Below are 144,179 nucleotides of genomic sequence, written 5' to 3'. Positions count from 1 at the left end.
AGGTCATGGCTAGGCATTTCCTATCTCATCGTCACCATAAGACGCTTCTGTGTCGGTGTGACGTAAAACAAATTGTAAGTTAAGGAAAAGAAATCTGTATAGTAATTTTAGGTACACTATCTGATGAATAGTATATAGACACTTATCCAGTAGCAGTGATTAGTGGTGGGGGGGCGAGGGGCGGCAGTCGCCCCTCCATGTTATGGAGCAAAAATTAAATTTCTATTCCATTTTAGTTGCCTGAAACTGGGAATGATTTTTTTTAAATGTGCAAACCTTGTTGTCTTTTCAGCTAATTCTTTTCTTTATTTTCTGTTATTATTAAGAAAAATATTTACTGGAAACCAGCACAAAATGTTGTTCATCGCGACTTACCGAATTGTACAGCACCACAGCAAGTAGTGGAGATCTGCGGAGCAATGTGTAGCATGTTCTGCGATGAAGGGTAGCACGGGTATATATTTTACCAAGGTTACCAGTATTCACTCAGTCAATGTGTCTGTGCATTTTTGTCTAATGTCTGTTATTTTGTAGCCAAATACTAAATGACTTTTTAACTGTACTGAATAATCATGCCATACTTCTCTTAACTGTAATACATGTGTAATTAGTCTATATTCAAAGTCACTGAGCTCTCCTGTCCAACCCATTCTGCTGTTACTGCTTCTCTACTAAGAACTCAATGCTTCCTGCCTCCTTTTATACTGGAGGGTCTGCCTCTTATGACACCTAGGGTTTAATTCTGCTTTGCATAGGTGTATTTGGATCCTTTTTTTCAGGTAGTGTATTTGATAATCTTGATCAAGATCTTTACATTCATATCATCTGAGTCACTTGACAGTTTCTGTAAAATCTCACCTATTGTCTTGGGATGAGACATATTGAAGATAACTCCCTTGTATGTATATATAACAGGCTTGAATTTTGATGCACTCCAGCGGTACTGGAAGGAAGTTGGAGATGTACCATTTGTAACACAAGAAGAACATACTTATGTGGTGCTGAAAATATAGCTAACTCCAATTTTACAAAATGTTTAGTTGAGTTGGTCCACTGTTGAAATAATGCCTTCATTGATGTGCCAGTAGTGAAGACTGTTGAAATAGTAACACTAGAACATAGAGAGTGGTGGTGGTGAATATTATTTAAGAGGAAGGATAACTGGGCAACCATACTGTATTGACACTAATCAGAGGGTAAAAAAATGGAAGGGGTCCAACACTTCAAGAAAATGAAGATATCAGCCAAAGAAAGACAAGGGCCAGAAAGGGCATGAAAGTTTAAGACTCCCTAGGCCTTGAAAGCATAATACAGTCAGTCAGAAAAGAACAATAGTTGACCCAGGGAGGTTGGATAGGATAGACAAAAGTAAGGAGCCTGGTGAAGAAAGTGGAAGCAATGCAATAGCTCAGCTAAGTGCCACATGGTCGCCAATCCACTCTCCCAAATTAAGAGACCCTGGGCACTGTGTGTTGCAGGAATTAATTATTCATTAGGAATTTTCTGTGCTCCAGTGCCTAATTAATCCAGAGACAGTCCAGTAATTCACACAGTCATATACAACAGCTCAACAGTATTCAACAGCAGGATGATACAACAGAGGTCTTTTTGCAGACAATAGTCAGGCGATTACACCAGTTATTAATGGACCAGCGTGGCAAATTTGTGATGGCTTTTCATTTAAATCGTAATGTTAAATCACAGAATAGTAGGCCTCTCAGTTTTAGTTACTGCGTTGATGGGAAGAATCACACGTTTCTCATGCATAGTTGAACTTGTGACCCAGAAACTTTAATCAAACAAATATATTACCTGGACAATTGATTAGCCTAAATTGCGTTCTTGTAACTAATGTCTTTTTGGTGTTGTGGCAAGAGGACTTGAATCAACTAACCACCATCTCAGACCATTACAGACTTGATGCTCACAATCTTAAGACTTACACTGGCAGAAAAAGACAGTGTCATGGCGGACAGTGCATAGTCGGACAAGGCAAGGCTCCTGATTAACGTTAAGTTTGAAGGTGTACTTTCGTAGTGTGAATGATTTGTGATGCTAATACTTTTTCCTAGCATTGTTGTGCATATACAGAAGTGTTAGTGACATGATACGTGTGATTAACATCTACCAGCAGACAAAAATATCATGCTGCGCAAAGTGAAGCAAGTGCCGATGAAGAAGCAAACCATCCAGGATGCACTGTGTAGCAAAGACATCTTGAGCTAGTGATGGCAAAACTTTTCAGAATATTGATATATCGGATTTTCGATACATCGGTATTAAAATATCGATGCCATTGATATATCGGTCTTCAAAATATTGATATATCGGTTTTAAAATATTGGTGCTATTATCCATTATGTTAGACTGAACATCATCCAAGGCGTCGCTACACATGGGTTTCTCCTGGGGATAAGGTTAGGAATCAAATTGATTTCATTTTGGTGTGGCAACGTTGGCAGACTTCAATCCTGGGTTGTAAGACCTACCCTGGAGCAGACTGTGGTAGTGATCATATACTGCTATCTATGAAAATGCGGATAAAATTGAAATCATTGAAGAAGGTGAGAGTAAAACAGGTACGCATTACTGACAAACATATTCTCCAGGAGTTGGGTGAAAAAATAAGAACAAAATTCCAGCAAGTAGAGGAGGAAAGAGCTTCTTCTCAAACATGAGACAAGATGAAGGAAATCATCAATTCATCCCTTCCAGAACAAGTTCCTAAGACCCCTCAAGCAAAACATCCCTGGATTTCAACATCTACACTACTGTTTTTGAAGAAAGAAGCACATTGAAGAAACGTGGTATACAAACTGCAAAAGATGAGGAAAAATACAGTGTAATTGTAGAATTGACAAAACACAGTATCTTACCAATATCTGTAATGAAACAGACCACCATCACAAGCTAAATGAAATGCGTGACCTTTACAAGAAGATAAATAGCATCACTCGAGAGTTCAAACCACGTACGTGGGTGATTGAAGACACACAGGGAAATGTAATTGGTGACAAGAAAGAAGCATCATCCAGGTGGAAAGAACACTGTGAAACCTTATACTGCAAAGCTAATAGCATAAGAGAAGAGAACAACTGCATGGAATATGACACAGAGCCTGCTATGCTATTTAGTGAAATTGAGAGCGCCATCAAACATTTGAAAAACAACAAAGCCCCAGGCATAGGCGGTATTACTGGAGAAATGCTGAGAGTAATAGGAGAAGAAGGCCTCCATGCTTTACATTCAATATCGTCCCTGCTCTGGCAAACTAACGAATCTGAAAATTGTCAAAAGGTTAGGAGAGCTGAAAGAAGTTTTGATTACTCATGTCAAATCAATTTTTATATTTAATTACTGGTTTTATGTGTTAGGCATACAGAATGAGCTGCAGGTGTGAGACTTTGTCAGAGGGTAGACAATATATAAATAACAAAATCTAGACCAGAACTTCAGAACTACAGATTCCTCAGTTTGTCAGTTTCGCTAGTTTGCCAGAGCAGGGACGATATGTAATAAAGTGTGGAAAACTGGAGAATGGCCTAAAGACTGAACTACATCTGTTCTCATCCCCTTTCACAAAAAAGGGTCAGTTAGAGCCTGTTCTAATTACCGCACCATAAGCATTAATATCACATGCTAGCAAAGTCCTGCTGTACATAATGAATCAACGACTAAAAACTTTCTTGCAGTCTCAGATTTCTGCTGAACAAGCAGGTTTTGTGGCAGGTAAAGGTACACGAGAGTCAATAACGAACATGAGGCAGATAACCGAGAAATGTCGCGAGTTCTGTGTCCCTGCCTATATTTGTTTCCTCGATTATAAAAAGGCCTTCGACTGTGTCAAGTGGGACAAGTTGTGGGAAGTGCTCAATGAATGTGGAGTCCCAAAACACTTAACGTCATTGTTGATAGGTCTTTATAATAGTCATAATGCAACCATACGGGTGGATGGTGAATGCTCAGAATTTTTCAATGTGACAAATGCAGTCGGACAAGGTTGCATACTATCACCACAACTCTACAATATCGACACAGAGTATGTAGTGAGAAGAGCACTGGATGGCTGGGATAGTGGAATTTCAATCGGTGGTAGGAAAATCAACAATTTACGCTTCACTGATGATACTACACTCATTGCAGGAAGTGGACAAGAACTTCATGAATTGCTCTGTTGAGTGACAATCATTAGTTCAGATTTTGGTCTAAAAATTAACATGAAAAAGAGCAAACTAGTGGTTATCAACCGACAAAGTCAAATCCCAATCCAAATAACAGGATGCCTGAAAGATCTGGAGTTGGTGAATGATTGTGTATATCTGGGCTCCATAATCAGTAACACAGGAAATTGTGGGATTTTCCTATGTTGTGCCACAATGGTTAAACTCACAAAGATCTGGCAGAACCGGGCATTATCCAAAACAGTGAAAATAGATTGGTGGAATCACTGGTGTTCTCTGTTTTCCTGTACGGTTGTGAGACCTGGACTGTGAAGGCTAGTGACAAGAACCGAATAGATGCCTTTGAGATGTGGTGTTGACGGAGAATGCTCCGTATACCATGGACAGAAAGAAGAACAAATGCCTCTATTATAGGAGAACTGAGCATCACAAAACGTTTATCTTCCCGCATTAGTATAAGTTACCTCCAATTCCTGGGACACATTTTGAGGAGAGAAGGAGACAATTTAGAGAAGACCATTCTGCAAGGCAAAATTGAAGGCACCAGACCAAGAGCCAGAACAACAAGTAGATGGTTAGACCAAGCAAAGAAGATCACCGGTCTACCTCTTCACAATATCTTAAGAAGAGCTGAAGACCGCTCAGAATGGAAAAATCTTGTTAAGGATGCAGTTACTAATGAAGTGAAGAAATGAGGTCATGACGCTCAGCAATGAGTAAACCGACTGATGATGATGAAGACTGAAGACTCTTCAATGAAATGAATGGGTAATAGACAACTAACGGCTCTTTAAAAAATAGGCCTACTTTCTGTTTAATAGGTCTAAATATACATTAATTATTTATAAAACATGGTAATCTCGTAAATGGTTACCTAGCTACAATAGAGGGCCAAAATGTTCAGTAAAATAACCTGATAATGTCTCCTAATGATTGCCGAATAGATGGCTGGATAGCTGTAGACGTACTTGGTGACGAGAACTTGGTGTTGGTCACCGATGTAGTGGATGCAGTGAACCTCCCAGTAGCAGTTCCTAGTGATGAAGCAGACGCTGCTAAGGATGTTGTAGGAGGGGCTTCAGCCTCACCAGATTTTAAAGAACGATTTACTGCTCCCTGCCACTGATGTAAGCATTCATTTCGTGTTTGAAGTTCCTTTAAAAGGCGACGTATAATTATAGTATTTCATGTTTTAATGTATGTATCTTCAAACGAACCTTCATATTTGTGGTATTGCCGAAATGGTTCAAAATTTTGGCACGCGTATTGGAATTAACTTTAGTTTTATTGATTTTTGTGAAATATCTCCACACATCACTTTTATTTGGAGCCATTTATGAAACTACTTGTTGAAAACTATATACCATTAAAATAATGTAAACGTATGAATCACTTAAAGCAACACTATAAAGTATGAACAGCACTAACCGTCAACAATATTCTACAACTTTCGTGTACCTCACCGACAACAATGACAATGTAGTTAACGACTGGGAATGCTGTGGCTGGCGGCGTAATTGACTTACAAGATATGCACGATGGATGAGTTGTGATATCATCTCTGTGTTTTACCGAAGTGAATTGAGAAATAAAAATTCAAATTTCGTAACTGTAGCATGCAAATATTGAAAGGGCCTGAAAAAGAATCACATCGTAGCCAAAAGTATTAAATTAGACAGAAATATCAATATATTGGGCACAAATTATCAATATCGACAATATATCGGACCTCAAAATATCGATGTCGATATATCGATATTTCCCTCTCAAAATATCAATATTTCTGATATATCGATATTTGTTTGCCATCTCTATCTTGAGCACGCTTGCCAGTCTAATACAGGAGCAAGTGACAAAGGTAGTGGTAGAATAATTGCAGGAGTCTATAGACTTCAATACTGAGGTAATTGAAGACTTGTGGAGTGCTCTCGAAGATAGGGACAAAATCATAAAGAGACTAGAGTCCCAGTTACAGGAGAAGACCGACGATCTGGAACAGTACACAAGGTGTCAGTGCTTGCGAGTGTTCGGTGTAGCGGAATCCACACATTAGAACAGGGACGACATAATTTTAAATATCGCTGAGGAAACTGGGGTCAATCTCAGTCTAGAAGACATTGATAGGTCACACAGGGTAGGGAAAAGAGAAGGCGGTCGTCCAAGACCAATAATAGTGAAGCTTGTGTCCTATTGGAAGAGGAATGCAATGTTCATTAACAAGAAAAAACTGAAGGGCACGAACAAAACTATCCGAGAAGATCTCACTCCCCTGAGACTACAGCTTCTCCAGGAGGCAATTTCGAAGTATGGGACAGTGATAGTGAAACGAGGTGACAGGAAAATTCGGGTCACAAATCCCCAAGAACTAAACAGCATTAGTTAATCATGAGCCTAAGCTAAAACTAGGCGAAACTGTAATTCAATAGGAAAATACCTAGATTTGTAAATATCTGTTAAATTTAATTGATAACTTAGATTAGGCTTAAGTAAAGTCCAGGGAACTAGTTCAGTTAGCATTTAGAAACTTTCAAGTTGGCTTTTCCTAGGTAAAAAAAAAAAATGTAAACTCGTGTCCTCATCCCGAGGTGGTGCAGCTCTTTTCAGGCACACCCCCATTGGAGGTGAGCTGCATGTACCATTTCAACCATATACCAGCCCTCCTGCCATTCTTAAATTTCTGGCAGTACCGGGAATCGAACCCGGGCCCCCGAGGACGGCAGCTAATAACACTAACCGTTACGCTACAGAGGCGGACTTTTCCTAGGTTAAAGGAAACAAATGTCTCTAATTACAGCCTGCAAACCTCCCCTCCCCAAACGCAGACCGGTCAAACTACAACCACCCCTTCCCAAACCACTGCTGACTGCCCCAGCGACATTCCTCCTGTACCTCCAGGCTCTCTGCAGGTGGGCCACGTGAACACACAGAGCCTTCTTTCCCATTTCACTGAATTCTCAGACATATTCTCTAACAACAACTTCCATGCCATATTAATATCTGAGTTCGTGGTTGAAACCAAGTATCCCGTCTTCACTAGTACATATGGCGAGTTACACACTGATAAGAAATGATAGAGTAGGAAAAAGTGGGGGAGGTGTAAGGATATGAAATTCAAAGAATTATGCAAAATACCAAGTGAATTTCACAACGGGCTGGAGTTCCTATTCATTGAATTATAAATTCGCAGTGTTAAATGTTTACTGGGTGTTGTGTATCATGCACCGAAGACGAGATATATCGAAGACATGGAGGAAGCACTACAGGACCTATTACCCAGGTATGAGCATGTTATTTTAATGGGTGACTTTAATTCTGACATGATAAAATGTGACTCTGCTGAATCTAGACAACTCAAAAGCATGCTTACCTCACTCAATATGACGATCCTTTCCCTAAATCCTACACACCACACAGCTACTTCCCATACACTACTGGATTTAATTATTACAAACAATACTGATAGAATGCAGACTTACGGACAACAGCCAGCTCCCGGACTTTCCCAACATGACTTTATTTTCGCAACTTACTCACTGAAATGCTCCAAATATGAGCCTAAATTAATTTCTTATTGAGACTTCAAAACCCTCAACGAAGAGGCGTTCATTGAGGACGCACTCAAAACACCGTGACACAACATACAGCTCGTACATGACATTAACGACAAAATAACCTTTTTTAACGAACTACTTTTAGGACTGTATGACAAACACGGCCCCATACGGACGGCACGAGTGAAACAAAAACCATCACCTTGGCTGCCGCAAGACATATGGGCAAAAATGGAGGAAAGTAACGCAGCTTACAAGTATTATAGAAAAAATCCAACCGCAGACAATTTTAAAAAGTACAAAAAATTGCGTAACACAACAATTCAGACCACCAGGAATGCTAAGTTACAACAACCAACCAACCAACCAACCAACCAACCAACCAACCAGCCAGCCAGCCAGCCAGCCAGCCAGCCAGCCAGCCAGCCAGCCAGCCAGCCAGCCAACCAACCAACCAACCAACCAACCAACCAACCAACCAGGAATGAGTTAGCTGGAAAATTTATAATGTCCAATAACGGACCATTTATATTTTTATTATAAATTTACTCATTCGGAACAATTATTTCTGATTCCCTATGGGAATCAACATCTACATCATCTGATGGCCAAGGCATCAATTTTTGATAATGAGACAATGTCTCTCATAGTGCATTGGCACTGCCGGTGGCTACAATTAGCCTACGCAGTGGCCTCCACGGTATGCACTATCCAGCGTCTTGGTGGGTGTGCTAGGTACCAACTGATGAGCCCAGCCTAGCACACGGGGGCGAAACGCTGGCAACCAGGAATGAGTTAGCTGGAAAATTTATAATGTCCAATAACGGACCATTTATATTGGTATTATAAATTTACTCATTCGGAACAATTATTTCTGATTCCCTATGGGAATCAACATTTACATCATCTGATGGCCAAGCAGGTATCAATTTTTGATAATGAGACAATGTCTCTCATAGTGCATTGGCACTGCCGGTGGCTACAATTAGCCTACGCAGTGGCCTCCACGGTATGCACTATCCAGCATCTTGGTGGGTGTGCTAGGTACCAACTGATGAGCCCAGCCTAGCACACGGGGGCGAAATGCTGGCAACCAGGAATGAGTTAGCTGGAAAATTTATAATGTCCAATAACGGACCATTTATATTGGTATTATACATACCACTTAATCGAGCAGCTCGTCTCGTTTCTCCCAAGTCTTCCCAGACCAAACTGTGCAACGTTTTTGTAATGCTACTCATTCGTCGGAAATCACCCAGAACATATCGAGCTGCTTTTCTTTGGATTTTTTCCAGTTCTTGAATGAAGTAATCCTGGTGAGGGTCCCATACACTGGAACCATACTCTAGTTGGGGTCTTACCAGAGACTTGTATGCCCTGTCCTTTACATCCTTACTTCAACCCCTAAATACCCTCATAACCATGTGCAGAGATCTGTACCCTTTATTAACAATCATATTTATGTGATTACTCCAATGATGGTCTTTTCCTATATTTACACCTAGGTACTTACAATGATCCCCAAAAGGAACTTTCACCCCATCAATGCAGTAATTAAAACTGAGAAGACTTTTCCTATTTGTGAAACTCACAACCTGACTTGTAACCCTGTTTATCATCATACCATTGCCCACCGTCCATCTCACAACAGTATCGAGGTCACCCTGCAGGCGCTCACAATCTTGTAACTTATTTATTACTCTGTACAAAATAACATCATCTGCAAACAGTCTTATCTCTGATTCCACTTTTTTTTACACCCCCTCCAACCTCCCCTGGTGAATTTCCCATTAAAAATACTTGTCTCTTTAATAGTAAAGGATCTTCTAAATTCCAATTATCATGACTCTAACATCTTCAGTTTTTGAGATATTTGTCCACATAAAAGGAATTCAACTCATTTTCACCCCCGTCCCCAAAATGATTTCGCCCAAAAACGCTTTTTTCTTGTTTTTAAACAAGATCCAAACATCAATTTTTATGTCTGTAACAACTTTAGTTTTTATTAGATGTAAGTATCCTCATACAATTAATTCAATTAATTTTTCAATTTTTCACCTCCACCTCCCCCCTCATTGGATTTTCCGAGAATACGTGTTTGTTTAATTTTAAAGCAGATTCCAAATACCAATTTTCACATCTGCAAAATCTTTCGTTTTTGAGATAATAGTATCCTCGTAAAAATAATTCAACTAATTTTTCAATTTCCCTCCTCCCTTTAGGTAGATTTCCGAAAACAAAAAATGCGTATTCCTTTATTTTTAAAGGAAGTTCCAAATACCAAATTTCACGTCTGTAACATATTCAGCTTTTGAGATCTCAGTATCCCAATTAAAAGAATTCAACCCCATTTTCAGTCACTTTTACCCCTCCACCCAAGTGGTTTTTCAGAAAACAAAAAATACATGTTTCTTTATTTTCAACAGATATTAAAAATACTACTTTTCTCTTTGGTAACATGTTAAGTTTTTGAGATATACTGTAGAAATGCTCATTTTAAAATTTCACCCCCTTTTTAGCTCCCATTAAGTGGAGTTTCCAAAAACAAATCACTTATATTTCTTTACTTTTACAGGAGATTCCAAGTACCATTTTTTACGTCTGTAACATTTTATGTTTCTGAGATATACTCTAGATACAGTCTTTCTAAAAATTCACCCCAATTTGTCACTCCTGTTTAACCTCCCTTAATTAGATTTTCCAAAAACAAAAACAAAATACCTGTTTCTTATTTTCAAAGGAGATCCCAAATACCAATTTTCAGGTCTGTAATATCTTCTGTTTCTGAGATATAAGTATCCTCATTTAAGGCATTCAACCACTTTTTCATCCTTTTTACCCCTCCTATTAGGAATTTCCGAAAACAAAAAATATGTGTTTCGTTATTTTAAAATGGAATTCTAAATACCAATTTTTACATCTGTACACTTTAAAAGTTTTGAGATGTATATACATTCATTTTAAAAATTCATCCCCCTTTTCAACCCCCCATTAATTGGATTTTCCTTAAAAAAAATTGTGTTTCTTTATTTTTAAAGGAGATCCCAAATACCAATTTTCAGGTCTGTAATATTTTAGTTTTTGAGATATAAGTATCCTCATTAAAAGCATTCAATCCCTTTTTCACCCTTTTCCACCCTTCCTATTGGGGTTTTCCAAAAACAAAAAATACGTCTTTCTTTATTTTTAAAGGAGATTATAAATACCAATTTTTACATCTACAAACTTTAAAAGTTTTGAGGTATACATACACTCATTTTAAAAATTCACCCCCTTTTCACCCTCCATTAATTGGATTTTCCAAAAACAAAAAAAAATACATGTTTCTTTATTTTTAAAGGAGATCCCGAACACTAATTTTCAGGTCTGTAATATCTTCAGTTTCTGAGGTATAAGTATCCTCATTAAAGGCATTCAACCCTTTCTTCACCCCTTTTCACCCCTCCTATTGGGATTTTCCAAAAACAAAAAATACGTGTTTCTTTATTTTTAATGCAGATTCTAAACACCAATTTTTACATCCGTAAACTTTCAAAGTCTTGAGATATAGATGCACTCATTTTAAAATTTCACCCCTTTTCACCCTCCCATTAATTGGATTTTCCAAAAACAAAAAATACGTTGTGCCGTTTTCATATGTGACATATGCTACAGCGCGAACAAAACCAACTAGCACGAGGTCCGGAAACATGGCACCGGAGCAGGTTAGGCAAGGACTGGTTTATAAATGTCGAATACGCAATGAAGTGATTGTGAAGAAAGGACTTTACTTTCATCTCTAAGCAGAGAAAACGTGTATATATGTGTAAATATTGTTAGAATTAAATCAAATGTAGAATGTAGAATGTATGGAAACAAGACGAAACCAAAGATTGAACACATAGGGTAATGTTACGGAGTATAAAATATCGATATTTGTTAATAAGAACGGTAGCGACATCTAGGTGTCAGTAGATGTAAGTAAACACCTAAGATAGATTTCCACATCTAGTATCTAATTTTGTTATTCTATGACTTGTGTAAAACGTTAAAAGTATTCTTGTTCATTGTTATTGTCAATGTGATGGTAGTATGGAAATGATACGTAAAAATTAGAAATTGTATGCAAATTGCATATTGATGTAAATATTGTATATTTGTACTATTTTGTTTCCGTCTAGGCTCTCTTTTGTTTGTTTTTTCATTTGCGCTTTCATTATGTTTTTTAGCATTTTTTCAACTCATATTATGTAAATAATTATTCCAACCCCCCTCATTTTTTCACTGAAGATGGCTCAAACGAGCCGAAACATGTCTGAACTTGTTTACTCCGTCTAATGACGGAATATATGATGTATTGAATAGGAGGATACTTTCATTTTTCGCCATTGTAAAGTGCAAAAGGAAGTTATTAGGGGATATGTATATGCAGTTAAGCGAATGCAAATAGCCTAAATAACGGTGATATGCTTATGATTGTATAAAGGCCAAGCCATTATAGAAGGAGCAGCACGATATATAATAGAGATTGTCCGTATCGTAAATAACTTCATATCAAATCAAAATATCTTTATTTGCAAATGAGGTGTCTACCTCGGTGGCAAATGGTACACTAAAATACATTATTGTCAAGCACTAAATTTTAAATTAACAGGAGACGAAGAAAATTTTCTTAGAATACAATATTATACAATTTACGCTAATAATTTTTTCTATTAAACACACACATCATCCTTAATAAATTTATATTGTTTACAAAATTGTACTTATAATATCTTACAAACATAGTCAACTCATATACAGTACGCTATGTGAAATTACTTCTAATAATACTATACAACTGGTATAAGATTAAAATTAACATTGAATTTATTTACATATTTATATTTTACCCATTTTGGAACCTAAGTAGCATAATGACCTTCTGCATCTTAACCAGAGTTCCTGAAGGGCCTTCACAGCTACCGTAGCGGTCCCAGGGTCCTCGAAGTCCCCACTGTACTTCACCCCTACAGGCAGTCCCCTACTTGGGCTGCCCAAACTCCTTAGACCAGGGGATGGAATTAATTTAATCACACACATTTATTATTTGCAATATCCTGCACTGGTCGAATGCCCTCTAACATTTAATTTATTATCTCTGTTGTTGTTTATTCTCTTCTTGAATATCTGTACAGATTTTGGAAAAGGATCAAACACTACCCCTGGTAAACTGTTCCACTCCTTCACACCCTTCCCAATGAAAGAAAATTTACCCCAATCGCTTCTGCTAAAATTCCTTCTAATTTTGTACTTGTGGTCAGTTCTACCAATATAATTATTTTCCAACCGAAGCCTCTCACGGATATCTCCCCATGCTTCTTCTCCTGTATAGGATCTATATAATCCTATAAGTCTAGTTTTCTCCCTTCTCTTACTTAAAGTTTCCCACCCAAGTTCCTTTAACATTTCTGATACACTGCTCTTTCTCCTGAAATCCCCTGTTACAAACCTTGCTGCTTTCCTCTGCACACCATCTAGTTCTTTTATTAGGTATTCTTGGTGAGGATCCCAAACACTGTTTGCATATTCCAGTAATGGACGAACCATACTTAAGTAACTTTTTTCTTTTAATTCTTTGTTGCATCCTTTAAGTAGCCTCATTATGACATGTAACGATCTGTATGCTTTCCCAACAATGTCATCAACATGACCCTTCCAGTGCAAATTACTTTCAAATCTCACACCTAAGTATTTGCACTTGCCATCTTTTGGGATAACTACCTCATCCAAAGTATATTCAAATTCAGTTTTAAAGCTCCTGTTTGTAAATGTTATAACAGTTGATTTGCTTCCATTAATCTTCATATTATTTTCTTCAACCCATTCTTGGATACTGTCAAGGTCCCTTTGTAATTCTGAACAATCCTCAATGTTATTTGTTTCCCTATAAACAATTATGTCATCTGCATACAATCTTATTTTCGATGTTATATTGTTCCCTAAATCATTTGCGTATATTAAGAAAAGTAATGGACCGATTATACTACCCTGTGCAATTCCCTTCCAGACTTTCTCTTCCTGTGATATATTATTTCCTATTTTGACTTTCTGAACCCTTGAATTTAGAAATGTTCTTATCCAACGTATAACCCTTACGTCCAATCCTATTCCCTCCAATTTCTTTAATAATATTCCATGTTCCACTATATCAAAGGCTTTGGAAAGATCTATGGCTATGCAATCTAACTGGCCTCCTGAATCTAACTGATCTGATATGGCCTGCTGAAATCCCACCAGTTGTGCCTCGCAAGAAAATTTCTTTCTAAATCCATACTGGCTCCTCATGAACCAATTTTTATCATCACATATCCCTCTGATGTACTTTGCTATTAAACTCTCCAGTATTTTACAAACTATACTGGTCAGGCTGATTGGTCTGTAGTTCTCTGGTTTCCTTTTATCACCCTTTCCTTTATAAATTGGTATTATTATAGATTCCTTCCATTCCTTTGGTATCACACTATTATTTATGACATAGTCAAAGAGAAATTTTAAATAAGGCACTATATACCACCCCATTGTCTTTAATACCTCCCCAGTAATTTGATCACTTCCTGCTGCTTTTCCTTGCTGAAGCAGTTGGATTTCTCTGAAAATATCTTCATTTGTGAATGAGAAGCTTCTTGTTTCCTTCTGTGTCTCTCCCTCTCTATCTTCTGTTACGGTTTCCAAGTCCTGACAATCTTCTACTGAATCTCGGAATTCCCTACTAAAGAGGTTTGCTTTTTCAGTATCTGTTAAATAGTGTTCACCCCCTTCTCCCACCATTGTAGGAATTTGGATTCCTTTTCCTTTTTGATTCCTAATATATGAATACAGCTTTTTCCATTTCCCTTTGTGGTCATTACCCTCTTGAAGAATGCCATTCATATAATTCTCTTTTGCTTCCTTTTTCACTCTATTCAGTTCCCTCATTAGCTGTTTTCTAGTTTCTCTATTCTCCCTACCTTCTTTGATTTTCCTGTTTACTATTCTACATTTTCTTTTTAATTTTCTTATTTCCCTTGTGTAATAAACAGGGTCTGAGGTCATTTTACCCTTCTTAACAGGTACAAATCTCTTCTCTCCTTCCCAAATGATTCCTTTAAATTTAGCCCAAAGTGTATCCACATTATTCCCTTCACTTATCCAACAACTGAATTGTGATTTAAGGTAAGTCCCAAATTCATCAACTTTAGTTTTTCTGTATAATTTCTTGTCTTTTGTGACCCTTTTATTAAGCATTTTTGGTACGAGTCCTACATCCATTATTACAGCCTTATGGTCACCTATTCCTTCAATTACCTCAGTTTTATCAACAATTTCCCATGGTTTAACCAAGAATAGATCTAGCAAGTTATTGAGACGAGTTCATTCTTGTACTACTTGTGTAAATCCTCCCTCCCAAATTAACTTATTTGCCAGTTTCTGTTCATGGGCTTCACTTGCAGCTCCATGTCTCTTTCCTCTCTTCCAGGCCTATATGTTCCTATAATTCCCACCTCCTTCATATTATCACAAACTAATTTTATCCCTAATATTTCATCCCTTTCATCAGTAAACCATTCATGCGAACAATAAGTTTCCTTCACCAGAATAAATACCCCTCCTCCCTTTTTGTCTCCTCGGTCTCTACGATATACTGTATACCCTTCTGGAAATACTTCTCTATTACCCACCCCTTCTCTCAACCATGATTCCACTCCTATCACCACATCCGTCTCATAAGATTCCATCAATGTACCGAATTTTTATTGTTTATTTACTACACTCTGACAGTTTACCAAGAGCAATCTCAGACCTCCTTCCTCCCTAAAACTTGACTGTTGCAATTGGGTAACATTTGACTCATGAGTTGAGAACTTCCCTGGAACCCAGATCCTTGTACATAGATCTTGATTTAAGGGTCTGGGTTTTCTAGCAAGTTTCCCTGTATGTGCCGTATAATCAGAGGTGTATGCGTAATTGATTTACTAGTGGCTCTGTGTGTTGTCAATGAACTAATATTAACCTTTTTCAGGTGTAATCTGCATGAGTCTAAAATGATGTTGTCAGAAATGTATTCAAGAAGTACTAATTCACAGGAGAATATGGAGTGTTAAATCATATACAAGCAGGTCCAGCTGAGATGATGGAGTGGTTACTGGAATGGATAACCTAGGCTAGTGATTCCCATAACCCTGGCCATTCAAGTCAGTAACTGCTTTCCATTATAATGATGTCTTTTATTGTGAGCACTTTATTTGATGCAACATACATCTGTATTTTATTTTAGTTACTAGTTTCTTTAATGTAGGTAGTAATGTATATGTAGTACATGTCCTGAAGTAGTTCGCCAAAACGTGATAGTAATTACACATCGAGCGGCGTGACATTATGTTATTTGGTATAGAGGAATTCATATATGCGTTTGGCGAATCGGCATTCGAAATGCAACGATAACATGCGAGTGAATGAATGGTTATGTTAGTGGATGACTTCGACATCGCTTATATTATGTTGTAGTGCCGTAATTACTGGAAGACACGAGCCTATGTATACATATGTAACAACATTAACATAGAATCAGCATATTTATCGCGAAGCTAACCTTGATAATGCAGGTAAGTGATACAAATGTAGTAATGTTGTGAGTAATGACACTAGTGTGAATCAATGTGAGATAATAATAATAATGACAATGATGATGGTGTGAGTGTCAAATATATTAAGTACCTGCGATGATGGTGGTCATTGTGTTGATGAATAATTCAAGTGTATTAAGTGCTTGTGATGGTAACAGTTATTGTGATGATGAATAATAAAACATGGGGATGATATCGTGAAATGCCACTGATGTGTGGGTTAGCTTACATAAAATTTAGTGGTTGAAATAATGAAGAGTGCTGTGCTGTGTGGATTATGAAGATTTATCTTGATGTTGCTACATAGAACATATTATTTAATTGCGTTATGCCAGTGTGAAGTTAGATAAAGCAAAAGGAGGTGTAACACTCGTATATAAGCTAATGCTGAAATTGTAATGCCCAAGTATAAGATGATGTTAAGGTTATAATACTCTTACATGATTGAATGCTGGGATCGTAATGTTGATATGTAAGTGTAGGCTAAGATGGTAAGGCAGATAATTATTAATTGCGATGAGATGTCGGCCCCAATTGTCCTATCGATTATCGTTACATTTCGGATGTCATATTCAAAATTTATGTCAATCATTAGAGTTTTTAGTCGGTATGATGGCGACGTGTTTGAGGCGTGCATAAGGCTTACCACGCGTACAGCTTCGAGGATATATGACATGATATTAATAAGTTAGATGTTTACTTCATGGACATGGTAGTTTAGTAGATGTAGTAGAGATGTCGTATGTGGTTTCATTAACATTTGAGTGTACATATTCTTGTCCTTATGTATATTATCTTTGATTATTTATTTTATGCAGTAGCATTAAAGTAACATGGTCCTCGAAGGTATGCGCGAGGATGGACGTGTAATTATTGTTGCGTATGAGTTAGTTAAGGTAGTGGTGACTATTTATTGCAATTAGGTTAGGCATCACATATAAAAAGACATTATTATCAGCTGAATTTGACATGAACGAGATTCTCCTATTGAAAATCAGACATCAAATCAAAACTGAAGGAATAAGAATACCTAAAACTTGTGGAATAAAAGAAAAAACACGGTCATAATGGTAATTTTCCAGGTTTAGGCACGTTAATGAATAAATATAGATTTAGGTTCGGAATTTCAAATAGCTTTTATAAAATGAGGAGTGATCAATTTGAAATCACTGCATTATGTTGAATCGGGTATAAATTAATTAAATTACGACAGCCGTTTTATGTCATTACCAATTTGTTTTTCAGGAATATTTAAAATCTGGGTTATACTTTGGTTTCATCTTAACTAGTAGGATCATTTAAATTAATAAATATAATCCGATCCAGAATATCTCCATCTTTTCATTATAAAATAGATATTCATGGCCTTACTTATGAAATTAATTCAAATTCCAAGATCATATTTGGTATAATCAATTTTAATTCAAGACAAGGTCTCGATTGTTACAAGCATGTCATAAATTATGAAAATAGGTGATGCAAACATAACAGCGATTGGCTTAAAAACCTTAATATAGAAATTTGATAATAAGCCACCCGATAGGATTCCGAATCCAATTTTCCACCGTTGATGCGATTTTTATTCGCCGGAACATATTAGCTAGCTGAGGTACATACAAAGTCCTGTGACCCTATGAAATAGCCCCACAACAATAAAAGAACCCGTCAAGACCCTGGGTGTAGAGTGCTCCCAATGCTAATCTACGGGGCAATGCCACGCGGAAGGAGCGGAGGGCACAACGTGTTTCTTTATTTTTTTAAGAGATCAAAAGTACCAATTTTCAGGTCTGTAATATCTTCAGTTTATGAGATATAAGTACTGGTATCCCGATTAAAGGCATTCAAGCCCTTTTTCACCATTTCCTCCTCCTATTGGTATTTTCCGAAAACAAAAAAATACATGTTTCCTTATTTTTAAAGAAGATACTAAATACCAATCTTTACATCTGTAAACTTTCAAAGTTTTGAGATATAGATACACTCATTTTAAAACTTCCCCTCCCTTTTCACCCCCTTAGCGATGGAATATCCAAAAATCCTCTCTTAGCGAGCACCTACACCTTAATATGAATGTATCCCCAAAGTTTCATTTCTTTATGTCCAGTAGTTTTGGCTCGGCAATGATGAATCAGTCAGTCAGTCAGTCAGTCAGTCAGTCAGGACAAGTTATTTTATATATAGAGATTAAAAATAAAGTTTAAGCAGGGGTGGTTTCTCCTTAAGGTTGCAGGTTTGCGCTACCCCCATTAATTTTTTATGTTTATTTTAGATAAAGTTTTATAATTTGGATTACTCAACTACTCTATTTTCATTCAACAAGACAAACCTTTCAGGAGCTTGAAAGAGCAAATATTGACTACAGGGGACTTCAAGCCGGAACTCTTAGAAGTTCACTGCAGGAGCCGAAAAGTTTGCAGCAGAGAGTCAACCTGAGGTAGGATGAAACCTGGGCTGCCAGAGGGGTGCGCAGGGCTGATTAAGGGGTGCTTTCAGGCTGCTAGGAGGGTGCGCGGGGAGAGGAAAAGATAGGTGTGGCTTCTTATACATTGCTTAAATGGAGGTTTATCAACCTGGCTCCTCCTTTCACGACCGACTTGATGCGTCACTCTAGCTAGCTCCTTGGAGCGCAGTGAGGGATCCAGTTGGCCGTGCTCCTACGTAACCAACTACTAGCAAAGTTGCTATGACCGTTGGCGCTCAATGTGAGAGTCTGTTATAGAACACGGATGTCATCTAGCGACATTGGATGGAAGTTCATCTGCTGGATATATAACTAATGGCTTTAAATTTGAAAATAAAAACCGCCATTTTTTTCAGTATAGTTGTGAGCTTTGTTATGTGCGTTCAAACTAAGTAGCTTATTGATTTCATTGTGTAAACATTCGTGTGAGCATGTGTGTTTTTATTATTGTATGTTTTTACCTGTTAGGGGTATTTTGCTTGATCATGAATTCGGTGCAGTCTTTAATGTGTGGGCCGTTTCCACAACGGATTGCCGAAGAAAAATCTGAGGTGAAAAGAATGGGTAGGCCCATGCGATGTTTAATTTCGAAACCAGATACAATACCGGAATTAGGCTACCTCAAAGTATTTCATTTCAATATGGTGAAAGAGTTTTTAAATGAAAAAATGTTACTGGGTGGTAGTAATATTCCTGAAAATAGAAATGTAAAGTGTTTGTTTTATTTTTAATAATCAAAAGTATTGTTGATGTGTCTGGATTTGAAAATTAGCCTGTAATGGTATTATATCAATGGTAAAAATCGTGGACCACTGAACTTTTAAACCACCAGCTGCCACTGAGTTTAAGTGTGGGCAGAGGTTTGTGTTAGAAATAGGTGTTGGTTTTCCGTGGTTTCCCATTTTCACACCAGGCAAATGCTGGGGCTGTACCTTAATTAAGGCCACGGCCTCTTCCTTCCAACTCCTAAGCCTTTCCTATCCCATCGTCGCCATAAGACCTATCTGTGTTGGTGCGACGTAAAGCCCCTAGCAAAAAATAAATAAAAAATAGGTGTTTGGTGGTGGGAGTTGACTGATTGTGAAGGATAGTGTGGGCAAGCAGGGATAGGCTAATTGCTTCCAGTGGTTGTGGAAGGTTACGAGAAGCACATCTTTTGAGGTGATAAAGTCAGATAGACTGGAGATGGGAAAGGATCATTGGGAAGGTATATAGGTAATTTATAATCACAATTCGTGTTCTGGTCGGAATCTGTAAGTGATTGCAAGAGACTATCCTCACTTTTTCCTTATTGAAAATCTGTTAAAAGGAGAACAATAAAGCAGTCGTCAAACAGTTGAGTGCACTAGCGTAAATGCAGGCAGGCATAGAAGGGACATGTGAACAGACATACGTAAGTGTGGATGAAATTACCACTTGCATACCCCCAAAGCTTGACTAGTCGGTAGGTTTGCCCTACACTGGTTAAGACTACAAGCAATTTGTGAATTCGATAAATTTGACGTTAAATATTTAAAGTAGGACAAAATTCATAACCTATAATCAACAGTGCGCATCAGTTTTGTCATTTTATGGATGAAAAAATAATATTAATGTGGATATTGATTCCCAAAGGGAATCTGAAATATTTGTTCCGAATGAGTAAATTTATAATACCAATATAAATGGTCCATTATTGGACATTATAAATTTTGCAGCTAACTCATTCCTGGTTGCCAGCGTTTTGCCCCCGTGTGCTAAGCTGGGCTCATCAGTTGGTACCTAGCACACCTACCAAGATGCATGGCTAGTGCATACCATGGAGGCTGCTGCTGCTGCTGATCGTTATTTCACTCTCCCTGTTTGGGAGCGGGCCACCAGTCCTACTAGGGACTCTTTGGCCGGTGTGTTGGTTAGTTTTGGGTGTTTTATTTGTTTTTGAAGGTGTGCTATGGCACGTGTGACTTTATGTTGTTGGTTGAAGTGTTTACCGGCATGTGGATTTCACAACAAGGCGTCACCCAGTGTGAGTCACGCACCACGCCTGCCCGGCTTTTGCCCTGCTATCCCCCATTTATTGAAGCTTTTTGAGATACAATTTTTACAATATTTACATAATATGTTGTATTATGTTATCTTCTTTTAGAGTTTTTGCTCTTGATGAATTGATCATTATTAGTATATTAATTTCACTTAATTAATTTCACATTTATATTATTACACTTTACACTGTGAGTTCTTTCTTGATGCTGCTTTACATTTTTCAATTTTTGTTTTGTGTATTTGTGACATTTTGAGGAGTGTAATGTGTTGTATCGTAGTGTCATATATTCCAATCAATTCATCGTAATATTGTCATTTAATTTTCAGTTTTTGAGTTTTGATATTTGATGTTTTATTATTTAACAATGTTTATAGTTGTGTTATGTGTTGTTGTTACATTTGGTAGTCGTATAGTGTGTTGTTTGTGTGTATGTGTGACATATATATTCCAATCAGATTCACTGTAATAATATCTTTTCATTTTCAGATTTTTTAGTTCTTTTGCTTGCTGTATTTGATATTTAACAATTATTATGGTTGTGTATGTGTTGATGTTACATTTTATATTAGTGTAGTGTGTTGTTTGTGTGTAGGGATATAATTTATTCATTTTTGTGTATTGAGTGCCTGGGAGTTTATTTTAATTGGTGTGTTTGCTCTTTAAGTGATGGCGATGGTGTCGCCTTCCAGTCAGTACTATGTGTTGCCAATGGAAGGGTTTTTGTGAGGCCTTTGCCCTTTTTGTGTCATCTGCAGTGGTTTGTTGTAGTTTTTAATCGGTATTTAATTTTTGGCGTTGGCTGGGGTTGGGAATAGGTAGGTACTAGCGGGTGTTGGCTGTTGGTTAAGGATAGATTGAGCTAGCGGGGATAGGTTGATGGCTTCGGTGGGTTGTGGGAGGTTGCAGGAATTAGCATTTTTAAGGTATTGTAATCTGAGAGAATGGAGGTAGGAGCGAATGGTAGGGAATGTGTATAAATCGTTTATTGCTTCTATTCGAGTTTTAGGTCCGAGGCTGTGCGCAAGTCGAATGGTGTGTCTGTCTAGTTTTAGTATGTCTAGGTAGTGTATGGGATGGGCTGCGATCCAGGTTATGATAGGTCGAACCAAAACTTTGTAAGTGTTTATAATTTGATTGGTTTGACCTTTCAACCAGCGTAAGAGGTTGAACCTGCTGTATGCCTTTTTATAAATATTATTAAAGTGTACATTCCATTTTAGATTGTTTTGAAACGTGATACCTAGGTATTTTAGGTTTCTGTAAGCGGTTGATTATTAAGTGTGAGGTGAATTTTGTTAGTGGGTCGGTATCTACGGTTGCCGTTTCTAAAAACTATAAATTGGGTTTTGTTAACATTAATTTTGATTTGCCAAAGATTTAGCCATTGTTCGAGTTGGTGGAGGTAGGGTTGTATGCGTGACTGGAGGGAGCGGTTGTTAGATCCAAGGGCGAGGATTGCCGTGTCATCTGCAAATTGATATAGTTTGAGTGGGGGTGAGGGTTGGGGGATGTCTATACAATATAGGACGTATAATGGGGGCTCAGAGGGCTGCCTTGTGGTACTGCAGCTAATAAGGGAAATTTATATGATAGGGGTGTTGTGGATGGTTATTTGAGCACTATGTCGGTTGAGGAAGTTAGCTTGGAAACGGATGATTGTGGTAGGTAGTGGTAGATGTCGCAATTTAAAAATGAGTCCTGAGATCCATACTTTGTCGAATGCTTTTTCTACGTCTAAACTGATTAATGCGGCTCGTTTCTTAGGTGGGAGATATGTTGTAAGGGATGCTGAGATATGAAAGAGGTGATCTTGTGTAGAATGTTGTGGGCGGAAACCTGCTTGTGATTGTGGAATAAGTTGGAGGGAATTTAAGAAGGAATAGATTCTATGGGCTAGGATGATTTCTAATATTTTACTTAGTACTGGTAGCTAGCTTATTGGACGGTATGAAGTTATTTGGGAAGGTAGTTTGTTAGGCTTTAAGAATAGTAGGATTTTCGCATGTCCCCAGCGGGGTGGAAAGGAATCTGTTTGTATTATAATATTGTATATTGGGACCTTTCCCACCATCCCCCATAGCTCATGGTACCATGTGCCAACAAAGAGGTGACCCTGTCGGGTCATGAACACATGGCACCATGCTCCACGGAAGGCGATGGTCAAGGGACCTTTTCGGCCTGTGACGATTCCCTCTCATTGGGATTGAATAAGTAATCCACTCACATGAGAGGTCAACGCCCTGCGGCCCAGCAAGGTCGTTGCTAACTCTCCCGTTCCTAAGATCTGAACCCCGGCTACTCAGAGTCGCAGACCGTCCGCGGCGATAAAAATAAAATATCTTACAACTAACTTATAGGCATAACATGAACTGAAGAGGTTCTGGATGCTAATTATCGGCAAAAATTAGGCACGAATAAATTTTCTGAATATTTAATTCACTCCCGTTGAACATATTTACAATCTACAACCTTGAACATCATAGTTAAATTACATCCATTGAATTTTAATACCACCAACGGACAGCCATGTCCGGGCTATCACCCAAGTGAAATTTTGATCCACATCATTATAAGATTCATTATGTGGTCTATTGACATTACGCTGTTGAATATTATAACACAAAAAAACAATCACCTATTCGGATTAAGCACCTGGGTGTTCACATATAACTTCAAACAACTCGGAGAACTTTGAGTTGCGTTTACTACACTCTTGGTTGATAAACTTGGTTTCGAATTTACGGACACGATTATTTTACCTGCTGAGTACGGTAAATACTATTATAATGAACCAAACTTTTTACAAAAATTTATAAGGAAACTATGACCTTACGGATATAAATATTCCCGGGATTAATTCCCAAATTACATATTTAAAACACAGCAAGTTACACTAATTTACTCTAAGATTAGAGTGGCCACCTACATCGAACATAACACGAGAAATATAATATTTAAAGACATTTTAAAAAAATCATAAAATGATAAACAACTTCACGGCGTTACAACCTCTCGCAAAAACATGAAATGCACACAATTCTAGTTACTGCTAATCACCTCATTTGAGGACTAACTATACACATCATAGGGCCTGAACCCTCCACTCAAACGAACTACCAAAGGATTTTTCACGAAGTCTCAATTAAAGAAATCAATTAACATCAAAACAACATCCTATTTACACTATTATCACACCTGGAAGAGAAAACACATATTATAACATTTCCCATACATGGTAACTGCATCTGGATTACCATTAGCCGTCGTTTGTGTGACTGACTCCCTTTTGTCATGTCCGAGGTACGAACGGGAGACCAACAGGTCTCTCGAGTCGGGGAACCTGAAAAATCAAGACCCTATCTATCACTTCTACCTGTGTATGAATTAAGTGTTCCTGCATTCATTCTTTCTTAGCCTTATTAGAATGTGGTAATCGATTAACATAAAACATTTCCTAGCAGAGCAGAAGAGGGTTCCAGGAAAAACACTGCCTTGAGAAAGACGGCCATACATTTGCCTTTTAGCAGGCCTAGTTTGACACACGCGAGCTCCGACCCTCCCGGGGTGGGATGCCATAAATTTCCTTGTCAACCGCCCTCACACCGGCCATATTCTCTTTAAACCCAACATTAGCGCATTTACAAAGCCTATTCAGTGGGCCAATTTATTCATGCGAACAAAAATAACAAATACAAACAGGTGCATAGAATTATGCTCTAACCCGCTCAGGTATTCTTCATCTGACCAATCTCTCAACTTTTGGGCCGTTACATTATTTTACTCTCTCTCTCTCTCTCTCTCTCTCTTTTATAGGAGTCCGGAGTTCCATCCTCGTGCCTCTCATAGTAAAACTACCACAATCCACGGGCTAGCAAACTAGAGTTTAATAATCTCACAGAATTTACTAATAACAATAGTCATAATAATCACAATAATGATAATAATAATAATAATAATAGTAATAATAATAATAATAATAATAATAATAATAATAATAATAATAATAATAATAATAATAATAATAATAATAATAATAATAATACGGACTATGTACCTGACATGAAGTTATAATTCTTTAATAGATCGGCATAAAATTATCCGACCAAACTGATTAATTTAAACGAAATAAAATGAACTAACAAAAAGGTATTTAAGCAATCACAAAAAAAAAAATTTTCTTTAACAGGGGCCCTAGCTAGAGTTGGTGGGGGTGGACATTTGTACCTCGGTGCCATGACTCTTCACACACATGTTATACAGCAACGCCTTAAGTTATCATGCATAAATACAACTACTTTACATTAATTAGAGTACTTCATCTATCCAACTTTATCTGGTTCACAGGATATATGGCAAAGATTCTTGCGTCATCTTAACCTGACTTCTTTCATATATCTCTCCAAGAACGAAGGCTCCTTTATTACCTCAACGAAATTAATTAGCCTTCCCCCCCCCCCCCCCCGTCTCCTCTGACTACTCATAAAACAAGGATATAACCATGCTCGTGCAATAAAGACAACTAGATGGGAAATTTATACTCTATTCCTAATTTGTTTCCTTCCCAAACAACTTTAAAAGGTTAAAATAAAATAAAAAAATACCGACCACTCTAATCTTACTACTTTAATTATTCAATATAAAATCATCCCATGCTATTCCTATATTCTGATATGATTTATCTACAGGGAATATCAATATCATAAGATCATAATTTTGTACTCAACAATGCTGGTCCGTTGTCCATCGTATGCTGTTCGAGCCCCGAAGGAGGGCTGCCTCGAAGGTCTTAGCCCATCATGGTGAAGTGAAAAGTCGCTGGTTCAAGACGTTCCATGATGCTCCTGGAATAATCCATAGCGTTGGGGTTTGAACACTGAAATGACACTGTTTACACTTTTTTCACAAAACTTCCTCCACTCACGTTACAGGCAAATTTTCCTTTCTTCTAACCAGAATGAAAGTTCTGAATGTATACGATACCCTGGTACAGGACGCAACTAGTCTATCCTAATCTGACAATAACCTCCCGCATTACCCTAAGGTGGGCTACTTATGTTTATTCTCGACCCTGTCTTGTCTGCTTTGTTCAGCGCGCTCCTCAGATTACGCTGTTCTGAAGCACGATAAACATTGATACAATTTTGTTTATATGATAACCACTAATTCTTCGTACTATCACTACTCACTCGCCTGCCGTTTACACAGTTTCTAACATAGATTATAATTAAGAAGCTCTCTGCCTCCACTACGGGGTACCGATTGAAAATTAACGTTCCACGTTCGACAGACGGCAATTCATTGTTTCACCGTTCTCGGTGCGAATTTATGTCACTCACGATCCTTCGTGTCGCACCGTGATCAAATTATAGATGCGCACATCATATTTACACAGTTCAGATTTTTACTGCAGATTTGCACTGAAATCCGACTTTTCACACTCCCGCTCACTGAAAATTTTCACACAAAGAGAGGGAAATCAGACCAAAAATCGGCCGTGTGGTCACCTCGTAGACTCCTCGAAGACTGCGTCCACCCTCATATGTGCAGGCAAATATAAAGGCTCCCTAGGGTGGGGAATGCTTGGGAGACATCTCCCTCCTACACATTTCAGTTTTCCAGATCCACAAGGCTTACGAATCCCAGCGATGCGGCAACTTGTGTGGCCAGCTACTCCGAAATACCAGCTGTGATGCGGAACTCAGGATGATCGGTGGATTTGTAGTAATTAATTCCAATACAATCGGGGTGGGGGTAGTATTTGCTAGTAGTATTTGGCGACACTGTAGGCGTGGGTAAGCCGTGGTGGTTACGTAATCTTATGAAGGTGCATTTTCGTAGGTGAGATTATTCTACCTTGATTTTCAATTTTGCCATTCATCCAATATTCCTCTTATTACTCTGATGTATGTTTTCTGGTTAGTTTAGCCTTTATTGAGCTGAAAATACCCCTGAAATCGCCCCATCGCTTTGGCATCGCTGTGCGTTGGCGTTTGTTTTCAAGATGGAGTTAGCAAAATTGTATTCTTCTTCCCCTTGTTTCATGATACGCGCGCAGTTTGGGAGTTTTTCTGAGCCACCCCCCGGGAGATCTAGGCGCCTCTATGTCGCGAAGTGTTATGCAATATGACGCTACTGCCAGCATCCACACAAAGGAAGCTACAAGCCTACTAATTTCTTAAATATATAATTCAAAATAATTATTCATGTGACTATACGGTCACAATATATTGCATAGTATTTGAAGAAAAAGGAGTGGTGCTTCTTTGATATGTCTATACGTAATTTGGTTGAGGCCAGGAGCAGTGTTCTTTTTGTATTTTAAAAGCTTTTGTATGTCTTGTACTGTGATAGGTGTGTTTAGAGGGTGTTGTTGTTCTATAGGTGGACGGGGGTTGAACGTGGTGTGTAGTGGTGCTTTAGTAATATCTGTGTATTCAGTTATTGTTTCATGATCTGGATGGTAGAAATTAGGGTCGGTAGAAGGTGAAAAGACTTGTCTGTAGTGATCTGTGAAGAGATCAGCTTTTGCTTTTGGATTGTTGGGTGCGGAGTTGTTGTGTATTATTGGGTAGTGAGAAAATTATTTTTTTAGTTTGTGTGAGTTGTTTTAATTTAGTCCAGTATTTACGTGCATCGGATGTATTGGATAGTTCAGTGCAAGTGTTATTCAAGGCTTTTCGCTTTATGGCTTTAATAAATGAGCGTGCATGTCGTAGTGTTGTTCTGTGTTCCCGAAGAGTGTTGGGGTCTCGTGTTCGAAGGTAGGCTTTGTATAGGTCATGTGAGTATTGTAGTAGTTGGAGGGCTCTAGGTGGGAGTGGTGGTTTAGAGGGGTGTGAAGTATGGCGGGGTATGTGTAGTTGGTCTGCAGTGATTAAGGCTGTTTTCAGTTGTTTTATTGTGTTGTGTAATTCTTCTTGGTTTGTCGGTGTCATATTATTGTGAATCATGTCTGTATTAGTTTGTCTGTAGGCTGACCAATCAGTGTGGTTATATTGTCATACTGGTGGGGGTCGTTGGTTGTGTTGAAATGTGTTGGTTCGTAGGTTTGGTAGTGTTAGTATGCGTGGTATATGATCACTTCCAATAGATGGTAGCATGAGTATATCACTATTGTTTGTTAGTGTTGGTGAGAGGATTATGATGTCAGGGGTGTTATTGGATATAGGTCGTGTGGGGGAAGGGAAAGGGATGTCCACGCCCCGGATGTCATGTAGAATTTGTTCATAAGTTCTTTTTTGAGCGCTATCATATGATGTGACGTTAAAGTCTGCCATAATTAAATAGGTTGTAAAATTTTGGTTAATATATTCTACAAATTCTTTAGGTGGGGGTGACCCTGGAGGAGTGTATATGGTAGCTATTGCGATGTTTTGATTGCCAATAGTTACCTCAATTATTAAGTTTTTGGTTTGGTATTCTTGTAATTGATGGTAGTGTATTTTTGACGGAATTGATTTGTGTACACTGATTGCTACCCCTCCACGGCCCCTGTTAGGGTGGTCGGAGCAGTAGAGTGTGTGATTTTTGATTTGTGGTTTTTGTTTTTTTAGTTTAAAACGTTTCATTAAAAATTATGACATCCAGGTTGTGTTGGTCGATCTGTAGTTCAATGAGCGGTCGGTTGGTTCTTAATGAGCATATATTACCATAGCAGATTTTCACTTTTTAAAGTAGCGGAGTTGGATTTAGTGGAAAGAATATGTAGTGCATTTTAGATCCTGAATATGTGGCATCCAGATGAGTCTGGAATACCAACCGAGCCGCTAATTAAACCTGATCGAGTACATGGGCATGTTGGAAAGGTAGAACATTCTGTCGGACTAGGGTGATGAATCTGAGGATGTTCTCCGTGGAGGAGGGAGGGAGAGTGGAGGTAAAGGTTGGGGTGGGTAAGTTAATGGGTGTTTGGGTAGGATGGTTTCAGGTTGGGATGGAATGGGTTGAGGTTTGCCCCTACATTTAGCGGAAAAAGTTGGGTGGTTTTCCTGGCATGTACTGCACTTAGGTGAAGCCTTATTAGTGCAGCTAGCTGATGAGTGATTACCACTGCAGTTGGCGCACACTTGGTCTCGGAAGCACGGCTGGTTGGGTGGATGGTCGTACCCTTGGCAGCATTCACAGCGTCTACGTTGTAGTGGGGACGACCTTGATGGCTCCACACATAGATGAGGGCGCTATCTCATAGCAGCTGGTCCAGGGTTGAGGTGTCATGTGACAGGATTCGAATTAGTGAGGTTGGTCCTCTGTCGTTCCTGATGCGTATAGTTTTAAAAATTTGCAGACCTTGTTGTTGTAGTTGGGCTGCAACCTCATCCTCTGAGTAGCTACGATCAACACCGTATGCCACAACTGATAATGTGGGCGCTGGGCACGTAGGTGGTGTATTGCGCCTAGGTTGCACGGCCATATTTTGGGCTATGGTGAGCTTGCCGAAGTGTGCTAGTCCGATAGAGTTGACCAGAATGGAATAGAATGGCCTGGAAGTTTTGATGTTGTGATAGTCCTTACTTCTTTGTATTTCTAAGTTATATTCTTTCTGCACGTTCGGTAGAAATCTTGTTATTATAGAGTGGATGGCCTTTGGCTGGTTTTTATTGGGGTCCAAGTGCTTTAATTTAATTATACAGAATTGAGTTGGTACTCCTGTACCCGTAGCAGTTCCACTCCGAAGTCTTACTTGATTTGGCAGTGCCGGGTTCCGGGCAGCTTCTGCGTAGCTCAGAGTAGATAGAGGCATAAAGCTTGGCGAGTGGTTTTCAGCTGGTAGGTGAAATGGAGCTGTGATGTCTGTTGTATTGATGTTACGTGGTGACATGCCACTTGGTGATGGGTTTTCTGCTTTGGAGAACGGGGTGTATGTACTCCCCGTTGATGCACTTGGCTCTCGTTGAATAGCTCTGCGTTTTCTATCCTCTGGGCTTGGCGAGTCCCTGTCGATCTTTCTCTTCGGCATTCGACTAGTTTCGTCTTCCATGGATGAGGCTGGAGATACAGAGCGATCTCTTATCGTAGAGTCGAAACTTTCATGGTTACGGATGGCGGCATCTGGTGTTCTTCTTCCGTATTTTTTCCTTGCTCCGGTTGGAGTGCGTTTGGCGACCTCTGCAGTAGTTGGGCCGTATTTATTCATGGCTCCTTCTGAATCCGTTGCGCTTGAAGCGACATCTTTTGCTGGCTGGTTCAACTTCGTCTTGGTATTCACGAAGTCTGATGAAGCCCCTGGTGGCGGAGTTTCATACCTCTCTGGATCATATCCCGCAGCGAGAGTGCTTGGTTCTTTCTCGGCTCCCTGCTGCTTATTTTCATTTTCTAGCTTCTTGTTAGTTCCCTTATTACTTGCCATCTTGACCACTGGACTAGACAGTGGAATACTGACTTTGATTGCCGTGGAGACCACTGCGTAGGCTAATTGTAGCCACCGGCAGTGCCAGTACACTATGAGAGACTATGTCCCATTACCAAAAATTAATGCCTGCCTGGCCATCAGATGATATACACTGACTGACAGAGCAAATGCAACACCAAGAAGGAGTGGTTCGAAAGGGATGAAAGTTGGGGAAAAAACAGAGACGGCACGAACGAATAATTGATGTTTATTTCAAACCGATATGCAGGTTACACAATGCGCACGGCATCGACTCAGTAGGATGTAGGACCACCTCGAGCGGCGATGCACGCAGAAACACGTCGAGGTACAGAGTCAATAAGAGTGCGGATGGTGTCCTGAGGGATGGTTTTCCATTCTCTGTCAACCATTTGCCACAGTTGGTCGTCCGTACGAGGCTGGGGCAGAGTTTGCAAACGGCGTCCAATGAGATCCCACACGTGTTCGATTGGTGAGAGATCCGGAGAGTACGCTGGCCACGGAAGCATCTGTACACCTCGTAGAGCCTGTTGGGAGATGCGAGCAGTGTGTGGGCGGGCATTATCCTGCTGAAACAGAGCATTGGGCAGCCCCTGAAGGTACGGGAGTGCCACCGGCCGCAGCACATGCTGCACGTAGCGGTGGGCATTTAACGTGCCTTGAATACGCACTAGAGGTGACGTGGAATCATACGCAATAGCGCCCCAAACCATGATGCCGCATTGTCTAGCGGTAGGGCGCTCCACAGTTACTGCCGGATTTGACCTTTCTCCACGCCGACGCCACACTCGTCTGTGGTGACTATCACTGACAGAACAGAAGCGTGACTCATCGGAGAACACGACGTTCCGCCATTCCCTCATCCAAGTCGCTCTAGCCCGGCACCATGCCAGGCGTGCACGTCTATGCTGTGGAGTCAATGGTAGTCTTCAGTGCGGACGCCGGGAGTGCAGGCCTCCTTCAACCAATCGACGGGAAATTGTTCTGGTCGATATTGGAACAGCCAGGGTGTCTTGCACATTCTGAAGAATGGCGGTTGACGTGGCGTGCGGGGCTGCCACCGCTTGGCGGCGGATGCGCCGATCCTCGCGTGCTGACGTCACTCGGGCTGCGCCTGGACCCCTCGCACGTGCCACATGTCCCTGCGCCAACCATCTTCGCCACAGGCGCTGCACCGTGGACACATCCCTATGGGTATCGGCTGCGATTTGACGAAGCGACCAACCTGCCCTTCTCAGCCCGATCACCATACCCCTCGTAAAGTCGTCTGTCTGCTGGAAATGCCTCCGTTGATGGCGGCCTGGCATTCTTAGCTATACACGTGTCCTGTGGCACACGACAACACGTTCTACAATGACTGTCGGCTGAGAAATCACGGTACGAAGTGGGCCATTCGCCAACGCCGTGTCCCATTTATCGTTGGCTACGTGCGCAGCACAGCGGCGCATTTCACATCATGAGCATACCTCAGTGACGTCAGTCTACCCTGCAATTGGCATAAAGTTCTGACCACTCCTTCTTGGTGTTGCATTTGCTCTGTCAGTCAGTGTAGATATTGATTCCCATAGGGAATCTAAAATATTTGTTCCGAATGAGTAAATTTGTAATACCAATATAAATGGTCCATTATTGGACATTATAAATTTTCCAGCTAACTCTTTCCTGATTGCCAGCGTTTCACCCCCGTGTGCTAGGCTGGGCTCATCAGTTGGTACCTAGCACACCTACCAAGACGCATGGCTAATGCATATCGTGGAGGCCACTGCATAGGCTAACTCATTCGGAACAAATATTTCAGATTCCCTATGGGAATCAATATCTATATCATCTGATGGCTTGGCAGGCATGAATTTTTGGTAATGGGACATAGTCTCTCATAGTGTATTGGCACTGCCGGTGGCTACAATTAGCCTACGCAGTGGCCTCCATGGTATGCACTAGCCATGAGTCTTCGTAGGTGTGCTAGGTACCAACTGATGAGCCCAGCCTAGCAGACGGGGGCGAAACGCTGGCAACCAGGAATGAGTTAGCTGGAAAATTTATAATGTCCAATAATGGACCATTTATATTGATATTAAGAATGATATTCACGTCTAAACTCAACTGTTTTGAGACTGTATTAAGATTTCATTTCCATATGGTACAACATGTGAAAAAGTTTACACCAGTTGTAACAAAATGTTTTAATATGTATACAACAAATAATTTCAAGACATTCAGCAATTTAACAGATAGTAAATATGTTTATACAGATAATAACTAATGGCATTGTATTTTAAATATTAGAATAAGGTTTTAAAGTTTCAAACTTAACAAATAGTCATATTATTTTCAATAAGACGGTGTAATATATAAACGTTTTATATTTAAGAGGTTTTTTAAAGTTTATTATGGATAAGTTCGTTAACAGCAAACCATAAGTGTAAGTTCTAGAACAATGTTATCAATTTAACCTTGTAAGAATATTTATAGCTGAAGATGTTCAAAATATGAATGATACATGTCCTATGTTTTAGCAACTGAGCAATAAAATAAGGATGTGATCCTAATTTTATAATTGCTTTTATTGCATTGAATAGGTGGAAATCAAAGTTTTATTGTTCTTTTTTTGTCTGTAAGTGAGTCGTATAGCATATCTGTATAGTTTGGCAGGTAGTGGATTGGATTGATCCACCAATCCATGGAGGAAGTGAAACCTGCAGTGAGGCTTTTGATGTATTTTGTCCAAGGTTATTCTGAAATGTGGTAGGTAAGGGAAGATGTTTCAGTGAGAGGTTGAATGTTTAGTGTGAGGTGAATTTGGTTAGTAGGACGGTATCTGTATTTACGGTTTTTGAAAATAATAAATTGTGTTTTATTTGCATTCATTTTTATTTTCAAGAGATAAAGGAATTGTTTGAACTCATTTAGACAGGATTGAAGGTATCTGGCTGGTTGTTTCATGCAAGTGATGCCAATATGTGTAGCATATACTCACTGAGAATTGGATATCTGAGAGTTTTAAGGCTAACAATCCCGTCTTGACAAAACAACAATCTATCAGACGTTGTCCTCCATGAATCTACAGAGGATGTCAGAAGACTCTTAATAGATTTTAGAAGTTAGGAGTTCTGCGATGTTTCATCAGCAATGACCTTAGCAATAACCTTAGAATTGGAAATCTGGAGACAGATTCCGAGTATACCAAATGTTTTTGTGGTCTGGGTGATAGATGCATGCGATTAAACAATCAGCATTTGGTTGTCCTCTCCTTTCTAAAAATGAACTGTGAAGTCAAAATCTGCTAATGATGAAGCATGAATTGTGCTGAAGTCATCTGAGGCAGCGTTTGGTTGTGTTTGAAAATATGGGTTAGTGGCAGCAACTCAAAGAAAATGTTCCCCATAGATGTAGTTATAGAATCTGGGAACAGCAAAAACTCTTGTCAGTGCCTCTCTATCCAGTTGGCTATAGTTCTTCCCAGACAATGGTCTTGATACATAGGATACTGGACATTCTTTTCCATCAACATCATGACCTAGTATTGCTCCAATTCCCACTGGGCTGGCATCTGATGTAAGAGTAAGGTCATAAGGAACCAAAACATAGTTGCTGTACATTTCTAATTTAAGCTTAAGGAAAGCTCATTCACAAGATGACGTTGACACAAAACCCCGTCCTTTATACAGTAGTTTGCAAAGAGGGTATATCATTGCTGAAAAGTCTGGTATGAATGTGGAATAATATGTTAACATGCCCAAGAATTATCTGACATCATCAGGATTTTCAGGTCATTGCATGTCTTCTATGACTCATACTTTTTCAGGAGACGTTAGAGATTTTTGTGTTCAATCACATGCCCAAGGTATTCAATCCATGATTGGAAAAAAGGAACATTTTCTCTTGTTCTCATAAAGGTCATACTGATATATTCTTTGCAGACAAGCACGGAGGTTTCTTTCACTTTCTTCCTGGTAATACCATGGCATAAAATGTCATCGAAGTATTGCTCATATTTTAGAAGACCTGCAAGAATCTGAGCCATTATTTTATTGAATTCTGAAGGTGCTGTCTTTATGCCAAAACTCAATACATTCATCTTGCATATCCCTCGATGAGGTTAGCCATGGCAAAAATTTCTCGACCAATGAGATTTGAACCAGTTAGCCGGTTGGTCGAGAAATTTTTGCCATCAGAATGTTGGCCGGCAGAGTAGGAGAGGTGGTGGTATACAATTTCTAATCACTAGATTGCGTGCCAGAAGCTGGATTAAATTCCAAACCTTATAATACCAATATAAATGGTCCGTTATTGGACATTATAAATTTTCCAGCTAACTTATTCCTGGTTGCCAGCATTTCACCCTCGTGTGCTAGGTTGGGCTCATCAGTTGGTACCTAGCACACCTACATTCATATTGGTATTATAAATTTACTCATTCGGGACAAATATTTCAGATTCCCTATGGGAATCAACATCTATATCATTAAGTAATAATAATAATAACTTAAATGTTTCCACCTTTTCAATACAATATATTCACAAGATTACAAAATTATACGGTACTAGTTTCGACCCATCTAGGGGTCATCATCAGCCGTATTGGAGCAAAGATCATTTGTGGCGAAATCCTAAGACAATATTATTTTAAAGAATAACAAGTGAAATGAGATGTTATGGTAATAGTTAATAATACAAGGAATATATATAATAAGAGGTTTTTAACAAAGAATAAAGTATAAATGGGAGGTTGTAAAAATTATAATCATGGAAATCAGTAAGTTCTTGTATTGAAATGAAATATGGCTTAGGAAGAGGGCTTAAGGTGGGGCTGAAGGGTGCGGGAGAAAGTGTAATTGTCTTGGAAAAGTACCTTTGATTAAATTTAGGATTGAGTTTAGGTTGGCTGCATTATTGTTTCTGAGGAAAGTGATAAATAGATCGAAGAGTATGTTGGGTTTCTCTGAGATTTCATTGAGATTGTGACTGGCATTAAAGTATTGGTCTAGGTGTATGTAGTAATTTTCCATTATGTTCAGTAAAGGGCCCTTGTTTGCTAATACGAGGATGTCCATGTCTTTTTATTGAATAAAATACAACAAGTTTTCAGCCATCGGCCAACACATGCAAGATTATAACCATAATTTCACCAATATTGAACAAGACATGGACATCCTCGTATTAGCAAACAAGGGCCCTTTACTGAACATAATGGAAAATTACTACATACACCTAGACCAATACTTTAATGCCAGTCACAATCTCAATGAAATCTCAGAGAAACCCAACATACTCTTCGATCTATTTATCACTTTCCTCAGAAACAATAATGCAGCCAACCTAAACTCAATCCTAAATTTAATCAAAGGTACTTTTCCAAGACAATTACACTTTCTCCCGCACCCTTCAGCCCCACCTTAAGCCCTCTTCCTAAGCCATATTTCATTTCAATACAAGAACTTACTGATTTCCATGATTATAATTTTTACAACACCCCATTTATACTTTATTCTTTGTTAAAAACCTCTTATTATGTATATTCCTTGTATTATTAACTATTACCATAACATCTCATTTCACTTGTTATTCTTTAAAATAATATTGTCTTAGGATTTCGCCACAAATGATCTTTGCTCCAATACGGCTGATGATGACCCCTAGATGGGTCGAAACTAGTACCGTATAATTTTGTAATCTTGTGAATATATTGTATTGAAAAGGTGGAAACATTTAAGTTATTATTATTATTACTTATATATTGTTCAATACGGACCAAAAACATGAAATTCATAACCATCAATCTATATCATTCCAAACCTTTCCGCAGTGTTCATATGGAGTGGGGGCGTATGATGCTGTTGATGGTGGTTTGTCTGTTGGATGGAGATTTTAAGCCTTGAGCAGACCCCTTGGTGCTCTTAGACAGAAGCAGCTGGCACCAAGTTTCACCCTCTCCCTTCCTATTATCATATATCCCATCATGTCATCTCGGTAACTCCTCTGATGAGGTTGATGTCAGGAAAGACATCTGGTTGAAAACCTTGCTACGGAGATTCATTCTCGACCTTGTAGAGAAATGGGATAAGGGTTGGATATACATTTTGAATTCCAAAGGTTGCTGAACACATTGAGGTGAATAGGGAAATGAGCAGATGTCAACCTTCCATTTAACCTCAAATTCATAATCCACACAGAGACGAATTCCACTTTCAGGCTTTGTGATGGTAACAAAGGGTGACCGATGCCCAATCACTGGTCACCACAGAGCCTTTTCCAGAGATTCAAGTTCTTTCTTCACAAGTTTGCAAAGATTGAAAGGCTCATTTCTTTCCCCTCAGGAAGATTGGCTTTTCACTTGGTCGAAGATTTATAGACACTTGTAGGTTAGGGATATAACCAAATTTTTCTTCAAAAATGCCCTCGAATTCAGGGAAAATATCAGCTTCAGTGAGTAAGTGAAAACCTGAGCATGATGAATCAATTAACTTGAAAGATATGTTCTTGGCATCAATTAGTTTCAGTTCCAAGTCAAGATTCTAATCCGATCACAACTAAGGAGAGTGTCTATGTACAATTCACCAGAAATGGATTTATCTGTGTAACCAATTGTGACATCAACTTTTCCTCAGCATGCAACAACATCATTAGAGAATGAGGAAAAACTAATAATGGAAGGTTCTAAATCAGTTCGAAGATTTATTATGTATATTATTATTATTCCTTTTCCGAGGCACGATGTTATTTGCAGATGATATTGTGATTTGGGGAGAAGACGACAGGAAGGTTCAAGAACAGTTGAATGTGGTGAATGAGAAGATTGAGTAATGTGGATTGAAAATAAGTGTAGAAAAGAGTAAAACTCTTGTTATGACGAGAGGGGAGAAAAAAGGGAAAGGTCAGATTAGACTTGCAGACAAGCCCCTGGAAGTAGTGGAAACTTTTAAATACCTGGGGAGTGAATTAATGGAGAATGCTCGACTGGATGCTGAGATTAGTAAAAGGATTCAAGCTGGAAGTTGTTTCTATCATAGTGTAAGAAATATGTTATGGGACAAAGATGTGCCAATGGAAGCAAAGGATACTATGTACAAGATGTATTACGTACCCATAACAACTTACGGAGCAGAAACTTGGACAATGACAAAGAAGGATGAGAGTCGAATACAGGCAGCTGAAATGAAATTCTTGAGGAGTATGATACAGAAGAGTAGACGAGACAAAATAAGGAATGAGAAAATCCGGGAAGAAATTGGAGTGGAAAAAATGAATGATAGAATAGAGAAGAGCCGACTAAGATGGTTTGGGCACATAAAGCGAATGAGCGACGAAAGAATGCCAAAAAAAGTGATGGAAATGCAAATCCAAGGAAGGAGAGGCCGTGGACGACCACGATTGAGATGGAAGGATACCATCCAACGCAGCATTATAGAAAGAAACCTGGACTGGGACACAGTGTTGGAGGAGGAGTGGTGGAAAGACCGAAGAAAGTGGAGGGGAACCATATTTGCCCCTACCCGGCTACAGCTGGATAAAGGGAAATGATGATGATGATGATGATGATTATTATTATTATTATTATTATTATTATTATTATTATTATTATTATTATTATTATTATTATTATTATTATTATTATTATTCAGTAGTGTTAGAGAGTACTCAGCTGTGGTTTCCTGCATAGTTATCCTTATCCCCATCCCCATTTTGTAATGTTTTTCACCCACAGTAAACACACAAAAACTGTAAGAGCTATGAACTTATCATCTGGAAGAATTGAAAATCTTGCACTATGACTTTAAAATCAAGCTTTGCCCTTTTGCGAGAGCATAAAAAATCTCGGAGTAACCATTGACCAGCACCTCTCATGGACGGATCAGATAATATCTGTGAGTAGACGAGTTTTTGCCATGTTGCACACATTGAAGAATTTCAAATTTACTTTTCCATTCAGTTTAAAGAAGAAACTAGTTGAAACCCTCGTTCTTCCAATATTGTATTATTGTGACGTAGTTTACAAAGATGTGAAAACCAAGCTTCGAGATAAACTACAACGTGCACAGAATGCCTGTGTAAGATTTATATGTAATCTGAAATTTTCAGATCATGTTATCCAGTCTTACGTCAAACTCGGATGGCTACGCCTTGAAGACAGATGCAAGCTGCATACCCTGACTTCATTGCACTGAATCCTTACCTTACATTCCCCATCTTACTTGTATGAACGATTTCATAGCCATTCTGAACACCATGATAAAAACACCAGAACGCTGAGCTCAACATTGCTTGCTATTCCTAAGCATAAATCCTCAACCTACAACAATTTCTTTACTGTTGTGGCCAGCCGTGAATGGAACTTCCTTCCACAGGAGGTCAGAGGGATATCAAACTACGGAAGATTTAAAAGTATGTGCTCAAAATATCTCTATGAAACGAGTTTGTACTGCGACAATCCCCCCGCTTCTTCTTCTTCTTTTTCTTCTCCTCCTCCTCCTCACCATGGTCCTTCTTCTCATTCTTATTCTCCTCCTCATCATGCTTCTTCTTCTTCTTCTTCTTCTTCTTCTTCTTCTTCTTCTTCTTCTTCTCCTTCTTCTTCTTATTATTATTCAATAGTGTTAGAGAGTACTCAGCTTTGGTTTCCTGCATAGTTATCCTTATCCCCATCCCCATTTTGTAATGTTTTTCACCCACAGTAAACACACGAAAGCTGTAACATTCGTCAATGTGATATATTTCTGGAATTGGACAAATTAATTGTAAATATTAGTAAGTTTATCTATATTATTATTATTATTATTATTATTATTATTATTATTATTATTATTATTATTATTATTATTATTATTATTATTATTATTATTATTATTATTATTATTATTGTAATTTGTTGTATGTTGTATATTCATTTCTTTGTAGGAAGCAACATGTTAATTTATATTGTTTATTATAATAAATATTTTTATGTACAGCAGGATAGCATAGTACCATAGTAATTTGTTTCAGTCTCTTTTTTCATTTATTCAGTATTTTATATATTTTTTATGTTACTTATGTATTTCACTGGTTAAGTGTAAGACAGGGACACATGTTCCTAACTTTGCCAGTTAAAATAAACCATATCTATCTATCTATCTACTTCCATTTTCTGCGGCTTACCATTGATGGAAACTTTAATCATGAATTTTCTCGAGTCAAAAATAACCTCAAACCGATCAACAATATTAACAGCAAAGTTACTTACTGACTGAACCCTGTTCATTCTGTAAGTAACATCTGAATTGTAGCTGTCCAGTGATGAGGAAATCTGATTGATATCAACTCTTCTTCTGCACAAAGTAGAAATGCACACTATTGTAACATGACTGGTCTTGTTACAAGAAGAGCAGTGAAGCGCTGCAACAGTCATTTGATCTGTGATCAGCTCTTGCACAATTAAAACACAGGATATCAATACCAAAGATTCTTTTGTAAGACTGAGATCTTCTACAGTGATCTCATGACTGTTTACAGGATGGAGGTGCAGATGACGCTCTATCAGAGGAATGATGGCATGTTCCCTGCGGTGGTGATCCCGGCAAGAAAGAACAATAATACCTAAATGAAAACAAATATTTTCAACTGTGACTTGTGGGAAAAATATCCATTTATCAAAAAGACAAATTCTGACAGTGATGTCTTATATGAAAGATGTAAGGGAACTTTTACATGCTGGTGCTAAAAATATGACAAAACATTTAGCATCTGGATGCTACAAATTTTGCTGAAACAAGTGTGAGTTTTCTTCAAAAACGATGATCCAGTTCTTAAAATGTACTGCACCAACATCCAGAGATCTTGAAATCATTGCATAGACCTATGGTATCAATTCAGAGATTGTATAATGCTTGAGATGAAGGAGATTCCTGTAAAACACCTCTTCTAAGATGTATTGGTTTGGTTTTTAATTGGTTTGAATTCAACATTGTAGTGATATAACCAGAGATGAAATTTTTGATGGAGCAGTAGAATTTTCCAGAGTTCTTCTAAGATGTGTGTGGCTGATATTGTCAGAAGCTTTGTGATTACAATATCATGAGTGAAGCCTAAGACTGTTGGCTTAAAATCAGGTGTTAGGGGAAATCCATATTTGGGTGCAACAGCTTCCTCGGTGAGTTCTTCCAGAATACAATCAGTTCAGAGATTGCATAATGCTGGAGATAAAGGAGATCTCCATAAAATGCCTCTTCTAAGTTGTATAGGTTTGATTTTTAAGTGGTTAATTGTAATTTATGTTTGAATTCCATCTTGTAGTGATAAAACCAGAGAAGAAAGATTTGACAGAGCAGCAGAATTTTTCAGAGTTCTTCAAAGATAAGACATTGTTAGAAGCTTTGTGAATATCTAGGAAAATTGTAGCAGTGTTTCTTCTATTCTTAATCAAAGATTTTAATGTCAGTTTTAATAAGGATATGTTCAGCATCGCACCAGGTGAATTTGTGAAACCATGTTGATGCTCACTAAACACTAAGAATTCCCTTGCTGGGTTGAGTGGCTCAGACGGTTGAGGCATTGGTCTTCTGACCCCAACTTGGCAGATTCGATTCTGGTGCAGTTCGGTGGTATTTGAAGGTGCTCAAATACATCAGCCTTGTGTCAGCAGATTTTATGGCATGTAAAAGAACTCCTGCGGGACAAAATTCTGGCACCTCAGCATCTCTGAAAGCCATAAAAGTAGTTAGTAGGATATAAAGCGAATAAAATTATTAAAAATTCCCTTAATCTCTAATCAAAAACTCACTCAATCACTTTTGTGAGAACTGTGAACCAATTGTGATTGGCCACCAATGTGGACTAGACATCTCATTTCCAAATTTAAATGTTAATAGGTACTCTTCCTGCTTTCTTGAATCAGCTTGGTACATGTGAAGCCTCTAATATACGTGTAGCTATAACAATAATTATATCAGTGACCATGTATTCTCTGACATCTTTCATTAACATATGATCAGGACCAAAGTATGAATCAACTGCTATTTTCTGAATGATGATAATGTCCTCTTTTGAAATAATGTATTGATACATCATCATCATCAAGTTTCCACTCCAGTTCCCTGGGTATGGTTTATGAGCACTCTCCATTTTAGTCTATTCATATACCACTGCTCTTTCAAGACTTCATCCCAGTTTATTTCTTTTGGATATGATATCTTCCTTCACTTGGTCCAGCCATCTCCTCCTAGGTCTTCCAACAGGTCTCTTTCCAGTAATCTCAGTATGCAACCATTGTTTTGCAATTCTTCTTTCTGTCATACGTTTGATGTGACCAAACTATCGCAAATGTACCCTAGTTATGGTCTCCTTCAGGGACTGATTTATTCCAGCTTGTTCTCTAATCTTCTCATTTATTCCTTTGTCTTTCCTAGTATTTTGAAGCATGCTTCTTAGAAACTTCATTACTTAAGCCTGAAGTCTGCTGTCATCTTTTTTCGTAGTTGTGCACGTTTCCAACCCATAAGTCAATATAGGGACAAAGTATGTTCGAAACAGAGTTTGTTTTAATCTTAGTGGCACTTGTTTATTCCAGAGCAGATATCAAACTTGCTGATAGAATTGACTGGATTTCTGAATATGGTTATTTAATTCAAGCTGTATTCTGTTGTCACTTGTTATTATGCATCCAAGGTACTGATACGGTTTTACTGTTTCCAACATTGTATTATCTTTACTTCTCTGTCTATTAACAGACATTGCAGCAGTTTCTGTAGCACTTACTTTCAGTCCTTACCGTTTCAGATGATCATTACAGACGTTCAGCATTTCCTGGACTTCCATCTCGCTATTTCCCCAGATATTTGATATTTGATAGAAAGATAGAATGCTATTTGTTCGGGGCGTCGACCTATAGAGATCTTTTGCCCCTACTTGCACCATATGATATGAACCTGTGTCTAACTGTAATGGAGGAAGTGTAGAGTGTTGAATGTGAGGAAAGGAACGTTAAGGACGACACAAACACCCAGTCCCCAGGCCAGGGTTATTAATCATTTACAATCCAAAACTCCTGACCCAGCCGGGAATCGAACCCGGGGCCGCCCGGTGACAGACAGCCCCTACACCGCAGGGCCGGACATTTCCTGAAATAACTATATCATCTGCAAAAGCAAATGCTTTGGTGTTCTGCTTCACTTCTTTTATGATTTCATCCATGATGGTGATGAATAATAATGGTGAAAGGGCACTGCCTTCTTGCACTCCTCTAGATGTCTGGAACCAATCTGAATATCCATTTCCTACTTGAACACAGCTGTAGCAGTCATCATAAAGTATTTTTATTCTCTGAATGAGTTCCATAGATACATTCTTCTTTGTAGAACACATCCATATAGTTTTTCTATGGTCGAATCCTATTTTGATGTCTAGAAACATAAATGTCAAGTTACGATCTTTCTCCCAGTGCTTTTCTTTTTTTTGCTAGTTGCTTTACGTCGTACCGACACAGATAGGTCTTATGGCGACGATGGACAGGAAAGGGCTAGGATTGGTAAGGAAGCGGCCGTGGCCTTAATTAAGGTACAGCCCCAGCATTTGCCTGGTGTGAAAATGGGAAACCACGGAAAACCATTTTCAGGGCTGCCGACAGTGGGATTCGAACCTACTATCTCCCGATTACTGGATACTGGCCGCACTTAAGCAGTGCTTTTCTAATATCATTTTCAGAGTAAATATGAGGTCTATAGTTGATCTATCTTTCCTTGATACATATCATCTACATTAATTCTCTGAGGACAATTGATTTGGATAAAAACTACTGTTACTGCCAACCAAAAAATATCTGGGAAAATTTTCTTCTCTGTCCTTAATTGGAATTTTGCATTGGAGTCCATGATTACCAAGAACAAGGTGAACTGCATTTCTCCTCTGATTATGACATTGATATTGTGTTAACTGGTATTCATATTTTGCCTGTCTTTCTGCTCTATTCCACTTTGATACCTTTTGGGGTTTTATGACTGTTTTTCCTCTGAATATCTACATCCTTCCTAGCTTAGTTCAGGGTGCTTAGGTCTAGGAAGAATATTGATAGACCAAGCATGGAATTGTGTAAAGTGGTGCACTGTTTCTGAAAATAATTGTTATCAATGTTCTGCTCAAATTTTATTTTCTATTAAATCATTTCTGATTTTAATAGATTAACATTTGAGTCAGAACAAGGAGGGTTATCGTTGATATCAAGGAAGAGGGAACAGACATTGATGATTCAGAAGCATTGACAGAAACATTCGTCTCACAAGATACAAGTCTTAATCGTTGAACATCAAGATAAGATTTGTTTATGTGAATGCTAATGTCTATTACACACAAATTTCTTCCTCAAAACTGATGTTGAAATGTTTGGGACATCTTGTAATTATGATTATTCTAAGAAAAAACATTATACAGGGTGGGTACTAAGTCTCTTTCCCCAATACGTGAAGAAATAAAAGAAGCTAGGTGATTGTGACTAAACTTGACAATCTTTAGTGTACTTCAATCTGTTCAAACTGTCCCCCCACCCTGTCCAATGCACCAGTAGTTCTCTTCATCACTGATTTTCAAATATCATGACACAATTGTTCTCTCAAATGATTGTTCAATTAGCTGTTTTAAGTGACCCAAATCCTGCAGATTCTCAGAAAACACTTTTTCTTTGACAATATCCACGAGAAGAAGTTGCAAGGGGCAAGGTCACTGCACGTGGTGGCCAATCTGTTGTACCACAATGACCAATCTATTCATTGAAATGTTGGTCCATGTACTCCCTCACAACACTAAAGTGAGGCGGTGCTCCAAAACAGAAAAAAACAACAACAACAATAAAAAAGACATACAAAAACAGTGCTACCAGTCCAAGCCACACCAAGAGACACAGTAGTGCCAGTCCTAGAGCACAAAAACAAAATGCTCTCTGACACCGGTCCTTAATAGTTTGGGGAAGGCCACTTTGTATGTAAATTTCTCTGCTACACTGTATAGAATCGTGGTTATGCTTTTTGGCTTAGAGGGAGCGGGTACATATTTTTTTTGTTGTTCCTCTCTTAGTAGCCTCTTACCATATGCACGGGGTAGAGATAATGCATCCTTTCACTCTATTTAGGGGCTGCCTGGCCGAGGTGGTAAAGGCATGCTCGGTTCGCCCGCAAGGACGTGGGTTCGAATCCCCGTCAGGAAGTCTTAAAATTTAAGAAACGAGATTTCCACTTCTGGAGGTGCATATGGCCCTGAGGATCACTCAGCCTACACCAAAAATGAGTACCAGGTTAATTCCTGGGGGGCAAAGGCGGCCAAGCGTAGAGCTAACCACTCTACCCCATCACGTGCCGTGGTTAACAATGGTGGAAGCCTTTACCTTCCACTCCTACAAGGGCCTTCATGGCCTGTACGGAGGTGTCTTTGTCTTTTTCTTTCACTCTACTTACAGGAAAGATAAAGTGTTCTGATAAATTTAAAGAAATATATAGCATAGACAAAATGTCAGTCAAAGACAGTGGAAACTAGTTTAAAACACAGTGCTATTTATACCTACTGTACATAGAAGGCAGAGTTCTGGCACAGGGAATAATGTGAGGAAGAAGATGACAAAGAGTATAGATAGATAATGAACCATGGTTTTCTGGTTACCAAGGTGTCAGATTTCTATCCACACAAAACTGTCCATGCTAATTTCCAATAGACCCACAGCCCAAAAACATATCCACATTAAAAATATAACCACTTCATTCATCAGCACCTCAGATGTATCATGAGGATGCTAATTAGTTCTAACATTCTAATGTCTTAGAGCTAGATGGAGAATGGAACTAGTGCATCAGGTGCAAGAAGCCGAAATTAAAACTAATGGCGAAGATATCAGAAGTTACTCTTGGAACAAGTGAAGCACCTATGACAAGATAATAACCTCACTAAAACTTATTTACATATTAATACATTAAAAGAAAATGAGCCTCTGTGGCTCAGGTGGCATTGCATTGGCCTCTCACCGCTGGGTTCCGTAGTTCCATGCGAGATTTGAGCTGGACAAAGCAGAGGTGAGGCAGATTTTTCTCCAGGTACTCCGGCTTTCCACGTCATCTTTCTTTCCAGCAACACTCTCCACAATCATTTCATCTCATCTGTCAGTCACTAATCATTGACTCAGAGGAGTGCGACAGGCTTTGGCAGCCGGCACAATTCCTATCCTTGCTGCAAGATGAGGGCTTCATTCATTCCATCCCTGATCCAGTCTGACTGGAAAACAGGTTGTAGGTTTTCATTTTCATTTCACATTAAAAGAACCATAATATTTGATGTTGAATAGTACAAAGCTGTTATTGAGCAATTAATCACTGATGTTGAGGTAAAAGCAATATTGGTTGCATCCAAGAGGATAAGAATATGTTTTGTATATCATATGGATGAGTCTAAAAAATATATATATATACACCCTAGCAACTGGGAAATAATACTAACAGAATCAACATCACTTTCTTCAGCTTATCCCAGTTATTTCTGGGGTCACTGGAGCCATCCAGACTTATTTTAGTTAAGATCGCATGCCCTTCCTGATGCCACAGGATTCTTGAGAAGAAAATCTCAACCCAGGATCAACCGGGATTCGAATCTTAGCTTTCCAGCTGGGAAGCCAACAGCTTAGCCACTGAGCTAATCATGCATCCCTATTAACAGAATTCTTTTTTGTTACGATTGGTTTTACATTGCACCGACACAGAAAGGTCTTATGGTGACGATGGCATAGGAAAGGGCTAGAAGTGGGAAGGAAGTGGCCGTGGCCAGCACTTGCCTGGTATGAAAATGGGAAACCACGGAAAATCATCTTCAAGGCTGCTGAGAGTGGGGTTCAAACCCACTATCTCCCAGATGCAAGCTCACAGCTGCATGTCCCTAACTGCACGGCCAACTCACCCAGTATTAACAGAATCAACATGTATTACTACAATACTGTATACTGGGGTGATAACAGATGTTCATATCACCACCTAGCTATATAAAAATTGAAAACTCAGTATCATTACAAATAAAGCAGATTCCCTAAAACAAATCAATCATGGCCTCCTCCTATTTTTCACTAAAATTCGTTAGACTGCTGATTATGCTTGCCATTATGTTTTTCCTAGCTGACATATTTTTGTTCCTACATTAAATTTCATAGTAAGTTCCTTCAATCTCTCCTTACTTCCACAACCATTCCTAACACTATTTCTTTCTAAACTGAACTCTTTTCTGTTATAATATTGTGGGTCTTTTCCATTCCTTATCACCTTTAAAGATGCATGCCTGTTTTCACACTCAACAATTGCTTTGAACCCATCCAATATGCTCTTTACACTTTTTGTTTAATTTCCACTGATCATAATTATTTTAAAAACTCCCTCCTGCCTCTCTCATCAACCATACAGTACTGCTTAATAGTCCTACTGTTACCGCCTTCCTGTTTGATCACATTTCAAATCCATCAGCTGGCAATGATCTGCATTTAGGGCAGTTTCCCAGGTGGCAGATTCCCTTTCAGTTATTTACCTAGTCTTTCCTTAAACAGTTTCAAAATATTTGGAAATTTATCAAACATCTCCCTTGGTAAATTATTCCAATCCCTACCTCCTCTTCCTATGAACAAATATTTGCCCCACTTTGTCCTCTTGACTTCCAACGTTCTCTTCATATTGTAATCTTTCCTACTTTCTTACACCACTCAAACGTATTTGTCTACAAATGTTATTCCATGACATTTCTCCACTGACAGCTTGGAACATACCACTTACTGCAATTTTTAAACTTCATGTTCATGGTCTGTATTGATCGTTATTTTTAACTACGGTACATCTAAAACAGTTTCATGATCTTGTACCATCTATCACTTCAGCTTCTCTACAGAGCTCATCTGATTTTATCAGCACCACATCTAGTATATTCTTCCCTCTAGTTGGTGCCATCACTTCAGATTCGGCTGGCCTTCCCAGATTAGCTTATGTACCATTTGTTGGTCATGCTTTTTTGTCATTTGCATGGCCTTCCCAGTTAACATTTTTGGTACATTGAGATCACCCACTACAATCATGTTCCACCGAGCGAGTTGTCCATGTGGTTAGAGGCGTGCAGCTTTGAGCTTGCATTCGGGAGATAGTGGGCTCAAACTCCACTATCGGCAGCCCTGAAGATGTTTTTCCATGGTTTCTCATTTTTATACCAGGCAAATGCTGAGGCTGTACCTTAATTAACCCATGAGTGGTCGCTAGCCGAAATGTAACGTGAATGGTCGCGCATGAGACTTTCTCTCACATTAAAATAGATATGACATTTTTCACAGTTTTGTGGGGCGTAAGGCTGAAATTTACTACTGAAATGAAACGCAAGTTCTACCTTATATATTTTAGATAAAAACGAAATGATAAGCTATGAGAGAGAGAGAGAGGGAGAGCGAGATGGCGTATGGTTTTTAGCGCCGGGAGTGTCCAAGGACAAGTTCGGCTCGCCAGATGCAGGTCTTTTGATTTGACTTCCGTAGGCGACCTGCACGTCATGATAAGGATGAAATGATGATGAAGACGACACATACACCCAGCCCCCATGTCAGCGAAATTAACCAATTAAGGTTAAAATTCCTGACCCCGCTGGGAATCGAACCAGGGACTTCTGTGACCAAAGGCCAGCACGCTAACCATTTAGCCATGGAGCCGGACATGATTAGCTGTTTATTAAAGACACAAATTACTACTTAAAATAACATATGCAATGTATATAAAAAAAACTTCCGTCCTGAAGTTGTAAAAAATAAAATCTCACACATGTATTATATCTAGTAATTTTTACGTACAAAGCAAGGTTTCTGAACACAATAACATTTTCAGAAAACAAGAAGTGCTCATAATACAAATACTAACGCGTAAAACAGGAGTAAGTTTCCCGCTCCACTTCAAAATAACACCGTCACTAGTCGCGCGATGAGAGAAACTCTCACGCAGCATGCACGGACACATAGGAACCTTTGTTCTGACTAGGGGAAGGGGTGGTTACCCTTCAAATGTGAATCGATCTACTCACAACAGTTATAAACTCAGCTAGAAGAGGGAACAGTCACCTCCCTTTCATCACTGTGAAGTAATATCACAATAAAAAATAATGTGAGAGAAAATCTCATATAGCGACCACTCCCGGGTTAAGGGTATGGCTGCTTCCTTCCCATTCCTAGCCCTTTCCTATCCCATCGTTGCCATAAGACCTTACTGTGTTGGTGCGACATACATCTTGAAAAAAAAAATTACGAGGACGGTTTGAAAAGTTCTCGGAATAACCACTAGATGTCAGTGCTAGAGCAACGAGGTTCCCGCGCAATAATCACACATCCTTTGTGAGTGAACACGTGGCGTATCAGTGCGCTAGCTGCAGGAGTGTGGTAGTGACGACTCTTTGTTGTTGTTCCTGCGTAGTGATTTGTGACAATGGAAAAAAACTGAGATTCGAGCAGTGATTAAATACTTTGTAAAGAAAGGTATGAAAGCAAAGGAAATTCATGCCGACTTTCAGAACAGACTGGGGGACTCTGCTCTTTCATTTTCAACTGTTGTCAAGTGGACCAGCGAGTTTAAATTTGGTCGGGAGAGCTTGGATGATGATCCGCATAGTGGACGGCCAAAAAGTGTTACGATCCCAGAATTTATCGCAAAAGTACATAAAATGGTCATGGAGGATCGTCGACTGAAAGTGCGGGAGATTGCTGAAGCTGTAGGGATGTCTTCTAAATGTGTATAGTATATTTTAACCGAAGAATTGGGTATGAAAAAATTATCCGCAAGATGGGTGCCGCAGCTCTTGACATTGGACAATAAACGCACCAGATTGGAAATGTCCGAACAAAGTCTGGCCTGTTTTCAGTGCAACCAACAAGATTTTTTTGCACCGGTTTGTGACTACAGATGAAACTTGGATCCACTACTATACCCCAGAGACAAAACAGCAGTCAAAGCAGTGGAAACATGCTGATTCACCACCACCAAAGAAAGCAAACGCAGTGCGTTCGGCCGGAAAGGTCATGGCCTCAGTTTTCTGGGATGCAAAAGGCATTCTGCTGATAGATTATCTTCCTACTGGCCAAACAATTACGGGGCAATACTATGCAAATCTCCTAGACCAACTACAGGAAAAGATACATGAAACAAGGCCTGGTTTGGCAAGGAATAAAGTCATCTTTCATCAGGACAACGCTCTGCTGCATAGAGGTGTTATTTCCAAGGCAAAACTTCATGAACTGGGGTACGAATTGTTGCCACATCCACCTTATTCACCTGATTTGGCACCATCAGACTTTCATCTATTCCCCAAGCTGAAAATTTTCCTTGGTGGACGGAGATTTTCTACAAGGGAAGAACTGACAGCCGAATTAGAGAGGTATTTTGCAGGCCTGGAGGAATCTCATTTTCGAGATGGGATCAAGGCATTGGAACATCGCTGGACCAAATGCATTAGTCTACAGGGAGACTATGTTAAAAAATAAAAGCAGTTCCACCGAGGTAAGATACTTAATTCTAGTACATTCCGAGAACTTTTCAAACCATCTACGTATATATCATGTTCATTTCTGTGTCATTCCCCACATAACTGATTATCTTTATCAAATCATTCTGTATTATGTCTGAACACTTTCGAACGTGCATGCTACTAATATGCTCCATCATTAGCACAAACAAGGAAACTGATGGATTCCTGTTCAGAATCATTCTTTCTATCATACTGTGGATAGCGCGGCCATTGTAACAGCAGCAAGCATGCAGCAATGTTTTGCTGCCAGGCTGTGCTGAATCTCAATGCCTCTGACACTCCAACTTCATTTAAAACTGTAGCAAACTATTACTATTTTGAAATAGGTAAATATTATTTACAGCAGAATGACTATTACCATTAAGCATTAATTGACTATCTACCAAATTTCATTTCAATGCAGGTGGGCCCAGGCCTTTAAGGGGCCCTGAAGACTCTTTGCAAAACAATAAAAGTAATTTATTTCTAGCCTAATGTCACTCTGCACAGAAATGATATGGGTGGTTTTGTGGAATCAACAAAGTGAAATAAACCAATATATCCACCTAATCTATATATATAAAATAAGAGTTTTGTCTGTACATTGCTCAGAATTTGAAAATAATGGTATTTCTGTATCAGTCATGTCCACAGTAACAAGAAAATGCACTTTTTACTTTTCCGTAATTTCTGTCTGTCTGTATGTATGTACACGCATCACGAGAAAACGTTGAAGAGAATTTAATGAAAATCGGTATGTGAAGTCAGGGGATGAGCCTCTACAATCTAGGCTATAAATCATTTTACTCACGCAGAGTGAAATGGTAGTTTAGGGGAAGGCCTAAAATTGAATTCTCAACTATTTATGTTATTAGTGCTCTAATGAAAATCGGTATGTGAAGTCGGGGGATGAGCCTCTACAATATAGGCTATAAATCATTTTACTCACGCTGAGTGAAATGGTAGTTTAGGGGAAGGCCTAAAATTGAATTCTCAACTATTTATGTTATTAGTGGTCGTATTTTAAAGAAAATGGGTATGCAAAGTTGGGGAATAAGTTGCTACAATATAGGCTATCAATAATTGTATTCACGCTGAGAAAAATGGTAGTTTAGGGGAAGGCCTAAAATATAATTCTCAAATATTGTTATTAGTAGTCCTATCCTGATGAAAATCGGTATGCAAAGTCAGGAAATAAGTCGCTATAGTCTTAGGCTGTAAATTATTTTATTCACACTGAGTGAAATGGTAATTTAGGGGAAGGCTTAAAATGTAATTCTCACATATTTCTTATTAGAGGTATAATTGATGAATGCTACATAGATAGGGTTATATAGTATTAAATTTTCTATTATTCATGTCTTATACATTGTTACCGTACTGGCTATGATCACAAAGATATTAATGATTTTGGATTTTTGTTACTAAGTCCATATCAGCGCCGAGTAACCACAAATGGGTAAACAGTATTTAATGAAAATCGGTATGTAAAGTCGGAGAATAAGAAACTACAGTTTATTGTATATTTTACAAATCACAGAGTCGAAAGAAAACTAAATGTGAAGGCCTACAATATAGAAAGCTCATAACATTGATCAACAATAACATTACATTGACCATTGTTTGTCGTGATGTGCTTTGTGTCTTCTGTTGCCCCTCATCTCTGGTAGATAGGATTACTGCTGCGTACAGAGTATTTTTTATTTGATTTACGTCGCACCGACATAGATAGGTTTTATGGCGACGATGGGATAGGAAAGGGTTAGGAGTGCCTTAGGCCTTAATTAAGGTACAGGCCCAGCATTTGACTGGTGTGAAAGTGGGAAACAACGGAATACCATCTTCAGCGCTGCCGACAATGGGGTTCAAATCCACTATCTCTCGGATGCAAACTCACAGCTGCGCACCGCTAACCACACGGTCAACACGCCCAGTCGTACCAAGTGTAACAGCCTGCCTGAATATTGATGGGAAGTAGCTGGGGAGTTAGATAACTTTCTTCTTTAGCATGACATTCCCCTGGTTTATAAATTTTCTGATTCTACTGGTACGTAACACACTGGATCATCATACCATTCGAGCTATTTAATCCCTACTCTGAGGCACTGATTGGAATGAACAGTGTGCATATTTAGCGGAATAATGGCAGATGAGTGTTCATGGCAATCTGCGGCCTGGTCATCCCAGCTCTGGAACTTTGGACTATTAGATTGGCACCGCAATCTAACCGCAGCACTGTTCGTTAAAAGTGATAAAAGTGCGGCTTTCCATTTGATCGAGTATTTTATATGATAGCATGGCTCTTAATCTCTACATTCTTACTTACGTTTTTGTAATGACCTATGTTGATTTCAGGTTAAGAAAACCACAAAGTCAGTCTTTCTGAGAATCCCGTAGCGAAGCACGGGTACATCAGCTAGTTGTTACAATATATTTTTTGCCTTAGGTAAATTTACATTTTGGTAGTACATGACTCATTTAATAACTAAATATCATCAGCTACAACGTGTTTAGGTGACATAATTCTACTGAGGAAAAGAAAAAAATGATTCCCCCCTTCTTGTAGAGTTGTGTCTTTGTTAATGTGACTTATTCTTGAAGGGTCAATATGACTCGGCTCGGGTAACATAAAGAGAGGAGTAGATCTAACACATTGAAGACTGAGCATGTGAAGTTAGATCCTACACTGTAGACTAAGCATTTTAGTGGGTTTTTACATTTTTATACAAAAATAATTGATAATCTTACAGTCACAAGCCTATTTTGGATTAAGCAACGTTTGGGCTACACATGCATACATTGGTTTTTTTTTTTTTCAAAATTGGAGCAAAACTACTAACTTCTATGAATAAATTAAAAAAACCCTTTTGTCTGCTTTCATTTTTTTGATTTTCACAATGCATGTTAAAAAACTATGAAAAGTTATGTAGTCACACACACCACGATAGATTTATGAAATACAATATACATACTAATCATTAAGAAACGGAAAAATTACATTAATTGTGGAAATTGGCTCTAGTCGTCAGCTGCGTGAGACCATGCGGCTATGAAGCTGCCTCGGCAGTACGTTCCAATGATGTGCTGCTACCTGGTACTTTTTTAACGAACTACAAGCACTGCGGAATGTGATCCAGCACTCTGCTAACACCTGTAGTATGTTAAAGTGGATATATAAGCACTAGAACTCAACCCCCCCGTATGTCGGTTATCCTCCACGGAACATTACAAATGACGTACGGCGTACGTTGCTCATCTTCAAAATGTTAGTGGTACCACTGATGATAAGCATGGTTTGATTCAAGACTACGTCAATCTTCTTAACACTTTCAATACCAGCTACGGTACCTGAGCAGCTCGCCACTCTGGGGCCCAGCCATTTTTAAAAAGCCACCTACTTGACAGCTGAGTTCTATATTAGTGCGTATTAAAGAAATAATAATTGAAAAAATATTTATAAAAGACATAACATTGTTTTCCTCACTGTTTATTTACACCCGTACGTTCATCAAATATTGGAGCCAATGGATGATAGAAAGGAGACCCAGGGTCATTTTTCCTGTTCGGATTACTATTCACTCTTCCATCGCTTTTGCTGTGCACATAATGCAGACCATTGATTGATTGATTGATTGATTGATTGATTGATTGATTGATTGATTATCACACTCACTTTCATTATCTGAAGTTATATTCGTTTACAATTTGTTTTACGTTGCACTGACACAGATAGGTCTTATGGAGACCGTGGGATGGGAAAGGCTTAGGAGTGGGAAGAAAGCAGCTGTGGCCTTAATTAAGGTACAGCCTCAGCATTTGCCTGGTGTGAAAATGGGAAACCATGGAAAACCATCTTCAGGGCTGCCGACAGTGGGATTCGAACCCACTATCTCCCAGATGCAAGCTCACAGCTGTGCCACCCTAACTGCATGGCCAACTAGCCCAGTCTATCTGAAGCTATCAGATCATCACCTGAATCGTTGTTGTGCAAAATATCACATATTTCTTCTTCCAGAACAATTCTATTATTACAAAATGTATTCATGTTGGAAGCTTTGCCTACTGCACAACCGCCCTCACATGCTATTTCACTCAGTTTGAGAAGTGCCAAAATTGGCTTATAAACAATGAGTAAAAGAACACAAAGGGAGAGTTGGGACAGTGTTGCAAAAAGAGGACACTCAAGTCATCTAATGGAAGAAAAAAGAAACTTCTAGGTAGAACTCTTCTGATCTCTGAAAACACAAGCATATCAGAACATGCTGCACTAAATGAGCACTGAATGACTTTACTCCTCTATGGGAGCTAGGGTGTTAACATGTGGACCGTTCAGCCATGCTGAAGAGCAGTAATCTGCTGTACAGGATACTTACACTATTGCTGATGTTACAGGCCCTCCCCATAATGAACAAACCAGTTTATGGATGATCTTGTTTCTTGTCCATAGTGTAATAACACTCTTGTTGGTCGACACCCTGAATAAATACCATTAAAAAAACACTCTTGTTCATCTGTTTCTTCTGTTTTTCGTGGTCAAGAAATTGTTTTGGTAGTTTTTTTTTAAATGTCGCACTAACACGTCAAAGGTTTGCGGTGATGCAAGGAAGGGGATATGACATGATTGTAATGGTAGCATCCATAGCGCTAATTACGATACAGCACCAGCATTTGTCTGGTATGAAAATGGGGAGACCGCAGAAAACCATATTTAGAGCTGCCGACAGTGGGGTTCAAACATTCTATCTCCTGAATGCAAGCTGATAGCTGCATGACTCAAACCACGTGACCACTTGCTCGGTGGTCAAGAATAATTTCAAGGTACTTTGGGTTTATGTTGTAAGTTAGCGGTGTGGCATGAAGTAACACATTTTTAAAATAAAGGCTCACCGAGCTCGATAGCTGCAGTTGCTTAAGTGCGGCCAGTATCCAGTAATCGGGAGATATTAAGTTCAAGCCCCACTGTCGGCAGCCCTGAAGATGGTTTTCCGTGGTTTCCCATGTTCACACCAGGAAAATGCCGGGGCTGTACCTCAATTAAGGCCACGGCCGCTTACTTCCAATTCCTAGGCCTTTCCTTTCCCATCGTCGCCATAAGACATATCTGTATCAGTGCGATGTAAAGCAAAAAAAAAGGCTCAACTGCACCATCTCGAAATGACAGATCAACAGTACTATGATATCATCAGATAAATTTTAAAGTTTCTGTTCATATACTACAAAAAAAAAAATTTTTGCACCACCTTTATTTTCTTGTGTTCGTGAAGGATGTTCACTCTGAGACTGTTGCATGACAAACAGACATCCGACTGATGTGTAATGCTGCCTGTTAGTGGATGTGGAGGTAACATACGGAGTCTCAGAACAGTCCAGAAGATTGCACTGTTACTGTTACTGTTACCTGTGGACACAGCATGACGAAAGCACATTTGTGTCCTGTGCAGTATGCAAACATGCCTCAACGAGTCATTACCACATCTGACAGTATGTCATAATTTATAACATTCATTTTCGTGTTGACGTTTGACTTGTATTTGCTTTGAACTGATGATGATTCTAAGGGAATCGAAACCGGAAACCATTTAATAAACGTTTTGAATGGCAGAACATCCCTCGATTGATTCCTATTATATCCAACAGTATGCGCATAGTGACATTGCGTCAGCAAGGTCTCTCTGTGAGGGCAGTTACCGGCCTGGTTGGTGTATACCATTACAATGTTGTCAGGTCATACAGTTGCTATTGTGTGACACAAAATGTTGAAAATCGTCCTTGCAGTGCTGTTGTTGACCACGGACAACCATTACGTGTAAATTCCAGCTTGCAGGACACCATAACAGAGCTATGTACTGCACCGGACCCAAGACGGAAAACACATATAACACGACGGGAGATTCGAGGGCGTGGACTCCGATCAGGAGAGGCAGATAACAGCCTCGAACTGAAGGCGTTGATCAATAATAATTCATGACAAGGAAAAAAAAAACTAACTACCAGCAATAAATAAATCGAATAAAATTAAATGAGGGTTTATTAAGATAAAAATGTAAATGCAAGAAAAAAAAAGCCACCGAAGAAAATGAAACATTATTACATACATGCTTTTGTCCTTCAGGTTAGTAGAAGCTAGCATCATAACCGTTCGAGCACAACATACCATAAACATATGGATAAACAATACCATACAACGTGCTCACTGCTTGATTGATATTTTCACAACATATTGAAACATGTTAAAAATTAAATAACTGGAAAGGAGGTTCAACCTATTCAATACTCAAAGGAAAGAAACGTAGCAATCACATTTCTATTTAAATGGGACCGGTTTCGACCTTAGTCTAGGTCATCATCAGCCATAAAAACATATAAAATGTTTATGAATGTTGGAGGTCAGTTCCACACTCTGTTAGGCACAAAGACACGACACCACATTCTGTCCTGCATAAAGTCACAACACTACTAATCAACATACGAAGATCAAAAAGGCTTGAATTCGCAGACGAACAGATCTGTAGTAGAAAGCCGCCAGTTCCCGGTGACCAGCGCGGCACACTCAAGGTCACGCGCTGCGGCCAAACACCAAAGTAGAGTGGAGAACGTTTCGAAGGTCCAGAACCTGTCACGGCTGCGGGAAGCCAATTACGTATATAAAAATATACGACGCCAATTAGTACAACTGAATGAGCACCCGTACTCCAGATAAGTTCTTGGTAAACAGTTGACTTGAAAAAACAATTGTAGAGAGAAGAAAAAAATGTAGTAAAAAGCGCAATATTGGAAAACAAATGAAAACTTATATGCACAGTGCGCTATTTTTTAAGAAGAAAAAAATTTTTAGGTTATGATTGAAGTAGTCGAAGTTGGAGCAAGACAAAAATTTGAAAGAGGAGAATAAATTAAACGAGGAAGAGAGATAGTGAAATAAGAGAAAGAATAAAAGAAATTGAAGTTAGATGGTAATGAGGAAAGATAAGATAGGGAAATGAAGGAGGGGTAGTTTAAGGTGGGTTAGGAGGGTGGGTTATTGGGGGTAGAAAATGTGGGTGGGAACTATGTAAGACATGGAAAATAGAATTGGGGTTTTGGAATTTGGAATTTTTGAGAAGAAGAATTAGGAAGTCAAAAAGGATATTGGGTTTTTCAGAAATGTCGTTTAAATTGAAATTAGGGTTGAAGTACTGGTCAAGGTGGATAAAGCAATTTTCAGTAATGTTTAAGAGGGGGCCTTTGTTAATGATTTTAAGTATGTTTATGTCATTGTCAATATTGGTGAAACTATGTTTGGAGTGTTGTATGTGCTGACCTATGGCGGAGAATCTGTTGTATTTAATGGCGTTAACATGTTCAGAGTACCTGATATTGAAGTTGCGGCCAGTTTGTCCGACGTAGGAGGAACTGCAGTTGTTGCATTTAAATCTGTATACACCAGATTTAGAAAAAGCATTAGACTTATTTAGAGATTTAGAGTTGTGTAAGATATCAAGACTTCTATTGTTAGTTCTAAAAGAAATTTTCATATTATGTTTCTTAAAGATATTAGTTATTTTATAAGCATCCGGAGTAAAAGTGAAGGTGGAAAAAGCAGTTGGTTTTATTGTGTCTTTAGATAAAGTGGTTCTTGGACGGTGTTTGAATTTGTTGATGATGCGGTTAATGAAGGAGTTGTTAAAGCCATTAAATTTAGCAATGTTGCGGATGGTGTTTAATTCATTATTTAAATCTTTTTTGGACATAGGGGTGTTGAAGGCACGAAAAATTAAGCTGTTATAAGTAGCACGTTTATGAGCTTGGGGGTGCGAAGAATCTTGTCTTATTGTAGTTGCTGTTTGGGTTGGTTTTCTGAAAATTTTGTAAGATAAAGAAGAAGGATGTCTAGTAATAGTTAGGTCTAGAAAATTAAGAGTTTGGTTGTGTTCTGATTCGAGGGTGAATTTAATGTTAGAGTCTAAGTTGTTGAGATGAAGAAGTGTAGAGGCTGCGTTGGTTGATTCCTCATTTAATATTACCAATGTGTCGTCGACATATCTCGCCCAAAAGAGGATGTTGGAGAAATTATTATTATTATTATTAATACTTGTGTTTTCTAAGAAGTCAAGGTAGATTTCAGCAAGAATGCCACTTGGCTATGGGCTCACCTGCTTCTGGCATTCTTGCTAAAATCTACCTTGACTTCTTAGAAAACACAAGTATTAATAATAATAATAATAATTTCTCCAACATCCTCTTTTGGGCGAGATATGTCGACGACACATTGGTAATATTAAATGAGGAATCAACCAACGCAGCCTCTACACTTCTTCATCTCAACAACTTAGACTCTAACATTAAATTCACCCTCGAATCAGAACACAACCAAACTCTTAATTTTCTAGACCTAACTATTACTAGACATCCTTCTTCTTTATCTTACAAAATTTTCAGAAAACCAACCCAAACAGCAACTACAATAAGACAAGATTCTTCGCACCCCCAAGCTCATAAACGTGCTACTTATAACAGCTTAATTTTTCGTGCCTTCAACACCCCTATGTCCAAAAAAGATTTAAATAATGAATTAAACACCATCCGCAACATTGCTAAATTTAATGGCTTTAACAACTCCTTCATTAACCGCATCATCAACAAATTCAAACACCGTCCAAGAACCACTTTATCTAAAGACACAATAAAACCAACTGCTTTTTCCACCTTCACTTTTACTCCGGATGCTTATAAAATAACTAATATCTTTAAGAAACATAATATGAAAATTTCTTTTAGAACTAACAATAGAAGTCTTGATATCTTACACAACTCTAAATCTCTAAATAAGTCTAATGCTTTTTCTAAATCTGGTGTATACAGATTTAAATGCAACAACTGCAGTTCCTCCTACGTCGGACAAACTGGCCGCAACTTCAATATCAGGTACTCTGAACATGTTAACGCCATTAAATACAACAGATTCTCCGCCATAGGTCAGCACATACAAGACTCCAAACATAGTTTCACCAATATTGACAATGACATAAACATACTTAAAATCATTAACAAAGGCCCCCTCTTAAACATTACTGAAAATTGCTTTATCCACCTTGACCAGTACTTCAACCCTAATTTCAATTTAAACGACATTTCTGAAAAACCCAATATCCTTTTTGACTTCCTAATTCTTCTTCTCAAAAATTCCAAATTCCAAAACCCCAATTCTATTTTCCATGTCTTACATAGTTCCCACCCACATTTTCTACCCCCAATAACCCACCCTCCTAACCCACCTTAAACTACCCCTCCTTCATTTCCCTATCTTATCTTTCCTCATTACCATCTAACTTCAATTTCTTTTATTCTTTCTCTTATTTCACTATCACTCTTCCTCGTTTAATTTATTCTCCTCTTTCAAATTTTTGTCTTGCTCCAACTTCGACTACTTCAATCATAACCTAAAAATTTTTTTCTTCTTAAAAAATAGCGCACTGTGCATATAAGTTTTCATTTGTTTTCCAATATTGCGCTTTTTACTACATTTTTTTCTTCTCTCTACAATTGTTTTTTCAAGTCAACTGTTTACCAAGAACTTATCTGGAGTACGGGTGCTCATTCAGTTGTACTAATTGGCGTCGTATATTTTTATATACGTAATTGGCTTCCCGCAGCCGTGACAGGTTCTGGACCTTCGAAACGTTCTCCACTCTACTTTGGTGTTTGGCCGCAGCGCGTGACCTTGAGTGTGCCGCGCTGGTCACCGGGAACTGGCGGCTTTCTACTACAGATCTGTTCGTCTGCGAATTCAAGCCTTTTTGATCTTCGTATGTTGATTAGTAGTGTTGTGACTTTATGCAGGACAGAATGTGGTGTCGTGTCTTTGTGCCTAACAGAGTGTGGAACTGACCTCCAACATTCATAAACATTTTATATGTTTTTATGGCTGATGATGACCTAGACTAAGGTCGAAACCGGTCCCATTTAAATAGAAATATGATTGCTACGTTTCTTTCCTTTGAGTATTGAATAGGTTGAACCTCCTTTCCAGTTATTTAATTTTTAACATCAATAATTTCAATACGGAACAATGAAATTTTTATCTTTAAATATTGAAACATGGTCAACAAAAAAAAAAGTTCCTCACGGACTTATATTGGTCATTTCTTTCCGCGAAGTAGTTCACATTATATTTACCAAACATTACTCAAGCCTCCATCATTATTACAGCATCAACAATGACCATCACAAGGATAAAAGATCACGCAGCCTCTCGGAGTAGAGCGAACAATAGTTACATGAAGGCAATGAAGGTATCGAGATGTCCAGGGGTGCAGCATCCCTGTACCAAAGAGCACGCAAAAGGCAAAGAAAATAAAGCGGGTGTGCGCATCACCCGAATTAAAATGAAACAAAAATGGCGGCCATAAGAACGAGCAAAAGGTCATAAAATAGACCAAGATAAAAATAATAAACACCGCACTCGAAGTGAAAAAACAAGTGTACGAGGAATAAATAAAAAGGAACATAAATTAACTGACCGATACGACATCCTTGTAGCCCCTCGCTCGCTCTCACACATACACACAAACATTCAGGTATTGTCGATATCGGGCAACAATAGGGTCAATAACCTCTTTTCAAAACAGATTGCAAACACATGTAGTATGACTCACCTGGCCATCAGTAGGTTCCCACACACGACGTAGAAACGTGCACACTGCAAATATGTTATAAGCAGGACGATATGGACCCACGACCCACGTACAAGCCCACCAACACAGGCACTGAGTACGACGTATCTCCGTGTCGACACCCAGAGCCTACTAAAATTTGGTGGCAATAAGGAGTATAATGTCGTGCACATAATGACAATTCTCGTAGAGACCCAGTTACCTCGTCACCACCACCACAATAATGCCCTCAAACACACACCCATTCATATCGCGGGGCAAAGACGTATATCAGTCAGTCGCGATTACAAGGCACTTGAAACAGCCGCAAGATAAACATAAAATAAAAGTGAAAACACAGCTCACATTACCTGAGGTTGAAGCTGATCAATTAAAAATCAGAATATGAATACAGGCAGAGTTTAAACCTTATAAAGGTCATAACAACAACAAAGACATCAAGTCAAGGAGATAAAAGACTCGCGGAAGGAAGGACCATCCGTTTACAATGCAGGGGTGCTGCCCTCTGCGGTACAGTTTGGGAAATAGTTAATAGCCAGTTTAGTGAAGTCAAACGAGAGCTAATGCAAGCTCTTAGCAATCACGGATAAACCTACATGTAATGAACATGCTAAACGAGCATGTTTCAGTACTTACTGCAGGCAACCTGTAGGGCTGTATCTACGCAGACAATCAGAAATCATTTCCAAAGGGACCACTTACACTCAAGAGTTCTTTTACAAAAGAAAGTTTAATGTGTCCTCCTAATCGATACATACACATTAAATACATATAAAATTTTCCTTTGCAAAGTGAAAACCGTCAATACAGAAGATTCTAACATATTGTAATAACAAGAGTTCCTTGGCGAGCACCTGCACGTATGCACCAACACCATGGTGCCAGGTACAGATGGGCAAAGGAGCTCTTGAACTGGACTCTGGAAGAATAGTTGCGGGTTCTCTTCATGGATGAGTGCTGTGTGTCTCTGACGCCAGATAATCATCAGAGCAGGGTTTGGAGACAGCGAGGTAACACCAGATGAGTCCCGACCACAATTCTGAAGTTGTGTTTTGTGGCCACGCGTAGCACACCACTTCTTGTCGATATGTTGAACAATCTGCTGCAAAACACTAACAAATCCTGCCACTTCACACACGGTATGGCCAAATACGATTGCCCCTTTTTGCCACTCTGTCACATCCTTACATCTATCCATGTTGACGTACACTGTCCGCTTGAAACATCAATGTCTCACTGATCGCTACTGCCTTATGCTCACGTAGAGACAATGGGCATGCAGTAGAGCACAGGACTTCTTCACTGCGCCCATCTGTACAGATTTTGATCCATCTGTGTGTGCACACTAGGGTGACTAATTTTTTGTCAGTGAGCTTATAACGTACTGTGGGTAAATAAAGAAGTGTATACAGTATTAACAACACAAACACCCAGTCTCTGAGACATAGATATTGGCCAGACATATGTCGATCAACTGAAGTGCATGAGCACTGATCTTGCCTGTAGAAGCAACAGGATATAAACTGTGTTAGGAATAATATAGGACATATTTACAGGAAGGCTTCATAAAATGAAATTCCGCTTAGAAAGATGATAATATATTACATAAGATCGACATACAATTTGCTGTATAGATTAACAAATTATACAAAAGTTGAACATGACTGTGAAGGAGCACGTGATGTGTAGAAAAATTGCAGGCCACTAGAACGGTCGATCCAGCCGCACGGGAGCTTGTTTGGACAGTTGGCGAGCGCTGAAAACATACAAAGATAGAATGAGTATACTGTAATGAAAGACTAATGTTGAGTTATCACTATGACCAACAGGGGCAGAAAGATCAAATGGTAATGAATGATGATGATGATGATGATGATGATGATGATGATGATGATGATGATGATGAAAAAAAATATGAATTTCTTAGAGTGGATAAGTTTCTTAAATTCAGTAATCTAAGGCTAATTCATTAAACAGTATTGAGTATTCTTAATTTTTATTGAACAAGTATTGAGATGTGTTGTCAGGTTAGAGAGATAGGAACAGGGGCAACATTTTTAACTGCTGCATCCCCTATGGACCCAAGATATTTTGTACTCCTACCCTATTTCCCAAAATGAGAGCAGGCTTATCAACAGGTTAGTGGTTTTGGTCTTGATATTTCTTCAGAAATTTGGGGATCTTGGGAATTCACCACAATTTATTTGTCACAGTTACAATTTGGCACAGAATTATGATTCATAGGAATTAAGTTTTGCCATATAAATACACTTCATAACAGTTATGATTCATTACTATTAGTTTCAGTTAAAATGGCTATACTGGAATTTGTCAGAATATTGCCATACAACATTAAGCATCAGCTTATTTATCTTTCATAATGTTTCTGCAGGTATCAATAACTTTTCAAACCCAAAGTATTTTTAATACTGTACTGCTTCCTCTTTAAGTTTTCAGTATTTTTATAATTATGTGTGATGGAATTAGGTACACACAAAATAAGGAGGAAGCCTTAAACAGAAATAGAGATATCCAACAGCTGCAAACAAGGCAATCACCAACTAAGAAGAAAAGAAAAATGCCGGGACCAATACACATATGTCTTGTATCGTCAAAAATTACGAACAATATGAGGAGAAACGAATCATTCTGGACTACCTCTGGGATACCAACATAGCTGGCCCATTATTGGACATTCTAAATTTTCCAGCTAACTCATTTCTGGTTGCCAGCATTTCACAACAGTTTGCTAATTTGGGCTCATCAGTTGGTAAATAGCACACCTTCCAAGATGCATGGCTACTGCATAGGCTACTTGGAGCCACCGATAGTGCTGCTGCACTATGAGAGACTTTGTCTCATTTACAAAAATTGATGTCTGCCTGGCCGTCAGATGATCAGACCAGATGCATCTTAGTTGGTGTACTATTTACCAACTGATGAGCCCAAATTAGCATGCTGGGGTGAAATGCTTGCAACCAGGAATGAGTTAGCTGGAAAATTTTTAATGTCAATAATGGAACAACTATACTGGTATTATAAATGTTCTCATTTGAAACAAATGTTTCAGATTCTCTGTGGGAATCAACATCTATACTATCTCTGGGAACGGGTCCATAATATAGTAGGAAACTTACTGTAAAATAATAATGGCAATTTACAAAAAAAGCAGCGAGTTTGTCAGTTGGATTATACATTCATATATTTCAGGCAGGCTGACTTCGGGTAATTATTGGGGGGTTCATGATTGACATGAACACATGCGTGTGAAATGAGGAACAATGATTAATGGAAACATTCCTATATAATAACAATATTCACAAACAAACAGAAAAAACTGAACAATATTAGAGCTTGTTCTTCAAATACGTTTTTGAACAAGTCTTATGTATGGAGTTTTCAATAATAATCACAAGAAAACAAAAATAGAACTTCATTCATAAATAAATATTTTGTAGGAATGTTTTATGTATGAAAATATCAAAAATTATCACAAGTGAGAAAAATTAAAACTTGCTTTATAAATACATTTTCTGAATAAATGTCCTGTTATTGTATATTGTGCATTTCATGATATAAAATGTTAAATGTTCTACCAGCAGGTGTCTTCCTGAACAGTCTCCATTGGGAAATGTAGTTCTCTGAAAGAATGCTCACTTTCTAATCTCATTTCTTGATATGGAACCATTTACCACTTTCTCCAGATTTAACACCTTAGCAGCCTCGGAAAACTACCAAACTCCACGTTTTTGAGGGGAAAAAATGGCACTCTAACCCCTAAGATCATTGGAGAGGAGGCAGAAAATGCCTTTCCCCTCCAAAGTCAGCTCCACTGATATATTTAACACACTTATTCCACCTTGTTAATACATTTAACAGTTTACTGTCATTAACATCCGTCCATGTTTTGAGAATTTTCAATTGCACTCTTGTTCAGCAGTGTAAATTACAAACCGTGAACTCTGTGAACATCAAGGAATCCTCACAAATGACATCAGAAGAAAATGGCTTACTTTCTATGGACACCTGTATAGAATGGATCTTCAAAGTAGCCAGCAAGGGTAAAGCCACTAGATCGCTGTGGATCCAGCAAGTAGAGAAGGATCCGGTTAGAATTTAATCTTAATAGTGCCATCATAACTAACAGAAGCAACTATCCAACTATCAAAACTAGACCCTTCTTAACATTCTTTACAGAAGTTAACCAGAATGAGCCGAGGAAATGGTCCAAGGAATGCAAAATAGAGTTCAGCAAGAAAATGAAGGAATACTGGGCCAAGAGAAAAGGTCAAGGTACCAAGAAGAAAACATCAGCCAAACCTACCATTAACAACACCAAAAGCAGCAACCATCAAAAACAACACAGCTAAAGCACAAACATCATAGTCCTCAGACGGCCCAAATGAACTTAAAAAAAATATCCTGGTTGTTGATACTTGGAATCTTGGAATCTAAAAAGGACTGAGTAAATTCTAATAATAAAAAATAAATAAAATGTTTTGTTTACATGTGTGTGTTGTTTCTTTCTTATGAATAAAGTGTACTATGCACAATGTTTTCATGACTACTGTTTTGCTGAAGATTTACTTTGGTGCAGAGAATAGGTATTGCTCTCTTCCAACAAGTATTGCTCAAACAAATCTGTGTCGGTGCGACGCAAAACAACTTGTAAAAAAAATATATATATATTGAAAATCTTTTACTTGCTCAAGTATACCCCAGAATTTTTGTGGGAGCCTCCCACTCACAGACAGGGAGAAGAAAGATTTTAAAAAAAGAGATAACAGAAGAAAAAAGAAAAGAAAGAAAGCAAAGGTTCAATTACTTTTTTATTTCTTTTTACGGGCATGCAAGATTACATTGTCATTCAACTTTCTTTGTGTCATGGTACTGTGCAGGTAAGTTTTAAACTTCTCAGAGCTGAAAAAGTACATTTTAATGTACATCTGATCCTATCAATACCCATGCATTCTCAATGACGTCGTCTAAGGAGCCCAGTAAGAAAGTTTTGTTTAGTTTATTCTTAGTCACCCATGAGGTACCGTACATGGATGATTTATTTTATTAATTAGATCTGATTCATCCAAAACTTCATCAAGGTTAAATGATTCCAGAGGTTGCTAAAATAAAGATCACCTTGACTACCCTGTGTTAACATGTGCATCCGAATGTTCTTTTCTGCCCTGAGAAGTTTAAAACTTACCTTCACAGGACAATGACACAAGTAAAACTGAACAATATTGCAATCATGCATGCCTGTAATCGAGAAATAAAAAATAAATTGAACCTTGAAACTGGCGAACATTTTCATCAAACGGTCAACTGTTCATAGGAACATTCTCTTTATGAGTAAGAATTATAAATTCCAGAAAGATTTTAAACTTTGTATTAAAGGCTTAGGAATTTTAGAGTCTATTTTATTATTATACCAACAACAAGTGCCAAATTTGATGCAATTTCCTTCTTTCAAAACTCTATCTGATATCATTCTAAGAGAAAACTACACTAATACGTTCTTTTACCTTAAGATTTTAGAGACGCAATTTGTATTTCTTCAGGTTCCATCCTTTTAATTCAAAAATATTTTAAATATAAAGTCTCTTACTCTTTCATGATTAAAACACATCTTTAACTTTTATGTGGTTTTATGTGGATTTTTGTTCATAACCATTCATTATTGTTGAAAAAGCACCTTATGAAACAATAGTTAATGTTTTCCAACAAGTATTGGTCAATAAGTTAGGAGTTCTTAATGGTTGGATAATTACACCTTTACAATAATGTACTATACAATTTTTAGTCCTTTTTTCTACTTAAAAAGGGACATGTTTCATCTCTTGTAAATGAGATATCTTCAGCCTTAATAAAATTACAGTAAAAAACACATAATATTCTTGATAACAATCTTTATCAATAAATCTAGGGGTCATTGTCATAATACTTTCATCACAAGGTATTTTAACAATATGAACTGCTTTCAGGTATTTTTATGCATGATTTGACTGAATCATGTTGACTCCTAGATTTATAGATAAGTCATTTAGATTGTTATCAGGAATATTATGTGGTTTTTTTTACTATAATTGTATTATGGCTGAAGATGTCACATATAAGAGAGATGAAACATGTCCCTTTTTAAATAAAAAAGGAATAAAAATTGTGCAGTATTGTAAAGGTGGAATTTCCCAACCATTAAGAACTCCTAACTTGTTAAAGTACCGAGCTCGATAGCTGCAGTCGCTTAAGTGCGGCCAGTATAAAGTAATCAGGAGATAGTGGGTTCGAGCCCCACTGTTGGCAGCCCTGAAGATGGTTTTCCGTGGTTTCCCATTTTCACACCAGGCAAATGAAGGGGCTGTACCTTAATTAAGGCTACGGCTGCTTCCTTCCACTTCCTAGGCCTTTCCTATCCCATCATCGCAATGAGACCTATCTTTGTCAGTGCAACGTAAAGCAAATAGCAAAAAAAAAACTTGTTAAAGTTGACAATATTGACCAGCTATGAAATTCATTTCAATCAATCAATCAATCAATACTAATCTGCATTTAGGGCAGTCGCCCAGGTGGCAGATTCCCTATCTGTTGTTTTCCTAGCCAGTTCTTAAATGATTTCAATGACATTGGAAATTTATTGAACATCTCCCTTGGTAAGTTATTCCAGTCCCTAACTCCCCTTCCTATAAATGAATATTTGCCCCAGTTTATCCTCTTGAATTCCAACTTTCCTACTTTTAAAGACGCCACTCAAACTTATTCGTCTACTAATGTCATTCCACGCCATTTCTCCGCTGACAACTCGGAACATACCACTCCAATAATGGACCATTATATTGGTATTACATACCACTCAGTTGAGCAGCTCGTCCCCTTTCTCCCAGTTCTTCCCAGCCCAAACTTTGCAACATTTTTGTAACGCTACTTTTTTGTCGGAAATTACCCAGAACAAATCGAGCTGCTTTTCTTTGGATCTTTTCCACTTCTTGAATCAAGTAACCCTGGTGAGGGTCCCATACACTGGAACCATACTCTAGTTGGGGTCTTACCAGATATGTATATACCCTCTCCTTTACATCCTTACTACGACCCCTAAACACCCTCAGAACCATGTGTAGAGATCTATATCTTTATTTACAATCCCATTTATGTGATTACCCCAATGAAGATCTTTCCTTATATTAACACCCATATACTTACAATGATCCCCAGAAGGAACTTTCACCCCATAAATGCAGTAATTAAAACTCAGAAGACTTTTCCTATTTGTGAATTTCACAACCTGACTTTTAACCCCCGTTTATCAGCATACCATTGCCTGCTGTCCATCTCACAACATTATCGAAATCATTTTGCAGTTGCTGACAATTTTGTAACTTATTTATTACTCTATAGAGAATAACATCATACGCAAAAAGCCTTACCTCTGATTCCACTCCTTTACTCATATCATTTATATATATAAGAAAACATAAAGGTCAAATAATACTGTACTGCCTTGAGGAATTACCCTCTTAATTATTACAGGGTCAGATAAAGCTTCACCTACTCTAATTCTCTGAGATCTATTTTCTAGAAATAAAGCCACCCATTCAGTCTCTCTTTTGTCTAGTCCAATTGCTCTCATTTTTGCCAGTAGTCTCCCATGATCCACCCTATCAAATGCTTTAGACAGGTCAATCGCGATACAGTCCATTTGACCTCCTCAATCCAAAATATCTGCTATATCTTGCTGGAATCCTACAAGTTGAGTTTCAGTGGAATAACCTTTCCTAAAACCAAACTGCCTTCTATCGAACCAGTTATTTATTTTGCAAACATGTCTAATATAATCAGAAATAATGCCTTCCCAAAGCTTACATGCAATGCATGTCAAACTTACTGGCCTGTAATTTTCAGCTTTATGTCTATCACCCTTTCCTTTATATACAGGGGCCACTATAGCAACTCTCCATTCATTTGGTATAGCTCCTGCAACCAAACAATAATCAAATAAGTACTTCAGATATGGTACTATATCCCAACCCATTGTCTTTAGTATATCCCCAGAAATCTTATCAATTCCAGCTGATTTTCTAGTTTTCAACTTTTGTATCTTATTGTAAATATCATTGTTATCATATGTAAATTTTAATACTTCTTTAGTATTAGTCACCTCCTCTATCTGGATATTTTCCTTGGAACCAACAATCTTTACATACTGCTGACTGAATACTTCTGCCTTTTGAAGATCCTAACATATACACTCTCTTTGTTCATTAATTATTCCTGGAATGTCCTTCTTGGAACCTGTTTCTGCCTTAAAGTACCTATACATACCCTTCCATTTTTCACTAAAATTTGTATGACTGCCAATTATGTTTGCCATCATGTTATCTTTAGCTGCCTTCTTTGCTAGATTCAACTTCTTAGTAAGTTCCTTCAATTTCTCCTTACTTCCACAGCCATTTCTAACTCTATTTCTTTCCAATATGCACCTCCTTCTTAGTCTCTTTATTTCTCTATTATAATAAGATGGGTCTTTATCATTCCTTACCATCTTTAAAGGTACAAACCTGTTTTCACATTCCTCAACAATTTCTTTAAACCCATCCCAGAGTCTGTTTACATTCTTATTTACCGCTCTCCACTGATCATAATTACTTTTTTAAACTGCCCCATGCCTGCTTTATCAGCCATATGGTACTGCCTAATAGTCCTACTTTTGAAACCTTCCTTTCTATCACATATATTTTTAATTACCACAAAAACATTTTTGTGATCACTAATACCATCTATTACTTCAGTTTCTCTATAGAGCTCATCTGGTTTTATCAACACCACGTCCAGGATATTTTCCCCTCTAGTTGGTTCCGTCACTTTCTGAATCAGCTGTCCTTCCCATATTAACTTATTTGCCATTTGTTGGTCATACTTCCAGTCGTTCGCTTTTCCTTCCCAATTCACATTTGGTAAATTGAGATCACCCGCTACAATCACGTTCCTTTCCTTATCGTTTCCCACATAGCTCATTATCTTATCAAATAATTCTGAATCCGTGTCAGCGCTACCCTTTCCCGGTCTGTGCACTCCAAAGACATCAAGTTGCCTATTATCTTTAGAAATGAGCCTTACACCTAGAATTTCATGATTCTCATCCTTAACTTTTTTTTGTAGCTTACAAATTCTTCTTTCACCAGAATGAGTACCCCCCTTCCCACCATTCCTATCCTATCTCTACAATACACACTCCAGTTCCGTGAGAAAATTTCTGCATCCATTATATCATTTCTCAGGCATGATTCAACTTCTATTACAATATCTGGTAAATATATATCTATTAAATTACTTAATTCTATTCCTTTTTTTTACAATATTTCTACAGTTCAGCACTAACATTTTTATGTCATCCCTACTTGACTTCCAGATCTCTGTACCCTCATCACCGCTCCCTAGACAACCCCGTTTCCCTGAATGTACCTCCCTATTACCCTTCTAAACAAATTTCTTAAACCACTGCGGTTTAAGCGAAGGCCATCTGAGCGCAGATCCCTATCTCTTCTTGTGGTCAATCAATCAATCATTACTGATCTACATTTAGGGCAGTTGCCCAGGTGACAGATTCCCTATCTGCTGTTTTCCTAGCCTTTCCTTAAATTATTGCAAAGAAATTGGAAATTCATTGAACATCTATCTTGGTAAGTTATTCCAATCCCTAACTCCCCTTCCTACAAATTAATATTTCCCCCAATTTGTCCACTTGAATTCCAACTTCATATTGTGATCTTTCCCACTTTTAAAAAACACCACTCAAACTTATTCATCTACTGATATTATTCTACGCCATATCTCCACTGACAGCTTGGAATATACCACTTAATTGAGCAGCTCATCTTCTCTCTCCCAAGTAACACTATGCTTTTGTTGAAAATCAACCAGAACAAATCAAGCTGCCTTTCTTCGGATTGTTTTTTCCAGTTATCATACTCTAGTTGGGGTCTTACAAGAGACATATATGCCCTCTGCTTTGCATCCTTATTACAGCCCCTAAATACCCTCATAATGATGTGCAGAGATCTGTACCATTTATTTTATCCCATTTATGTGATTACCCCAATGAAGATCTTTCCTTATATTAACACCTAATTACTTAAAGTGATCCCCATAAAGAACTTTCACCCCATCAACGCAGTAATTAAAACTGAGAGGACTTTTCCTATTTGTGAATCTCACAACCTGACTTTTAACCCCCTTTATCATCATACCATTGCCTACTCTCCATCTCACAACTGTGGTAAGTATTGCTCATTCAAAAACACCTAAAAACTGCATTTTCATGATGGTAAAGTTTCCAGAGCCTTCACCCCCCTTCTTTTAGATTTTGCATTAGAGCACTCTCACCTGCACCCCTGCCAGTTAAAGGACTTGGGAGACATATGAAATGTGTCTGCATTTATAGTCTATATGACTACTGCTTGTCATTGAAAATGCTGGGCAGTTATCTGAACGAAACAGGAAGATGACAAGAGTATCTCGAGCCCCTAGTGAACAACTTTAAGAATTGAATAACTGTTTCTTACTGGTAGGGATATCTCGCAAAAGCACAAAGTGATATAAGAAATACTTACCAAGCTGTAACATTCTCAATACCATCACAAGTTTTAATATCTTCGTTAAAGGCTTGATCTTCACCACAGCTATAAAGACGTGGTCGTCCACCCACACAGATGAAGTACTTCTGACAGTTATCTACGCTGCGGTAGAACTGATAACCCTCTCTGGCGAATGATCCATCCTCCTCAGGACAGCGGAATCCTAGAAAAGCTGCAAAGATCAAAGTAAAAGGGGTCTTTATTTATTTATTTATTTATTTATTTCAACTTTCCCCAACTGGAGATTGCCCCTGAGGACAAAGTATACAGAAATACAATATGAATATCAAAAGTAATTGTGAGTTGATTAACACATTTGACTTACTGCATGTTGTTGTATTGAAAAGTTTGGCAGATTTGGTTCTTCAGGATTTGGTTGGAATATTTCAAGGAAGTCACTGCAATTTCTTTTATTAATGCCTGATTGAGGTTAAATGATTTCCAGAACTAGATGTAAAAGGGAGGTGTGGTTCCTCTAGCACCATCCACAGTTTAAAATTGTTAATTAATTCAGTCTTCTCTTCCTTGTTCCGTTATAAACATCATTTTCCTTATTTCTGGGGAAGACTTAGGCATGTTTCAGCAAACTCTGATTGAAATTAGAGGCTTTATATTGATCATATGATCACTACAGGGCAATAGTGATGAACACAGTACGTATGCGGCCGAGACGATGACACTAGGAAGGCAGGGGGAAGAGCAACTGGAGAAAGAAGAGAGATGAATCCTGTGGAAGGTACTGGGACCAAAAAGAAGAGGTGAAAGATGGGAACAATGATCAAGGGATGAACTGTACCAAACCTTTAGAACAATCTCAGAAAAAGTAAGACTCAAACGAGAAAGATCTGCTAGACATATGATCAGGATGGACATGGAGAAAATTACTAGAAGAGTATGGGATAAAATGGATAGGATGAGACGAAAGACAGGAATTAAGCGGGTTGTCAAACTCAGGAAGGACTGGACCGAGATGGAGATCAAGGTGGAAGGGACAGAGAACTGGAGAAATAACCAATATGCTAGAGCTGAGTGACAGAGAAAGGTTGGGGAAATGGATAGAGAAGCACCAGTGGGGGAGACAAGAGAAGAGGATACTGAAAATATCAGCTGAAGAAGGAGAAAGGAGAGAGAAGAATGAAGAGATTCTGGGAGAAGAATTAAACCCAAACCAGACAAAGCTAACCTGTGGTCCTACAGAGGCTGAAACGAAAGAATAAGAAAATCCTATTTGATGGTAGGTTATTGTACATACACACATACATACATTATCATTATAGACTGTTATGCCTTTCAGCGTTCAGTCTGCAAGCCTCTGTGAATTTACTAAACGTCGCCACAATCCTCGATTTTCAGCTAGTGTTGGGGCCTCATTTAGTTCTATACCTCTTATCTTTAAATCGTTAGAAACCGAGTCTAACCATCGTCGTCTTGGTCTACCTCTACTTCTCTTACCCTCCATAGCAGAGTCCATTATTCTCCTAGGTAACCTATCCTCCTCCATTCGCCTCACATGACCCCACCACCGAAGCCGGTTTATGCGTACAGCTTCGTCCATCGAGTTCATTCCTAAATTAGCCTTTATCTCCTCATTCCGAGTACCCTCCTGCCATTGTTCCCACCTGTTTGTACCAGCAATCATTCTTGCTACTTTCATGTCTGTTACTTCTAACTTATGAATAAGATATCCTGAGTCCACCCAGCTTTCGCTCCTGTAAAGCAAAGTTGGTCTGAAAACAGACCAATGTAAAGATAGTTTCATCTGGGAGCTGACTTCCTTCTTACAGAATACTGTTGATCGCAGCTGTGAGCTCACTGCATTAGCTTTACGACACCTTGATTCAATCTCACTTACTATATTACCATCCTGGGAGAACACACAACCTAAATACTTGAAATTATCGACCTGTTCTAGCTTTGTATCACCAATCTGACATTGAATTCTGTTGAATTTCTTACCTACTGACATCAATTTAGTCTTCGAGAGGCTAATTTTCATACCATACTCATTGCACCTATTTTCAAGTTCCACGATATTAGACTGTAGGCTTTCGGCACAATCTGCCATTAAGACCAAGTCGTCAGCATAGGCCAGACTGCTTACTACATTTCCACCTAATTGAATCCCTCCCTGCCATTTTACACCTTTCAGCAGATGATCCATGTAAACTACAAACAGCAAAGGTGAAAGATTACAGCCTTGTCTAACCCCTGTAAGTACCCTGAACCAAGAACTCATTCTACCATCAATTCTCACTGAAGCCCAATTGTCAACATAAATGCCTTTGATTGCTTTTAATAATCTGCCTTTAATTCCATAGTCCGCCAGTATGGCGAACATCTTTTCCCTCGGTACCCTGTCATATGCTTTCTCTAGATCTACGAAACATAAACACAACTGCCTATTCCTCTCGTAGCATTTTTCAATTACCTGGCGCACACTGAAAATCTGATCCTGACAGCCTCTCTGTGGTCTGAAACCACACTGGTTTTCATCCAACTTCCTTTCAACGACTGATCGCACCCTCCCTTCCAAGATGCCAGTGAATACTTTGCCTGGTATACTAATCAGTGAGATACCTCGATAGTTGTTGCAATCCTTCCTGTTCCCTTGCTTATAGATAGGGGCAATTACAGCTTTTACCCAATCTGAAGGTACCTTACCAACACTCCACGCTAATTTTACTACTCTATGAAGCCATTTCATCCCTGCCTTCCCACTATACTTCACCATTTCAGGTCTAATTTCATCTATTCCTGCTGCCTTATGACAATGGAGTTTATTTACCATCCTTTCCACTTCCTCAAGCATAATTTCACCAACATCATTTTCCTCCTCCCCATGAGCTTGGCTGTTCACAACACCACCAGGATGATTTCCTTTTACATTGAGAAGATGTTCAAAATATTCCCTCCACCTCTCCAGTGATTGCCTGGGATCTATTATGAGTTCACCTGAATTACTCAAAACACTGTTCATTTCCTTTTTCCCTCCCTTCCTAAGATTCTTTATTACTGTCCAGAAAGGTTTCCCTGCTGCTTGACCTAGCCTTTCCAGGTTGTTACCAAAATCTTCCCATGACTTCTTTTTGGATTCAACAACTATTTGTTTTGCTCTGTTTCTTTCATCTACATACAACTCCCTGTCTGCCTTGGCCCTTGTTTGGAGCCATTTTTGATAAGCCTTCTTTTTACGTTTACAAGCTGCTCTCACTTCATCATTTCACCAAGATGTTCGCCTTTACCCATCTTTACACACAGTTGTTCCTAGGCATTCCCTTGCTGTTTCTACTACAGCATCCCTGTATGCCACCCATTCACTTTCTATATCCTGAACCTGCTTACTGTCTACTGTTCAAAACTTCTCACTAATCATATCCATGTACTTCCGTCTAATTTCCTCGTCCTGGAGATTTTCTACCCTTATTCGTTTGCATACAGATTTTACTTTCTCTACCTTAGGCCTAGAGATACTTAGTTCACTACAGATCAGATAGTGGTCTGTATCATCGAAAAATCCCCGGAAAACTCGTACATTCCTAACAGATTTCCTGAATTTGAAGTCTGTTAAAATATAGTCTATTATGGATCTGGTACCCCTAGCCTCCCATGTGTAGCGGTGAATAGCCTTATGCTTGAAAAATGTATTCGTAACAGCTAAACCCATATTAGCACAGAAGTCCAGCAAACGCTTCCCATTCCCATTAGCTTCCATATCTTCCCCACATTTATCAATCACCCTTTCGTATCCTTCAGTTTTATTCCCAACTCTCACATTGAAATCGCCCATTAGCACTATTCTATCCTTGCTGTTGACCCTGACCACAATGTTACTCAATGCTTCATAAAACTTGTCAACTTCATCCTCATCTGCACCCTCACATGGTGAATACACGGACATAATTCTAGTCCTAATTCCTCCAACTGACAAATCTACCCACATCATTCGCTCATTTACGTGCCTAACAGAAACTATGTTCCGTGCAATGGTATTCCTGATAACGAGCCCTACCCCAGACTCTACCCTTCCCTTTCTAACACCTGTCAAGTACACTTTATAATCTCCTATCTCTTCCTCGTTATCTCCCCTTACCTGAATATCACTTACTCCTAGCACATCCAGATGCATCCTCTTTGCTGACTCAGCCAGTTCTACTTTCTTTCTTCCATAAGCCCCATTAATATTGATAGCTCCCCATTGAATTCCATTTCGTTCGCCAAGTTGTTTCCAAGGAGTCCCTCGCCTGTCAAATGGGAGTGGGACTCTGTTACTCCCATAGGTCCGAGGCTTGCTTAAAATGTTCTGAGCTCGGTCGATTCATGAAGCAGGATGCTACCCTACTTGCACATAGTCCAAGTGAGGATCTCTCCTCTAACGGGTTATGGACCACCGGTGGATTGTATAGTCCTAGCTGCCTGAGCACAAGGAGGGCCAGGACTCAGAATATGTCCGAGATGCCCACTCCCATTCCATAGCAACTGGTATCCCGACTCTCAGGACCACTTACTAGGCCACTCAGCCGTTGCCCATGGTTCACAAACTAGGACGTGACTACAGTAACCCACAAACATGGTATTGTAGTCCATAAAAAATAATTACTATATGCAGAGGTAGCATGTCGCATCTATATATTAACTAGTATCTATATATTAAAAACATTTACTAAAAACAGGTTTGTCCAGTCAGTCTGGCTGTTCTCCTGGACCGATTTGATTCATTCCATTTTTATTGACATTGAAAAGTCTCTGAGGTCAGTCAACTGTGAGTAATCCTAAAATCAAATCACTAAACGACCACTCCAGTAATTGCAGGTCAAGGCTCACCCTAGCCCACAATACATTCTGTACTTAGCTGGTTGCCTAACATTTAATACTTTCATAACTATTCTGATGTATGTGATTTTCATCCTTAGTAATGTGGTTGCATGCAGCCGTGTTTGATTACTACCTGTCAAGCCAGAGACGATAAACTTTGTCTGATCATGGAAGAATACTATTGTCTGCTAGATACTCTTTGACTCTCTGACCTTCCCCAGTTTCTAAATCTACTCAACAGATGGCAGATCATTCCTAATAACTTATATGCTGCTAAGAGAAAATAGTCGACGTACCGTACGTACAGTCGACTAGCCTTCTGTATGACCATTAATAAAGCGCAGGGACAAACTGTTCAAAAAATTGGGTGTCTACTTACCTGAACCAGTATTCAGTCATGGCCAATTGTTTGTTGTACTGTCTTGGGCAAGACCATTTGAAAATACCCTTGAATGGTCAAAGCATGGTGAATATTGTATGGAAAGAAGTGTTATAAACTACATTATGAATGAATCAGTTATTATGTACCAGTACTAAATGTCCATAAAGCTATCAAAAAGAGCAGGCAAAACAATATAATTATGACAGGCATACTAAGATGAGTTATCTGGTCTGTTTATAACAACTGTTGCAGAGCAGCTCATGTCCACTAGCAGATATAGTAGAGACAATACGCGACACTCTGCAAGAAATTGAGGGACAGCTATTAGAGCTCTCTCTAGCGGATTGACCCGAAAACTACTGATTCTGTCATAAGAGCACGTGTATTTGTGTGTGAAGTTTTTGGTGTTATTTATGCATTTTCAGTGAGTTGACATAATTAAATAGTAGCGTGTGTCATTCCTTGATATCTCCTCTCAACATGAGGAGGAAAGGTATGTGCTGTGTTTGGCTGCAGTAACTATGAAGTAGAGAAGAATGTGCAGTCTTTCTTCCGTTTCCCTCGTGACAAGAAAATGTAAGTAATTATTGTATTTGCATATATATTCTTCCAGTAACAAAGAGATTTTTATAGTACTTCATAATCGTCTGACCTGCTCGACCCATATTTTAACTGGCTTAAAATATAATACACATATTTTATTGTATAGTGCAGCAGTTAACCTTCAACACCGATGTGTTGTTGTAAGTGTGATCTGTGGGCTATGATTTAATTCAAGAAAATGCATACGCATATGTGTGTGGTTGGTTGTGTTCCAAATTACCCCATTTGGAATGCCGTAATGCGTTGTCAAGCACTGAAGAAAATATGGGTGATTTAAGAAATGTATGTATTTTGTTGAAAAAATATGATGATGCAAATTTGTTTTACCATAATATAATAGCAAGTATTGCTTATAGGGTAATTTTGAATATTCTTGAGGCTAAATTTATAGATTTTCTTTCTGTTAGTAGGCCTCAAGTTAAAAGGAAAATTGTCCAGCTCTTAAATGTAAATTAATTGAATCATGTGTGTGAGGAATGTGCCGATATTTTTATTGACAAGTGCCTTAATGTGATGATACAATGCTTTTAAATGAGAAAAAGACAAATCTAGCCATGAAAGTTCAGGCAGGACTACTAAAGCTAAAAAAGTAATGCATAAATGAAAGATCACCCTTTCACGGCAGTCCATTTCACATCTTGATTATATGTCTAATTTCAGTCTTTAAATAAAAACCTATTTAATAATTCTTCAATCATTTATCCAGAATTGCTTTAGCAACTTCGAAGTTAATATCTCAATAACACTTTATTTCTAGACGTAATTTATTTATCCATTTTTGTATATGCATTTCCATTGATATTTGAATTTAGCACTAATTTTCAGGTCATATCACTAGGAGCGCCACTTGCAAATTGTCTCCCATTTTAACAAGGCTAAATCCATAAGTGTCACGTATTGTCTCTATTGTATTTGCCACTAATTAACACGCGAGAGGTCACACCCGTTTTAGAACACGAGAGGTTGCACAAAATGTTCAATGATGGACACTGTCAAATATCCTGTGGTCTTACCTATTAGTGCAAGTCACTTATCTTTCCCTTAAAATGCCCTATGTTAGCATGTTAAGTCATCCTTTGTAGGACATACCCTAATATTTTGATGCTGTTATCCTTCACAACTGATAATTTACAGCCAACGGCTGATGTATTGGTATCTATATCATCATTGAATATTGTTTTTCTCTTAACTTTCCCACTGTAATATGTCAATACTATATCTTAGTATTTACAATTTAATTACAAATCAGGTACCTGATTTATGCCTTGATGTAGTACTATGACTGATGATGCCCTCAAAAGTGGGTGAAACATGTCTCATATGGAAATAATGATAAATTCCTAAATGTTTAAAATTTCTAATGTATTGAACAGGTGACATAATAAACTATTTAGCATCCTGCATATTACTGCCACTGCCGCACCTTGCTCGTGCACTCTGTTCTCTTCATTTTCATAGCGGGTACTTTCACCTGCACTCTGCAAACACAAAGTTACTACAGCCCATGTTCACCACTCGAGTTCTCTGTTCTTGTCTTGACCTGCACAACATGGTTGTCTACTAGAAAATGCATTGAAGTCAATGTCCATTTAATATTTGCTTTTTATATATATACTGGGAAAGAATTTAGATTCTTAAACAAACTGCATTCATCATCATCCTCCTGTTTTCCCCTTATCCAGCTCCTGCCATGTTGGAGTATTTATGTACTTCAGCTTTCTCTCTCCTTCTACCATTCCTCTTCTATGTCCAAGTCCTGGTTTCTTCTTCTTGCACTCCTCCTTGTTGAATCAATCCACCTTTTTCTAGGTCTCCCTCTTGCTCTCTTTCCCTCAAACTTTATATCCATCATCTGTTTTGATATTCTTTTCTCCTCCTTCCTCTTTACATGTCCAAACCACCTGGATGTATTATCAACTCTCCACCTTCCTCTCATCAGCTTTGTACAAACTCTTTCTTTCCTATTACTTTGTATAATTCCATACAACATTCTTTTACTGCAGCAACATCCGTTTCCATCTTTTGTGTAAATTCTTTCCAACTTTCCTTCTCTTGCCAATTTCTTACATTACCTTTTATTATCAAGATACCTCTTTTTGCTTCTTTTTTAAAAATCTCTGTTCCATTCTTGCCATGCTTCCTTCTTTTCTTTCGCTGCTTCTCTCACCTTCTCATTTCACCACCGTGTCTCCTGTCCTTTCACTGTCGTTGATGTTCCACCACAGGCACTCTCTGCCCCACTTACAAATGCCCTTTTGAAATTGGACCATTCATCTTCCACATTTCCCACTTCAGTAACTGGAATTTGTAAACAAACTTCATTCATACTTTCTGTACTTTCTACGCCGCACATTTGAACTTTCCGCATTAAAGTACTCCTCTACAGGAGAAACTCTGAACTTTACGAACTGAATTATCTCAGCAGTTTCTCAGAAGATGTCACTGTGTTAATTTCGAACTGCTTTTGTTTACTAATTATCAAGAAGTGTGGACATTCTCTGATAGATGTCTCTACAAAAACTATGACAATGCACCCTGGTGCGGAGTGGTAGAACTTTATTTGGAGAAATTTTGTATTCATAAGTTTGTTCCTTACTTAATTTCGTAGTTCATTTGTGGGTTGGCAATATAAATCTTTTCTTTCCGCCAGTTTTGAAGTTAGCCAATCAATAATTTCTGTCATTAATTTTCAGCCAATTGCGTATTTCTTCTCCGATTTTGATGTGTAACTGTAAGCTACCCAATAAACGACTGTGGGTGTGTCTTAATTATTCATGAAAGGTCTCGAATCTTCCCCGAGAGTATAAAAACTGCTGATTTTCCTGGCTCTCCGCCACTTCAACAACATCTAGCTTAGTGTATGGAAGTATAGCAGGGGCGGATAGCGCCTCTTCCTTCGGGCAGCAGCTCTTCAACAAAGGTAATGGCTGTTTAACATCTTTATTTCGTCGCCATAAGACCTATCTGTGTCGGTGCGACGTAAAGTCCCTAGCAAAAAAAACCAACTTTATTTCTTGCTAGCTCAGCAGTTTAACCCTCGGGGAAGGTCTGAAACCTTTTCAATGTAACCTACCTGTCTAAAAATGTAACTTAGTGCCGGCTTATGTAAAATTTTCTTATTACTTTAACTGTAAATTGGGGATAGAGAGTGCTTTACCCTCTCGAGCTCCCCTTCATTTTTGATTTGAGGTGACTTCGTTTTCATAACCGATTTTCTAATCTTAATGTATTAAAATTTTCTTATACGAGTCACCTCCCTAGTTTGGGAATAGCCCCTGTGTCATCGGCCTAGTGCTCCTTAGGTTTTGTAAGGTTTCATGTAGGAGTGCAAGCAACGCCTCCAGTCATCTTGGTATTTTGGGCCATTTAATTATTCTGTTCTTTTCTTTTAAGGCCCTGTAGGCTGGGTACGAGATACCCCTGTTAAATTCTTGTAAGTTGTGCCTCGATGGCAAGTGATTGTAAAGTATAGTATTGCCTTTAATAGGCTTGAAAGATTGAGAGCGGGTCAGCTCTTTCTGATGTGGTAAACGTACCTCTGGGAGGCCGGATAGAGTAAGGAGGAGCAAGGGCTCCACGTATTGGGGTATTTCTGCCTTTGGAACAAATTTGTACCTCAATATTGTTGAGCTAATAGCTCAAAGATTGTGTGATTGGGGCTCGAAGCCCAGAACATGTAAAGACCCCGAAACTCGGGCTTTCGTGTGTAAAATACCTTGTACCTGATTAGTGGATAGTGGTTGAGTTGTTGTTATTTGTTTAAATTCTATGTGAAATTTGTTTTTTCAATTTGTGAAAATATAACCTTTATTGAAGTTTTAATTCATCTTTCGGCCTTGTAGTTAGACCCATTCCAGCCCGCACCTTCTTTCACCTCTGCAGTCCACGGGGAACCCCGTAACACTTTCCAAAAGATGTTTGATTTCCATTAAAAAAATCATTTAAATACATATGTAACCATGAATATTCACATGATATTCTTTTTGCAAGTGGCTTTACATCGGACCGACACAAATAGGTCTTATGGCGATGATGGGATAGGCCTAGGAGTGGGAAGGAAGTGGTCGTGGCCTTAATAAAGGTACAGCCGCAGCATTTGCCTGGTGTGAAAATGGGAAACCACGGAAAACCATCTTCAGGGCTACTGACAGTGGGGTTCGAACCCACTATCTCCCGGATGCAAGCTCATAGCTGAATGCCCCTAACCGCATGGTCAACTTGCCCGGTATTCACATGATTTAATGAAGTACATGCCATGTTTCAAATTTGTAACAGCTGTCAGTACAGTTCATTTGTGCTCCAGATTTTATAACTAGTTCTTACTCTTCCTATTCAAATGCCCATGAACTTACTATGCTGTCGTAGCAGGGAGAGATGACGTGGCGCATCCCAGGTGTCAGATAGGGGTGTCTTAACCGGCTTGCCGGTGGACTTGAGCAAAATAAAATAGCTCTCGTGGACAAAACACACAACCTCCTGTGGGTGGGGAACGCAGACAAAGAATACACCTACGGTATCCCCTGCCTGTCATAAGAAGCGACTGAAAGGGGCGACCAAGGGATGCTGAATTTTGAACCATGAGACCCACCTGTGATTAGTATCATCACACAAGGAACACCATGGGTCAACTTTACTTGCAATTACTACCACTGTGTGAAAAATACCATGGGTCTGTGGGTGGATCACTATGGGTTTACAGTACCCCTGTATAGTATCTGTCACTATGACCGAGGCTCCCCTCTGTCCAGATTCGGTAGGAACACCCCAAGGAGAAAAAAATAGGCTATCCTCACTGGGGTATTTCAGCATCTGGTTGTGGACATCTTGAGTCTGCGTTTCGAGGAACACCATGAGTCTGGGCGTTGCCTGTGATTAGTATCGCTACATGAGAAATATCATGGTTCTAATTTACTACTGATAAGTATCATTATGAGGGGCTGCTGAACGGGATTTAGGACCCCTTTAGACAACAAGCATCATTGATTCAGGATTGTGCTTTGGAAGCAGTCCCTTGGTCAGTATATACCATTGTTTTAAGTTAGTTTCTGGGAAGGTGGGAAATTGCAGGTCGGATCCACTGATTGTTTTAAGTTCATAATCATTGTTTGTCATCTTTTTGAATTCTCATCGGTGGATTGATTTTGTGAGTTGGATCTGCTGATTATTTTACATTCATATTCATCCATTAATTCTTCATCAAGTTTGTAATTTTAAATTGTCATTACATTTTGTCTCATTTCGTACCATTAGGGGCCGATGACCTAGAAGTTGAGCCCCTTTAAACAACAAGCATCATCATCATTCAAATGCAGAAACAGAGTGAAATTTTTTCTGTGCTGAATGTCACCAACACTATTAAGAGAGATAAAATGGAACCAGAACTTCTTAATTCTCTTTTAGTTATTAATTATTCCCTGAAGATGAGAGACAAAGTCTGCAAAGATTGTGACATCACAGATCAGTTTCTAACTTACCGAGCTCGATAGCTGCAGTCACTTAAGTGCGGCCAGTATCCAGTATTTGGGAGATAGTAGGTTCGAACCCCACTGTCGGCAGCCTTGAAAATGGTTTTCCGTGGTTTCCCATTTTCACACCAGGCAAATGCTGGGGCTGTACCTTAATTAAGACCACGGCCGCTTCCTTCCCACTCCTAGGCCTTTCTTGTCCCATTGTCGCCATAAGACCTATCTGTGGTGTCGATGCGACATAAAGCAAGTTGAAAAAAAAAAAAAAGGTTTGTAACTTTCCACAACCAAAATGCAGAATGTATGACTTCAGGAAGACAAGACCAAATTCATCTGGTGAGTTCAAAAATACTTGTAAAATCAAATTATGTATAATGGAATTTTGCCTGGCCGAGGCGGTAAAGGCATTTTCAGTTCGTCCGGACGGACGCGGGTTCGATTCCCCGTCAGAAAGAAGAAAAATTTAAGAAATGATGTGCATATGGTCCTGAGGTTCACTCAGCCTACTCAAAAAATGAGTGCCAGGTTAATTCCTGGGAGCAGAGGTGGTCGGGCGTAGAGCTTACCACTCTACCCCATCAGGAGCCGAAGTAGCTTACCACTCTACCCCATCAGGAGCCGAAGTAGCTTACCACTCTACCCCATCAGGAGCCGAAGTAGCTTACTACTCTACCCCATCAGGAGCCGAAGTAGCTTACCACTCTACCCCATCAGGAGCCGAAGTAGCTTACCACTCTACCCCATCAGGAGCCGAAGTAGCTTACTACTCTACCCCATCAGGAGCCGAAGTAGCTAACCACTCTACCCCATCAGGAGCCGAAGTAGCTTACTACTCTACCCCATCAGGAGCCGAAGTAGCTTACCACTCTACCCCATCAGGAGCCGAAGTAGCTTACCACTCTACCCCATCAGGAGCCGAAGTAGCTTACCACTCTACCCCATCAGGAGCCGAAGTAGCTTACCACTCTACCCCATCAGGAGCCGAAGTAGCTTACCACTCTACCCCATCAGGAGCCGAAGTAGCTTACCACTCTACCCCATCAGGAGCCGAAGTAGCTTACCATTCTACCCCATCAGGAGCCGAAGTAGCTTACTACTCTACCCCATCAGGAGCCGAAGTAGCTTACCACTCTACCCCATCAGGAGCCGAAGTAGCTTACCACTCTACCCCATCAGGAGCCGAAGTAGCTTACCACTCTACCCCATCAGGAGCCGAAGTAGCTTACTACTCTACCCCATCAGGAGCCGAAGTAGCTTACCACTCTACCCCATCAGGAGCCGGAGTAGCTTACTACTCTACCCCATCAGGAGCCGAAGTAGCTTACCACTCTACCCCATCAGGAGCCGGAGTAGCTTACTACTCTACCCCATCAGGAGCCGAAGTTACGGATAGTGGACGCCTTTACCTTCCACTCCTCCAAGGGCCTTCATGGTCTGTACGGAGATGACTTTGCTTTTTAGTTTGTTTATTTGTTTGTTTGTTTGGGAAAACTACGTAGACTTATTCACGCCTAAAATACTTGCAGCTGCATCCGATACAGTCTAACCCTGATTTTTTTTTCTCTCACTCGGTAGTTAGTGTAAAAGTTTACCTTCGGCATCACACGAGTCTACTTGGTCTGGCCAATCGCAACGGAGAGTATCTGGGTTGAAAGCCAATCCTTCAGGGCAGTTGAAGGTGTAGCCACGACCGTCAACACAGTTGATGAACTGTCCGCAGTTGTTGACATCCCCCAGCTTGAAGTACCCGTACTGATGTGGACATTCTTCTGTAGGCTGAGCAGGCTCTGAAACATTAACCAGACTTGATAACTATAACTAACTGGAAACTATACACTTTACTAGATAATAGAATAGATATTGTAAACAGTTAGTAAAAGAGATAATAATAATAATAATAATAATAATAATAATAATAATAATAATAATAATAATAATAATAATAATAATAATAATAATAATTAAAAAATATGTTGTATGGCTTTTAGTGCCGGGATATCCCAGGGCGGGTTCGTAGGCCACCTGCGCGTCGTGATGAGGATGAAATGATGATGAAGACAACACATACACCCAGCCCCCGTGCCATTGGAATTAACCAATTAAGGTTAAAATCTTCGACCCGGCCAGGAATCGAACCCGGGACCCTCTGAACCGAAGGCCAGTACGCTGACCGTTCAGCCAACGAGTCGGAAATAATAATAATAATAATAATAATAATAATAATAATAATAATAATAATAATAATAATAATAATAATAATAATCCCATCATGCTAGTAAGTTGAAGATAATGGGGAGATTCATCTTTGTCAATCTCATAGTTACAACTAAGGTACTGAGCCTCAGAGGTTGCCTCAAGATGTTTTCTACAAGATCTACAAGAAATGGGTATTGAGGACGAAACCATTCAAGATAGACTGAAATTTAGAAGCTTAGTAAACAAACATAAATTTGCAGAGAAACCAACAAGAAAAAATACAGGCTGGACAGAAACACGCAGAAAGGAACACAGTGAAAACATGAAGAGATATTGGGAAGAAAAGAAGAAACATTGTGCAAAATAAGTTCAAACGCGCTCCACAGTTGGGCAAAACGAATCAAAAAAAAAAAAATAATCCCAAAACTAAAGTAATAAAGTGCAGTCGAACGAAGTCATTCTCATCAGTACCGGTAGTGAGAAAGTGTGTGTAGAGTTTCGTGACATTAGCTGAAACGATGCTGAAGCGGATTGACTCCTGCTGGGAGGGCTACGTACAGTAACAGGCATTTCCGATGTTAGATATAGCTATTCTACAATCTATGGAGTGTGCAAGAAGCGTTATTTCTTGATATCAAAGAACGGGATCAGTGCTGTATTGAATAAAATAGGCAAAGGCCGACTGGGCTTAATTCCAGAGGGGAAAAAGCATGCAAATCCACGACCAGCCACCAGAGGTGGTGAGGGAAGTGAAAGCTGTTGTCACAGATGGTAACCCTGCCCCACAAAGGACTATCGCACGTAAGTTGGGGATATCTGTTTCAACAGTTAACACCATAATCAACAAGAACCTGCAATTAGAAAAGTGGCATAAGCGCCGAGTTCACAAGCTGTTGCCTCGTCACATTTCGGAACGTCGCACTAATGTAAGAAACCTGTATGAAGGCTATCTGGCAGGGGACAGATGGTAAAATGTGGCGACATTAGACGAAGCATATGTGTACCTTAGTGACTGTAACAAATCACGCTCGATTTACTACCGCCCTAGAGACAATTTTTTTTAAATCATGCATTGTATAAAGAATGTCAGGGAAGTTTTTGAAGGGGTTTCATGATCATCGCTGGATATTGCTACAACGGCGAGTTAACCGTTCTATCAGCAAGATGTTTCAACACCCATGATTTCAAAGAAATTGGAAATTTATTGAACATCTCCCTTGGTAAGTTATTCCAATCCCTAACTCCCCTTCCTATAAATGAATCCCAGCATTGTATAGGAAGGCGAAAATCAGGTATGGGTACATCAAGATAAAGCATCCAGCCACACCTCTCGTTCGACTAGTCCGTTCTTTGCTGACATTCTGGTGAAGGCTTCCGATGGGTCACCCATGAACTTCTGTGCATTTGAACTCCTAAAAAAGGCCAGAGGAAATAGACGTCCACGCACTATTAGTGGCCTCTGGAAAGTCTGTCAGGAGCTGTGGGATAAGAAAGACATGGTAGCTCTGCGAAAATTCTTTTGCAATGGAAATTACGTTGTTGGGCTATAGCTGGAAATATTGGCTTTCCAACTGAGCATGATTGTTGGTGGAGACATGGCTTTCCGTAAGGTTTCTACCCTTCAAATATCGTCCCCAGAAATCCCGAACGAACTTCTGTATTAGATTAGGAAATGAAGTCTCAAATGAAGTAGATGAATATTGTTATTTGGGTAGTAAAATAACTAACAGGATATCAAATGCAGATTATCACAAGCAAGTAAGGTCGTTCTTAGGAAAATAAATCTGCTCACTTCGAACATTGATATAGGAATTTCAAAGATGTTTTTCAGGACTTCTTCCGGAGCGTGGTATTGTGCGGAAGTGAAACAGCTCAGAAAGAAAATAGCTTTTGAAATGTGGTGTTACAGAAGAATGCTGAAGGTGAGTTGGTAGATCGAATCACGAATGAAGAGACACTGAATCGCATCGGTGAGAGAAGATCGATTTGGGTAAATTTGACAAGAAGAAGAGATAGCATGATAGGGGCATACTTAGCTTCGTGGGACTAACCGAGGAGCAGATGTAAAAAGTGGCGTAACCAGTCACGAAAGTCAAGCAATATGGCTGAACATGTTAAGCTGACCACGTAGCACTCTAATACCTCCAGGCCTGGGTAGCCTCTCCTTTCCAGCACAAAACCTTTACTGAGCTGATAGGCCACGGTTCTTCTGACATCGTGGTAACTGAAACACTTCGGAAAGAACTGGGCCAAAGTAACGGAATCTCTGGTCATTACAGAGACGAATATTGACCGAGGACAGAAAGTGAATTTCGGGCTGTCCTCGGAAAACGGGGACATACAGACTTAGAGGGAATTACTTACGTAGAGCAGAGCGGCCTTCACAGTCGACGTCCACGGGGTACTGACAAGGGTAGGCATAGTGATGCGCCCTGGCGTTGAACAGCAGACCGTCTGGACAGAGTTTCTCGGTGGGCACTCCGTCCTCGCACTCGATGTAGCTGTCGCACTGGCCGCCGCTCGCGAACCGTCCGTACTTCTCTGGACAAACGAAGTTGCTGCTGCGCGGTGCATTGGAACCACCAGCGAGATTAGAAGTGAAGCCGGCGAAGTTTCCGCCTCCACGGAGCTGACCACCACCTGTAAACAGTCAAGACATTGAGTGCTATTTGATAGGGACAAAACTCAAAGATTTCATTATCAATGGTTGAAATAGGCCCTACTATACAAACATCAAATACTGTCGAAACCGTTTATAACGAATTCAAAGGGACCACCAATTAACGGTCGTTATAAGCGATAATCGCACAAATCGGGTTTTCCCCCCTAAAATGTTTATATCTGTAAGTTTTAGGCTGCACACTCCCATGGTTGATACAGAATAAAGTTACAACTTCAAAAAACATAAGTATTGTACTGTATTTGCAATACAGTATCAGTGAAAGGAGAGGATTTTTTCTTCTGTTTACACAGTACGTACAGCAATAATATGCCACCAAAATAGAGATGGTTGAAAAATAACGTAGCATGTACTTTGTCACAGTTACATGCATGTCACTGTTACAAATGTAACGAGGCCAAAAAATAACAGGTTACTGAGTAACGACAACAGAATAACGTACTAGTAAAAACAGTAACTGGGAAGTGGGAACTGTCACTAGTAGCAGCTTACAGACACAGAATGTGACGTTCAGAGTTCAGATAGTACACATGTCTTCCAAGTGAGAGCGCTTTCGTAGGAGATTGCTTTAGGCATACTCTATAGTGTATTTGTTTAAGCTGGTGCTGTCATCTGGTAACTAAAGTGTAAACTGTTATGACATATTCAACTGCTCACGGCTAATCGTTGACTCAAACCAAATCGCGCAGGGCTACCTACATTAAAATATTATTATAAGTGCCACTCGTATAATTTTTCTTGTACCATAAATAAATGAGTATGCTAACTTTCCATATTGATATTATAGATAACATATTAGAGGTAAAATAACATTACTTCATTTTACTTAATCGATCCTCTTGTACCGATTTGTGTCGAGGTTTGGCAGACAGATCATCATGTTTTCTTGTCTTATCCTTGATCGGGGCATTGCCAAACTCACTCCTCTAGATTTCAGAAAAGACGCTATGTTGTCTTCTCATTTCATCCGTTGTCTGCCTCTCATTAACTTTATAGCAAATAGGAATGCGTGTTTTGCTGCACCGACTTTCAACAGTGTAGTGATGCGTGCGCGCATGTGCGAGTGAATGAATGGGACTTCGCAACACAGCTGTAGAGAGGCAAGCTTTAAGCCGTGACCAGTCTGTGACCAATAAAAGGAGAGTAACGTTGGACGTTATTCTTAACTGTTACGTTTCACAGTTACTTTACTGAAGCAGTGACAGATAAAGCAGTTACACAAAAATAACCGTTTGTCACACCTTACACCAAAATATAAAACAATAATTGAGCAAAGAAGTAGCAACAATGTGAATTGATAAATAATGTCGCACACGGTCTTCGATAAATCAGTGAGACATTACTCTCTCTTTCCTTCTAAATTGTAGAATCGTTGAATATGATACACCCATTTCCTTCGCGACGCTGAGGTTTGTTTCCCCATGTTTCGCCATATCATGTGTGACTTTTCTTTAGTATTCAACACTTTCCCTTTCTTTTGCGACATTTTCACAGCGATGCTTGCCTTGACTATTTAACAGACACATTGATTTGAAACACAGAGTTAGTAAATACTAAATAATACACTAGAGCACTGGCGTAGCCAAGGGGGAGGGGGGGGAGGGCAGTGGGGCCGGGCCCCACCAAAATATTTCCTGAAACTAGAGCGAGGATCAGCCGTTGTTTTACGTACGGTACGAACAACTTAAAAACGTACGCCGAAATGTTAAGTTAACGTAGCGACAAAAATATACTAGCAGGGCTCAATAGGGCCATACATAATTCTCCATATTTGTACTGCTTGAATGAAAGGAAGACACATAGGATTGTGATGCGCGGGGATATTTCCCTGTAGAGGCCTCAGTATTGAGAATGTAACCGTGTGTTGACAAATGTCAAGACATGAAGAAAGTGGCAATTAGCAAGGGATTACTCAGTAGGGGGCAGAAATGTGACCACCGAGATGACGGGGGGGGGCACGTCCAGAAACAGTTGCAAGCTTACAACATCGTGTCAGCTTTTGCATATCGGTTCCAGGAAACAACAATGTCTTAGGGATCCTCTGGTTGTACCGTGGTTGAGAGATGTGCTGTGTTTAAGTAGCAGCGTTGGGTAGACTGTGACAGGATTGTGAGCTGCACGTTAGTTCCTCATTTTGTGCCATATAAGTAACTTTTTTTTGAAGAGGGACCGTTTTGTCACTGAGAAGCCAACACTATGTGTATCCTCGGTAAGTTATGAAAAAGTTTTTATTTTATTTTTACAGTAGCAAGGCAATCGCGGATTCGTGCCTAAGTTCGATAGGTAGGCCAATATATTTTATCAAATGCCCGGGGACTGATTGGAACCTCAAATGGCACTATCAAAAGTGCGGGTAACTATTTTGTAATTGGCGGGCGTGATAACTCAGTTCCAATGGTTTCTTCTCATCAGGACGGCCCAGGCTTGAATCGCAGTCGATACATGAAACATTTTTAAAATGGGAAGTCACGTTCTATTGATACGGATTCTACCTAAAACACTAGATCCCGTCCCTTACCTTTCCTTACACTTTTGAGCCAGAACCGCATCATTTATGGTGGCGTATTTTGAGTATCCAACCATTCTTCGGACTTACCTTGTACATTAAATGGTGAGTGGATGCAGTGGCGTACCCACAAAATAATTTCAGTAGTGGCCAATAAGGCCAGTAGTGTGGATACAACTTTTCCTTGGAAGGGGTTGTGAAAAGATTTATTTTTTATTTAGAATTTGCTTTACGTCGCACCGTAGGTCTTATGGCGACGATGGGAAAGGAAAGGGCTGAGAGTGGGAAGAAGCGGCCGTGGCCTTAATTAAGGTACAGCCCCGGCATTTGCCTGGTGTGAAAATAGGAAACCACAGAAAACCATCTTTAGGGCTGCCGATAGTGGTGTTTCAACCCACTATCTCCCGGATGCAAGCACACAGCTGTGCGCCCCTAAGCGCACGGCCAACTCGTCCGGTGGATATAAAAAGAAAGCCGGTCCTACCGAGTGCGGTGACGGATCTTCAGTAGATATTGTTGGTTTTGATTGTTACCATGTACAATTATAGCTTCTGTACTCTTAACATACACCGGCTGCATTATTGAAACTGTTCGTAAAATTGACAATGTCGTTCTTCGTTTGTGAGGAAGTAGAATCTTTGTTTTCTTTAAAAAGGAACCACTTTGGTACTACACTCCGTGAAGGTGACTACCTTCCAGGCCGTAGATATTTCGATTACGGGAGACTCAAGGAAAACTCTACTGCACCCAAAAACAAGGATGTATCCTCCCCATCCCATGCCTTTCTTAAATCTGTCAGTGCCGGGAATCGAATACAGGATGCCTTAAGTCAAATTCGAAAATAAGGAGACCTAAAAATAACCAGCCGGCCCCACAGTGTAGGGGTAGCGTGCCTGCCTCTTACCAGAGGCCCCGAGTTCGATTCCCGGCCAGGTCAAGGACTTTTACCTGGATCTGAGGGCTGGTTTGAGGTACACTCAGCCCACGTGTTTATAATTGAGGAGCTATCTGACGGTTTAAGAGAGATGTATTTCCATTTGAGCTACAGGTCAAACGAATGCAGACACTCATTCTCCCTATTCTCGGTTATTGTGACGTTTAAGAGGGTGAAGAACTCCAAAAAAAAAAATTACGTATTTGTTTCGTGTGATCACACCAATCAACTGCTTCATTCATCATTACGCCGGGATTTTAAACCGTTTTACTGTAGGAAATAATTCAGTAGGATAGGCGGTATTGCGGCATTGTTTGAGCAGCTCAGTAATTTTCGTGATCCAATTATAATTGTCTGAGTTTTTTTTGCAGTTTAGTATAAGAGAGCTTCGTTGTGCATATATAGTACACTGAGTCGTCGGAGATCCCTGTTAATATCTTGTCTTTCAGTGTCGATATATGAAGATCGTCAGCACAGAGGTCATGTGTGTTATTTCCTGTCACAGATGGTATGCCATTGCTAAAAATACAGAAGATTAGGGGCCGTAGAATACTTAAGATGCGGTTAGATTCGAAGTCTGTGTCATCTAGGGTTTGTTTATAATGTCGAAATAACGAGTCACGGTGGGCCATCATTTTCTTGCCTTCATCATCTAGCCATAGACAAGAAGGGCGAGAAACCTGTATTCGACGCGTGTGTGTATATCTTTGTCGTATTATTTGTATAAAATGTCACTTCTTTATTGCTTATCACATGACCATTATTATAATAACATTACCGTATTTATTCTAAACCAGAATATTGCATTCTTACTCAAACTGTTGATTCTTGTATTAATTTCACCTGTACTCGGAATACAGTATATGAAATGCTGCAGTTATGTTGGGATGGGAGTAACAGATGTAGCCGGGGGACGGGGGGTGGGGGGTGTCGTACAAGAAGTCCAGACCCCCAGGAGTTTTAACGAATGTATTTTTATTGAGCATTTTATATATAATGTGCATTAATATTAGCTTACGGAGTCCGAATCATTGGCTGAATGATCAGTGTTGAGGCCTTCGGTTAAGACGGTCCCGGGTTCGATTCCTGGCTGGGTCGGGGATTTTAATCGCGTCTGATTAATTCTTCTGGTGTTTGTCCCAGCATATTCATATTCAGACAACATACTACACTACCAACCACCAAAGAAACACACAACACTAATTACATCCCTCTATATATGGTTGGCATCGGGAAAGACATCCGGCCGTAAAACAGGGCCAAATCCACATGTGCGACACAGTTCGCACCCGCGACCCCACAGATGTGGGAAAAGCGGAAGAAGAAGAAGAAAAATAATAATAAGAAGAATAAGAAGAAAATTACTATTAGCTTCCGGAATCCGCACGAATCTACCACTCTTACTTGGATCCAAGTACACCCATTTCCTTTTTCGGTATTCTACACCACCTAAACTATGGAAGTTTGGACACCTATCAAAATAAAATTCTGGATGAATGCCCCCCCCCCCCACAAAACTGAAATCCTGGCTGCGCTACTGCACTAGAGGTAGCATTGGCGCTGCAGTCGCGTGCGAAGTTGAACGAGCGCGCTGTTTGGCAACAGCTGGATTGTTTGGCACTGTCACTACTGGAGCTTTCCGATAAATTGAAGTATATACTTCTCTGAAGGAAAATGCCAGTCTCCTGTGCAGCTTATGGCTCCATAGAGAGGTTCATAAAAAGCAGTGGCGTATCATTTCACAGGCATGTTTCCTTGAAATTCATTTCCGTGCGTATAAAATAATACTTCGCGTGACACTCTGATTGTCATGTGAATTGGCCTACATGGGCTGACTTCGCGACTGATTCCCCTGTCGGCGTGAATGTGATTCTTTGGATCTTTCCTTGAAGACTGAAATTAATGTTTTACGAAATATAAGGGATGAAATTTTCCTTTCAATGAATCACCATGCTTTTGAAAGCGAATATCCAGAAAAATCATGTGCATGATACCGAGCGAGTGGCTGTAGGCTTTAGGTCACGTATCTGTCAGCTTGCATTTAGGAGATGTTTGAACCCCACTGTTGGCAGCCCTGAAGATGGATTCTAACTAGGAAAATGCTGGGGCTGTACCTTAATTAAGGCCATAGTCGTTTCCTTCCCACTTTTAGCCCTGTCCTGTCCCATAGTCGCCTTAAGACCTATGCGTGTCAGTGCGACAATTGGTACAAAAAGGAAAATAAGAAAAGATTTGCATGATAGCCTGGAACTGTGCTCTGTTTTTTACTTTCTGTGTGTATTTATAGTACCAAAAGCTACTGAATATATTTTCTATTTATAGGGCCTACAGTTTTTGCTTTCCCTTCGTACAATCCGTGTAGCAGTCCGCATTCATACCTTCCCAAATTTTAAAATTTAGAGACTAGATGTGCAACACCGTGGGAACAGCCGAGTCTTTTACTTTCGTCAACATCATTCCCTTAAATGTCCTTAGGAATATATACAAGCATTATAAATTATTGACCGAGCGAGGTGGCCGTGCGGTGGGGGCCACGCAGCTGTAAGCTTGCTTTCGGGAAATAGTGGGTTCAAACCCCACCGTCGGCAGCCCCGAAGTTGCTTTTCCGTGGTTTCCCATTTTCATGCAAAAAAATTGCTGGGAATGTACCTTAATTAAGCCCACGGGTGCTTCCTTTCCACTCCTAGTCCTTTCCTATCCCATAAGGCCTATCTGTGTCGGTGCGATGTAAAGCAAATTGTAAAATTTATTGTAAATATTTTTTCAGTTCTCTTCAATCATATAATTCATCACTCTCACTTTCCATTAACGAAAATTATTTTACAAGTTAAAACCTTAAAGCAAATGATACATTTCAGGAAAAGCTAAATAAAAACTCCATAATAGTGTGAAACAACAACCGAGTGTCATATTTCCACTTGTAATCGCGTTTAGAAAACATCGATTAATAATAATAACTCCATGTGAGATTTGTGCTGGACAAAGCGGAGGCAGGACAGGTTTTTCTTCGGGTACTCCGGTTTTCCCTGTCATCTTTCATTCCAGCAACACTCTCTCCATTACCATTTCATAGTATCTATCAGTAATTAATAAATCACTTTGGGAGAGGCGATCCCATCGTACTAATAGCCTATGTATGATTCATTCATTACATCCCTGACCCGGTAATGAAGTGAAATGTCTTATGGCTTTTAGTGCCGGGATATCCCAGGACGGGTTCGGCTCGCCAGGTGCAGGTCTTTCTATTTGACGACCGTAGGCGACCTCCGCGTCGTGATGAGGATGAAATGATGATGAAGACAACACATACACCCAGACCCCGTGCCGTAGGAATTAACCAATTAAGGTTAAAATCCCCGACCCCGGCCGGGAATCGAACCCGGGGCCCTCTGAACCGAAGGCCAGTACCGTTCAGCCAACGAGTCGGACCCTGACCCGGTTAAAAAATAGAAAACATGTTGTAGGATTTCATTTTCATCCAGTGCAACATGGGGCCCTATTTCACAAGAGTACATTAATTTTGTACTTTATAATCTTAAAATACTTCAAAACGAATGAATGTTAAGAATTGCTTATAACAAGAAGGCTTCTTGAAAACATCACGCAATGGTTTAGAAAATACAAGATCGCAACTATTCAGGTGGTACTCAAATATAAGTGTTTTTATTCCAAACACGGGGCAGGAGAAAAGTAGATGACCCACTGTCTGAGCAGACATCTACTGCTGGGCAATGGAGTACTGTATGTTGGTGAGAGAGTGATATGTGATATGTGAGTGAAATATAAGCAAGTTCGAGTGAGGGTGTAAGGTTTGGACGACTCGCGCGGTGCAGTCAAGCGTTCTGGGTGTGAAGAGGTGTTAGCAAGTGGAACAGAGTGGTTTAAGTGGGGTTGAAATCGTAATATTGGTTACACGTGGGTCCGGGCAAACTGTGAGGTTAATCACGACGAACTGCATATCGACCATCTGAACAAAGATCCTGCCAATGACAAACAATTCACTTATGTGATACCAGTAAATGTCTTTCCGCACATATTACTGTCTGAGCAGAACCACAAAAGCATAAATATCCATCTGTAATTGGGATTTTAAATCGCTCAAGGTAAGATTGTTTTAAATCTTCCATATTCCGATAGAAATTGCACTAGGACAAAGTTAGGCACTAATAATTTACTCTGAAGACGATCTTTAACTTCGAGGAAGAATAGTTCTCTTGTAACAGATCCTTTCAAGCTAGAAGTCCAGCTATGGTTCCATTGATGCACTGTATAATATATTTATTGAAGTATCACCTAACATAGCACACTGGAGGTTCATGATATGTAATTTTGATGTTTGATGTGGCGGCTAATTTTACTTTCATTTTACTTTCATTTCCATCAAATCCTATATCACCACGGCCCCAAGACGTACAGATGTGAGGACATTCTTTAGTTTATGTTCTTGTACTAGCGGCTACTGGATTCATATTATACTTGTAGTTAATGGAGCTCAAAGCTGCTTGCAAATCACTGAGTATCTTCACATTCTTGTTGTTATTTTTACATCACAGCACTGCATTCTTTATGGCCCAGAGTTCAGCCTGAAAAACTGAGCAGCTATTTGAAAGGCAACAGTGGGCTGAAAAAAATTCAACACCATCCTGATAGACTAGATAGGCACATCCAACTTTGTGAATTCCATCATTATGAAATATGCGCTAGCCGTCTGTATAGATGATACAGTCATGGAAATGTGAGCAATTGTTGCAAAGAAGTTTCTTGAAATACCTAGATGGCCCGACTGCAGAAAATGACACTTTCTCTCAACAACAGTATTTGAAACTGTAGTTCCCGCAATTATCAGAGCAGCTTCGGTAGATGTTGTACGGTAAGGCCCCTGAGATTCGAAGAGCATCTGAATCTGTAGCAGTTTAACCTGAGCCCATTTCCTTTCCCAAATACTTCGAAAAGCCGAAACACAGTTCAAAAGAGCATCTGAATCTGTGGCAGTTTAACCTGGGCCCATTTCCTTTCCCAAATACTTCGAAAAGCCGAAACACAGTTCAAAATTAGTGGAACATAGGCTTCGTAATAAATTGCTTGTAGAACCTCCGAGTTAAGATCCCAAGATGGTCTACAGGCAATCGATAGGCCTTGTAATAATTTACTTGATTTCAGTTGCAGTTTGTGTTTGTCTAGTATGACACCCAAGTATGATAGCTGATCTTCCAAACGTATATTATGACTATACCTCGGATTTTTAGGTGGTAATAGGTTAGAATGCAAAGTAATTTGGTTTGTAGGAAGTGTGATGAAACCCGTTGTACCACAGTGTAGGAAGAGTAGCATAAATTCAAGGAGTTCTATAGGCTGTACCTCTAATATCTATGCAAATCTCATAGCATAACCGTTGTACAGTGTAGGGTATACTTGTTACTGGCTTAAGTTTGCATTCTAACCTATCAGTACCTAATAATCCGGACTCTAATTATGACCATTCATCATAATGTTTGGTTTTTCCAATTTTCTTCTTCTCGTGGTGAGCATATCTTTGGTTTTTAAAGGATGAAACTGCAGTTTATTTTCAGTGCTCCACTGAAATAGAATATCTAAGGCTGAGTTAGCTCGGTTGCCCAAATCCTGTGCGGTATCAACTTCAGTTAAAAGAAGAGCGTCATTAGCATAAGCTACGACCTTGCAACCAGTCGGAAGGGGAAACTGTAGAAGCTCATTGTAGAGGATGTTCCAAAAACGAGGACTGCAGGCAGATCCTTGCGGGCATCCTTTATTGATACTTTTTGAAGTGACTGCAGTTCCAATCTGAAGTTTTACTTTCCGATTGCTGAAATAAGCTTGTATTAGCTGAAATAAGTTCTTAGGGCATTATTTTTTCTTCAACTGAGAAAGAAGTTTTGACCACCAGGCGTTATCAAAGGCGCCGGTTATATCAAGTGAAATCAGTAAACCTACTCACTGTCCAGAGACTACATCCTAAATCCATTCAACCACTGCTAGAACAGCGTCCTCAGTGGATTTTTGTGGCGTGAAGCCATACTGTTTTAGGCTCAGATGGTGATAGTAATACATGTGGTACATAACACGATCAATTATCAACTTGTCCAAAATCTTCCCTAGAACGAGAAGGAGGGAACAGTTAATTCTGTAAGGAGACTGTATTTGGAATTATTTTGATAATAGATAGTTTCCATAAGGTAGGGAAATAATTCAAGGTTAGACATTTGTTAAATAGGGTCACAAATAGGAGTGGCAAGCAGAAATGAACACTTTTAATAATGTTAGCGGATAGTCCATCCCAACCTGGAGCTTTTGTATCATCTTGTGATAGAATAATGACTTAACCTCTTCGTATGAGAAGGACAAGTCATCAGCAGTGTCAGGAGGAAATTAAGAGAAGTTCCTAGCAGCTCCGTGTGAGATAGAATCGGCGGTATCATCTGGGAAAAATGCGTTGACCAAGACTTCAGAAGTATCATTGAATGATTTAGTAAATTCATTTTCATTTTTGATTGTGCTAAGATTATTATTCAAATTTTCTGGCTTTTTTGAGAGTTTGTAAATCAGACCCCAAGGATTACTATTTGTCGGAATAGAGCGAAATTCCTACTACTCTCTTACTACTCTGTCGAAATTCGCTCAGAGAGCTTCAAAAACTTACCATTTTGTAGCTATACAGTATTTTTCAATTTTGTTGTCTACCCTCACATCCCTCGTACCTTTTGTTGTCTATAAATATGCATGCCCCCATTCACACACACACACACACACACACACACACACACACACACACACACACACACACACACACACACACACACACACACACACACACACACACACACACACACACACACACACACACCACTTCTAATTCGCAATCGTCGCTAACTACTACACCAACAGTGTTATACTGACGACACTCAAACTTACATCAGGTGTGCAGGCTGTAAGGACCATTTATTCGTTAAATACGGGTAAATGGTACATACCCTTGGACACGTATTTATTTATTTTTGACGGAGGTGGATCTCCCAAAGTCTGAAGGAAATCGGTGACCTCATGTTGTGGCCTCGCTGGTGAGATGTCTAGGAATAAGTTGTGAATTAATATAATTGAACACTCACGTAAACATATAAGCTCGCTTAGCTCTCCAACTCAAAGTATATATTCGCACCCACACCGATCAGTTAGAACTTTCAAAGTGAGCTCTGCATTCAGGAGGTAGTGGGCTGGTTCCACTGTCGGCTGCCCTGAGAATGGTTTTCCGTGATTTACCATAAGGCAAATGCTGGGGCAGTTCCTATTCATAGGCCGCGACCGATCCCTTCTCCCTCGTCCTTCACTGCATCACTAATCAGCACATATCTCCTGGTCAGAGAGAGGGCGTTACGTTCTAAGTGGCCCGCTGTACCCATTCAGGTTACAGAATAAAAGCTGAAATATAAATTCTAAAAGCCGTATCTGACCAAGCAGTTACACGGAGCTCTGCATTCGGGAGGCGTTGGGCTAGTCCCAACGTCGGTTACCCTGGACACGTTTCTCCGTGGTTTGCCATTCTCCTCAGTAAGGCAAATGCTGCGACAGTTCCTTTTATAGGCCACGGCGACTCACCTTTACCTCAGCTCAAATCACCGCTACATATCTCCTGGCCTGAGAGAGACTGTTCCTGTCTAGGTGACCCGCCCTGTCACCTCAGGGTTGTGAATCTAAATTTTTTTCTTTCTGTATCCGTGGTCGCGAGGGAAAAGTCATTAATTCGAATTAAGGTGCAAAATGCACCAAGATTTTGTTACAGTGCACGGTTGTCATTTTCATGAAAGGAGAAGTAACAGAAATCTTATGCTTACGCCACAGACGTCAGTATGGTGTTAGAAGGCAGGGATGTACAAGGAAGAGAAGAACCACGGGGCTATCCAAGGCCGTCTTCTCTATAGTTAGATGATCTTGTTTGATGCACCGCTATAACTGTTTGTTACATCATGCTGTTATTTCTTTCATTGATGTTTATTATTAAACTCATTCGATCATCACTCATTCTGCTGTGGAGGGCACAAGGCTTCTGGAACCTCCCAAGTCCAAGGTCCAATTAACAGGTAGAGTAGAGTAGTGGCAGTGTGAGCGGTAGCGAACATACAGATGACCCTCGTTTTACGCGGTTATTGCTTTTACGAAATAACATCGTAATACGAAATCGCGTAAAGTGATTTGAATTTATCATGGGTGACATAGCGATAGCGGGCGTTTTTTTCTCAGGGTTAACGTATTTTATGGGTGCGTAGCTGTAAGCTTGCATTCGGGATATAGTGGGTTCGAACTCCATTGTCGGCAACCCTGAAAATGGTTTTCCGTGGTTTCCCATTTTCACATCAGGCAAATGCTGGGGCTGTAAGGCGACGTCCGCTTCCTTGCCACTCCTAGCCTTTTTCTATACCATCGTCGCCATAAGACCTATCTGTGTCGGTGCGACGTAAAGCAACATGCAAAAATTAAAATTAAAAAAATACCCTCTTGAATTCCAAATTCACCTTCATATTGTGACCTTTCCTACTTTTGAAAACTCAAATTGATTCGCCTACTAATGTCATTTTACGTCAACTCGGAACGTACCACTTAGTCGAGCAGCTCGTCTCTTACACCATTTTCTTAACACTACTCTTTTGTCGGAAAAAGACCAGAACAAAATCGAGCTGCTTTTCTTTGGATTTTCTCCAGATGTCGAATTAAGTAATCCTGGTGAGGATCCTATACACTGGAACCATACTCTAATTGGGTTCTTACCAGACACTTTATGCATCATCTCCTTTACATCCTTATTACAACTCCTAGATACCGCCATAACCATGTGAAGAGATCTATAACCTGCATTTTTAGCCCCGTTATGTGATTACCTCAATGAAGATCTTGCCTTATATTAACACCTAGGGACTTACAGTGATCCCCATAAGTAAATATCACCCCCTCAACCCAGTAATTAAAAATGAGAGGACTTTTCGTATTTGTGAAACTCACAACCTGACTTTTAACCCCGTTTATCTATTCCTATTCATAGGCCGCGACCGATCCCTTCTCCCTCGTCCTTCACTGCATCAATAATCAGCACATATCTCCTGGTCAGACAGAGGGCGTTACGTTCTAAGTGGCTAGCTGTCGTCCATCTTACAGCCTTGTCGAGGTCTTTTAATATTGAAAACATTTCTTAGCAGACACATTACGAAAAAATTAAAATTAAGCAATTTCCTCAATTGTGCCGAAAGTTGAAGGAAAGGTTTCAGATTGTGAGTCTTGGATAGCTTTATTTTAAAAAATATATCAAAAATCATTTCCGGTCGAAAATCACTTTTGGTCGAAATGCACTTCCGGTCGAAATGCACTTCCGGAAAAACAGCCTAAAACCACTCGTTTCTTTACTCGTTTCCTCTGTCTGTAATATCATCATCATCATCATCATCTGCTTACCCTCCAGGGTCGGTTCTTCCCTCGGACTCAGCGAGGGATCCCACCTCTACCGCCTCAAGGGCAGGGTTCTGGAGCTTCAGACTCTTGGTCGGGGATACAACTGGGGAGAATGACCAGTACCTCGCCCAGGCGTCCTCACCTGCTATGGTGTACGGGGGCCTTGTGGGGGGATGGGAAGAGTGGAAGGAAGAGGGAAGGAAGCGGCCGTGGCCTTAAGTTAGGTACCATCCCGGCATTTGCCTGGAGGAGAATTGGGAAACCACGGAAAACCACTTCCAGGATGGCTGAGGTGGGAATCGAACCCACCTCTACTCAGTTGACCTCCCGAGGCTGAGTGGACCCCGTTCCAGCCCTCGTACCACTTTTCAAATTTCTTGGCAGAGCCGGGAATTGAACCCGGACCTCCGGGGGTGGCAGCTAATCACGCTAACCACTACACCACAGAGGCGGACCTGTCTGTAATGTGCTTGGTTCAATACCCTGAGGCGTGTTTTGATTTTTTTTTAAATGTCCCCACCGAATGTAGTTATAATGGCTTAAGTGAAACTCTGCATTGTCTCATATTAGCGCTCGTAGTGGTATAAAAAGGCAAACTGATAATATAATCGACCGGATAACGATGATTAAGACAGGATTGCAATTTTGAATAAGTAAAGAATATATTCTCATACTTTATTACATTTTATTTTCCTAAAATTCATAACTCATATGCCTAGGATTTTTCAACATTGATTTGCCTGCCTGAAGGACTAGAACTGTGGGTTATTATAGTCGCTCACAACCCCGTAACTTATTTTCCGAGACTTCGTACAGAAACTCTGCTGTTTTTCCAGATCTTGTTATATACCTTGTCGCCAGTTTATTCAAAGAATGCCTGTATTTCTATACCTTTAAGTACCGGTACTGCGTGCAGAATGTGGTTCCGTACAAAACATCACCTATTTCTCTCGGACACCACTTACATCTCTAGTCCTTCGACACAGACATTATATAACTGGATTGGGGAGAAATTAGATGGCTGTAGTCGAAAGATGTTACCGAAGGTTACCAAGATCGCGACACGCGTGCGTCGCCATCGACAGTATATCACGCTTCCTGTCTCGCAGCCGTCCACGTACGCTAGCCTTGGCTATAAAACTGCTGAAGAAGAGCTTGTGCTCTAGGGGGCACACGAGAAATGTCAAGGCCTCCTGGTTGCCAAACAACAGCCTAGCCAATATTTCCTAAGGCTGTTCATCATCACAGCTGCACCCTCACTCTAGGTATCATTTGTAAGCATCAGGTACTCAGTTAAATGTTGTCAGGAGTTGGGATGACGTCATTGCTTACCAGAGGGCAAGTTGTATCTGCGAGTTACGCGGATCGAATTTCACGTAGCCACTTTCGTAATCGAGTGGTTAAGCTTGTTGCCCTCTTCGAAAGTTCGAGGTTCGAATTCTATAACAGACAGTAGAGGCCCCATCCTGTCGATTATGCTTTACTTCTCTGATTTTCTAGCGGGAGTATACTGGCATGGTTAGTGGCAACCAGCACAGTTCTAGGGTAAAATAACGATGATGTACAAGAGGTGGACATCTAACATGATGTTTACTGTTTCTAGTGAAGATTTCCATGCTGATTTCAAGTCTGAAAACCAGTTTGCTCTATCACGCCAGGTTTTGAAAATGTTGACGAAGTTTTATTTTTCATGGAACAGCGTTCATCGAGAATTATTTTCGTTGTTTTTCGTTATTTTTCGTACTAAGGCGAACAATCTCATTTGTTTCTTCTTTATTGTCAGTGACGGTGGACATTATGGGGTCCAGAGGCTGCACAAACTCAACAGATCTGTTTTTCTACGTGTGCGGCTATGTGGCAATCAAATTCAATATGTGCCATGTGGTGCATTGGCACTAAACTTAGCTAAAGCCATGTTCATTATCACTCAGTGCTCTAGTGAAACTCCTGTCTGTGAGTTGTTTTCTTTGATACAACGTTAAGATATGTGTAAATGGTTGATGTATATCTCAAGAACGGTGGGTGACAGAGAGAAATGGTTTGCATATTTTGAATCAGAGTGTTTCAGTTGTCTTGGAACGCGTGTTGGATGCCAAGACATCCGCCGAAAGTCATTTTGTTTTGGTGATCGATGTAATCATAGACTTGTAGCCTACAGTACTACAGTACTACAGTAACTCTGTAGAACTGCAGATTGTTCATAGGATCGTGATTTGAAACTTGACAGGTGTAATCGAATTCTTGAAGGGTGGAAAAAAATAAATTCGTGACTCCATGTAGTGCGATATCAACCCGTAAGAGATCTTTGATAATGCTTGCGGAGTTTTCCTGGCTGAGTCGCTCAGACGGTAGAACGCTGGCTTCCTGTGTCCAAGTTGACGGATTCGATCTCACTTCACTAATAAGACGCCATTTGGTGGAGCAAAATGTAACATTGAAAGGAAGACGTATAAATGGCTTCAATAAAAATGCTTCAAACGGTAGCCGAAGGCATAGACTGTTAAAATACACAAACATTATGGTCAAGAAGTCCAACATACGTCTTAAATACTGAGGGCCTTGGATCGCTTATGACCTGGCTTAAGTACCCTTTTAGATGCTTTCCAAATTAATACACTAAATAATTATCAGATAAACATCAAAATTACGACCCTGATAAGGCATATTTCTTAAGAAGGTATCTACCACCCCGCTTCCCCACAGTCACTAAATTAAATAGAAGTACAGTATTTTCCAAATTAGCGGCGAGGATGGTTTCTCCTCTGGCTAGTAGGATAATCCAGCCAGATAGCTTTTTCCCATTAGAGTAAGTTAACAGAGATTTTCCGACTCATCAATCATTCTCGAAAAAAGATGAGTAGAAGGGCACATTTTCGCACTGGGGCTCTCCATTTACTTTACCACAGCAAAAAATTTAAAAATCAGCAATCCCGAAGGGCCTTGGTCTACCAAGTGAATGCTGCTCAGGCTGAAAAGAAGGCCTGCAGAGTACGAGGTGTCATGTGGTCGGCACGACGAGTCCTCTCGGTCATGATTCTTACCTTTCTATACAGGGGCCGCTATCTCAGTCAGATAGCTCCTCAATAATATATAATATAATATAATATAATATAATATAATATAATATAATATAATATAATATAATATAATATAATATAATATAATATAATATAATATAATATAATATAATATAATATAATTCCTAATCTGTTTACCCTCCAGGGTTGGTTTTTCCCTCGGACTCAGCGAGGGATCACACCTCTACCGCCTCAAGGGCAGTGTTCTGGAGCGTGAGACTTTGGGTCGGGGGATACAACTGGGGAGAATGACCAGTATCTCGCCCAGGTGGCCTCACCTGCTATGCTGAACAGGGGCATTGTCGGGGGATGTGAAGATTGGAAGGGATAGACAAGGAAGAGGGAAGGAAGCGGCCGTGGCCTTAATTTAGGTACCATCCCGGCATTTGCCTGGAAGGGAAGTAGGAAACCACGGAGAACCACTTCGAGGATGGCTCAGGAGGGAATCGAATCCCCCTCTACTCAGCTGACCTCCCGAGGCTGAGTGGACCCCGTTCCAGCCCTCGTACCACTTTTCAAATTTCGGGCCTCCGGGGGTTGCAGCAAATCACACTAACCACTACAACCACAGAGGCGGACAATGATAATAATTATTTTATATTATTATTATTATTATTATTATTATTATTATTATTATTATTATTATTATAGTCACGTAGGTTGAGTGGACTCTGAATAAACCCTCAGATCTAGGTAAAAATGGCTGACATGGCCGGGAATCGAAATCAGGGACTCCAGGTAAGAGGCAAGCAAGGTACGCCTACACCACGAGGCCGGTACATAGATTATTATAATTACTGAATTTATCACATACCGGGCTGACTCGCCCAAGCTTCCTGTGGCCAAGTTGGCAGGTGCAATCCGAACTCAGGCCGGTGATATTTCAAGGTGCTGAAATACGCCAGCTTCGCTTCGGTAAGACTTACCAGCACGTAAAAGAAGTCCGGCATCTAGCGTCTCCAAAATCTATCAAAGTAGTCAGTGGGACGTAAAACTAATACCATTGTTATTATTTCAGACTCACAAGAAATTTGAACAACCAATTTGATGGCCATGTAGTCCGTTTTTAGATAATATGATTGTATTGAAACCTCTGTAGTTAAAAAACTACCTGCTGTAGAAGGTTTCTACTAACTTGAGGAGTGAGTTTCAATTTTTTTTAGATAACAGCAGCTCATCAAGGTCCACGTTGTTTCCGAGAATGGCCATACAGTTACGGCTGTGATAGACATTGGTAATCGTTCGGAACAATCGAGCTGTCGGTATTCCCCAGAGAAAGGTCAGTACAGGATGTAGAGGTTAACGTGTGGAGCTTCTCAATGAACATATAAAGAATGTACAAGGTCCTGCGTGCTCTTACCACCTTAACGTACCGAATAGTCAATGAGATTGCCACTGTGGCATTTTCAAGTGAAAAATGAAATGACGTATGCCTTTTAGTACCGGGAGTGTCCCAGGACATGTTTGGCTCGCCAGGTGCAGGTCTTTTGATTTGACACCCGTAGGAGACCTGCGCGTCGTGATGAGGATGAAATGATGATGAAGACGACACATACACCCAGCCCCAGTGCTAGTGAAATTAACCAATGATGGTTAAAATTCCCGACCCTGCCGGAAATCGGACCCGGAACCCCTGTGACCAAAGGCCAGCACGCTAACCAATTAGCTATGGAGACGGACACTAAAGAATTGAAATCCCTGGACTGGCTAGGAATGAATCCGACGCCTGAGAGTAATGGCTGGCTTCCAGGAGGCAAACGCACGTAAGTAAGCGCCTGCTAACTGCAACCTGCAAAGCAAAGCATCAGAACAAGTAATCTAACTACAGGCTGAGGCTCCCCTTGTTCTTATGAACAACTCAGTGTTGCTAACAGTAAAAAATATTACTGGTTTTACATTCCTCCGACTACTTTTACTGTTTTCAGAGAAGCCAAGGTTCCGTAAATTTAGCCTCGGGACGGTTATTTTCCTGTTAGTAAATTTATGAGACTGGTGTATTTTAATACCTTCATATACTAAGTGGCGATCCATCTCATCAACTTAGGCTAAGACAGCGAGTTACCTACCCAGCCTGGCTTATTGTAGTTAGTTTTGTGCATCTCTATGGTGACTTTGAGAGTTCTTAAACATGATGACTGAGGACGAACGAATATAGGTAACCAGAATCAAATCCCGGTTTCACTTCCAGCTCCTACAGAATTAAAGTATAGGTGAACTCCACTTTTCATCTCACAGCCCTCTATGACAACAAGAAACATATACCGAGTGACACAAAAGTCTGGTAACATTTGACGACGCTATACTTCACGGAATATTGGAGGTAGAGAGGTAATAAGTGACTTACATGATTGGCATGACATGGGGTTTTATTGACACCGAAATAAAGTAAAAAAATTACCAAAAGATGGCGCTGGACAGCAACACGTCAGGTACAAATGGCCACACATGCTTGACATGACATCGGGTTTTATTGACACAAGCAATGAGTGCACAAACAGCCAAACAGATGGCGCTGGACAGCAACACAATCGCCTGCAATCGCGGCATGCCATGCTTGGCCTGCCCGATTCCCAACCTCCACCGTCAATTTCTCGCCATACTTACGGATATGCTGTGCACGCTGTTCACAACACTGTCCCTCGACTGCAGGTATTGTTGTTGAATGGTGGCCGACAAGTTGAGCATGTGCTATGAAGAACATCGTCTTTGATAAACTTCGATATTTATGCTAATTATTGCTTGTGTATCGTATGAAGCGACATCTGATGGTCATATTGTGTACTTTATTTTGGTGTCAAAATAAAACCCCAAGTCATGCCAATCAAGTGTGTCAGTTATTACCTCTCTATCTTCAATAATCGGTGAGATATTGCCTCGTTAAATGTTAACGGACTTTTGAGTCAGCCTGTACATCGTTCCCCTCTCTTCACTGCGCACCACACAATTCATTACCATTCAACTCGTTTCCGCTCTGAAGCAGTCTTGAGCAGCTTATTGAAATCGCCATGAGCTGCTCTATTCTCCCGTTGGTGTTTTCGAAAGTTTTGGAAAACGCATTGTGTGTCAAATCTTGAATTATTAGGAATTACTTTTGCGAACTCTGAACTTGTTGCCATATTTTGCAAATCCGGTATTCCACGATTTTCTTTTGATGTAAACCGATGCATCTGACCCGGCCAAGTTGTTTGTCACCAAGAACAGCGTCCTGGCACAACGAGACCGAACTGTACTAATTTACAGCGCGCGGTGAGCGTCTATTGTGGCACGTTTATCGAACACGGCTTATCGAGGCTGGATAACCTCACAGGAGAGTGGGAAATACATAAAATGTAGGTGGTTGTCCTGATGAAAGATACGATGCGCACGGTGCATGTGCGTGCGATGCACAGGGGCGAAGTTATTTGTATTTCAAATCTTTCATGAAATCGTGACAGACATTTTTCTATATGGATTATTGGGGTGAAACATATTTTACGTTTCTCTTATCTCTCTCCAATCATATGTAAAAAAGGAGGCGGAGGATTTCGTAACCTGCCATATGAGAACTCCCTATTTCCAATACTGACGTTTCCATAATCCGTTTCGAGGATATAAAAATAATTTTCCAGTCAGTCGAATATAATTTTTAAAATAATAATTAAGACATTTAAAGTCCGGCTGGGTTGAGGATCTACATCTCATTAATTACTTTGGCTCGGGGACTAGGTTTTGTGTCAGGAAGGTCATCCGGCCATAAAACTGGGCCAAGTATATTTGTATGTCTCATCTCTTGACTCGTAACAATAACTCAAAAATCAGCAAATTAAGTAATCGTCATTTCGGTACCTTTGCCCCCTGTGAGTGGGGGCGGTAGAATAACACCCACGGTATTCCCTGCCTGTCGTAAGATGTAACTACAGTAAACGGGGTCCCAGGTGCTCTTAACTTGGGAGCGTTAGTTGGTGACCACGTGGCCCTTAGCTGAGTCCTGGCATTGCTTCCACTTAATTGTGCCAGAATCCTCACTTTTATCTATCCCAGGGCCTCTCAGGGTGCATGCACTGTGCACGGTGCAAATGACGACTTCGCTTGGTTGACCAGAGTGCAGACTCCCACTCCTCGATTTGGAACAATAACGCTGTCTCTCTCTTTCCCCACGCCTATCTCACTCGCTCCCCCTGTCTCTCTCTTCCTCACTTGCTCCGTAGCGCTCCAAATCCGAGCCGAGTTGAGCCGAGTTAAGCCGAGCTTAGCTGAGTAGCCTAGAGACGAAGCATTGGTCCGAGCCGAGCCGAGCGGGACCGATGCACTGTGCACAGGAACTCTGCGCCGCTGTTTGCACGCGTGAGATTTTGGACGTTTGAGAGGTCCTGATCTCTGCTATCCGACCTCCCTTAGTCAACTCTTGTTCTCTGTTTCCGACCCCGACGCTATAGGCTCCGAGGCCTAGGGAGTCTTCCATTTTCACGCCCTTCGTGACCTTTGTCTTCGTTTGGCCGATACCTTCATTTTTCGAAGTGTCGGATCCCTTCTACTTTTTCTCTCTGATTAGTGTTATATAGATGATGCTTTTTTTTTAAGTTGCTTTACGTCGCACTGACACAGATAGGTCTTAAGGTGACGATGGGAAAGGTAAGGGCTACAAGTGGGACGGAAGTGGCCGTGGCATTAATTAAGGTACAGCCCCAGCATTTGCCTGGTGTGACAACGGGAAATCGCGGAAATCAATCTTCAGGACTGCCAACAGTTGGGTTCGAACCCACTATCTCCCGAATGCAAGCTCACAGTTGCACGTCCCCAACCGCACGGCCAACTCGTTCGGTAGTTTGTTGTTTAAAGGGGCTTAACATCTAGGTTATCGGCCTGTTATGCAAAGGATGGTTGTCTAGTTAAAACAATAACCGACACCTCTCGGTACCTTTATTTGTAAGTCCGTTCCAGAGACTCAGATGGAATGGGATTGGTTTGGAATTAGCACAAAGAAATACGAACTCTTGAAATGATCTTATGAACTGCTTAACTCGAAGAGAACATTCTGTAATGTTGATGATTTGTGGAACAGCCTCTCGTAAAATATCGTTGCAGTCTCCTATCTTGCACGAGTGAGCCAAGGGATGCAGTTTGCATGGCTAAGAAGGAAGAACGCCCTCCTTTGAACAAGACAGATAATGGGCGATGCAGGCTACAATCGCATGAATATTGCATCGTAACCTTTAGTCGATAGTAAAATTTGTTATTCGATACTATCAGTTCATCCTGCAACATTCTTAGCTCTCCCCACTCATAGCATTCTTCCTTTTGACATAAATATGTCTTACAGCTGAGGGTCATTCGAAAATTTCAGTAAATAGGCTACTGTAGTGTCATGTAATAATATGTGTGACGGAACTGTAACCTAGCAACGGTGCAGGCTACGTCTTACGACTGGCGTCATCTGAAATTAGCAGCCGTTGATGAATGGCCATGACATGACCGAGAGACATATTTATGATAATCTGATTTTTCCGTAGGGAAATTTGACACCATTCTTTTGTAATGTACGTTCTATAAATTCTGTACCACGTCTTAAAAAGTTTAACCTACACGGGAGTGAAAAGACAGTTTTGAAGTGACATTTGCAAGACCTTTTTTTTTTTCTTACAAGTTGTTTTACGTCGCATCGACACATATATATCTTATGGCGACGATAGGACAAGAAAGGGCTAGGAATGAAAAGGAAGTGACTGTGGCCTTAATTAATGCCTGGTGTGAAAATGAGAAACTACGGAAAACCATATTCAGGGTTTCCGACAGCGGAGTTCGAACCCACTATCTCCCGAATACGGATAGTGGTCACACTTAAGCGACTGCAGCTATCGAGCTCGGTACAAGATTTTTAATAATAATAATAATAATAATAATAATAATAATAATAATAATAATAATAATAATAATAATAATAATAATAATGGTATTGTTTTTACGTCCCACTAACTAACTTTACGGTTTTCGGAGACGCCAAGGTGTCGGAATTTAGTCCCACAGGAGTTATTTTACGTGCTAGTAAATCTACCGACACGAGGATGACGTAATTTAGCACCTTCAAATACCACCGGACTGAGCTGGGATAGAACCTGCCAAGTTGGGGTCAGAAAGCCAACGCCTCAACCGCCTGAGCACTCGGCCAGGCATCATCATCATCATCACCTTACAGTTCTAGTTTTCCGGGTATTATTGGCGAGCCTTCTGTTGTTAATGACGTCCTCCAGTGCCCTTTCCCGATCTGTAATGTACATCATTACGATGTCCATCCAGTGGGTTCTTGGTCTTCCCACCATCCGTTTTCCTGCTACATATCTTTTCAAGTTAACATAAGCTGTGCTTGTTGGCTCCATACTCATGACATGCCCAAACCTTCTCAATCTGGACATGCTGAAATGAAATGTCGTATGGCTTTTAGTGCCGGGATATCCCAGGACGGGTTCGGCTTGCCAGGTGCAGGTCTTTCTATTTGACTCCCGTAGGCGACCTGCGCGTCGTGATGAGGATGAAATGATGATGGAGACAACACATACAGCCAGCCCCCGTGCCATTGGAATTAACCAATTAAGGTTAAAATCCCCGACCCGGCCGGGAATCGAACCCGGGACCCTCTGAACCGAAGGCCAGTACGCTGACCGTTCAGCCAACGACTCGGACATCTGGACATGCTGACCTGATCTAACAATGATGTCTCAATTCCAGCTTTCTTCCTAACCACGTCATTCCTTGACTTGTCCAGTTTTTGTTTTTGTTTTTGTTTTTTGTTTTTTTGCTAGTGGCTTTACGTCGCTCCGACACAGATAGGTCTTATGGCGACGATGGGATAGGCTTAGGAGTTGGAAGGAAGCGGCCGTGGCCTTAATTAAGGTACAGCCCCAGTGTTTACCTGGTGTGAAAATGGGAAACCACGAGTTTGATTTTTATTATGCCGTGGCGCCATATTAGGGATAACAGATCGCAGAATCATAGTAGGCCTACCTCATCGCTGTCATTCTTCTCCTTCTTTTCTTCTTACTTCTCTCCTTCACCGTTTTCCAGTTCCTTGGGGTCGACACTGAAATTTAATTGAGCCCAGTTTTATGGCTGGTTGCCTTTCATGGCGGCTAGCGATGTAGAGAGATATGTTCGATGTATTCACTATTGCGCATTTCTGTGAAGGTCAAGAGTACAATGTGTTGCCCGCGAGTCAGAAGAATTAATCAGATGCGGTAAGAATCTTCGGCCTGGCCGGCAATCGAACTCAGAATCCTCTGAATCAAAGGCTAAGAAGTCGGACTTTCTAAGACCACAATCGCAGACTGGAATCTGTCCGAGTTCAATAGCATTTTAATGAAGTTTTGTGTAAATGACCAAACAGTGTTGGATGCTGCTAACCGACACGCTCCGTGTTCGACACTTAGGCCTAGGTCTAGCAAGGAATCGAACCAGATTTGAGGCTCGTGGTTGTGATTGGTATTATGAGAGACTGAATTATAAAGTCATCGGACACTGTAATATTAATCAAAGGACTCAAAAGGACACCCATAAAAAAATATCCGCCAAAGAAAATGGAAGTCGTGATCCACAGAAAGTTCGAAAAATTTTCTGACAAGCTGACCAAGGTAGATGACTGAGTATAACTGTGCCCGTCTCAGCTAAGACTCTGTGAATGCTACCCATATTTGATATGGTGCGAACCCTGGAAAGCGGTTTGAGCGTCTAGAGAGAGGATTTTTAGACATCGTGAAGACAATATTGAAGAGCCGCATCAACAGTGGTGTTGACCACAATGCAATCAGTCTTGCCCGTAGGAAGGCAGCCACTGGTCACTAGCCCAAGGCCACGCGAGGTATGTAAGGCATGTAAATGTCTAGAAGGATATCAAGAGAAACATAGCGTGAGGATTATCGAAGGTGTTAATTCCATTTACTTCATTAGCTCACTTGAATGTCGTTCTGGCTAGCTGGTCAGGTAGTCACCTCCTGTCACCACGCCAACATGCGAGAGATCAGTTTCGGTAGACTGAGTGACGTTGAGGAATCCCTCTCACGGCAAAATTTCGATATTTCGTCCCTCTCAAAGCCATACAGTTAAAAGGATATTATACGAGTATCATCATCATGTATTACAGATAGGTTTCTGACATTGCGTTCGCTGAGTCACCACGTCGTGAAGCGGCAATCGGTGACGTAACTTCCCTCTGATGACCAATGTTCCAATCCCAGTGATGTCATCGCATAGCAGTGTGATTCTTTATACTGCGGTAACCTTCGTAATAAAAAGCGGTTGCGTATTTTAAACTACTAAGAGAACGGTTCCGTGTGTTGCTCAACAACTGGCTTTTCAGGTACGGTAACTAAAAATCAAACACCGGGCTGAGCAGCGGTCGCTTGGTAGGCCAAGGCCCTTCAGGGGTGTACATTAGGAGGTGTCATGTGCTCGGCACGACGACTAGACCTGGGCCGCTGTCTCGCCGTTAGATAGCTCCTCAATTATGATCACGTAGGCTGAGTGTAGCTTGAACCAGCCCTCAGATCCAGGTAAGAAACAACCTATGGGTGGGGACGGTAGAATAACACCAATGGTATCCCCTGCCTATAGTAAGAGGCGACTAAAAGGGACCCCTGGGCCTCTTAACTTGGGAGCGTAGGTTGGCGACCACGGGTCTCTTAGCTCAGTCCTGACATTGCTTCCACTTACTTGTGCCAGGCTCCTCACTTTCATCTTTCCTCTCTGACCTTCCTTGGTCAACTCTTGTTCTTTTCCTACCCCGACAGTATTAGGTTTCCGAGGCCTAGGGAGTCTCATTTTCACGCCCTTCGTAGCCATTGTCTGTATTTAGCCGATATCTTCATTTTTATAAGTGTCGTAGTCCTTCCAGTTCTCTCTCTGATTAGTGTTATATAGAGATTGGTTGCCTAGTTATGCTTCCTCTTAACGCAATAATAAGCACCATGCAGTTAAAAATCCCTCACCTGTTCGAGAATCAAATCAAACCTGGGGTCTGCGGGTAAAAGTCAGGCATGCTATCGCTACACCATTGGACCCGGTCTTTCCTCTAAATGCTGCTTAGGATATTTGCCTGTGCTCAGTACACTCGGAAAGACGTGGGTTCGATTTTCCTTCAGGAAATTTAGAAAGGGAACTCCCACTTTTGTGCAGAGACGTGGTCCTGAGGTTCACTCAGCTTTCACCAGAACGAGTAGCAAGTTAATTCCTAGGGGCAAGAGCAGCATATTCACTTAGAGGTAAGGTTACAAGTAGTGGGTGCCTTTATGTCCTTCTCCACGGGCTGAAAGGGTTCAATGCCAGTGACTGACTGTGTTGACAGCTTCAGGTAAATCGTGAAAGACTCGGAAAATCCCAAAGAAAGTCGAGCAGCAACTAAGGTTTGGTGTACTTATGCACTGGGATCAACCAAACAAACTGAATTACAATGGAACTGAAGTACAAAGTAGAAGAAATCCAGTCGTACGAGTAAGTTATTTACAATTGGATCCTTCAGTTGGTAAAACGTGGTGACTTAAACCTGTTTACTTATGAGTTTCATTTAGATCGATCATTAAATTCCCAAAATAGACGATATTGGGCATATAAACATATAAAGCTAATTTATGAAACTTAAGGTAACGACCCAAAAGTTGTGTTTGGTCTGTGATCACCAATAAAAAAGGAGTTACAGAGCCGATTGCTTGAACGTATAATTAGTTACGACCGATACATAGAATTAATTTTTAACGATATTTTCCAACTATTGCGTTAGAGGGAAGGACCTTCAAACATTTAAACAGAGGACACATAGCACGTGATTCTAAGGATGCAGAAGGTATCGGGCTGAGTGGCTCAGACGGTTGAGACGCTTGTCTTCTGACCCCGAAATGGCAGGTCCGATCCTGGCGCAGTCCGGTGCTATTTGCAGGTACGTAAATACGTCAGCCTCGTGTCGGTAGATTCACTGACACGTTAAAGAACTTCTGTGGGACTAAATTCCGGCACCTCGGCGTCTCCGAAATCCGTAAAAGCCAATAACATCATTATTAGGGATGCAGAAGACAGAATAATTTATGAAGCTTAATCGACAACTTGTTCTTACAAACTTTCACATGGTGAATTTAATTTATGGAGGTAGTTAGTTAGTAATGTTTTATTTTACCTGGCAAGATTAAGGCCTTCAGGCCTTCTCTTCCATCTAACCAGTCACTGAAATATACATAGATTACATTGTATCATTTTACAGTAATAGATTTAATACTAATTAAATTAATAGTAATATGAGAATGATACGTGATAAGGTTAAATGAAGATGAAATAAATTAGGTATAATAAAAGGGTAAATTCTTAAAACTAATATCCTACGTGTAAAAAGAGGTAGAATATAAAATTTAATAAAAATTGAAAAACAGATCGGGTAAAAATTTTAGACTAATCTTCTACCAGAACATCCGTGACAATAGAATGGTAGTAAGTAGCAGCATCAAGTTTAAGGATGAACCTTACTGATGCATAAAATGTCTCCACAGAGCTTCCTTGAAAGTGCGAATAGCGCTTAACACTCTGATACTTTCGGAAAGGAGGTTCCACTCCCAGCAGGCAATTACCGTGAATGATTTATCGTAGACAGAGTGTAAAGAAATAATCATCGCCGGAGAGGAAGTGAAAAATACTATTCAAAGTGAACATCTTAAGTAAAAGTTGAAGACTGAAATTGCAGCGGATAAACCGGGTAACAACGCCTTTTTGTGAGCTAACGGCTGATAAGTTTTTAATGGTTGTGTCTATTTTTAACATGCGTATGTTTTTGAGCTGGGGAACTATTTGGTATTAGAGTCACTGTGGTGACCAGCCAACCTGTCTTCGCCATCTTCTTCCTCACGTTCTTACCGTATGCTACAACTCTGCCTTCTGTTTACGGTACGTAAAGGTTTTCCTCTTTCTTTGACTGGTGTCGCCTAGAGCACACCCAAGCCCCTTATACACAGCAACGTCACCTTCTCGTAATACGTATCTTGAGAATATTTATGGTCATTAAATGATGTGCTAATCCAGCGACCATTTTGTTTGACGTAGATCTTGATACGGTATATACAACTTAAAAGCTTTTCAGTCCGTCAAGTACACAAGATATTAGCCTACACTGTAACGTACACTGCAGTGTTTTTTACAGGTAATGTCTTTGCTGGTGCGACCTAGTGTTTACAGTGCACTATGTCTTCTGGTATAGGCTAGAGTAATTTCGTTACTTTCAAAGATCTGTCTCAGTCTTATTCTCGTCCTCGACAATATGAAAGTGACCGAGGTACGAGCGATGCTAGTAATATTTTCCTTGTGCAGCCAGTCCCTGCTATGAATGGTGTGGAAGTGTTGCTCATAGTGCCGGCTGGTGCGGGCATTTCAGTGGGCTTGGCAGAGTGATATGTAATAGCAACTTCTGGCGCAGTGAGGAAAGCAACGGGAAACTAGCTCACTCCTCATTTCCCTAGTATGCCTCTTCAGTGATCCATAGACTATCTATGATAGCTAATGGTGGAACTGTTGAGGATCCAACCAGCCTTCGGGCTGAGGACTGAACATATACATGTTATAGTGTAATATGTAGGCCTATATTTATGCTCGACGATGCCGAAATATAAATATTATATGCCAGAAAACTGAATCTAAGTGAGGTTCATTATAAGTTAGTTCAAGTTTCATTATGATACAGGTTCTCCACCAATCATAGTTCAGATATTCATTATGATACAGGTTCTCCACCAATCAGCGTTCATGTTTTCATTGTGATACAACTGTTTGGCCAATTAGGTAAGGATAGCATCGCACCTGCGCTCAACGCACTAGCTTCGCAATTGTTTCCAAAATCAAACATGCCGGACACACACATTAACATCAATGTACCATCTACTTTCAATATTCCACAATCACACGGCACGTTCCCGCAAATTCACTTCCCCAACTCTACAATAAACAATTTGTATTTGAAATAAAGCTAGGTTATGATAACCTTCTATCAAAGCTTTGAAAACATACGACATTGTCAAGGTCTCTGATCCACTCACGGAAAATCAATAACCCAGCGCATGCGCTCTGTTCAGTAAACTCAACTGTCAAGCGACATCTCGACAGAAATTTATGAATATTAAAAAAATATAGTTATAATTATCGTCGAACTTGAACAGTCGTTTGCAACTCGCTTGTTGCATAATGCAGTGGCGGCTGGTGGTTTAAAATTTCAGTGGTGCACAGTTTTTACCATTGATATAATTACAGGCTAATTTTCAAAACCAGACACATCAACAATACTTTTTAATATTAAAAATAAAACAAACATTTTACATTTCTATTTTCAGGAATATTACTACAACCAAGTAACATTTATTTTCATTTAAAAACTCTTTTACCATATTGAAATGAAACACTTTGAGGTAGCCTAATTCCGGTATTGTACCTGATTTCGAAATTAAACGTCGCGTGGGCCTACCCATTAGTTTCAGCTCGGATTTTTCTTCGGCAGTCCGTTGCGGAAAAGGTCCAGACATTAAACACTGCACCGAATTCATGATCTGGCAAAATACCACTAACTGATAAAAACGCACAGTAATAAAAACACACATGCTCACACGAATGTTTACGCAGTGAAATCAATAAGCTACTTAGCTTGTATGCACATAACAAAGCTCACAACTATACTGAAAGGAGTGGCGGTTTTTATTTTCAAATTTAAAGCCATTAGTTATATATCCCCGGTCTAGAAAGCCAAGAATAACGGCCGAGAGGATTCGTCGTGCTGACCACACGACACCTCGTAAACTGCAGGCCTTCGGGCTGAGCAGCGGTCGCTTGGTAGGTCAAGGCCCTTCAAGGGCTGTAGTGCCATGGGGTGTTTTTTTTACGGGTGGCCCCCGTACCCCGCTCCCCCGCCGTGACCATCGACTCAGTCTACATGGCCTCCGACATGCTATTAATTTCTAAGAAGAAAAGAGATAGCTGGGTAGAGTGGGAAGTGATACAAGGAGTATCTGCCGGTTTCCGAGTCAGACTCGCTACCACGGCAAGTTTGTGTTGGTTGGATAGTGTTAAGGTGTGGTATTGAAGGGTCAGGGAAAAACCACGTAGGCAGAAAGAAGAAAGAGCCTACATGTAAAACCTGACGGCCATGGGGTCTGGTTTGGTTTAGTTATATATCCAGCAGATGAACTTCCATCCAATGTCACTAGGTGACATTCCTGTTCTATAACAGACTCTCACATTAAGCGCCAACGGTCTCTTAGCAAATTTGCTAGTAGTTGGTTACGTGGGAGCACGGCCGAATGGATCCCTCGCTGCGCTGCAAGGAACTAGCTAGAGCAACGCATCAAGTCGGTCATGGTAGGAGGAGCCAGGTTGATAAACCTCCATTTAAACGATGTATAAGAAGCGACGCCTATCTTTTCCTCTCCCCGCGCACCCCTGTAGCAGCCTAAAAGCACCCCTCGATCAGCCCCGCGCACCCCTCTGGCAGCCAAGGTTTCATCCTACCTCAGGTTGACTCTCTGCTGCAAACTTTTCGGCTCCTGCAGTGAAAATCTAAGAGTACCGGCTTGTAAAGTCTTCTGTAGTCAATATTTGCTCTTTCAAGTTCTTGAAAGGTTTGTCCTGTTGAGTGAAAGTACAGTAGTTGAGTAATCCAAATTATAAAACTGTATCTAAAATAAACATAAAAAATGAATGGGGGTAGCGCAAACCTGCAACCTTATGGAGAAACCGCCCCTGGCATAATGCACTATTAATTGTGTGTTCGACAGGCTGAAAATCTTTAAAGTTACATTTAACTGAGTCGGCACTGGCTTTCTTCTTAACGAAAAGAAAAAAAAAAGTCTTAACAAAGTAGATCTTGATAAGTCCTTCAAAGATCTTCGTCATGGAGAGAAATATACTCATAACTTTCCTCAGAATCTACCAACTTAAGTAGTTATTACCTCAAAAGAAAGCGCTTGATCCACTGAGTGTTTTAGACCAAAACGAACTGCGTATCTCAATTAGAACGAAATATATGATTGCTTCAATGAGAAAAAAATGTTGAAGAATTGAGACGTCAAATTGAATGTACACTCATAACATTCCTCAGAATCAACCAATTTGAATAGTTAAGAGCTGAAATGAAGGAGCCTGATCCACTGAGTACCTCAATTAGAACCAAAGATATGATTGCTTCAAAAAGACAAAAAATTGAAAAAAATCAAATAATTTGAGGAAGGCGGAAGTTAAGTGATTTATAGTACCTGATGACAAATCTGTGCATGAATACTTTTAAATTAAAAAAGAATGAAGGAAATCTACCGGATAGAATGGCCGGACTGATTGAGTTTAGTTTTCATTAAAAAAAATATATAGATAGATAATTAAAGAGTTTTATTTCTGCTTTGACCCCACTCCGAGAGGCAGAAGGGAACGATAAAGAGGAGGAAGAAGAAGAAGAAGAAGAAGAAGAAGAAGAAGAAGAAGAAGAAGAAGAAGGGTCCTATTTCATAGGTGCTCTAGTCCTTCTTTCAAACACACGCTACCTGAGGTCTTTCTTGCACATTAGAAGAATGTGCTTACTACATAGTTCATCGTTGGCAGCATGCTTCATAAATCAAAAGCTCGGGCAACTGACAGTCGTTAATGTAATTTACCCAGAGTAAGATGTTGATCACACACTCGATCAACAAGTGCCGGCAGGTTTCTTGAATAAAACATCGAGACAGATGGACAGTCTCCCGCCCAGTCGGTCGCTTTAGTCCACAGCGAGCGTATCTACCATCACAGCCGCGTCTTGCTGGATGACTTGAGCACGGGAGAGAACTCGAGGTGGAAAAATATTAACTATAGTTACAAAAACGAATATTAATTCCTTTAAGCGCACTAGTTATATAGGCCGGAAATAAACAGAGAATTAATGTAATGAAGTGAAGACATCAGTAGATATTTGAGTCGTTTAGCGAACGATTCGGGCAATATTCAGAACGTACTTCAAACATAACAACAATCACATTGAGCATTTTGCAGGTTTCTACTGTGTTATTGCTTTCCTCTGGCTGCAGGAATAGATTGTCGTGTTAATAATAATAATAATAATAATAATAATAATAATAATAATAATAATAATAATAATAATAATAATAATAATAATAATAATAATAATAATAATAATAATAATAATAATAATAATAATAATAATAATAATAATAATAATAATAATACCGAGCTCGATAGCTGCAGTCGCTTAAGTGAGGCCAGTATCCAGTATTCGGGAGATTGTGGGTTCGAACTCCACTGTCGGCAGCCGTGAAGATGGTTTTCCGTGGTTTCCCATTTTCACACCAAGCAAATGCTGGGGCTGTACCTTAATTAAGGCCACGGCCGCTTCCTTTCCACTCCTAGCCCTTTCCTGTCCCATCGTCGCCTGAAGACCTATCTGTGTCGGTGCGACGTAAAGCCAATAGCATAATAATAATAATAATAATAATAATAATAATAATAATAATAATAATAATAATAATAATAATCTAATCTACCCCTTTCTGCCGTATTTTGACATGGTGTCGGAGTTGAATTTATATAACATGGTTTACGGCCGGATGCCCTTCCTGACGACCCTCAGTTAAGGAACTAATGAAGATGAAATGACTGATGGTGAATTAAATTTATTAAGGATACGGAAAAATCGGCTGTGGTATATGCGCAGGAACTGTTCCGGCATTTGCCTGGAAGCGAAAATTGGAAACCAAAGAAAAATATTCCCAGGACAGCCGACGGTGAGGTTCGAACCCTCATGTCTCCCAGATGCAGAGCTTTGCTCCATAGCCGTAGGGCGTTAATATGCGCGGGCACTCGGCCCGGTATTACTACTACTACTACTACTACTACTACTACTACTACTACTACTAATAATAATAATAATAATAATAATAATAATAATAATAATAATAATAATAATAATCGAATGGCTTTTGGAAAGAAGGGTGCTATCAACGGTGGGAGATAGGGTGGAATCCAGTGTGGAATCCAGAGGTGCTGTCAGGGTCAGATTTTCAGTATGCGTCAAATAATAGAAAATGTTGTACAAGTTGCTTTACGTCGCACAGACACAGGTAGGTCTTGCGGCGACCATGGAACAGGAAAGGGCTATGAGTGGGAAGGAAGCGGCCATGGCCTTAATTAAGGTACAGTCCCAGCATTTACCTGGTGTGAAAATGGGAAACGACGGAAAATCATATTCTCGACTGCCAACAGTGGGGTTCGAATCCATTATCTACCGAATGCAAGCTCACAGCTGCGCGCTCGTAACAGCACGGACAACTCGCTTGGGGAAAATGTTGTAAGAAGAATACATAAAATATAAACACTTCCTTAACTGTCGAGTATTAATCTAATTTCATTCAGTGATCTTGACGCGGGAATTCTAACAGCATTTAATCCTGAGGAATAAAAATGGAACCTGCTTGAACCTCGTTCTTGGGATGTGCCGAAAGGAGGGAGAGAGTCTAGCTGTCTGTATGAATGAGTTGTTAAGTAAGAGGTCGTTACTGAAAGACTTGTTAATGCGTTAGGACATAACTTGTTATAGTGCAGTCGTTGTCAGCTGATGTATGCCACACCGCAGGAGAAAGCGCCCAAATGTTCTCTTACGACACATGATCACACCCTTCTTACATAACTCAGTGATGCTGCGATGGACCTCATCCTCTTGTTACCTTGTGGAGCTCATTAGAAAGGACACATCTTTGCTGTTGTTGATCTGTTTTAGTGGCTCAAAAAGTGGTTAGCGATCATCGCTGCGTAGTCCAATGTACTTTTTAAACTGATGATCACGTATATTACTAGGGATCGTGTATGATAAAGATGGTCAGAAAAGTAACAGATTATTATTATTATTATTATTATTATTATTATTATTATTGGTGTTTAAAGAGGCCAAACATCTAGGTCATCAGCCTCTAATGGTAAAAGACAAACCGAAGTAAAACAAAAATAAAATTTAAAATTTAGCCGCCGACTAGGATTTTTAAAAGAAGATAATGATGACGTCCGCCTCTGTAATGTATTGGTTAGCGTGATTAGCTGCCACCCCTGGAGGCCCGGGTTCCATTCCCGGCTCTGCCACGAAATTTGAAAAGTGGTACGAGGGCTGGAACGGGGTCCATTCAGCCTCGGGTGGTCAACTGAGTAGAGGTGGGTTCGATTCCCAAGTCAGCCATCCTGGAAGTGGTTTTCCGTGGTTTCCCACATCTTCTCCAGACAAATGCCGGGATAGTACTTAACACGGCCACGTCCTTCCCTCTTCCTTGTCTATCTCTTCCAATCTTCCCATTCCCCCGCAAGACCCCCGTTCAGCATAGCGGGTGAGGCCACCTGGGCGAGGTACTGGTCATCCTCCCCAGTTGTATCTCCCGACCCAATGTCTCACACTCCAGGACACTGCCCTTGAAGCGGTAGAGGTGGGATTCCTTCCTGAGTCCGAGGAAAAAACCGACCCTGGAGGGTAAACAGATTAAGGAAGAATAATGATGGTGCGGCCAGTATCCAGTATTCGGGAGATAGTAGGTTCGAACCCCACTGTCGGCAGCCCTGAAAATGGTTTTCCGTGGTTTCCCATTTTCACACCAGGCAAACGCTGGGGCTGTACCTTAATTAAGGCCACGGCCGCTTCCTTCCCACTCCTAACCCTTCCCTGTCCCATAGTCGCCATAAGACCTATCTGTGTCGGTGCGACGTAAAACAACTAGAAAACAAGATAATGACGAGAAATTATGATTATTTTAAAACAGTCAGTGGATTTAATTTGCAATGCCTTATTCATTATATATTTTTTATTTATTTATTTATTTATTTATTTATTTATTTACTTATTTAATCCATTTACCCTCCAGGGTTGGTTTTTCGGCCGGGATCAGCGAGGGATCCTACCTGTACCGCCTCAAGGGCAGTGATCTGGAGTATGTGAAATTTGGTCGGAGGTGAAACCGAGCAGGAGAACCAGTACCTCATCCAGGCGGCCTCATCTGCTATGGGAAAATTGGAAGGAGTAGGCAAGGAATAGTTAAGGAAGCGGCCATCGCCTTAAGTTAGGTGGCACTATCCCGGCATTTGCCTGAAGAAAAGGATGACTGTGTGGTGGGAATCGAACCCCTTCTACTCTGTTGACCTGCCGAGGCTAAGTGGACCCCATTCCAGTCCTCGTACCACTCATCAAATTTCGCGACAGAGCCGAGAATCGAAACCGGACCTCCGCGGGTTACAGCTAATCACACAAAGCACTACACCTCAGAAGCGGACATATTCATTATAATGGCTATAAAACGTATTAAAAGGAACATAGTCATAGACACTATCCCTCATAAAATGGATGACGAGGTTTGTTTACTATTATTATTATTATTATTATTATTATTATTATTATTATTATTAAGCATATGGCGTTGCATACCAATCTTCTTCTTACTGACATTTTTTCCAGTTCTATAGGGTCAATCAAGTTTAGAGAAGAGAATCAATCACTACTGATCTGCATTTAGGGCAGTCGCCCAGGTGGCAGATTCCCCATCTGTTGTTTTCCTAGCCTTTTCCTAAATGATCGCAAATAAATTGGGAATTTATTGAACATCTCCCTTGGTAAGTTATTCCAATCCCTAATTCCCCTTCCTATAAACGAATATTTGCCCCAATTTGTCCTCTTAAATTCCAGTTTTATCTTCATATTGTGGTCTCTCCTACTTTTAAAGACATCACTCAAACATATTCGTCTACTGATGTCCTCCCATGCCATCTCTCCATTGACAGCTCTGAACATACCACTTAGTCGAGCAGCTCGTCTCCTTTCTCCCAAGTCTTCTCAGCCCAAACTTTGCAACATTTTAGTAACGCTACTCTTTTGTCGGAAATCATCCAGAACAAATCGAGCTGCTTTTCTTGGATTTTTTCCAGTTCTTGAATCAAGTTATCCTGGTGAGGGTCCCATACACTGGAACCATACACTACAGTAGTTGGGGTCTTACCAGAGACTTATATGCCCTCTACTTCACACCCTTACTACAAACTTTAAATACCCTCATAACCATCCTTATATTAACACCTCGGTACTTACAATGACACTAATTTGAATGAAGACAGTTTTACAGCCAGGTGCTCCTCCAGACACCGACCGCTATGTGGAGGGATTTATTTATGATTGCGTACCTCTGTGGTGGTTGATGGTGTGGTGGAATGTGCTGTATGCAAATGATGATAACATCTGACCCTGGAACTAGAGGAATTAACCAAGCTGCACTTTTGAGGTCGGAATTTTAGGTCCCGTAGAACGAGGCAAAACTTGTCACGGGAGTAGGACAAAGCTCTTGTATAGTAAAGGAGGAAAACTGATTTCAGGATAAAAATTCACGGCAGGAAAAGTGAAATGCTGCAGTATGTAGACGATGATGCAATTATGGGAGAGAGTGAAATGTCTAGTAAATAGGAAGACATCTTATGCAAGTAATTTCTTCTAAATATTAATTAACACACGGGAATTTCCCGCAATAAGAAATTAACCGTTCATTCAACGTAAATGGTTCGACCTGTTGGTCAGCCTCAATAACTCAGCCGGGCTGAGTGGCTCGGAGGGTTGAGCCCAACATGGCAGGTTCGATCCTGGCTCAGTCCAGTGGTATTTGAAGGTGCTCAAATTCGTCAGTCTCGTGTCTGTAGATTTACTGGTACGTAAAAGAACTCCTGCGGGAAAAATTCAGGCACCTCGGCGTCTCCGAAAACCGTCAAAAGTAGTTAGTGGGACGTAAAAAGCAATAACATTATTAGTTAATAAGACATGAGTAAGCACTCCATAGAATAAATATAAAAATGCTGCGCTGGTCGTTGGGCCATACGAAATTCGACTGCTTCAAATGACTACATCAGACAACAGATGGGAGTTGCGCCAGTTTCGGACAAGATGGTTTGGACATGTCGTGAAAAGGAAAGAACTATCAGTTGCCAAAACAGCCGTCTAATACAACCCAGGAGGAAATCGACCACGCGGCCGTCACAAGAAACACTGGCTTGATGATCTCAGGGAAGACATAAATATCATGGGAGTCAGACCTGGTGATGCACTTAACAAGACCAAGTGAAAACTGGTGTGCAAATTAGCCGATCCTGTACAGTCGCGGAAAAACGCCACAAAGAAGATTAATTACGAAAATCTAAAATCTTAGTGTACAGAAAGAAAAGAAATACCCTCACGAATATCACATTCAACAAACATACCTTAGGAGAACTTAACACGGTTTTAGGAATCAAAATTACAACGGCTGAAAAACGTAAACCTCCGTGGTGTAGTGGTTAGTGTGATTAGCTGCCACCCCCGGAGGCCCGGGTTCGATTTCCGGCCGGGTCAATGGTTTTTAATTTAAATGCTTAATATCCCCGGCCTAGGGACTGGGTGTTTGTGTTGTCCTTAACGTTGGTGGGTTCGATTCTCACCTCAGCCATCCTGGAAGTGGTTTTCCATGGTTTCCCACTTCTCCTCCAGGCAAATGCCGGGATGGTACCTAACTTAAGGCCACGGCCGCTTTCTTCCCTCTTCCTTGTCTATCCCTTCCAATCTTCCCATCCCCTCCCAAGGCCCCTGTTCAGCATAGCAGGTGAGGCCGCCTGGGTGGTGTACTGGTCCTCCTCCCCAGTTGTATCCCCAGACCCAAAGTCTGAAGCTCCAGGACACTGCCCTTGAGGCGATAGAGGTGCGATCCCTCCCTGAGTCCGAGGGAAAAACCGACCCTGGAGGGTAAACAGATAACGAAGAAGAAGAAGAAATATGAGTTACAGAAATGTTTGGGACAGCACAAACACCCAGAGTTCAGCGGAGTCCAGCGTGGTGTTTGAGTCAAGATGTGTAATGAACTGCTCGGGAAATGACACTGTACTGTGTGATGCCATGTTGGAGAGCAAGAGATCAATGCACCAGAGGCTTATGTGTTAGGCTATGCGTGAGTATATACAGTGTGAAGTGGATAACCGGAGTATGAGTTCACTTATAATAACTGTAAATAGTAGTTCAGTCGATAGTAAATCGCGCTACCTCCTGCCAACAGAAATAAAATAAGTTTCCGCACTAATGTTTACTTATGGGAGTCATGGTGCCTTAAACAGCCCTACAAAACATTGACACCTCCTGTGAATCACTGTCCGTCTGCCAAAGTGGTGGTGGTGGTGATTATTGTTTCAAGAGGAAGTACGACTAGGTAACCATCCTGTATAGGCTATAACACTAATCAGAAGGGGAAAATGGAAGGGATTCAACACTTCGAAAAATGAAGATATCGACCAAAGAAAGACATGGCCACGAAGGGCGTGAAAATGAAAGACTCTCTAAGCCTCGAGTGGCTAATATCGTCGGGGTAGGGAAAGACAAAGGGAGGTCAGGTAGGATATTTGAAAGCGAGGAGCCTGGCAAAAATAAGTAGATGCAGGATCCCGTGGTCGCCAACCCACGCTCCGAAGTTAAGAGCTCCTGGGACCCCATTTAGTCACCTCTAACGACAGGCAGGGGATACCGTGGGTGTTATTATACCGCCCCCATCCACAGGGGGCCCGTCTGCTAAAGGTTTGTTCTTTATCTACATAGGAAATACAACATATTCAGTATTGATAAACTCCATAGGTGCAGGTAAACCCAACAGTCGTAGGTATCGGAGGTACGGGATATTTTCTAGATCCAGGGAAACGCTTCTCTCTCCTAAATATCATCGGCCTTAGTCAGGATTGGTTTACAGTGTAGTAAATAGATCTCGAGGTCTAATGCTTCTTTCATTAACCTGACAGAAAAATTCCACAGCTACGGCCGTGAGAATGGCACCGTCACTCTCTTACTAAGATGAGGCGACTAAAGAAGTGTCTTGTTTATGTTTCTAAAGGCCACTTCAGTGTTTGTTAGCTACGGTCTGGCCTTGATGCTGATTACTCATCAGGTGCGATCTCTTTTCACCTGTTCTTCCATTGTGACTGAGACAGCTAGAAAAAAACCCAGCCCTAGCCGAGGGCCAACTTCCTTTTACCATGGATATTATCTAGGCTGGGGGTCTGTATGGAATTAGCTTCAACAACTTCCCGACAACATTGTAACCATGGCAACCAGCGTTCATTGTATGTCCACGAGGTCAGTAGCGTCAACTTCTCGCTGCGCGAGAAAGTCTCGTATCAAGTGAACCCCATTCTACTCCTCAGTCCAGAGTTAAAATCCTTGAAGTGGCCGGAAAACGAACCCAGGGCCTTCAAATAAGAGGCAGGCACGCTACCTCTACACCACAGGGCCGGCTTAACTCCATAAACCTCAGTTACATATCCGCGGCGGGGAGAGGTTTAAATAAAATATCGTTGACGGATATAATTTGGTTCGCGAATAAGTAAATCCGAAACGAATTCATAGGAAGGTGCTTAAGATTCCTTAAGCGTTTGAAGGCTTGCATTCACATTAACAGAATTGGTCTATCATGTAGCTATTAGGTTACAGTCGGGAGATAGTGGGTTCGAATCCGAATATCGGCAGTCCTAAATATGGTTTTTCGTGGTTTCCCATTTTCACACCGGTTTCGTGCCAGATGCGACCGGTGCGACTAGCGGCGGCATACACGAATAACACAAGTTCAGTTATATTTTAACGAAGGTATATTTGTTTTATACTTACCTTATCTAGAAACGCAGTTCTTGGGGATTTACAGGAACAATCCCTGTATTTTACGGAAACAGAGACGACAGAGTAGCATCTTCGTAATTTGATTTTGCAGAATTCACTGCGAAGTATCAGCACTAAGTGCAGTGTCACTTGAACCACTCCTATAAGCAGCTACTGCCCCTACTTTATATAACACTCCTGGGGGAAACTGGTAGTTTTCACAACACGAAATATGGTGATACATTTACGTTTTATCTTATAAAATGCCCATTACGGAGCTGCATTTCCATGTCTGGAAGAATGTACCAAACAGGTTATCTCAGTGCGTTACGGCACTGCCTGTTACGGCTACTTCAGGAGATGGCTGAGTTCGAATACCCCGTCGGCTATCCTCGAAAATGATTTTTCCTGGTTTCCCGTTTTCACCTGCTGTCAAATGCCTGGATGGTACCTTTCTCACGGCCATGATCACTCCCTTCCCATTCCTAGCCTGTACAATTACACCTACACCCACAGACAACACCCTCACACAGTAGTATATGTAACTCACTCCCATGGGATGTATCTAGAAAAGAAGCTACAGATCTATCAAGCCGAACATGTCCTCAACACTCCCGATACTAAAAGTCATGCGCTAAAAAACAAAGTTTGAAAACGTTCAAGTGTTAGCATTTATTCAAATACTTTGAAGTTTCATGAGATCGTGTTAGAGAATCAAACGGTTGTGGTGCCGCCGATAAGAAAATTACGGTGCCACTAAATCTGAGTTCAAATTCTCACTCTGTACAATACCTACATGAATAATCCAGCTTGGGGACAGTTGAACAGTTGACTAGAAAAACCCTGTTACATGAGCAGGTCCGATCATTCACGTGGAGTAAAACGCAGACTACAGAAAACTGTGATAAATATTCGTTTGGAAATCGGGGAAAGAGGAATACATTACTTCCAGCAGTCTTAGACCTCTTTTGCAAAAATGTACTGTGCTTGAAGAAGATAATTTAACATACTACAAATCTGCTGTAAATTTCGATGTGGTGTATTTACTAGCCGGCCCCGTGGTGTAGGGTAGCGTGACTGCCTCTTACCCGAAGGCCCCGGGTGCAATTCCCTGCACGGCCAACGATTTTTACCTGGACCTCAGGGCTGGTACGATGTCCACTCAGCCTACATGATTAGAATTGAGGATCTATGTGGCGGCGAGATGGCGGCCCCGGTCTAGAGAGCCAAGAATAACCGCCGTGAGGATTCGTCCTGCTGACCACACGACACCTCGTCATCTGCAGGCCTTCGAACTGAGCAACGGTCGCTTGGTCGGCCATGGCCCTTGGGTGCTGTTGCGCCACGGGGTTTGGTTTTGGTGAATTTACTAGTAGTCAGTAAATTCGTGGACTGGCGCCTACAGTGTAGGCAATACGGCGTACACTCATGTACTACAGTCAATAAATTCGTGGACTGGCGCTTACAATGTAGGCAACACAATGTACACCTATGTACTACAGTCAATATGTTCGTGGACTGGCGCTAACAATTCTTGATCTGTCCTTTCGCATCCTTTTTCCCGTCGTGGTTATTCGGGCAATTTCAACTTGATCACCTCAAACGTTTCGCCACCGGATTTGCTTAATGTAGAACAGTGTCATCGGCATACCTGGCGTTATTTATGATGAGTCCCTTAACCGCAACTCCTTGAGTATTTCCGTGAATAGCATCTTGAAAAACCTACTCTGAATAGATGTTGAAAAGCATTGATGAAAGAATACAGCCTTGGCAAACTCATTTGAAATTTGCCCCTTGCTCAACCTACGACCTGCTTATACTGTATGCACGCAACTGCCTCTTGCTGGGTCTAGTGAAGAACTCGTACGGCAACATCCTCTGGTGCAAACTCTCCACTGTAGTGCACCACAGTGACACTAGACGGCCAGTCCAAGAACTTAATGACTCTACTATGTACATATAATATTAGGTTAATAGCAAGTTACCGCACTGTTCGGTCGCTGGCATACGAGTTTATGGCCGTCTGTCGGAAGAAGTGTCAATTATGAGTTATAATTATTTTATTACACACCTTGTAATGGAATATTTTGAGTGAATTTTTACGTGACTGTGCAGTAATTATCTCACTATACCTGTAGTGAAATATATTTTATGCAAATTTCGTATGAACTCCTGTGCTATTGGCTATTACTTATTACATTACACTATTTGTAAATAATTATTAATTTTTATGTGTTCTTTGTTTCTCGTTTTCATGTATTACATTTTCATTCTTCTTCATTTTTTTATCACGAAACATCTTGTTTTGATATAATTTGTAATAGTTTGTTTTCATGTAAGGCAATGTTATGTTGTTACGTATTCGTGTTCTAGTTTTATTCCGTTGCTGTACGCAGACATTGACACCAGTATATCCCCCAATTGTGGTGTGTTATTATTATTATTATTATTGATATTATTGTTATTAATATTATTATTATTATTATTAAAAACTGATCAACCGAGTAAATTGGCCATGCGGTTTAGGTCACGTAGCTTCGATCTTTCATTCGAGAGACGATAGGTTCGATCCCCATTGTCACCAGCCCTGAAAATGGTTTATATGTTTTCCCATCAGATCACAGGAAACTCATTTCATAGGATGTAGACCCATTTAGCAACGGTATTTTGACATTTTTTATAATTCCATAGGTTGATGACAAATGACTACGTTAATTTCTGAAATGTAATTGACAAGATATTTGGAGGTTCGGGAGAAAACTTGTTCCTGTTGATGATTCTCCAGCGCACATTTTATGCAGTCACTGTGATATGAACTCGGGATTCAGCAGCATACAATCGTTTGATGTACGAAGAGGTAGGAATTAATTAACAATATGCATGAACTTATCAATTTTTAACAATCTGTCTTTAAAATATTGCTATAATGTATTGTTCAGCTGTTGCTACATAGAAGATGTATGGTCCAATGTGTGGCCAATGTGAAGCTCCATTGCATGTGGGGATTCATTGTCTTACAGAGTGTGTGGAGCAGGAGTTAATGTATCATAATAACTTATGCAAGTGCTTGTAATAGCAGGTTGGAGAATGACAGAAGGAAATGGCGACTGATATTTGCGAAATCCAGTGGGTACTACTTCACCTGAGCTTTGCTGGGTCTCACCTGTGTTTCTTTAGCTATGAGTATGTGGCAGTGAATGTTATACGTAAGCTTGCCCACTCTCCTCAAACGCTAGTTAGAAGCTTGTTCCCTATCTTCATTTTAACTGCCCTAATTCCCTTTGTTACCGCCAGTGACTATCGGACGTCACTGTCAGCAGCCTTGAAGATGGTTTTCCGTGGTTTCCCATTTTCACACCAGGCAAATGCTGGGGCTGTACCTTAATTAAGGCCACGGTCGCTTTCTTCTCACTCCTAGTCCGTTCCTATCCCATCGTCACTATGTGACCTATCTGTGTCGGTGCGACGTAAAGCAAGTTGTAAAATAAAGATTGATTTGATTGATTGATTGATTGATCGATTGATTGATTGATTGATTGATTGATTGATTGATTGATTGATTGATTGATTGATTGATTGATTGATTGATTGCGTTATATGTGTTTTAATTATTGTTTCGACAAAGTGAAAAGTTTTTAAGTTGTATTAACTGAGTCGACAGTGAAAAAATATCGCTTCCTTCTTAACAAATGATAGGTTTCGTACATACAGAGAAAACATGAAACTTGAAGCACCAATAACATTGAATGAAAAATTGCTTACTGCATTCACATATTGTACTTCACATTTCATCAGGGATCGTAACTTGACTGATTGATAAACTTACAAAATAATAATTTAAAAATGGACTGTATTGTGACGGCTTGAACTGCGACCGACAACGGATGTAAATCACTACTCTGTCACTCTGCTGATAATGCTACGGCGATGTGTTAGGTTTTGTATCCTGCACGCTAAGCACAGCTTGTCTCCGAAATAAACAAAAATGAAATGGCGTATGGCTTTTAGTTCCGGGAGTGTCCGCGGACAACTTTGGCTCACCAAATGCAGGTCTTTTGATTTGACTCCCGTAGGTGACCTGCGCGTCGTGATGAATATTTAAATGATGATGAAGACGACACACACACCTAGCCCCATGCCAGCGAAATTAACCAATGATGGTTAAAATTCCCGACCCTGCTGGGAATCGAACCCGGGACCCTGTGACCAAAGGCCAGCACGCTAACCATTTAACCATAGAGCCGGACTCCGAAATAAAGATGGTCTTCAATACCAAACAAAAGAGGGTCTACACCTAAAATTGACTAAAATGAGTGGATGGGGTATTACGATGTATCTGCCAAATTTGAATCCAATTGGAGTGTAAAAGTTCAGTCAATCAAAAACCAATTATCTGCATTCAGGGCAGTCGCCCAGGTGGCAGATTACCTATCGGTTGTTTACCTAGCTTTGTCTCAAATATTTTCAAAGGACTACGAAATATATCGAATATTTTCCTTAATAATTTATTCCATCCCTTACTCCTCCTATAAATGATGGGCAGTGTCCTGGAGCTTGAGACGTTTGATCGGGGATACAACTGGGCAGAAGGACCAGCGCCTCGCCTAGGCGACCTCACCTGCTGTGCTGAACAGCAGCTTTGTGGTGAATGGGATGATTGGAAGGAATAGACAAGGAAGAGTAAAGGAAGCGGCTGTGGCCTTAAGTTAGGTACCATCCCGGCATATGCCTGGAGGGGAAGTGGGAAACTACGGAAAACCACTTCGAGGATGGCTGAGGTGGGAGTAGAACCCCCCTCTATTCAGTTGACCTCCCGAGGCTGAGTCGACTTCGTTCCAATCATCGTACCGCGCTTCAAATTTCGTGGCAGAACGAGGAATCGAACCAGGGCCTCCGAGGATGACAGCTAATCACACTAACCACTACTCCATAGAGGCGGACGAATTCCAAGTTTATCTTCATTTTGCCGAACGAGTGGCTGTGCGATATGGGTTACGTAGCTATCACCTTGAATTCGGTACATAGTGGGTTCGAATCCCACTGTCGGCAGCCCTTAAAATTATTACTGAGTCATTATTTTAATAGTTCGCCTCTGTGGTGTAGTTAGTGTGATTAGCTTCCACCCGCGAAGGCCCGCGTTCGATTCCCGGCTCTGCCACAATATTTGAAAAGTGGTACGAGAGCTGGATCGCGGTCCATTCAGCCTCGCGAGGTCAAATGAGTAGATGTTTGTTCGATTCCCTCCTCAGCCATCCTTGAAGTGGCTTTCCGTGGTTTCCCACTTTTTCTCCAGGCAAATACCGGGATGGTACCTAACTTAAGGCCACGCCCGATTCGTTCCATCTTCCTTGTCTATCCCTTCCAATCTTCCTATTACCCGCAAGGTTCCTGTTCAGCATAGCAAGTGCGGCCGCCTCGGTGAGGTACTGCTCCCCTCCCCAGTTGTATCCCCAACCGAAAGTCTCACGCTCCTGGACACTCCCTTGAGGCGGTAGAGGTGGGATCCCTCGCTGAGTCGGAGAGGAAAACCAACCCTGGAAGTAAAGGGATTAAAAAAGAGAGAAGAAACTACAACTGCACGAAAATGGGGAAATCTTTATGGTCATTAATGTAAAACTTTCTAATGACTGACATAGCTGTACATATGCCATTATAAAGTCAACAATAACACTAAATTAAATCGAGAAATTCTAGATAAAAACGACTGGGGGGGGGTCAAATTGTCCTCGCAATCACACCATTATGCATCGCACGTTGCTGTTTCATTACTAGAATATAGTTTTCCTCCTAAGTTGTCGAATCAGTAGTCTGAATGGGGCGGACATCAGTCATTGTCCACGTAGTGGCATCCCGTTTAACCTTCAGCTGTACAGACGTGAAGGTGTTGTATATCTCCCATACGTGTCCAGTTTGTCCTTCACAATGGTCCAACAAATGCAGCTATATCAGATTATTTTCAAATTTACCGGTTATTAGAATGATTCCTTCTCCTTAAGTGAATGGTCAGCGTCATGGCCTACAGTTCATAAGGCGCCGGGTTTGACCCCGGGTTGGGCCAGAGATTTTCACTGATTTTTTTCTGACTCAAGGAGTGAGCTTTTTAGTTAGTCTTAACACACACCTCTTCATCTATACATAACATGTTACACTATCAGTCTCCACAACTATATGAAACAGTGAATACATCCCTTCATATAGGATTGGTGTCAGGAAGGTCATCCGGCCGTAAAACTGCGTGTCGTCCCCAAGAAATTGGGAAGAGAAGAAGTCCTGTTTTCAGAATGCAGAGATACAAGAACTAATTCAAGTGGAAAAGTACTGCTGAAGAATCTCAAATTTAACTAGGTTGATATTTTATGATTGATTGATTGATTGATTGATTGATTGATTGATTGATTGATTGATTGATTGATTGATTGATTGATTGATTGATTGATTGATTGATTGATCTGAGGAAATCGTGGTCAATAGCCCCATAATTAATGAAGGCAGACCAAGACTTCAAGGGGCTAGTCAGTAAAGGCGTACCCGATTACCCGCAAGGGCGTGTGTTCGATTCCCCGACAGGAATTCGAAATATTTAAGAAACGAATTTTCCACTTCTGGAGGTACACATGGCCCTGAGGTTACTCGGCCTGCACCAAAGATGAGTATCAGATCAATTCCTGGGTCCAAAGGTGGCCGGGGGTAAAGCTAACCACTCTACCCCTCTACGGATAGTGGAAGGGTTTACATTTCACCCCTCCCAGGGCTTTCATGGCCTGTTTGGAAATGACTTGTTTTAACGTTGAAAATATTTCCTAGCAGACAAAGTAGGGCTCCCCAAACTACGAAAAGCGTAGAATTAAGCAATTTCCTCAGTTGTGCCGAAAGTTGAAGGGCTAAGGTCCAGAAAGGTTTCAATTTGTGAGTCCTATCTATCAAACTTTAAAAAATCGAAAATCACTTCCGGCCTAAATGCAGTTCCGGAAAAAAGCCTAAATCGCTTGTTTCTTTACTCGTTTTCCTTTCAGTTCAAATCCTAGCCAAATTTACATCATTCTTTCTGTAATGTGTTTCTTGCTACCGAATGTAGTTATAAGGGCTTAAATGAAACTCTGCATTGACTCATATTAGCGCTCCTAAAAACCAAACCCCATGGCACTACAGCCCTTGAAGGGCCTTGGCCTACCAAGCGATCGCTGCTCAGCCCGAAGGCCTGCAGATTATGAGGTGTCGTGTGGTCAGCACGACGAATCCTCTCGGCCGTTATTCTTGGCTTTCTAAACCGGGGCCGCTATCTCACTGTCAGATAGCTCCTCAATTCTAATTACGTAGGCTTAGTGAACCTCGAACCAGCCCTCAGGTCCAGGTAAAAATCCCTGACCTGGCCGGGAATCGAACCCGGGGCCTCCGGGTAAGAGGCAGGCATGCTACCCCTACACCACGCGGCCGGCCATTATTAGCGCTCCTAGTGGTAGAAAAAGACAAACTGCTGATCTAATCGACCGGATAACGATGATTAAGAAAAGGATTGTAATTTTTAGGAATAAATAAAGAATATATATATCGTACTTTATTATATTTTATTTACCTAAAATTCGTAGCTCATATCCCGAGGGTGTTTTCAACATTGAGTTGCTTGGCTGAAGCTGTGATATTTTCTTTACGAAAGACGCCTTCCCACCTGTTAAACAATGAAAGTATCGACTGAAGAGAGACGACGACAGGGCTTGGCACATGTAAGTAGAGCCGGACTCAGCTGAAGCCTCTTGTTTACCATGCACACGTGTCATGAGTTGTGAGACCCAGCCGGTTACGTTAATTGAGTAGAAGCCGAAGTCATATCAATGTCACACGGAGCCAAACAACTTGAAGGCCACGTGGTAACGTTTCTTGCAATTGTGTCATTATGCTAAGCGTGAGTGAACATGTGAGTCCAACGATACAACACGCAAAGGTATAAGAGATGAAAAACTCTCTAAATTGCAGCCCATAACAATTACCTCCCCGGTTCGATATCATCTTTGTCCACCAATTCCATCTGGGGTACATATATTAACCTGATAGTGCAATTAATAATAATAATAATAATAATAATAATAATAATAATAATAATAATAATAAAAGGAGAATAAGAAAGTCCGCCTCTGTGGTGTAGTGGTTACGGTGATTAGCTGCCACCCCCGGCGGAAGATCGAGTTCGATTCCCGGCTCTGCCACGAATTTTGAAAAGTAGTACGAGGGCTGGTACGGGGTTAACTCAGCCTCGGGAGGTCAGCTAAGTAGATGGGGTTTCAGTTCCCTCCTCAGTCATCCTCGAAGTGGTTTTCCGTGGTTTCCCACTTCTCCTCAAGGCAAATGCCCCTAACTTAAGGCCACGGCCGCTTCCTTCCCTCTTCCTTATCCCTTCCAATCCTCCCATCCCTTCCCCACTACAAGGCCCCTGTACAGCATAGCAGGTGAGGCCGCTTGGGCGAGGCACTGGTCTTCCTTCCCAGTTGTATCCCCCGACCCAAAGTCTCATGCTCCAGGAAACTGCCCTTGAGGCAGTAGAGGTGGGATCCCTCGCTGAGTCAGAGGGTAAAACTAACCCCGGAGGTATACGGATTAAAAAAGAAAGAAAGAAAGAAAGAAAGAAAGAAAGAAAGAAAGAAAGAAAGAAGAACGTTTCCTCAACCCGAGTTGGTGCAGCTCTTTTCTTAGGCACACCCCCAGTGGAGGTGGACAGCATGCTCCTTTTAAAAATATAGACTACGCTATATACCAGCCCTCCTGCCAATCTTAAATTTCTGACAGTGCTGAGAACCGAATTCGGTCCTCCGACGACGCCGCTAGCTAACAGAAATAATTGTTACGCTACGGAGGTGAAACGATCTACAACAAAAAATGCCCTTCCCAAAATACTACTATACGTCTCTACGAAACGATTCTGAAGCCAGTAGTTATGTATGCATCCGAAACCCAATCCCTAAATGCCAATAAAGGACTCCTCGAAGAACTGGAGGGAAAGGAGCGCAGAATAGTTAGGGGAATCATGGGATCCAGCTACAAGAATGACATTCACCAAAATATATCCAATAAGGAAGTCTATACAAAATAGAGGAAATTACAGAACGATCCGCAAAAGACGGCCACGATTTTACGGCCACCTCAAGCGAATAGACGGAAACAGGTTGACCAAACGGATCTTTCACCTATTTGATTCAAAACCTAAAACCACTATGCCTTGGTTTAGGAAGACCTTCAAGTGCTACAGACCAAACTGGAAGACGCATTTGGCAGAAATCTTTTCCGAAAGAAGATATTGACGATTGGGCCAAACCGAGACGAAGAACCGAAAAGAAGACACGATGTCCCTTGGACAGAGGAACGCGAGCGGACCCACTCACAAAGACTGAGGGAATTCTGGGCTCAAAAGAAAACAAAGTTTGCTGCCAAATTTAACAAAACAACGTGGTACTTAATGGCCCTTACGAATAAATAACAATTATTTATTTATTTATTTATTTATTTATTTATTTATTTATTTATTTAAAATTTGCTTTAAGTAGTGACGAGCTGAGTAGCTCAGACGGTAGAGCGCTGGCCTTCTGACCCCAGCTAGGCAGGTTCGATTCTGGCTCAGTCCGGTGGTATTTGAAGATGATCAAATACGTCAGCCTCGTGTCTGTAGATTTACTGGGACGTTAAAGAACTCCTGCTGGACAAAATTCCGGCACGTCGCCGTCTCCATAAACAGTAAAAGTAGTTGGTGGGATATAAAATCAATAATATTATTATAATCATTACGCCGTCCCGACACAGATAGCTTTCATGGAGACGATGCAATAAGAAAGAGCTAGGAGCGGGAAGAAAGCGACCGTGTCCTGAGTTAAGATACAGCTCCGAAATTTGCCTGGTATGAAAGCAGGAAACCGCGGAAATCCATCTTCAGAGCTACCGAACCCACCATCTGCCGAATTCAAAGTGTCAGCTACGTGACCCAACCACGTAGCCACTCCCTTGATAGTAATAATATTATTGGCTTTACGTCCCACTAACTGCTTTTACGATCATCGGAGCTACCCAGGTCCCAGAATTTTGTTCGTAGTAGTTCTTTCACGAGCCAGTAAATCTTGCGACACCTGAACACCTTCAAATATGATCGAACAGAGGCACGATACAGCCCGTCAACTTGAGTTCAGAAGGCCCGCTCTCTAAGCCAGAGTTTTTCAAACTTTCTGTATCTGAGGCATACATATCCAAGAACTAAAAACAGAATTGTAATGTGCCTGCAGTCTAATATCTTGGAACTTGAAACTAGATGCAATGAGTATGGTATGAAAATTAGCCTTTCGAAGACTAAATTGATGTCAGTGGGTAAGAAATTCAACAGAATTCAATGTCAGACTGGTGATACAAAGGTGCAACAGGTAGATAATTTCAAGTATTTAGGTTGTGTGTTCTCCCAGGATGGTAATGTAGAGAGATTGAATCAAGATGTAGTAAAGCTGATGCAGTGAGCTCGTAGTTGCGATCAACACTGTTCTGTAAGAAGGAAGTCATTTCCCGGGCGAAACTATCTTTACATCGGTCTGTTTTCAGTCCAGCTTTACTTTACGGGAGCTAACGCTGGGTGGAGTCAGGAAATCTTATCATAAGTTAGAAGTAACAGACATGAAAGCAGCGAGAATTGTTGCTGGTACAAATAGGTGTGAACAATGGCAGGAGGGTACTCGGGATGAGGAGATAAAGGTTAATTTAGGAATGAACTCGATGGATGAAGCTGTACGCATAAACCGGCTTCGGTGGTGGGGTCATGTGAGGCGAATGGAGGAGGATAGGTTACCTAGGATAATAATGGGCTCTGTTATGGAGGGAAAGAGAAGTAGAGGAAGACCAAGACGACGATGATTAGACTCATTTTCTAACGATTTAAAGATAACAGGTATAGAACTGAATGAGGCCACAGCACTAGTAGCAAATACAGGATTGTGGCGACATTTAGTAAATTCACAGAGTGTTGCAGACTGAACGCTGAAATGATATAGTATGTATGTAATGTTACAGGACTAATAGTTACTTTCCTTTAAATTTTACTTCATTTTCTACAGATACTTTATATATGCATAGACATTATAAAACATTGTGTCACTCAGCTAATAATGACAACAGTCTGGATCTGAAAAGTTGCTTGAAACATTCACTTGGTACAGTTGTTGAATCAATGGGACGGATGGTGTTGTTTTCCAGAGACCAAGTCTTGTATAAGCGTAGTCACCGGAACCGAAGACCAGCCTCTACATTAGTTCCGTTTCTGTAGGCTACTTCCTTTTCATTTGTGTGAGAGCAGAAAAGGTACACTAACACAGGTATATTGTCATGAAATGCATTAAGTGCAGGGTTTGCTTTCTAGAAATTGTAGGGCATACGAGATGCCATGGACTCAAAAGTCGATCAGAGACTTTTTGAAATTCTTTTTTTTTATCGTCGCCTTAAGATCAAACAGATACAATTTTGTATGTTTCTGATTATTTATTATCAAGTGACAATTTTGTATGGTTCTGATTATTAATTATGAATCGACTTTGATGAATTAAACTTTATACATTTAAGACGAGCATAAATCCCCACCGCCCGAGCCGGAGAAATTAACCAGACTAAGTTCAAATCCCCGACTCGCCGGAATCGAACCCGGGACCCCAGTGACCAAAGGCCAGCACGCTAACCATTTAGCCATGGAACCGGACGATTAGAGACTTGGAGTTGTGATACAAGGTCTTCATAAGATACTGCCAACTTGTGTACCATTTATCGACCAAGAATTTCATATACTGTATGTAAGTTATATAACAGTGAATATATATGTTCCTAAATTTAGAATAATGATCTATGAATTGTATGTGTACAATAAAATATCACTCTTTAAATACAACTTAAATTATTATTACGGACCCCTTGGATTAACGTCGTGGTCCCCCAGGGGTCCGCGGACCATAGTTTGTGAATGGCTCGTCTAAGCTAGTCAACCCGGAAGGTTTTTCTAAGATATCCGATTAAAGGTGGCAAATACAACTGTGTGAAAATAATGCCACAAATAAAACACAAAAACTAAAATGGAACTTGGCCATGTCAGGGTCACTGCCTCAGGATTTTATCGTAGAATACTAACCGCACGATAGCTATTGTAGAAATAAATTATCTAGTCAGCACCTTTGGGGCAGCTAATATGCTCCGGCTGGTACTCTAGTTTGTGTGGACTCTCTTTAACTTTGATACGCTGTCAACAAGCCTTTAGACGCGCGCAATATTGGCGATATACCGAGCAGTTACAGCTTGAAAGCGAGCTCTTCATTTGGAAGGTGGTGGGGTGTCCTGAGAATAGATTTTCTGTGGTTTCCCACTCTCCTCATTAAGGCAAATGCCGGAACAGTTCCTGTTGTAGCTACTGTTGGGAGATCAGAAGGATGCACATGCGTGGTGAGGCACGGGGTGAAGGGGTTTTCACCAGAAGAGCCAGTGACGCAATGGTTACTATAGCAACTCCGCTACTATCCAGGTGACTTTATATTATCTTCTACTGGCAGCTCTTCGCTCTTGTCAGTTGTAATCCAGCAAACTGCAAAGTGTGAGTCAATGTTTTCGTGTAGCAGATACGAGCAGATAAGAACCGATCTGTCTGGGCAGAACAGGAAGTTCGTGCTTGCAGGCTACATTCCTCATTCTTGCATTCTTCTCATCTCTACACAATACGGCCTCTCACCTTCTCCACACCTCAGATCACCGCAACACATCTGGCCTGGGAGAGGGTCAGTCGTACCTCACCAGGGTACGAAACGAAAGCTGAAAAAGGAGTGATTTTAACTGTTTGGATTTATGAATGCGTTTTCGATCATTTTGAAGCCACTTGTGCGTACGTTGCGGCATTCGGGAAGAAAGAAATTTTACGCAGTTCTTTCCACCACAGTTTTCTCAACTGTTCACTGGCGTATTTCTTTTTGCCGTATAGGCCTACTTGTAGAAATTTCAAATACAAATCAAACGACACCTCGCACTACGTGCTACTACGTCTGAGTCGAGAGCTACTCTAATTCGTAGCCACGCAGCACGGCGATTTTAGTACCTCAAGACAGCAGCACTATCGCATCGTCCGATGAAGTCATACTCTTTTTCGTAGGCAAACTAGTCCTTCCTCTTTACAATGAGATATTGAACTTTGTTGTCGCACGTATTGTTTAGAAATTATCTTGATTTTACAACTTCCATGTTTCTTGTAATGCTGACCAGCCCAAATGAAAATGAAAATTCAAAACCTGTTTCCAGTCAGTGACCGGGTCAGGAATAGAATGAATGAAGCTTCCATCTAGTGGCGAGGATAGAAATTGTGCCGGCTGCTGAATCCTGTCGCATTCTTCTGGGGACAATGATTAATGACTGACAGATGAAATATTATTCAAGAGTGTTGCTGGAATGAAAGATGACAGGGAAAACCGGAGTACCCGGAGAAAAACCTGTCCGGCCTACGCTTAGTCCAGCACAAATTTCACATGGAGTGGCCAGGATTTGAACCACGGAACATGCCGCCTGAGCTACAGAGGCTCATCAGCCCAATTACAGTTCGGAAATCGATCCCGGGACCCTCTGAACCGAAGGCCAGTCCGCTGACCATTCAGCCAACGAGTCAATGAAAAAAAGGCCTAATGACGTGATGAGTTTTGTCACAAGGTCACCTGCAACAGAAGCTGTACTCAATGTTAGGATAAAGAGGAGGAGCAACCTGCCCCCGTACTTAGTCATCTCTTACGACATCGAAGAGATGCTGTGGGCACCTACTTTCTCTAGCTCGTGGGTGTTGAGTTAACACCAAATATTGTCACTTCTAAGAATGAATGTTGAGGTGGGAAGAAGAAGCCTTTCGCCAAATTCTTAGATATGTATGCTCCACGTCACTTCTTTCAGGCCTTTTCCATAATTTTTAGTGGTGTCGGCACTTAATGTACAGCCGGACTGAGTAGTTCAGATGGTAGAGTGCTGGCCTTCTGAGCCCAGCTTGGCAGGTTCGATCCTGGCTCAGTCCGGTGTTATTTAAAGGTGCTCTGTCCGACTCGTTGGCTGAACGGTCAGCGTACTGGCCTTCGGTTCAGAGGATCCCGGGTTCGATTCCCGGCCGGGTCGGGGATTTTAACCTTAATTCCAATGGCACAGGGGCTGGGTGTATGTGTTGTCTTCATCATCATTTCATCCTCATCACGACGCGCAGGTCGCCTACGGGAGTCAAATAGAAAGACCTGTACCTGTCATTTGTGCCACCAACCTCCCATGGTAAGTGCACACAAGAAATCCATAGCTTTCATCCCATGAACAGTCAACTTGAGACATTACGTGACGCAACATCACGATCAATTAATTATATTTTTTCCCTCCGTGAAGTGGTTTGAATGGTCACAGACTACTGATTCATTTGGCTTTTTTTTATTAGTCACCGATGACACAACCATTCACTTATCCGCCAGCTTACACTTTCATTTATAAGTGTTTGGTTGGACCAACGCCCTTTTGTTCAAGGCCGAGCCCAAAAACGAAGATTGAAAAAGGCTTCTCAACTAAACAACATTTTACTCAAAACTACAGTTAATGCCGTAAGAGGATAGGAATTTCTTTAATATATGGAGATGCTGGAAGAGCAAGACCAGAAAAATATGACTTGTTCATCCTCTTATTCTTTGCCTTGGCTTTTCCCCTACTACCGAGTGAGTTGGCGCGCAGCAGTGAGCTTGTATTCGGGAGATAGTGAGTTCGAACCCCACTGCCGGCTGCCAAGACAGTTTTCCGTGGTTTCCTATTTTCACACAAGACAAATGCTGGGGCTGTACCTTAATTAAGGCCACGGCCGCTTCCTTCCAACTCCTAGGCCTTTCCTATCCCATCGTCGCCATAAGACCTATCTGTGTCGGCGCGACGTAAAGCCCCTAGCAAAAAAAAAAAAAAAGCTTCCTTCCCACTCCTATCCCATCGTCGCCATAAGACCTATCTATATCCCTATATCCCGAGTCCACCCAGATTTCACTTCCGTACAAGAAAGGTAATTTAGGGGATGAACCTCCGTAGGATTAATTGGTAGGCCTACATTTTAGTGATTTTAGAAAAATTCTAATATTAAGTTTTGGAAATAATTCTTACCAAGATCAGGATATTTTTAAAAAACTTAATATTCATTTTTAAAATTTGTAAGTGTACCTGTTAATTTCGTTGTAATTCTTGCTGTAGGCCAGTGGTATTCAAACTTTTTGACTGGTGAACCCCAAAATCCATTTTTTTGCCTTCGTACCCCCCGAAGTACAAGTATATTGCATTCATACCAGAAATAAGAAATGATTGTTGCTGGATGCCAAGTATTATTAACTATAATCATCATCATCTTCTTCTTCCGCAGCTTATCCCGCTTGTGCAGCATCCCTGTACGCACTGAGGCGTGAGGAAGTTGTCGCCGGGAATTGAAGGTTGCATGCCCTCCCTGACACAACGAGATTTTCAAGTGAAAATCTCACCCAGCAACACCAGGGATCACCGGGCGAGTTGGCCGTGCGGTTAGAGGCGCGCGATTGTGAGCTTGCATCCGGGAGATAGTGGGTTCGAATCCCACTGCCGGCAGCCCTGAAGATGGTTTTCCGTGGTTTCCCATTTTCACACCAGGCAAATGCTGGGGCTGTACCTTAATTAAGGCCTCGGCCGATTCCTTCCAACTCCTAGGCCTTTTCTATCCCATCGTCGCCATAAAACCTATTTGTGTCGGTGCGACGTAAAGCTACTAGCAGAAAATCACCAGGAATCAAACCATGGTCACCCCATTCCCCAATAATAACCATAATGTATTGTCTATAATCGTTGCTGAGCAAAGAAAACCTCGGATTAAAGTTTACAGAAGAAGTCAAAAACTGAGTGGTCTCACAATGGCCGGATGAATGTTCGTGGCATTTTAATTGATGAATAATAGCCTAGTGTTATTCGACCGTTAGAGTCTTCAGTTCACTTCTGAGGCAGCGGGGCAAGCCTTCACAAGACAGATGGAGAAACGTGTTTTCTCGTGCGTGCAATTACGAGGTTTTCGTTGCCTAGCAACTATAGATATACGAGTTATTACTAATATTGTACAACAATTCCTATTGCACTATATACAGTGCTACCAAAAAAAATTAAGTGAATAAGTGGGTTTTGAAACAAAAATTCAAGAGCAATGAACATAAGCAAACGTTTTTACACACCTAGTCAGTGGGAGATACAAACTGACACATATTTTAGAATGAATACTGTAGTTCGGTAAGTACGGCCAGTATCCAGTAATTGGGAGATAGTGGGTTCGAGCCCCACTGTTGGCAGCCCTGAAAATGGTATTCCGTGGTTTCCCATTTTCACACTAGGCAAATGCTGGGGCTGTACCTTAATTAAGGCCACGGCCGCTTCCTTCCAATTCCTAGGCCTTTCCCATCCTATCGTCGCCATAAGACTTATCTGTGTCGGTGCGACGTAAAGCAAATAGCAAAAAAAACAAACAAACTGTAGTTCGGAATGAGAGCTCTATGTAGTGGTAGACAAAAACACTACATCAAAACAAGATCTTATTGAAAATGAGCAGGCTGAACTTTTTTTCTGAACTGCTCGTTGGAAACAGTCAGAAGCTACGATAAATTTGCGTACCCCTTGAGAAGACTCCGCGTATCCTAAAACGAAATTTGGAAAATCTTTAGTAAACAATCGCATAGCGCACAAACATTTTCTTTATATCGTACGAAACAATCAATGATAATGTACATACGGGAAATTAAAAAAAATAATGCCCTCAAATAGTTGCCGAAATATGTTCTGAAATGTCGGCTCGCTAATGGGTCCGACTTTGAGAAAGAGCAGTCAACTTACCTCGCGCCGACAGCAGCACGAGCACCAGGCCGATACAAGAGATGCGCATCATGTTGGTTGTTTACTACTGCGTTGAAGTCACCGCACAAGTGTCTGGCGCGCTTCGTCTTCACCAGTATCTTGATACCGCAGTGGTGGGGCGCCCCTTCTTCCAACCGATCAACGATGATGGACAGCCACACGCGGTTACGAAACTTAAAACCTGTAGCGTAGGTTCCTTACATCAAACAAAGAACAAGAGAAGGAATATAATCTCCCACTTGAGTTATTTGATCTAAAATGAGAACCATAGGCAACAAGAACTATTACATTCTCAAAAGAGTATACATTATTTCTTTCTTAATCCGTTTACCCTCCAGGGTTGGTTTTTCCCTCAGACTCAGCCAGGGATCCCACCTCTACCGCCTTAAGGGCAGTATCCTGGAGGGCGAGACTTTGGATCGGGGGATACAACTGGAGATCAGGTCCGGCTCCATGGCTAAATGGTTAGCGTTCTGGCCTATGGCAACAGGAGTCCCGGGTTCGATTCCCAGCTGGGTCGGGAATTTTAACCATAATTGGTTAATTTCGCTGACAGGGGGGCTGGGTGTATGTCTCGTCTTCAGGTCACCTACGGGAGTTGAATAAAAAGGACCTACATCTGGCGGGCTGAACTTGTCCTCGGACACTCCCGGCACTGAAAGCCATACGCCATTTCATTTACAGGAGATGAGGACCAGTACCTCACCCAAGCGGCATCACCTGCTATGCTGAACAGGGGCCTTGTGCGGGGACGGGAAGATTGGAAAGGATATACAAAGAAGAGGGAAGGAAGCGACCGTGGCATCTGTATCCCGGCATCTGCCTAGAGGAGAAGTGGAAAACCACGGAAAAACACTTTGAAGATGGTTGAGGTGATAATCGAACCCCCTTCTACTCAGTTGACCTCCCGAGGTAGAGTGGACCCATTTCCAACCCCTCGTACCACTTTTCAAATATCGTGGCAGAGCCGGGAATTGAACCCCGGCCTCCAGAGGATGTAGCTTATCAGACTAACCACTACACTACAGAGGTGGACAAGAGGATACATATTTTCATTACTATTTTCATTTTCGAAATACGTTAGATTACATTCAAACTCATTGGTTTGAAAAATGAGTGATTAGGTTAGATTTCCTAAGGATTCTCTCATTGAGATCGTTAACTGAGTTTGGCACTCCTTGTGCATGTGCCAGGATACTCGCTCATACCTTTCTTATCCAACCTCCCTTAGTCTATTCCCTTTCGCGCCCATATCTGACGGTATTAGAGTGCGAAATCCAGGAAGTCACTAATTTTCACTGGAGTCAAGGCAAGACGATACTTTTTTGCCGCACTAACAGATCAAAGGTTTTCGGCGACGGAAGGTTGAAAAAAGGACTAGGATTGGGTAGTAGCAGTCGTGGCCTTAAGGCACAGTACTAGCATTTGCCTACTGTGAAAATGGGAAACCAGGAAAACCATCTTCAGGGCTGCGGGCGGTGGATTCGAACCCACTATCTCCCGAATGCAAGCTTACAGTTGCGCACCCAAACAGCGAAAATACTTCACT

General features: G+C 40.5%; 1 protein-coding gene across 1 annotated transcript; it reads right to left on the bottom strand.

Annotated features, from left to right (window-relative positions):
- Positions 1–61,947: 61,947 nt before the first annotated feature.
- LOC136867022 (protein obstructor-E) lies at positions 61,948–142,751 on the bottom strand. The gene is made up of 5 exons (XM_067144118.2): positions 142,610–142,751; positions 86,813–87,088; positions 83,845–84,039; positions 70,967–71,162; positions 61,948–62,121 (listed from the first exon to the last, which is right to left on the bottom strand). Exons 1-5 carry the CDS (start codon positions 142,659–142,661, stop codon positions 62,070–62,072), a joined length of 771 nt encoding a protein of 256 aa, XP_067000219.2. The 5' UTR covers positions 142,662–142,751; the 3' UTR covers positions 61,948–62,069.
- Between the last annotated feature and the right edge of the window lie 1,428 nt (positions 142,752–144,179).

The sequence above is a fragment of the Anabrus simplex genome, chromosome 3, assembly GCF_040414725.1.
Source record: "Anabrus simplex isolate iqAnaSimp1 chromosome 3, ASM4041472v1, whole genome shotgun sequence".
Lineage (NCBI taxonomy): Eukaryota > Metazoa > Arthropoda > Insecta > Orthoptera > Tettigoniidae > Anabrus > Anabrus simplex.
The sequence above is the reverse complement of the archived record's forward strand: the minus strand, read 5'-3'. Positions and strand labels throughout refer to the sequence as shown.

Bases quoted from the DNA above. Each gene is read 5' to 3' on its own strand.
- LOC136867022 (XM_067144118.2), bottom strand. From the start codon at position 142,661: ATGATGCGCATCTCTTGTATCGGCCTGGTGCTCGTGCTGCTGTCGGCG. The intron at 87,089-142,609 runs GTAAGTTGACTG...GACTGTTTACAG, and splicing joins CGTGCTGCTGTCGGCGCGAG to GTGGTGGTCAGCTCCGTGGA. The intron at 62,122-70,966 runs GTAAGTATTTCT...GTATGTTTTCAG, and splicing joins ATTGAGAATGTTACAGCTTG to CGCTCGCCAACTGTCCAAAC.